Source organism: Sinohyriopsis cumingii, chromosome 2 (genome assembly GCF_028554795.1).
Source record: "Sinohyriopsis cumingii isolate HCF-2022 chromosome 2, ASM2855479v2, whole genome shotgun sequence".
Taxonomy (NCBI): Eukaryota; Metazoa; Mollusca; class Bivalvia; order Unionida; family Unionidae; genus Sinohyriopsis; species Sinohyriopsis cumingii.
This window is the reverse complement of record NC_142962.1, coordinates 123,061,949-123,200,616: the sequence shown is the minus strand read 5'-3', so window position 1 is coordinate 123,200,616 and position 138,668 is coordinate 123,061,949. Positions and strand designations below refer to the sequence as shown.

Below are 138,668 nucleotides of genomic sequence, written 5' to 3'. Positions count from 1 at the left end.
TTGCCATTAGAAGATAAAACGGTAGTATCCATGAAATGGATGATACCCAATGTTGACTTATTCGACCATATTTTAAACCTTTTAACATTTTTCAAAAAACGTAAGCAGTTATATTGAAACGAAGAATGTTCTGTATATTCGAATTATCCTTGTGAAGCTGACGCTAAATTGTACTTAACATATTAAAATTACTCGCAACAGAATAGAGTTCAATAATATATTAACCATAATAATACCGTTACGACTCTATTGTCTGAAACTAATTAACAGAAATAAGCAAAATCAACACGTTTTGCAAATTTCAACAAACAATGTACTTCGCTAGATTTGAATACCATATCCTGAATGTTGTGTCAGAAGTCCTATAATTTAGAATGTTCGAATACATTCTAGCAGCTATGAATGTGCTGATGTACCAATATTCATGAATGTGCTAATAGAATTGAATATACTTATGCACCAATAGTCTTGATGTATCACATTTATATAATTCTTACTATATTTGAGTGAATTCACAATAATACCAAAGTAATGTTTTATTCTAGAAGTCCATGAGCACTTAGCAATTCCAAAGAATAATTTAAATAAATAATTTCTCTCAAATCATATTCTAAAGGCTGATATGAAACAGAGATTAACAAATATTTACCTAACTTATTTATATACAGGCTCTCACGTACGCTGGGAAGCAGTAGATTCTTCAAAAAACTCATTGAAAATTGAACTATCTCTTAAGTAAGGTTAGACCTTAAACATAAATATGAATAAACATCTTGTTTACTGCTTAGAATCATCACAAAGCGTAGGTAGACGTTACATGACAATAATCAGATAGGCCAAAATGTTACTCTCACTCACGGGCAAAGGTCAAACACGCACTATCAAGTAAGTTCACATAACAATAAAAAAATTTAATATCATAATTATTCATAATCAGCACTATTACCCATTTTAAGATATCGAGGAATTTATCTCCGTTTGTAATTATATCTGTATAACATTATCGACAAAAGAATGCGCGATTTGTATGTGATTTAGATTTTTACGTAGCTTTAACAGTTTTTCAGTCATATCGCTCCGATATCTGCAGTGTAACAGGTATAGTGTTGTCTAGCACTGGGCCATCATGCCGCTGACATGTAGCATGATGTCCCACCTAGTCACATTATCCTGACACCAGGGCAGACCAGTACTAGCATTAACCTACTAATGCTGAGAGCCAAGCGTGGCAGATGTTAGTACCTATTTTGTAAGTCTTTGGCATGCCTCTGTCGGTGATCGAACCCACGACTTCCGGCATCCGAGGCGGACGCTCTAACCACACAAAAGAGTTCAAGATTTCCTCCGAAATTTGTACACGTCCAAAAAGAAATACTATGCTTCCTATATGGATACGTCGTAACTAAAGCTAACGAATGTAAACAGGTACTGTAGCATGATTCTCACAAAAGGGGGTAATAGGGGATCGTTGCATACACTTTTGGTCGATACATAATATTCCAAACGTTTCAGTTTTTCATATATTTACTCAGATTAATTGAACGTACTTACGTACAGTCGACAGTAGATGTCTTTCGCCCTCTAAAAGATTATATCTAGCAAATATTTATATGAAAAGAGTGCATGTACCGTGACTGTTATTGAAGAGTATAATAAATGCTGGAAACCGTTTCTCCTTCCTCGCAGGTTTCAGCTGCCACCACCTTGGAGAGACCATGCGGTCGCTGTTGGCGTTGATGCAATCCCAGGTTAAATATTTCACCAGTTATGAAAGAAAGATATCTCCTCGACCATTTGCGGTACTGTACTTGAGCAATGTGATATCCATGTTTAAGGAAATATGTCAAACATGTACAAAACTGTCTGAAAAACATAGAAACAATAAACAAATATAATCTTACTTGTCAGTTATTGATCGGGTTACCTCGTTTAAGTAGCTCGGTTTTGTCTGGATAGGTTCTCGTATTGACAAAATAGGGCCAAGTGTCACATGTTTAGACACCATCAAATTATTACATTCTTCTCCCTTTCCCTACACTAAATGCAATCATATAGTTTGTAATTTGAAAGTTAGATTTGTTAATATGCTCGTAATGACGATATATAGATCCTAGGAGACATGTGTTATTATAAGCGTTGACGAAAGAAATGCATTACACGTCATTTTATCCCAGAACACCTGTTTTGAAAATTCATGGTGATTAAAGCCTAGCGTTATAAGAAAAACCGTACTGACAGATGAAAGTGGTGAGAATGGGGTTGTGCATATTTTATATGTGTCCATTTATACAGGCAACCGATTCAGTTCCTATGAACAGTACTATTGTTTGCGCCAATTACTATACTTTCATGGCAAGATCGAAAAAAGAACTCTAAATCATCTGTAATATCGATCCAAGAAGAAACGTTGAAAGCGACGAAAATTAACTGGTGAGCACCAGAAGCATTGGCTCCGACTGAAATCTTCCGAACATGTGAAGGGTATATTTCAATATGTTCTTATTTTTGCGCATACAAGATCTGTGCTAATCAATGTTAGCAAAATCGCAGATATCATAAAATCGAATGAATAACCACAGAGCCACTAAACCAACTCGAAATTTGCCAACCACTACTACTCAGCTTGGCACTCAGTTGACTCCGTCGTGATGCTACCGATTCTTTGTTTGATTCTGGTGCGAACGGGTTGCCAGATGAGGTATGAGAGTTCGGTAAACTAAGGACAATCCGAACATCAGGTTTTTAACGTTTTGCAGTTTAATTTAGGTGGTACTCTTGTTGTGTTGCGTTGAACGCCATTTTTCAGCGCATGGCGGCCAGTCTAACTGGTAGAGGAAGAACCCTAATAACAACAGAAAGAACCACCGACCCACATGAAGCTACTGGCATGATTTCTCACTCGACCCCACACGGACATAGGTGAGATGGCAATGATTTATAAAAGCGAGCTCTTTAGACCACTCGTCCTTCCGGAGCTCTATGTAGTGGGATGAAGAAGAACCATATATAAGAGAATTACATTAGTCAAATCTAAAAGTAAAAGTGAACACACAAAAGTTTCAGTGGCATCAAAAGAAAGAACTTTTTCAAACTGTGCATCCTTGCTAGTTTTCGTGAAGCAATGAAAGAAACCTGTCAGTAATGGCATTTTGGTTTCGTATTGTTGGAGTTGAAGATAGTTATTGTTTGATGTAATGCGTAGGAATGAACATGTTTTAGTGAGGTGATCAGAATGTCTTCAGATATATCGTCTTTCATATGCAGCTTGTCACTTGTCATCTTCGGCTTCACACAATGTCATTAGCGTTTGATTGGTGAAAAAGCGGATGACAGTTTATGACAACCGGAAGGGACTTGAGGGGTTCGAAACAGTGCGATTTATTTTCTAATTTCTTGGGTCAATCGTTCATTTTTTTCTCAACTTAGGTTGAAATATTGCAGTTTCGACAAATGATGGGAATGTCCCCATATGAGAGAGGTTTTAATAACATTAGTTAATGAAGGCGATATAAAATATAATCCATTAAGTAACAGTGATGTAGGAAACTTGTCAATTTCACGAGACTTTGGGACACTCTTAATCGCGATTGTTGGTAAGAAATCTGTAGAAATAGGCTCAAACGTTGTCACAATTGTATGGTGAGGATAATTGAACAGAAATTGTGCTGCCTAGTAGATCTCTAAAGGTTTGGACTTTATCACGAAAATAGTTTGATAACTGGTTTGATTGGTTACTTTGATAGCTCATTTGATTGATTGACTGAGCTGACAAAAGTCAGCAACAAAGTAGATTATATAACTCTTGCCCAAGGATATTAAAATCCAATTAAATCTACATATTCAATATTTAAAAGAATTAAATAGCGCTTTTCAAAATCTAAAGGCGCGTACGTTTTTGATATAAAAGATATTTTAAAAATAATAATTCCGGACGTTTCATTTTGTTCTCCTGTTTTTGTTGGGGCTTTTTAAAAATCTTAAATTGACATATTTCTCAATCCATTTCTCAATTTTTATGCCAATACTTTCTTCTGCATATTATTTATTTATTTATTTATTTATTTATTTTCGGATGAGTGGTTTCAGGCATAGGAGGGGACGAGTAGACTAATGCTCTCGCCTTTAGAGATCACTGTCATCTCGCCTCTCCTTGTCGGCTCAAGTTTCGGCATGGCTAACGTAGACATTGTGAGGAAAAGTACCATAAGCTTCCCGCGGGTCGCTGATTTGTTCCCAAGGTTTCCTCAGGGTTTTACCTCCACCAGATATAATTCCCAACATTTCTAAAGTATCATATGCTGAAATACGGGTTAAACTCACGAAACCATACAAATCTTTCCAGCTTTTCATGACAAGCATTGTCCACTACACGAGTAAGCAACCATGTTTTGCATTGATCTTCCAAAGGCATCCACGGCTGAATGTACAAAGGATTTTTGTCAGGTCGATAAATGTCTTGTACAGTTATAGTTCTATTTCAGACATTCCAGCTGTAGTTGTCGAGCTGCAAACGCCACGTTGTTTGGTCCCTGGTCTTTTTCTGAAGCCACACTCTCTGGCAGGCGCCCTTTATCGATGTGATTCACAAAACGATACAGCAGAATTCTGGCAAGTATTTTGCCGGCTACTGTCAGCAAGGGGATGCTTCAATAGTTGTCAAAGAATTATGCTACCTTTCCGCTTGTACAATTGGACTATGGATGCATAGCTCACTGGAGTATATTTCTCTTATTCTGCATTGTGTGGACGAGTTCGGTACGTTCTTGTGCCATGTGGGAGCCTCCGGCCTTGTAAATGTCTGCTGGTACATCATCTGATCCAGGTACTCTGCAATTTGACAGCATGTCAATTGCTTTCCCAGTTTCAATCAGCATCGGAAGACTATGAAGCGTTATGTTGATTTCCGCTTAATGCAGTTGATCCATTGCCTCCTAGCTGATAGATGAATGTTGGTGGAAGACGACGTTGAAAGGTTTTGCATAACTTTGATAAATTTTACTTTTTTAGTGAGCAGCGTGGCGTTGTCAGTACCTATTATTTGAGATGTTCCTGATATCTGTGGCCCGCAATTTGTATTTAAAGCATTATATAAGTTCTTCATGTCATTACGATCTGTGCAGGACCAAATCTCGTCTTTCTTTTCATCAGCAATGAGTCTTGCAATCCTATGCATTTGTACAAGACAGCCTCTTCTTAACCTTCTTCCATGCCTTCTTTAGCCAATTTTTTTACTCATGAGACTCTGTATCAGATCGTCGTTTTCACCAAACCAATCTTGACTTTTACATGTGGACGGACCGCATGTTTTGGATGTTGTTGAGCACACATAAGAATGCCCAGTTGTCCTCGAAATTATATGGGTTTATTTCGATTGTAACCAGTTGGCTGCAAGGTTCATTCGCAACTGCATGTTTCACATTCTCATGTTTTAGTTTGGAAATATAAATCCCCTTGGCCACTTTTTGCCTTATGGTTTACGGCAAGGGTGATTCCAGTTATTGAGCTTGGAGATCATGAGCCTGTGGTATCACCAGGATTCTGCACTTATCATGGCCTTTAACAATGGGACACTCCGCCTGTCTCTTTTCTTGACAATGACGTAGTCAATAAGATACCAGTGCCTTCAACGTGTTGCAGTGAATAGGCGGTCGTGTTCAGCGCATTTCCTTAGTCATTCTTGGTAATGACACATGGCACATGACACAATCTGTGACAATTCTAACATTGGAATTACCAAGAATGTTGAACGTTTCCGCCTTTGGTACTTCTGCAATAAGATATTCCATTTGTTCATAACATTTGTCATTGATCTCAACTGGGTTAGTCATGGTGAGTGTATAGGCGCTGCTCTCTATATGCCCTCTTCCTGACAGTGAGAGTCTCATTTGCATTATTCTGTCACTCGCATCCTCTGGGAGATCATTGAGTGTGCTAACTAGCTGTAATTTGATTTCAAATACAACACCAATTCACGTCCTTCTTCTTTACTTCAGCCATTCCACAGGTACTGTCACTGGTGTGCGTAAGTTCCAGGCACCGTAGGTCATCTTATCAGATTGTACACTGATAAAGTGGGATACCCTTCATCCGTGATATCATGACCAGAATTAAGGTTAAACAGGCAATGTTTATGGCACCTTTCATAATCCCTTCTAGATGCTATGGAGGTGAGCAGCGTGATCCTAGCAATGGCTGCTCGGTCACCCAAGTGCTGGCGACTTACCTGAAGGAAACAGGTGTAGCCTTCCACTTTGTGGCAACTACATATCTTAGAAATGTTACCAGTCCTCCGACACTAAAAGATTATAATACCCCCGATGAAGATGTAAGTTATTAGCATTTAACATTGTGTTTCTTTGTTTTATTTGTTTATTGGGGTATTTTTTGGCCACATATCTAGACTTGAGGCGATAAAATCCCATTCAATGTTTTTTGTTAGCGTGAGCACTGATTTTGAGTGAGCACCTATACACAACTATTTATTTCATTTTTGTTCTTTTAGCATGAACTCTTCCCTTCATGAATCAATGCAATCAATGCGCTTTATTACTTCTTTTAGCTTTGCGCGTGAATTCTTTTTTCACTTATCAATAAAACCCGATTGATTTGTACTTCTTTAATCATCATTAAATTCATACTTAACCTTAAGAAAACAGACATAAAACTAAGCTGTCCGTGATCGATAAGTATGGTCTGCACGTTTCATATGTTACCCACAAATAAATCGAATCCTTCTTAAAGAGCTATTTATGTCAAACAAAAATACTGAATTTTAATTTTGATTTAAATGCATTACTTTAAGCTATTATATTTGTTAATTTCAGCTAAAATCTTGTTGTTTTATTCAATTTAAATTTTACTTTTGAAAAACAAATTGTGAAACAAGTCAGTGGAAATGAAATGACAATATTCATAATGATCTTCTGGTATCATTTATTCCTGATTATTATATTTTGCTTTTATGTACATAAGCTATTAAAGTGTGGTTGAATTGCTGGATATACATAAATTTGCATTAAATAGGAAACAACTTTAGGAATAAACTAGTTTTCGAGGTAATGAATCAGTATGAAAGCAAATTTTCAAACCACGGTTAGAGTTGAATTTGAATATACGTACATGTATATATACAGACTATCTTTGTTATTAGGGGTATAAAGCCAGTATGATGGAGTATGATACACACATAAACACATAATATAGAACGTGTTACATATTCAAAAGATAAAACAATCGAAACAAAATGAATTTTATATTGCCTTAGAAAGTTCTGTAGAAAATTATTTAAAAATAACATTGGAACATCGTCAGAGTTCCAAGCGATACTCTGTGTAATATAAGTAACTTCAATATTCCAAGCGTTAATCGATTAAATATAAGCAGCCTCTGAGTTCCAAGTGATTATCGGTATAATATAAGCATCTTCAGAGTTCCAAGTGATAATCGGAATAATATAAGCATCTTCAGAGTTCCAAGTGATAATCGGTATAATATAAGCATCTTCAGGATTCCAAGTGATAATCGGAATAATATAAGCATCCCTAAAAGTTCCAAGTGATAATCGGTATAATATAAGCATCTTCAGAATTCCAAGTGATAATCGGTACAATATAAGCATCTTCAGGGTTCCAAATGATAATCGGTATAATATAAGCATCTTCAGAGTTCCAAGTGATAATCGGTACAATATAAGCATCTTCAGAGTTCCAAGTGATAATCGGTACAATATAAGCATCTTCAGGGTTCAAAGTGATAATCGGTTTAATATAAGCATCTTCAGAGTTCTAAGTGATAATCGGTATAATATAAGCGTCTTTGGTTTTCCAAGTGATAATCGGTATAATATAAGCATCTTCAGAGTTCCAAACGATGCTCTGTGTAATCGATCTTGAAACTGTTTAAAATAATGTTATTTAAGTAGTGTATATTTTGCATAGAACGTATGGCAATTGGGTACATCGGAATGTCGGATATAAACAATCATGGAAATTGGTATATTGGCTCTGATACAGGTGAATCAGAGATGCAATTTAATGATATTGATTCTTTCCTCAATCTGTACAGTCATACACCTAACTATACATAAGGTACATACATGCAAGTAGAGTGACACTTTTTGCAAAGGAAATGGACGTAAGCAAGGTAAGAATAAAATAGAGAAAGACAAAGACATATCAATTTTTTGTCTATCTGAGTTCTTCGGGAAATGTTTATTTTCAGCTAACAAAGACTCAGTGATTACTCTCAAGGTACCAATACACTCACTATCAAGCGGATTGTTAGTACTAATTACTTCCCTTTTTTATATATATTTTGATTGACCTGGATTCCGCTTTCCATCGAGCGTTGTGGATGTCCAACATATTTTGTGAGTTGAACAATATCTCGCATATTTTTGTCTTCTTCTGCAAAGTCATAGGGTCAGATTTAATTAATATTCGAAGGAATTTTCCTAATGTAATGTCCAATCAGGCAATCTGCTTAACAACATATTGGCTTCTATTGAAATAACAATATAATTTATATTATATCCCTAGTTCAAAAACACAAATCCACTTGTTCACCAGTCTTTGTTGCAATATTTCTTAATGATTTTGTTTACACCAACGTGTTTCTTGTAATCGATTTCCCATGCAACCGTGGAATGTCTCTGGTAAATAGGTACAAACCGTGCTTGAATTTGTACCCCAAAAATTGAGAATATTCACATAAAACTGTACAGAAATGTTTCCCAGTACATTTTCTACCAAATATAGCTCTCCTCGCATAACCATGCGTCCCTGCGCAACCAAACAATTCGTATCACTTTTTCAACCTTTGAGACATAAAAAGGTCAGTTGTGCTTTATCTTTGTAGGACTGTTTCCTTTCACAAGTAATCTAAAGTTCAATTTGTTTTCTTTCCTGGGAAACATTTGTCTCGAAATGAAAACCTTTAGAAAATATTGTATAGGTGACTCCTTAAATACTACCATGCCAAATTAAACACAGTTTTGAAGGACTGTTTTGTATGACATGTTCTATCAAACAATTTAATTTGTTCTACCCCAATTAATAGGCAATAGCAGCAAATTACAAGGCATATTTTCTTGGCACTTATTTGTATAGCTCAATGCAGATTGTAAAAACATATTAGTATTGTTTCAGATGGCATATCCTTTATCGTATGTTACGTGTTTATGCTCAAATAAACAGTAACACAAGAAACAGTGAAAACAACAAGCTTTGAAAAAAATAATCTATTTTCCTGGGAAAATTCTGTGAAAATGAAAAACTATTGAAGTTTATCACGAACTATCTTTCTACTTGCAACTATCAAATCATCTAGTCTCCACACTTGCAGAAAATCGTTCATAGAAGTTTCTGAAATTATCTTACGCATTATTTCGCAATGAATTTAATGAATGAATTTTATTCGGTTGCAATCTGATTAATTTTATTAACTCTCTTAAGTCTGGATCAAGCGTTTTATGATCATCAGTTATTTTTTCATAATAATCTACAAAATTCCTCAGCCATTCATGTGGAGACAATTCAGCAAAAGGCGGTGGTTGACCATGATCGCCACACATTATTACAGCAGTATTATTCAATAACAGCAAATCAAGAAACATGTTTAGCGTTTCTAGCGACACTGTACATATTTGATCCCCAACAATAATCCTTGGAATGCATTTCAGTCCAATCTTTCAGGGGTTCATAACTCTCCATAACAAAATCAGACTGGGGTTTATTAGACCGAACAAATACATGACCGTGACCTTGACCTCTTAGAAATAAGAGCATTTGGAATAGGTCTGTCTTGAGTCTGATGCCTATATTTTAATTTGTAACAATCAGAAAGAACGTATCCTTTTTCTTGCAATAGGTACACGTAAGAAAAGACAAGGATCATTAATCAAGCTTCTATGAAGTTTGAATTTTAGAAGGGCTTGTATTAGGCTGAAATACTTTTCTGCCAAAAGACTGATGAGTAGTAATCTCATTTACAAAAACTTTTTTTTATGAGTTAACGAATACTCATCAGCAGCACTAGCAGCATTTTCCAAGGTTTCAATCGGATGCTCGTCAAGATAAGAATTTCAATATGAGTTTGTGCAGCTTCTTTTCTATGGTTTCTGATTTTTTTGCCGATAAGTTTCAGGGACTAACTCATAACCCCTTAAGATGCATTCTTTAACCGTATCATAGTCACCACTTTGTTGAACAGAAAGTGAACAGTGAATAGCACTAGCTTTGCCAGTGAGTACACATTGTAACAACTAAGTCCAATGCTCCCTTGGCCATTTAAAATTTTTAGCAACTTTTTCAAAGAAAGGAAACTATTTGTCTACTTCTTTTTCTCTGAAAGGGGGCACTAATCTAATTTTCCTTGCGAGATCAAAACTTAAATTTGGATTTGAAGTATCAATGTGCTTTTCACTTACCAGTTCCATTTCTTTCTATCTAAATTGATATTCCCTCTCTTCCTTCTCTCTTTGCATTTTCATCTCTCTCTCTCCCTTTCTCTCTTTCTTCCTTTTGCATTTGTTCTTTTCGTAAATGCATTTGTCTTTCTTTCTCTCTTTCTACCTTATCTAGCTGCATTTGCATCTGTTTTTCTTTCTCTTTCCTGTCTCTCTCCCTCGCCTATTTCTCAAATTGCAACTTTCTTTGTTCTTTTTTGTAACAAAATTTGTTCTTTTTCTTTCTCCAATTGCAATTGCATTTGTTTTTCTTCTTTATCTTTCTGAATTTACAGCTTCCTCAACTCCAATTCCATCTTTTATTTTAATTATAATTCCTTTACTTTTATGTAAGAGTTTGATACAAACGTACTGATCGAAGCCAAAGCAGCTTTATCTAAATCATTCTTTTCTACCAAATATTGAACCAAAATATTTCTTATTTCCTGTTTCGTTAAGGAAGCCTTTACTTCAGAAAGATTGTATTTTCTGGCAAGTTGAATCAAATCATCTATTTTTTTAAAAGATCTAACTGTTTCTGGGTAAGATTTAAAAGAAAGAATTCTCCTTTTGATGATATTTTAGAAAACGATTGCAGATTGCACTAAAATACAATGTTTGAAATCCTAATAACAAAATGTTCTAATGATATCAAGTTCAAGTCCCGACGAACAATCCAAGATTGAAGACGATGACGTATGCTGAAACATGTAGTGTTGAAGTCTACATTTCCTTTTATAAACAGTAATGATCACTCCGATTTTATAAATTTGAATACATTTTTATAAAAACTGTCCTCGTTCAACAATTTCACATGAGCACACGTATTTTCCAGGAAAAAGAATTAATCCTTTTCGAATCCAAGTAATTTGAAATAACTCCAATCCAATTAATTTGAAATAACTCCAAACAGCACAACATAAAACTTATAGTGAAAGAAACAGCTCAGCTTCTACTGAGTATAACTCTCCAAAACAAAGGTTTTTTCATCTTCTAAAACGCAAAAAGGTGGTCAGGTGATCGTGTTCCAGAACCACGTAGAAATTAGGTAGTTGTTAAAGATCACTTACACCCAGTATGGCCCTGACAAAAACCAATCATTTTACTCTTATAAATAAAAATTAAGATTTTTGTTTACATCTTAAATAAGTAGTCCCATCATGACCTCGACAACAGCCTATCATCTTAAAATGCAAATAGTACGTATTTACGTGGCTGCTACTAATTTTGAATCAAAGTCAGGATCTAGATCAACAAATGGTTGTTTACAAAACGAACAGTCAAGGTCAAACTATTTTCTGAAAAAAAGTATCATCTCTAATGAATAAATTTAAATTACAATATCATTTAATAACAAAAATTAAAAAAATTAAAAGCTGACAAACAATTAAATTTATATATATATATATATATATATATATATATATATATATATATATATATATATATATATATATATAGATATATATATATATATATATATATATATATATATATATATATATATATATATATATATATATATATATATATATATATATATATATATATATATATATTAAATTAGATCTAATTATATCAAATATGCATAACACTATGAACATTTATTATTTTGTTGACCACCTCAGCTACTGGTTGTCCATAAAGACACATTTTAAGCTGTTTAATAATGCTTTTCCAAATCGAGACAAGTAACTCCTGCACCAAAATAAAAGCTTTATTTGCTTAAGAATAAAATAAGTATTCATCTTATCAATTTTGTGTTGATGCTTTTATAAAGACTTTGTCAGTGTTAAGAAGTATACATCTATTTTAAGAAAATAATACCATCTATTATATACCTATCGTTTTTTTAAATACTCAGAATTATATCGTTATTTGCTAGAAAAAGAACAACGTCACTGACGTTTCTTGATACCGTACCTTCAAACGAGGCTACAATTAATTTTTCTGGTTATATATGAACAAGCGTCAACAAGTCTTCCGTAACCTCAACTGACATGAAAAAGTAAACTAATAATATATATGCATCACCAATTTCCAAAATTTTGTCCAATCCTACTGTAGATAACCGTCAAGGCTCTATTTGGAGCCTCTCCTTATTTTCCGCCAGAAACAGTTTAACCGCTAATAGCATGTCATCAAATAGAAACTTTCGCAGTCATTCAGCTGTGGGATCGTCTCTGATGCCAAATGTGACTAACAGTTATCGTAGTGAAAATGAGTACTATTTCACGCTTTTGGTTCATAAAACTGCGACATTCATACGCATATCAGCTGACCAATATGGAATTCGGTTGCTAAGATAAGATGAAGTTCGTATTAATGAAATGTAACACAATCACTTTTGTTTTACGGTTACGTATCTTGATTTTATTAACTTAACTAAAATTCATTGATAAAAAAATAGCATCATCGAAGTAATTTGATATAGATTGCATGATCACGTTTTGTTGTCAGCCTGGGAAAATCCGGATCAAAACTCGAGCATATTGCCGTATACGATTGAATATTTTACAATACTTTTAGTAAATGAAGATTTACAACATAATTAATGAAGCAAAATGTCACAGTTGATATTTGACAAATACAAATCCACAATTTCGCAATCTTATTGTTGAAATTAAAGTATTTCCATCCAGTGCCACCGAAGGTACTTTCTTCTACATTGTGTCTTAGATAGACCCAGACATTTCTGATATAACCAAGCTGGTCTACTCTATGACGACCACAGACAGCTATTTCTTGTTTGACAATGAAACCCGTAACATTTTATTTTGATAAAAATTCTTCTTCTTCTTCTTCTTCTTTTTCTTCTTCTTCTCCTTCTTCTTCTTCTTCTTCTTCTTCTTCTTCTTCTTCTTCTTATTATTATTATTATTATTATTAAATTGATTTCATACATGTATACTGTACAATGCATTCATAATATTCCTTCATTTCACAACATAAAATGTATTGAAGTTAAATGCATGAGCTAATAGATTATGGGGACTCCTTTAATAAGACAGTAAGAGCGAAAATCACTGTACGTGTTTTTATTCATTCCCAATAATTGAGGAAAGGGTATGAGTGTTTGTCAAATCAGTGGGTATTTTACCCTCAAGCAATCTTCGACAGCGACAAAAAAGATCGTAAAACATGCATTACACTCTGCACAAGTTGAAAGCGACACCGGTGTTTTCGGTAAGTCTAGTAAATGTTTTTCTTGGCACAAAGTGAAGTGAGTCATACACCTAGGATATTTCCTTTAGATCACCAGGACTTCAACCAAATGATGAACGACAATATTGGTGAAAAGTACTAATCATCGCGAGTTCTTGTATTTCTTAATGGTTAACGTAATAACTTCAGGAAGATTTTCTTGGAGACAAAATGTCATCATAGATTAACGGAGTACGAACGCCCAACACACACAAACACACACACGCACACACACGTGGACAGACGCCGCTGTTGATATTGATTACTCCCTTTAGCTTTCTTATGCTGATTTTACTATTAGGTCTCGTGCCGCGTCTGCAATGTTGATGGTGTGCATACGATCCTAATAAGATATTCTTTTTTATATTAATTTCTAGTATAACGTTAAAAGGATATTCAGTGTTATCAAAGGTACGGGCAATAACAAAATTGACCTTTAATTATTGAAATAATATGAATTAATTATACGGTTTACTTAAACGTATCAAAAGAAAGCATTACTACTCACATACGGGTCTAGTGTACATCAGTTCAAAACATGCGATGGTTTATATATAGTAATATATCGATTTATTTCGATAGACACTACCTGTTTATTAATGGTTCATGCAGATGCACATTGCATACAATCGGCTGACAAGAAGTAATAACAAATTTCATGTCTAGGCCAACCCGATACAGCTTCCGTGGTATGTCTTTGATATTGTATGTGTGTGTGTGTGTGTGTGTGTGTGTGTGTGTGTGTGTGTGTGTGTGTGTGTGTGATTTTAATTTTTAACGTAGCTTTAACACTATTTCAGCCATATCGCTACGATGTCTGCAATGTGACAATTTATAGTGATGCCTAGCACTTGGGCATCATGCCGCAGATATGTAGCATGATGTCCCACCCAGTCACATTATCCTGACACCAGGCCGACCAGTCCTAACACTAACCTCTTAATGCTGAGCGCCAGGCGAGGCAGCTGTTAGTACCATTTTTGCAAGTCTTTGGTATGACTCGGCCGGGGATTGAGCCCACTACCTCCCGTATCCGAGGCGGACGTTCTAGCCACCAAGCCACCGGAGCGGTTTTGATATTGTACTTTGTGTGTGTGCGTGTGTGATTTGGGTTTTTAACATAGCTTTAACAAATTTTCAGTCATATCGCTACGATGTCTGATGTGTGGCAGTTTATAGTGATGTCTAGCACTGGGGCATCATGCCGCAGATATGTAGCATAACGTCCCATCCAGTCACAGTATCCTGACACTAACCTCTTAATGCTGAACGCCAAGCGAGGCAGCTCTTTTTATCATTTTAGAGGTCTTTGGTATGATTCGGCCGGGGTTGGAACCCACGACCACCCGCATCCGAGGCTGACGCTCTAACCACTTGGCCACCTTAGCGGTGTACTTTGCTCTAAGTCCCTAAGTGGCAATAGTTTTTGCATGTGCTGGTTTGCCAATCCAGACACAAACAAAATTCAATCTCTAATTTGGAAGATGTAATCTGCGAGCTGATTTACTGTTTAACTGACATGTGTTTTTACATTATTTTTTTAAACATTTAAACTTTTCACTCATTGTGAGACACAGAACCGAAAGAAATACTTATACTTTTTAATCATGAAACGAGACAGCATTATTTATAATTTAAGGATTGAATTATCTATTTAAATTAATTGCAAGGTTTTACACGACTGTACTCACTAAATGTAAATGCATACACGGTCTGAGGAACAGGCATAGCAATAATAATAATACTAATAACTATCATTATTATTATTATTATTATTATTATTATTATAATCTGAATAACTTTCTCAAGCTGATGACAGTTAAAAATTATTAAAAAGATGACATCTAAGGCAGACGAACTGCTACGTCACAAGAGACAAAATAAACTGTGACAAAAGTTGGAATAATGATTAGGAATGCTATAAGACGTGAATAGCATACTAGACTTTCGGTAAATGAAAAACAGGAAAAGTATGATGGAGATATAAAATATAAATATTACCATCGAATTAAAACAAGTGAAGCCACTAATTTGTATACACAATCATTCGAGGCAAGAGACAGCCAGGAGTAGTGGTAGCCAACAGACTCAGGGCGAGATGGTCATTGGTCAGTTGCAGTCACATTATGGACCCGTGAGAACAGCATTCAATCTCTTTAGATCCGTCAAATAGACTGCAAATATGTCACTGGTTACGACAATGCACTGGCTTCACAGAGAGAAATTCACTCATAGTTACGGAGACTGAGGTTCTTTTCGGCCTTAAGAGCCAAGAACGGGATGGAGAAGGCTTCATCCTTTATCAACCATATCGTCAATAGGGTTTGTCTATATTCAACGTTAGAAATACGACGGTAGTATTGCCTCCACGATGCACAGCAACCAAGTCACAAACCGAATCTTAACGCCATCCATCATTATCATCTGGATCATATAAACCAACGTCAAGCACATTCTTACATCATTCGGAAACTAATAATCACTGAGGAATGTTGTAGGGGAAAAGAAATACAATATAACAGGGTAGCTCTGAGAACAAACAAATACCAGAAATGGATACTTAATATCCTCTATAAAAAGGGTCAGACTAGACAATGATAAGGAAGGTCAGCCAAGATAATGAATGTTGCCAAGACAGATTATGCAGAAATTCTACACAAACAGTATAATCTAGAATCTGTGCCTTTACCTTTTTAACCAATCTTTGACTGAAAGAACTCATTTGAATGTTCCAAAAATTAGAGTATATATTTTTTTATATTATAAATTTGTATTAAGTATATTTATTTATTAATTTATAATACAGTGTAATGTACTTTCGTGCATGCTTTCCAGAGAAAGTTAACGTTTCCTGTGATCGGCATATGGAAGTGGGCTATTGATGTTTTATGTTTACCGTCAAGGACATCTGTAAATACAGTCACTCGCCAGCTTTGTGTTTTCATTCACAATGACGTAAGTTTACATGTATGTACATTTAATATACATGAACTGACGGAGAATCTCCATGTATAACACAAAGTAGTCTTCATATTCTGGTTACACCCAACCAATAAGCATGATAAATTGTGTTCAAGACACCTCACTGGACATCTTATTCTGACTCAAGTAGACCGGAAGACATTTGAAGACATCGTTCTCACGAACTTTGCCAAGGTAACTTTTAGAGCACATATATACAAATGAATTTTATAATAAATGCTTGTTATAAACTGAATTTGAGGTGAATAACGTTAAAACTGTACACCATTGTATTTATTTAAAATAACATATGTACAGTAATCTGCAAAAGGGTCTCTTCACCGAGCCAATCCAACACTCGCGTGAATTCTGATAGAAGTCTCTTGTTTTATTTTTATTCCAAGGACTTCTAGATAACAACTGTTGTCAACTGGAAGTTCTAATAACTCGCCTAGACTATAAATAATTGTCTTTTAATCAATCAATGAACACAAAATATCCCAACTTCGTAATTGCATTTATTCTCGTTGTTAGAACTTCGTAACTTGCGCCATTACTTCTTGCCATAAAAATAAACGTCATAGGTCAAACACCAAATAAAGGGTAACTATTTTCATGCTCTATCCCTGGGTCAACCGAACCACGATTTTGACCCGCTTTCCAAATGCGACTTGACACTACACTTACCATGATAGAAACAATAAAAGGAGTCTCCGTATAATGGAAGAAGCCCTTCTCGAGTATTCCATTAAACAAAATATCAGTCCCTATCACAAATAGTCTCATGGAGAGACACAAACAATCAACACAATTAGGGTTTAATATGAACTAGTTGATTCCATGCCCACTTACCTGGCTTGATTTGAACTGAACTAGGAAACTAAACCATGCCATCATGAAACCCCATCAACACTGCATTCGGTGACTTTTGCCTCTCGAAACTGACTAATTAAGTAGTCTGAAAAATATTTTCCCAACAACGACTCCCAATAAATAAACAACGAGTCTCTAAAATCTAATAAATCTATAAATTGGAAAGGTAAATACAAATTGCACATACCCAAGATTTATTACAGTATGTAAAGATCCGCCATTGTATTTTCAGCAACTGCTCTTTTATAAGGCGTAAGACTAATCATGTACAATTTTATATCCAAACTGTTGGGAATACGAAAGAAGAATAAGCAGAAAGTAGAAAAAAATTTCACTACGTATTTTTAATATACCACACCAAATTTTCCTTAAAATAAACAAACGCTTTTGAGATATTTTTCAAAACAAACTTGTACCTCGCTAATATAAAATGTAAGTATATTCAAGCATTATACCAAGACTTGACATTATATCCCCTATTCGTTAATATTAAACACCCAAGGTCGTGCAGTATTCCATCCGGAAAACTCGTTCATATTTCCCCATACAAATGCAGTAACCTATAATTACTATTTAATGAGTCGGTTTATTACCTAGCCACCAGCATCAGTCTGGTAATCCAAATCCAACTTTAATCGACGACCGGAACCAGAGAACTATCACCCTGAAGATATACAACGCTATATGTGTTAATTGGTTGAAACCATAAGGTTGATAACCTAGACGAATGCGATTGATGTCATCCCGTTTTGTTTTAGCATCTTAGAATAGTCATGTATATTACGTCTTTGTAAAGGATAGCTTAAAAGTTTTACTGCGCCGATGATAAACAACATGATCGAGTTCAACGACGTATCAGTAGCGGAGAAAAACGTTTGCATAGAAACTTGCCATGAAACGATAATAATCTAGCATGTACCCGGCATTTAACCGGCAAGCTTTAATTAGGAAACGTCTCAGCAAAAGAAAATTATCTTCTGAACGCTACAAAGTAATTTTCTACACATTTTCAAAACGGTATATGTTATTTGTTTGCTTTCTTAAATGACAGACACAAATTAATGAAAGATGGCTTCTCTGTCCATTCAGCTCGGTTTTGCTTTGATATTCTGTTTCATTTTTTGTAATGATATTCAATGTTGTGAAATATCTACTAGGACTGTGATTATTTTGAAAAAGGAAAAACTAATTTATTTCTGATTTTCATTCATGTTACTGATAGAAAATTATGTCCGTCGGTATTTATGTCGGTATTTATGTGCTTCTTATGAGTAGCTCTCTTACTAAGAATGTGACATTTAAATAGCACAACTGAAAACAGCTGGCAGTTCAAAACTACTAGCTTCTCTCTCGATGTCAGCGAGCTGAATGGGTTTGACCGTGTCTTAATAGCATTTAGAGCATGCGAAAATTACTTACTAGGTAGATTGGTAAAGAAGGGTGTTTTTTGGCTTCAAGCTTCACTGGACGTACAATACTTGTGGAATTTTGACCATTCGTGCATATCATGTAAATACTGTACTGGTCACGTGTAGTCATTTTGAAGTTTAGATTGTTGGTTTTATAACCCGAAACAATATAAATATTGTATTACTTACACACTGTAACTTGAACTCATCACACATACCGCTCTGTGGATAAATTATCACATTTGTGTAACAATTAAAATGCGAAAAATGAATATACTGCATTGTTTTAATTTAACAGCAGGGTTCCATTTATATTAATTTCATTGATTTTAGCAATACAAGAGTTATCTTGCAACGCCCAATAAATACACTTGCCAGGAATACTCTTCAAACGTTTAACTAATATTCCTGGTTCACTGAAAGCATTCATAACAACGAAAAATTCTCAGATTTTGTCCTATATATTGGTCTTATTGGGTGGCTTGTTGTCTATTCACATGATGCGTCAACTGCTCGGGTGGCCTAGTGGTTAAAGCGTTATACCAAAGACTAATAGAAACTGTAAATTATCTATCCGTCTTAAACATGGTTGTTGTTGTACACATGTCTTGTATTCTAGAAAATTCAGAAAGAAGCTCAATCACGGTCACCAGATTATGATATTCTGTAACTTCTTTTAAAATAGAGAAAGAATCCATAGAACTATCCAAATGTTCCTCACCTGAGCTTTTCGTTTTGTCTGCTGAAATTAGCCGACTTTGTTTAACTCCATGTTTTCCATTTGAATTGTGTTACTGAACTTGACCTTGAGATTCGAGGTGAAAAAGGTTATAGTATGTGCCTTGGTCTTTCTAAGGCTGTGTCGCACGACTGACCTGTAGGCTATAACTAAATATATGCACGACACAAGTTATGTTTGCAAGAGATGTATCTTATTAAAATTCTAATTTGTTGAAGCCAGGCCACATTCAGCATATCCATTTAGTGATGGATTGAGACAAAATCAAATATACGATAAATTACTACAAACATTAAAGAATTGCTATTATTAATCGTTCCTCTTTCAGGCATTACATATCACTATAGATAGAAACATATTTCATGTTTTCATACACTATTTCAGTTTTATTTATGCCTTCTACTTTATTAATGTATAAGAGACAGAATATATTTTAGGTGAAAATGGAGTAAGGTACAGAGTAATAGGTTGTACATGGATTAGGGTTAGGGTACTATACTTCGACTTTAAATTCTGATCTGAGCAACTCATTGGTAAGGGAGAATTCCGATTTTACTATTTTTCTCCCTATGTTTGCTGCAAATGATATTTTAAACGTTATATATTTTCTTGTTTTAAATAGTAAAACATATTTACGAGGTTTACTTATTAAATATAAACTTTAACCACAATGAGAACACTGATAAATATTTCTCGGGTTCTGATGTAAAATGAAATGTGGAATACCTCTTTCTTTCGTCTCTTGACTACTGTCTGTCAGTGTTCAAAGTGCAAACGGGCAAGTGTCCCCGATTACGATCATGGCATGAACAGTATAGATGTGTTCATAGTGCAAACGGGCAAGTGTCCCCAATTATTACCACGACTTGAATATTATTTCAGCTGTGTTCATAGTGCAAACGGACAAGTGTCCCCGATTATTACCACGACTTGAATATTATTTCAGCTGTGTTCATAGTGCAAACGGGCAAGTGTCCCCGATTATTACCATGACTTGAACATTATTTCAGCTGTGTTCATAGTGCAAACTGAAAAGTGTCCCCGATTACAATCATGACATGAACATTATTTCATATTTATAGGTCACTTCATTTCTATGGGAAAATATGAACGAGTTTTTTTGGATGGAATATTGCACAACCTTGGGAGTGCAATATATCCATCCGACAAAACGAGTTCATATTTTCCCATACAAATGAAGTAACCTTTTTATTATTTGCTCATTTTATTATTCTACCTAAGGCTAAATTATATAAACAAAATACACTATAAGAAACAACGTAAATGAATGTATTATAAACTAAATACACAAGCGCATATTCATCATTGCACAACAACAACATTATTACTGCGCACATAACTCGCCCAGATAAATTTGAACTTAGTCGCGCACTCGACATAATTTTCGAAAGAAAATGGCGTGTCTAGTTAAAATTAAAATTTGGAGCCATATTGTGAATGAATGTGCATTGCAACAACTTTTCTATTTGATCTGGAATGAATAGGTTTAACTGTTCTATGACGTGTGTACCAACCAAATGTCCATTTATCATTTACAACTGAAAGTATTTAATTCAAATGTATAAACAAATCTACACACTATAGTTTCGGAGAGTGGTTGTTTAGTTTTCTTTGTAATGGTATGAGCATGAGCACGTGGTGAATACGAGCACCTCTAACTGATAACTGATAGCACCATTTTAAATCCTCGAATCCGTTTGAGAAACGACCCCCAAATAGTTTCGGTCCTCCAGAACACTATTGGTGGTGTACAATGAAATATCCATTGCCTGTGTCCATTATACATAGATAAATTATCATAACAGGAGTCTAATATGTAAATGACGCATGGTCTCGTGGAAAAACAAAACGAAAAATTACTAAATGGTAAAAACAAAACACCGTTTCGATTTGATAAACATTTGCAGATGATATTTACCAAGAAAAATGAACTAAAATAAAATCAGTTTTAATTATGACCCGGCTGATATTTTCCCCTTCGCTATGCCGGAGGGATAGGGAAACTTAATCTGTGTGAAAGAAATTTGTTTAAGAATCAAAGTTTGTCGAGTCATTCATAGAAATCTTACTCCCAGAATGTTACATTTCCTTAGATGCCCTATTATATACACCTTGAAGATTTTTTTTCTATTGTTCCCTACGTGCATTTTTGTTTAAAATTAAGGTAACTCTCCATTGCCTCGCGAACAGAGTTAAAATGAGTGATCCTGGTGCTAGATACATATAGATAACAATACGGGAAGTGATGTTCACATGCTGTCATTGTCATGTCGTTTGTTTCACGTTGTCAATGCATATACTGTGGTCCGAAATGACGTGTTGTGCAATGTTTTCGCCTCACAAAATTGTGCAGGCACTTCTCCATGTAAGAATCTTCTCACACGTGTGAATATTATAGGGAATCGAACCTATGGCGAATAGGCTTACACGTCGTCCCTGAAATAAATCGTATTCCCCAGGTGAAAACAATCACGCGCATCATATGTAATATTATTCATATGACACCATCGTTACACATATAATAATGGTTAAATGGTAGGGGGGGCTTCTATTTTTTTTTTCTTTCTTCTATATGTATTTGCTAATGGAGAAATCAAAAATGTTTCCTTAATTTTTGTTCTGTTTCTTTCTTCAGGCGGACGAATTCAATTAACAACGAACTACGTTACCACACCGCTGGACAATTGGATGTTGTATGCAACAGTGACAGATGGTTTTAACACTTTTACAAGTACAATGTCGAACACAATCGCTGGTAAGTCGTAGAGAAAGAATAATTATTCTATCGAATGCTGTAGATCAATGGCTGCTTCTTGGTTTGTCATCGGACGTCTAACCAAATATATAACAGCAAGTCATTTTCCAAGTAGTTTTACCATTATTTTAATTTCCGTTATTATCATGGTCTCTCATTTTATGAATTTTCCTGTCTACAAATTTTCCAGTATTCGAGAATACGCCGCCGGGTTCTTCAGTTTTCCACGTCGAGTAAATAGATTTCAAAGGGATGACGCCAGCTTGATGTCATCTGGTACAGGGAACCGTTATTTCAGCACTTTCCTATCGAGGCCAGCACTTTCAGTTCTGTTTGTAATTCTCTAAAATGAATCCTACATACCTTGATTTCTTTCATTGGAATCCGGAATGAATGTGTAGATAGATGAGAATCAATTATTAGGTCGCCATGCGAGTGTGTCTGCTCTGCGCGATTTCATATACCAACGACTGAATAGCATCATATTCTGATGAAGTGTGCAAATTCATGATTGACTATGTGATGGTATGTGCAGGCACTGCGATGGGTACCGTTTACCCGCCGACCTGGGTTTGAATCTCCAGATACACACATGCACAGAGAGAGAGAGAGAGAGATTTTGATTGTCTGATTTTCCAGCAGTGAAAATAACTAGGGTATTTCGCAGGTCATGTTCCAAATTTTGGGCAACAATATGCACTTTCATGTTTATTTGACTATACATAGATATGGTCCTGATTTCAGAGATCATTAGAAACAAGGCAGAGTCTAGTTGATAGTAAACAAAGAGTGATTGCTGTTTGTTTGAAACTACTGATATTAAGTCAAGTTGTAACAAATTCTAGTGTATCAGTTAAAATTGCCTGCCGTTAATAGGAGATTTATTTGTACGAATCAGTCTTTCTGATAAAGTCAAATCATATCAATGTAGACTGATACGTGTTTTTGTTAAATTTGCAGACACAATATTTCACAGATTGAACACGGTTTTTGTCAAGCCCACGGCGAATTTGTCCTCCAAACGTTCATGAGGAAAATATTATGTACAAACCAAACCAAAATTTCTGAAATGGCTTTAATCTCTTCTGGCTATCTCGATAAAAAGAAATTTGTATTAATGAAAAGTTTGAAATTAATCATCAACTTGTTTATGTAAGAATAACGATCATACATATTCTAAGAAGTTCAAATCTTGGCCGAAACACCACAATACCTCCTCGAAGACGAGTCTTAAGAACCTCAGTCTTTGCCTATTTTAGGGCTCAAGCACTTTCGTCATGAACCTTGTTTGGACAAAGCAGTCATTACTGTATCTCTATATTATTAAATCCCATCGTTTATTTCATTTGTTCTTCATTTTCATATTGATTTATGGTCAGAATCGTACTAGCGGGAGGAGGGCGCGCTGTGCACTAGCGTAAAAGGACTTAGGGCGCCAAAACCCCTTTGGGCTTTCATCGTCGCTCTGGGCGCCATTTACTCATAGTACGCTATTGTTCATGTTTGTTGTCTTGTTTATACGGGTGGTTTAGTTAGCAAAACTAACGACTTGATAAGGTATTCATAATGAATGTCAGTGCTTCTCATTCAAAACTTACAACTTTCATCAAGTTAGACGTACCAGTTTTGGGTGTAAATGAGAAATTGTCCTTCTCGTAGAGTTTATACAGAATTATGGCAAATGAAAGCATCTTGAGTTTCTGATACATGTAAAAATAAAATATCGTCTCAGAAAGAGAAGCAAAAGGTTATGGAGAGTTTTTGTAAAACTATAGGCGAAATGAAATTTGGTGGTATGATGAACTAATAGTCTGCAATTCCCTCCAAAGAAGACACCAAAAGCATATGGTGTTAATAGGATATGATAAATAATAATGAATAGTAACAAAGTCTTGCTATTATCACTTGCAAGAGGAAGAATGGCATATTTGTATAAAGTCAATTCGCATTATTTTCTTTCTTTTCGAAGAATGCACATACGTTTGTAAGTGATTTAATTTGTGCCAGGTTAACAGTACAATTAAAATTTAAAACACACATTCAACGTTTCATTTTTACTGTAGTTTGTCCAAAAATCAATAAAACATAATGATTGGAACGAAAATTGATTTTTGTTACAAATGGATCGTCTTGTGGTCTTCTCATTTGCATCTACGCTGTTATGTATCAGACGTCTACGATAGCACAAGTTTCCGTCAGACTGGTTGAACAAGATTTGCCATCAATTTGGATGCAAGGCATCTGCTTCCACAAGGGAACACACTACGGGATTCAATTATGTATTATTTATTCTGTCTTGAATCGTTACAGAGCAACAGTACCAGCATTCACTTTCGTCTGTTTTCGAAACGAGCTGAAATGGAATTAACTGCATTGGCAAAACGCCTTAGATCGCATGAAAAACACCTGTACCGTTATCGCTCATTTAAGCCAAATTATAAAGCAGCCAGCATGTTCCCATGGCACAATCGTTTAAGAGCAACGGGAATTACACATGCTCACACACCCTTTATCTATTTTAATATTGTAAGTATGACTTGTTATGACACATAATGTCGCTTAAGAACTAAGCTTTCTTTGACAAACGCTGTACTCAACAAATGCATCAAATTAGTTTGGAAAACAAGCTATTGTTAATCATGACTTACATGGGATAATATATATATATATATATATATATATATATATATATATATATATATATATATATATATATATATATATATATATATAATCTCAGCGATATGGCTACAAACATTGTTACAACTACGTTCAAAATCCAACACACACACACACACAATCACTCCTAAGTTGTAGTTAATGGTACAGCCTCTAACTGATGACAATAAACCTCTTTAATTCAGTTTGGTCGGATTAAAGTCAATTAATAACTGTCGTGAGTAATCAGACAGTTTCTTCGTCTGTATTCATCACACACTTTCTTTATTGTGATTAGATGAATATGCAAGTCAGCTATCGTCAGCCAAAGAAACCCATTACTGCTAAGAGGTCATCGCCCGTGTCCTTAAGGTTCACAACAAAATGATAACCATGACTGAGCAGTGTGACTCACACTAAGCGAATGTGCGACGATTGCATTCAATTTAATTAAAAGAAGAAATAAAACATTGGCACATGGTTAGATAAGTAAATATTTAACTAGTTAATAAAGACGGATTATATTTCTCAAGACTTCATGTATCCGGTTTGTATGCCATATCAGTAGTATAGGGGGATACTATACGGACAATGGGAAAATGCATTACAAAAACCCCTGGGTCACTATACGGACAAGCTTTATACGGACAATGGAAATCTCAGTCAAAAACACATTGGAACTATATACGGACAAAAGGTTGGGGTTATATACAGACAATCGGAATGGAACAGGTAAGGTGAGTCAAAGTACTGAAGATGAGTAACAATGTAGCAAGGGGCTGACACCAATCGGGACCAAAGAGCGGGAGAAAAACGTAGAACGTTTTGGCGGGACATAGACATATATAACACATACAATATACATCATGCAAACACAAATAAATATACAACCGACTTAAAAAAATTTAGGCCCGAAAGTAAATCTTTTCAAGGCATATGAGTGGCCCGGAAAATAGCCTTTGGGTTCTTTTTCTTCTATTTTCTCCAGCTCTTCCACAATATCATTACTTTCTCAATAATTCGTCTTCTTCTTCTTTTCCTTCTCTGGAATCCAATCAGGATGCCCCATCAATCTAAATAATTACTGTTTCATTCAGTTCTCATTCACTCTTTCAAACTCCTCGTTTTTCTTTCTGTTTTCTTTGTCCTTTCTGTCTTCAGCCCAGCTGTCTTTTATCGTGTTCACCTCTTCTTCCATCACTTTTCTCATTATGTGTTCTCTTTTCGTTAGTTGGTCCAGACCCCACTTCACAAATGACCATTCTGTCCAATGCGAAGTGTCTTATAGAAAGTATTTGACTTTGATAACACCATGAAGTGGCTCCTTCAAAGTTCCCCTCTTACATATGGAAGTTGAATGAAACATCTAAGCTTTTCTACTTCCTTCTCTATCATACCTTGTACCAGATCCCTGGCTACTTTCAGGCTAGTCACAAAGTCTAGGCTACCTGGATACTTCCATTCCTTCTCAAGCCTTTCCATCACGTAGGCTGTGTCCCTCATCCAGTACCAGCGGTCATTCAATTTGATGAATAAATCTATTGTGATGTTCGTTTATCCAATGTTGAGTGGCGCGAACGAGGAACGCTTTGACTTTATATTTGTCAAGTACGGACGTGAAGGAAAACATCCCTTACACTCACTTTACATATTATATAAGTAGTGAATGGGGTCACATTAGCGACAATGGGAATTAGCATTAAAAACCACCCTGGGTCACTTTGGCGACAATGGAAATTTAACATTAACCACCCTGGGTCACTTTGGTGACAATGGAAATTTAACATGGGCAAAAAACCCTGGGTCACTCTGGCGACAAGGGAATTTAACATTGGAGAAAGGAAATATCCATGCTAGGGACATTCTAGGGACAAAGGCATTCGAACAATGGAAATTTAACATGGGAGATATTGCTGGGTCACTCTAGGGACAAGGGGAATTGAACATGGGGAATAGAGTTTGGGTCTGTCTAGGGACAAGGGGAATTGAACATGGGAATAGAGTTTGGGCTTGTCTAGGGACAAGGGGAATTAAACATGGGAATAGAGTTTGGGCTTGTCTAGGGACAAGGGGAATTGAACATGGGAATAGAGTTTGGGTTTGTCTAGGGACAAGGGGAATTGAACATGTTAGAAAAAAAAACTACTTTAGGGACAAGGGGAATTGAACATGGGATTTTTTTTTTTAATTTTTTTTTTAAAAAAAGGGTAGGCAATGGAAAGTCAGTCTCTTTTCGAGAAATGTGGGTGGCCCTGAAAAGGGCCTTTGGGTTTCTTCTTCTTCTAACTCCTTAACTTCTTTATCCATCCTCTTATTTTTTCCATCATTCCTTTCTTCTTCTTCTTTTCTGTTTCTGGTATCCAGTCCGGGTGACCCATGGCTCGCAACTTCTGTTGGATTTTTATCCAGTTAGCGTTCAGTTTCTCTAGTTCTTCCTTTTTCTTTCTATTTTCTTCTTCTTTTCTATCTTTTGCCCACCTGTCCTTTATTTTCTCCACTTCTTCATCTATCACCTTTCTCATCTTTTCTTCCCCTTTTTTCAATCTTTCAACACTCCTTTTGACAAAGGGCCACTCTGACCTTTTTTCTATCTCTTCCAAAAACCTTCTTACTTCTTCTACCTTTTCCAGGGCCTCTTTTAATGTTCCCACTCTGACATAAGGGTGATTTATTAGCCCTCTCAGTCTCTTCACTTCTTCTTCAATTAATCCTTCTATCATCTCCCTGGCTAATTGTAGTTCGTTCACATAGTGCACACTGGTTCTTAACCTCCAATCTCTTTCAATCCTTTCAACTCCATATTCACCATCCACCATCCAAAAATAAACATGCCTTAAATCATTGAACAGTTGGGACACTTCCATCTTCTTTTTTATTCTTTGTAGAATGGTTTGAACATCAAACCTTGTGGGTTCTTATACGAAAAGCGCGGACGTGATGGAAAACATCCCCCTACTTTCTCATTTCATATAATATACTATCCACATACGCTAAGAAACAATAAACAAATCCATAATCTACTATCGACACAATCGTACGTGAGCGGTTACAAAACCCAAACTATACTTTCCACATACACTAAGAAACAATCAACAAACCCATAATCTACTACTCACACAAACTTACGTGAGCGCTTACAAACACAAACACACAAACACAAACACAAACACATACACTCACACTATGAAAAAAGAGTCAGTGTTTATATTCACACTACTCTACCTACACACATTTGCAAATCGATTGTTATTTCTTTTCTAGAGTATTGGGTAGCCCTGAAAAGGGCTGTTGGTTTTTAACTCCAGATGCACCTATCTAATGCTGGCACCTTCCCAGCCTGGCGCCACACACACATCTTCTTCCCCAGTCTCTTTTCACTCTTTTTTTGGGGGGAGAGCAGAGTCGGGATATGTGGCTTCAGAATCCCAATTTTCTGTCTCTGGGATTCTGAAATTTCTTCTCTCCTTTTCCTCCTCTTCTTTTTTTCTTCTTTCCTCCTCCTCTCTCATCCTTCCCTCTTCGACAATGGCCTCCGCGGCCAGTTCATTCAACAGGCGCCTGGCATATTCCAGGTGCATCTGGAGTTCTAGCAGTTTCACAATTCTGGTATTCAATCTCTTCATCAATCAACAAGGGTAGCTAGACTGCCCAGCGAGTTTCAATTTATACTGAAAGCGCGGACGTGAAGGAAAACATCCCCAAAACATAAAATTGATCTTACCTAGATCATGACCAAAACAACGCGCGGACCTAAAAGAAACACTCACTCACTTTTTTTATACTACCCATTACTATTCTAAAAAAATTTCATTAATCACTTCAATATACTATCCGCATACGCAAAGCAATCCAATCAAACCCCCAAATCTACTGTCCCCACACCTCAGATAGCCAAAAACATGATCTTAATCTACTATCCACACCAACGTACGTGAGCACTTACAAACACACAATCCTATACACAAACACATACCCTCTCACTATAAAAAAGTCAGTGTTTATATTCACACTACTCTACCTACACACATTGGCAAATCGATTGTTATTTCTTTTCTAGAGTATTGGGGTAGCCCTGAAAAAGCCTTTTTTTTTTTTTTTTTTTTTTGTTTTGTTTTTTTTTTTTTTTTTTTTGCTATGGCAATCTTTTAGTTTCTAAGAATGCGACGTCCTCTGAGGATAGACTTTCTGACGATAGGTCTGCTTCTTCGGAAAGTGAAGAAGAACTCTTTGGTGTCGATACGACAATCGACAAACCCTCTGTCAGGTTCAGGTTGCTGCTGCTGCTGTTGTTGTTGCTGTTGCTGTGTCTCTGAAGTCTGTACTTCTCTGTCCATTCTTCTTTCTCCCTGTTCACCTCTTCTCTGAAGAGCTCTTCTATCAGGTCTTCAGTGACTTTTAACATTCTCACATTCTCAATCTCTTCTGGCTTCGGTATCAGACTGTGTCTGACCCTATGCAAATTCACGTAGGCTTCGTTTAGCTTAGCTAGTTTGGAGCACATCTTCGTAGGAGGATAAGTCGACAATGGATGGTTAGACTGGAAACTGCCCCGGTTCTTAAAGTCAAAGCGCGGACGTGAAGGGAAACATCCCCCTACGGTTTTCGAGCCGCAACGTTCAATGAGTGTCATGAGAGGGATAGAGAGAAGTCAAAGAGCATGAATCAACATTCTTATAGCCAAACAAAAGATAAAGGCATTTTTTTCAAAACACAACATTTTTTATTCAAAATCACTTAACACTAACCAACAACTCTAACATTTTTAACAATAATCCAACCATATAACATCAAACATTTTTTCAAATCACAAACATTTTTTTCAATTCACACTCTACTTTAAACAGGGCTGACAACGTTGTGAATGAAATTGTGATTTCCACTGTTGGAAGTCATTAGGCCATTGATGGACACTACGTTTCCTAGCTTGAGACAAAAGATAAGCATAATGGTCACAAAACCATCGATCTACTTTCACATCGTTTCTTGAAGAAGAACGAGGATCAAAATGAGTCACTAAATGTTCTAAGGAATAGCCCAGGCTGCGATGATGCAGAAAATACACACAGTACTGTCCACACACCAAGGAATCTGTGCCTTGTAATTTCACATTATTGAATCGGGTGGTCTGAGCATTTCTTCTCATAAAGTCAATGATATCGTCTTCCAAAGGGGGCAATCCGTACGAATCAAAATATTCCACACATCCTTCTTGAGGAAAGTAGACGGCTACCCAGTGGGTTCCTGGGAGATGACTGTCGTCCGTGTTGATGACATAAGCTAGATGGTCTTGAGGTTTGCGATGAGGGAGTTCATCTTTAGCACAGACGACAGGATTCCAAGAAGCCGTATACGAACTGTGGTTCAAAAGGTAATAAAGTTCCCAGGTATCCATGTTTTTTTGTTTTTTTCTTCTTCACAGGTAATGATAAGTCATCAATTCGATCCTGACTTTTTGCTTGAAAATGTCTGACGAATAACCGTTTCTTCCTTTCGTCTCCCCACTCTGATTTAGACAGCTTGGATACGATGAATCTCTTGAGTGGTTAATGGTGGACAAGAATGTTCACGCAAGTCTTTTTACCACTGATGCAACACGACTTCGTCCGAGATGAGACTCCAAGCTTCGTCCAGATACTCGTCCAATTTTTCTTCTTGACTCAGCATCAGGCATTTATCGTGTTGAATTTGACTGGGATGGTCGTTTTGACATCCATAGCAATCTTTCTTGATCAATTCTGTCATTTTTTCGACCAAGCGTTTGGCAAAACAGGAGACTAAATGGGCTTCTTGTTCTGACCATCTTGATTTCATCATGATCACTTCTTCTTCTTCCACAGTCTCCTCACATTTCATGTCTAAAGTTTCTCCACTAGGTAAAGAGGGATAACAGTCTTCCATGATTTCTAATAATCTAGAATGACTTCTCTCAAACTGTTGATTTCTATGGTATTATCGAATTCGGCATACAGGATGACGTTCACCGTGTTATTTACGGGTAAAGGTTCTCTAAACTGAAGTTCCACACGAATTTGGCCGGATTTTATAGGGTGGAAATGTCCCTCGTCGCTGCCTTGGTCTGGAGTGAAATCAAAAACCCACAAAGCATAGCCTCCTGCATAATCCTCGTACGTAATACCGTGACTGGTGTTGGTTCCTACCTGTCCGGTGACTTCGTACAGGGAAAAGTACGATCTCAAGTAATTCATTTTATTGGGAGAAAAGTCAGGTTCGAAAGGTCGGGTACACAACGTCTTGCCATCGCGACTGACTTCGATTTTGGACACATTGTAATGATGAAAGTTGAAAGGGTTTTCGTTGTAGGCTCCGTTGAAGGCTGAATTCTTGACGATACCAAGGATCAAACGTTTGGGTAACTGTCCTTGGAACAGATGATCTTCGATCATGGATTGCTGTTCAGCAGGAATGGTGAACGTTTTCACTTCCACGCGTCGTATGGGATATTTGGCGGTCGTTCTGCTCAGCGTCTGACTAATGTCGTTTCCCACTTTGGGCAACACTTCCACGCGTCGTACGTAGAGTTTGACGTCCTCGATTTTCCCTTTAGGATTGCCAGTCTTAGTAGCATCAGCATCAGCCAACAAATGGAAAGCGGTACTGCTACGATTCAGTCTCAAGCGGACATTTACCCCGTTCAGCAAATATTTCTCTTGCAACCACATGTCCAAATGCAAACGATCCATCAGCTCTAAACTCTTTCCACCTATGATTTTCTTTTGTCCTTCCTCAAAGCCGTCATTGCTTCCATCTATTTTGTCGAACTTGTCCGCTTCGTCAGGTTCCCATAGCACACGGGCATTGAGATGAGTATTCTTGGCATCTATTCCGTACGTCAAGAGATTTTCCAGGTAGGCACGGTAAGGGTAAGTATCCATGCTGCTACTGACCAGCTTGTTATTCAAGTACAAGTCCACTGAGCTGAACAAGGAATGCATGAAATTGTTGACGGGAGCTATATCCTCAGTGTCTGCTACTTCACTATTATCCTTATCTAGAACTTTGACTTTCAAGTACAAGTAACGATATTCAGATCGATGTAATCTTCGGGCTGTCCTTTGATTTCAAACTCGATGGGAGCGGACTCTGTCAGTGAGGAGACGGGATGAAATTTCACCCATTGGGATTCTTGCATGGTCATCATGGTGGGGGGCATGGCAAACAGATCCAGTTCCGACTTGGAACAGGCGCAAGACTCTCGGTACATCATTTTTTTTGTTGCTGTTTCTCAATAATCGAAAACGTCTAAGTCTCGAACGGTTCTTCTTTTCTTGGCCTTTCTAGCTTTAGTCGTGCGAAGTCTGGTGAAAGGGTGTTTTCTTCGTCGTCTCTTTCTGCCTTGTCCTTGCTGAATGCCTGACTCGGTAGCGTGCAGGGCATTTATAGGTGTGTCTCGTCGGCCCAAAAGGTCTTTACCCATTTGCAGCAAGACATTTTTGCCTGCCCTCATGAAGGCTTCTTTAGGGTTTTGTTTGTCGATGATGACATTTTGGAGAAATTCTTTGCCTTGCGTCAGTGCCGCATCTTTCAAGGCGTGCAATCCGCGTGTCACCATCGGTTTCAACACCGGGGCCATTGAACGAAAGGCCGATTTTAACATATCTCCTAAACCGTGTCCTCGCTGTCGTGCAACCCCTCGGTACACTGGATACATGACTTACGAGTCGTGAGAGAACCGTTTTCGAAAATGGAGTTTCACCGTGACTTTTCCTTTGGTGAATGGAATATTTTGTCCCAGATCTCCTTTTATAGCAATGTTGACCGTGTCCAAATACGACTTGCTGACAGGCAAATAATGAGGATGTACAAATTCGCGGTGGACGTGGTAAGTGTTTCCACCTTCCTCGTCAGCGACCGTGGCAGAATCAACTTTGAAAGGAATGACACACAGTAACGGTACGGAGGTGTGTCCCACCACGTTGTACTCCACCACATCGGAGAGCACAAACATCAAATTCAGTCCTTGGTTCAGTTCTACCGGGGCACGAAATAACTTGCTAAAAGACTCGTTGTCGTAAACGATTGGTAATTCGTTTTTCTTGATCATGGCCATTCTCATTTCCATGTCTCCTCCCAACATGTCAAACAATTCAGGACAAAATAAGAAAGATATGATTTTACCCCCCTCAGGAAATTTCATCAGGAAGCGAAGAGCTGTTTTGTGGTATTCCAGGGTGACACTTTTTCTGACACTCTCCAAAGCTTTCAGAAATACGACATTAAACCTGGAGGCTATGGTGCTGACCAAATGTTGACCACTAAAATAGTAGCCTGCGGAAATGAACAAGTGATAGGTGGTCGTTTTGGATTTTGTGTGCTACGGGTTTTCTTGTCATATTTGACATGGGTATCCACGTACTGTTGTATTTGCTCGTCATGAACTTCCACATCAAAAAAATTTTGATTGGGAAGGACATTGTGGACTTGGGTCGGGTGAATGATTTCCACTAAAGCCACTTCCCAATGGGCTTCGTGATCTAAGGGGATGGCCTGAGGTAATTTGGCCGTGTAACAGCACAACGTGTTGTGAGGAAACACCTCCATGGAACTGTCACTGGGTAAGGTTAAGTAAAATTGGTTTTGGTGACTCATAATTCCAGAGTTCTGTGGCTGTCCGAGGAGTTACTGGACGTCAGAGGCGTGTCTCCGCCCAAAATGGGGTTGTTGTTGTGGTTGGAGTGGTGACTGGCACTGGCACTGGACACAAGGTTTCCGTGGTTCGCGTTCGAGGAGAATTTCAGGGAGGGATTGGGAAGCAGGTAACCGATGCAACTGCTCAATAAAATGGTCCACAATTGTTTGTCTCCTTGTTGCAAGCTCAAATTGGCAATGGCTACAACAATGACACAATACACCACGAAGATTTGGCAGAAAAAGACGATTTGCGTTTTAGGCACACGTTCTCCACACCACACCCACAAAGGTTGTTTTTGTAAATCTTGCACAGAAGAACTAGGTGAAGGAGTGGTCGACGTAGCTGCGTCTGTGTGAAAGGGCATGATGATCACTTCTTTTTATAGTCGATGACTTGCGAAGCGTCGATCCAAGAATCAAAACTGGGTGGATATCCTTTCCAACGTACTTTGACTTCTTTGACACGTTGTTTGCCCACTTTACGGGTTCTACGTTCAAGAATGCTTTCGATGTCGTACACGTCGTCTTCTTTTTTGGTGACACGTTGTAACTCGGGCAAATAAAACGTTCCTTTGAGCACTTCTCCGTTCATGTCTTCCAATTTATAGACGGCAGGATGACGGCCATGCACTCGTCCAGTGACACGAAACAATTCGGTCGTCCAGTTAGGTAAGTAACCTTTGTCGAAAGTGCGTTTGGTTTTGCCAATGCGCACCCAATCTCCTACGGTCAACTCTCCACTTTTCTTGGGGACAGCTCTCGTCGGGGACGTACCAAACAGGCGCTCAAACACCATCACTTCGTTGTCGGGAGTCACTTCTTGCGGGGCACGTCCAATGCTTCGATGGTAAGATTGGTTGTACGCTTGCACCAGGTGCGGTAAGATGTCGATGTACTTCAGAGTGTGGTGATACGTAAAATATTTCCACATGCGTTCTTTCAAAGTGCGTTGAAAACGTTCCACGATGCTGGCTTTGGTTTCGGGATTCTCGGTGGTAAAAAAAATGAATGTCAACTTATCTTTAATTCTTTTTGGAAAGCTTGGTTCAGAAATTCGGTACCTTTGTCCGTTTGCCATCAAAGAGGGTGACGACCGCTTTGTTTCAACACCCGTTGCAAGGCTCGCACTAACTCCCTGCTCGATTTGGAAGTCAAGGGCACGACCCAGGCAAATTTGGAAAAGACGTCCATGACACAAAACAAATATTTGTAGCCACGATTGTAGCTGGCCAAATGAGAGACATCGGCTAAATCGGCTTGCCTTTGATAATCGATGCCTTCCACTCGGGTGCGACTTCTGGCAAACTTGCGTCGAATGGGTTTGTGTAAAGTGTAGGTAGCTTGTTCTTGTAACCATCGTTGCACTTGAGGTAAACGGAGACTTTTCAGTCGAGTTTTGGTAGCACGATACAATTTTTGAACTCCTACGTAACCTCCAGGATGGGAGGGATCGTAGTAAATGCTGGCTAAGACATTTTCCATTTTTTTGTGGTTGTGTGTTAATAAGACACCCACTCTTGCAGGATGCTACTCTTTTTCTCTTGGGGTATTTTCTTGGATTGTAATGCTTTGCGTGTGCGACCGGCAATAGGTGTCGAGGAGGAGGATGTGTGAACAGGGGATATCGGTTCTTGTTTCACTTCTGTCTTCACTTCTGTCTTCACTTTCTTTTTCTCTTGTGATGAAGAAGGGGTGGCCATCATCTTTTAATCCATCCAATTCTGGAGGTAGGTGGTGTTGTTAACTTGCGTACTTTTTCTGGTGGAGTTTGAAATCCTTCTTCTTCTTCTTCTTCTTCTTCTTCTTCTTCTCCTTTTTCTGTCTTGGTCACTGGTAGTAGTGGTACTGGTACTGGTGATGGTGCTGGACTTTTCATCAAGGTCTTAAAATCTTTCAGAGTGGGTAGAGCTGTTTCGTCTAAAGCTTTCTGGTGAAAGAGTTGCAGTCGTTGCAAGAGTTGACCGTACTTTTGCGATTTTTCTGTTTCGGAAAAATCTTGGCGATCCATCAAGGACTGCAATTCGTGTTGTAACTGGGACATCTCGCTCAAATGGGGATTGGAAGGTAAACGCGGGGTGCGTTGTTCTTGCCAACGATGGTATTCCATCCATCGTTTGTAAGGCACTAAAGCTAGTTTTCGTCCTTCCATGGGGTTGTCAGGGGTCGATTCTGAGATCTTGGGACTTCCGAGGGCCTTTTTATCTTGCTCCCACTAGTCCTCCCAACATGGTTCCCAAGACTCCTTTCAGTAAGTGACCTAACAAGAGAGGTTAAATACCTCCACGTTGGACTAACATCTTCTTCTTTTGACTAATGGGAATTTTCTTTTGAACCATTTGGCGAAGAACGTGACGATGTTTGCCTAAGCATTGTTTCTGGTGTTTGGACAAAGGGATCGTGCCTTTCAAGACGTTCAAACAGCATTCGCACACGGTATCGATGACCTCTTTGGAGGCTGATTGAATGGGTTTGTTTCGTAGAGGTGGAGAAGCTTTGGACAGGACAGATAACATGTCCCAATGTTTGACTAAACGAGGAGGCAGTCCTTTCCTTTTCTTTCCTTGGGGTTGTTTAGAAGAGGGATGTTTCCTGGAGGGTGACATCTTCAGGAGCACCAAAACACTGATACCCTACTTGGTCACCCACCTTTATTTATACTGGAACGCGTCGCCACTGATTGTCTTTGCGTCGTATCAACTTCAGGACAGGCATGACACGTCGTGTCTGGGTACGTAACGGACTAAATCGAGCCAGTTCTTCCTTGGACAAATCCAGTAAACTTTGTAACATGCCAGATCTCTCTTGGACTTTGATTTTGGGAGAAGGTACTTTGTGAGCAGCGGCCACTGCCGCTAAATTGGACGGACCTGCCACTGGGAAAGTTCTTCGGGTCATCAACGGAGATGTTCTTGGTGTGATCAACGTCTCCAAGTACTCTTCAGTTCTTGGTGTCATCAACGGAGAAGTGGATGAACGTGAGGCTGCCGGAGACGCAGTCACATCCGTGGCAGGTCGTGGTTTGCGAGTGTAAAGTTGCGTCCTGGCCGAAGTGCCTCTCTTGCGACTCGTTTTCTTCTGTGGGCTTTTCTTTTTCTGGGGACTTTTTCTCTGTTTGTTTTTCTGGGGGCTTCTTTTCTTTTTCCGTGGTGGTGTCTGGTAAGAGGAGGGTCCCGCCACTGGAGAAGTTCTCCTTGGGGACCTGGTCTTTTTCTTCTTCTTGGAGCTTCGTTTGACTTTTTTCTTGGGGAGAAGTTTGGGGGCATTAGGATCCCATCTTAAGAGAGAGCGAATGATGACCCCTCCTAGAGTACCGCTCCCTCCATGTTTCAAAATGATTTGTTTTTTGGTTTGAGTGTCGATGCGGGCATCGGCCAGTTGGGTCAAAGCAACTTTGTTTCGATCGAAAAAGCGTTTGGTTTGATGAGGAATCTGAATGATCCCTTGGAGTAATTGACGTGCCGTCACCGTGAACCATCGTAAGACTTCTTTGAGACTAGCTTCTAAGACACGAGCTCGTATTTGTGGATTTTTTTCTCGACTGATGCCATACAAGGCACGAATCAATTTGACGGGAAGATGCGACTGAAGGGACGTCATGTTCAAAATGTGTGTGAGACAGACGAAAAGGGTCTGAGGTTTTTATAGATTTTTTTGTCGAGTGAAATTAAGTCGAGGACGGAGACGTGTACAGGACAGGCCCTCCGTCTTGGCACCAGTGGTGAAACAAGTGGGTACGAAATCGCAAATCATCGGGGGTCGTAGGTTTCAAATCGACGAGTAAATAGGCGTGTGGAGTTTGAGTGGCATCGTCGTACGCCTGAGTCAACCAAGGCGTTCCTAACTGTTTGGCTAAGACTTGCACTTGCGATTTATCTCGAGGGCTTTTAAACAAGACCACGTAATGCGCATTGAGACTGATGGTGCGATAGGCTTTACTTTGTTGAAACAAATTTTGGGTGATGTAAACGACACTGGCATTACGGTGATGCCCTTTGCGCGTGAACCACAGTTTAATTTCTTCTTCGACTTCTCCTAACATGTCGTCAAACAATGACCAAATGGGTTTGACGGGAGTCAGAGACGATGCCGTCGTCTTCTTTAGGAATGCCTTCCACAAACACGATGGAATCGCCTTGACTTTCTCGCAAGAGGCTGTACGCCGATTGCCACTCTTTGTAACACCACACGATCCGCTGAGGTGGCCGATCGATCAAATGATGTTTATGTTCGATCAAACGTTTGACGAATTCGGTTTTGCCTGAACCGCTAGGTCCAGCAATGAGCATGTTAAAGGGATGGCGAAGATACAAAGCCTCCCAACTGGCACGATCTAAGTGTTCGTCGATGACTTTGACAGTGGAGGAAGAGGGAGCAGAGACAGCAGAGGTAGCCATAGTGTGAGGAATGTCACTTGTGACACAAAAAACAAACAAGACGAGAGTTTATATACTTTTATTCAGAACACGTTTATTGAATGTTTTAAACATGAATACGAAAGACAAAAATACATAAAAGCCAAAGGCTTAAGTACAACGATAAAAGGCACATGATAACCATTAATGTGGAATAAAAACAAGTGTCTGTACAACATGTTTTGGGTAAAGTTCTGACCAGTTCTATAGGGGGTAAGGTCACACAAGTGTCCTCCCGAAAGGGTCTTTCAGGCCTGTCCACGACAGTCCTGTCCTGGGTGACGGGTTCTTCTGGTACTGTCACTAACACAGGTTGAAAAAGTCGCAAGGCTTACAATCGCATTCCACTTCAGAAGCCCCACACTTGAATTGTGCTTGTCTAAACTTGTTTTGTGTTTCTCTGAAAGTATTCATCTTGTTCGCTTGGTAGTCACAATGAACTATCGATCTTGCCTAGGGTTCCTTTTTATATACAGACCAATACCGACGTGTCCATACGGTAAGGTGAAATGATTGGAAAGTCGCACTCGCTTCTGGTACACGATTTGATAAACTTTTTCCAAGGGTCGACTGACGATGTGGTGAGTGGGTAAACGTACAATCTTGTTCGGTTGATAGGTGGTCACTTTAAAGTGTTCATCCTCTCCCGATTGCAAGGCTTCTTTCAATACCCCACAGTTGACCACACGACTGGTACGATAATTCAGAGTCAATCCTTTCACTTTGCACGTCGTGTGCACTTCTCTTTGTTTGTCCCGGTATTCGTAGCCGTAATTTTTGGGACCGCCACTGACGAAACTTAGAATCTTCTCGTCGGGATGTTCGTCTGTCCAGGCTCCTAAACGGTCTCCTTCGATGTCAGGGTGCTGTTGACTCGGGTGATGGATGTAAATGCAACTGTCCGCGTCAAAGTACAGGACACGTTCCCCTAACAGTTCTAAAGCTTCGTACAATTTTAAGCGAGCATGAGCTGTCACGTTAGCCGCAATGATGACATTTCCAAAAGGGTCGTCTTGTACAAAGTCCAGATCTTCTTCGTAATTTACCAAGATCAAATCCTCGCGAACGACGTCCACGTGTTTCATGTATTTGGTTTTCTCGTGAATCATCTGGAAGTAGCGGGAAGGTTCTGTCAAATATTCCGTCTTGGGTAAACACGGACGTTGTGCCATTTTACCCCACAAGCAATTTAACATCACTTTGTCAAACGATCGATTGCCTTCGTTTTTCTCGATGTGGTCTAAAGAGATGCCTTCTTGTTCATAGTATTTCTCTTTGAATTTTATTTGGTCTTCGGGAGTGTGACACCAGGAAGGATAGCCGCTGGCTTCTTGCTTCAGTTTCAAAAAGGCATCCACGTAGCCGGCGAAAATGCCTTTCTGACTGGGGTCACCCTTGTGATATTGTTGTGTCTTGGGAAAGTGACAAATTTCGTACACTTCTAACAGTTGGTATCCCATGTCCAGAGCTTTGAACAATTCTACGCTGACCCAGGTTCCCGTCAAGGCACGTTCTTCCTGGCTGTGCTGACAAGGTTGGTCTTGGTTGCACGTTTCGGCACAAGTACGGAATAAAGGAAACATCAGTTTGCCTTGGCAATGGTGAGGTAAGACGGGATGGTATAGGTTCGTGGGAGGCAAAACTTTACACTTGATCAAGCCTTCGTATTGACGAATGTTTTTCAGGTCGATGTGTTCCGTCAGCAATTGTGGGTGCCCTGCAGGAAGGTGACAATATTTGCACAGGTAAGGATACAGCGAACACACGTCCAAGTATTTGATTTCTTCTCCTTTCTCTTCGTCGGCTTGGTACAGCAAACAGATGGCATTGGTCCTTCCTCCGTACAAACTATCCCTCGGGTTCAGGGGGTCCATCAGCTTGTAACTTTCCACGACACGTTTAAACTCGGGATCGGTTTTCATACGGTGATCGTACTCGTGTTCCCACATTTCCACCACTTGGTATCCTTCCTGTTCCAACTTTAGGCGTCGCTGACAAGTGTCCTGGTACAAGTCTTCCATGGTTCGTTGTAAAAACTGATTTTTAGTGCCACGGTCAGGATAACACACGGGACATCCGTGAAATAAGCAACCGTTTAACTCGTACACGATCTTGGGGTTTTCTAAGTCCCAACCATCGACCGAATACGTTCCGATGGTCTTTTCACCCCCTCCGTTGCGGGCATGCTGAATCCACTTGTCTTCCTTGTCGCACAAGTAATGTAACCAACGTAGGGCTTTGACCGAGTATTGACGTGTGACAAAGTTGGTCGTTTGAGGACTGATGACAGCTACGGTGTTTTCAGGCATGAATCGTTGTCGATACACTAAGGAACACGCTTTGGCAATGGTGCAAGCTTCTTTCAAAGGATCGACCCCTCCGTGTTCCATGAACAGTTCTCGAAATGTTCCACAGCAACGTCGTAAAATGTCCACCTCAGAACGACAATACTTTAACATTTCTTCCTGAAAGTCGAAAGGGTCGGAGGCGTGAGCCTGGTACCAAGCGTAGAAAGCTTCTCGTTGTTCGGTACGCATGTTGTCAGGGTCGTAATAGTGAGCCTCAGGTAAATGGGGTAGAACGGCGTGTTGATTGTCTTCCGTATTGAAAACGTGTGGAAAGCACCCTTTAGCCATTTCTGTCATTCCAAACGTTTTAGGCATTCGACTCAAAGGCATGGCCAAGTAACTCATCGAATCTTTAAACTGCACTTGTCCCACTTGCATGAAAATGATTTTGGTTTCGTTCAAAGTGACTTTAGGACGTTCGGTGCCTTGTTCCGCATAGTATCTCAAAAGAAACTGTCCATCGTATCCGGAGAAATTGTGAGCCATCACTGTGGTATGACGATGACAATCTCCGTAACGTTCGATGTCCTCTTGGCTCCATGTCTTGTCGATGGGGTCTAAGACCCATTGGGCAAAATCGGCTAACGTGTTCGGTCCTCGAAAGATTTTTTCACGCCCTCCGGGAATCTTACTGCAGTGAGGGCAATGACTGAAGATAGGTTCCTGAATGCACTTCTCGCACGCTCGATGAGCCACGCAGAAATTAGGAATGTGAATGCCGGTCTCTTGCATGCATTCGAAATCGAAAAAGATGAAATTGCCTTTCTTCTTGTGACCGTCCTCTTTCTCTGGTGGGGATTGGTATTTTTGCACGTAGCATTCGTGTTCCAAGTCCACGATGTGGTGACAAATGTGACATTTTTTTTTCCTGAACATACGTGTGTCTTGGTACTGTTGGTACGTAGGCCTTGTCCACACGTAGGGCACAATCTCAGCAGTTGACAAGCACATTTCTGCTGTGAACCTTGCGTCTTCAGATGTTGTTGGTAACAGGCAGGGCTGACAAACGTGCGCAGACAAGCAGGACAATGTACTCTTTCTTGTCCTTCGCTCAGACAGGGTGGAGAGGCCAAACATCCTGAGCATTTCCATCCGCAATGTTTGTGTTGTTCTCGATTTGTATGGCCATGGTCACATTTCTCACAATAATAAACATATCCCAGGAATCCGGTGATACTGGTAATGGTATCGAAATGGTCATCGTGATAATAGACATGAATGTATTTTCCGTCCTTAAAGTCTTTCCCTTGAAACAACAGAGGTCCGCGCATTTCTTGAGGGTGCACTTTCAAGGTGTAGAATGGAGCTAGGACATCTTGCAATTTTTGCATCTCAGGAATGCCACAGAGTGTGTCTTTGGACAATCCGGCTTGTTGTAACAGGAGTTCTGCTTTGTTTCGATGTTTGGCTCGTTCGGATTGTTGAATAGTTTTCCAGGCTCTTTTCCATTCTGTCGTGTCCTTCTTGTTGGCATAGGTTCGTCCCACCACGATGGCTCGGGCAAAACACATCTGGTCTTGAGGGTTGTTAATTTGGACGAGACTCTTTTTGGTGCTGCGAAGGTCGTTCACCAATAAGACCTTTTTACCATCGGTGATGTCAAACTGGTCATTAGATTGTTGTACGTGTTGAATCTTGTCCATGACTTTGGAAGGGGTTAGTTCTGCCGGTCTGCTAAACTCGATCCAAACAGGGGATTTCAAGCTGTCGTGATCTATGGATAGTGTCAAGCGATCGTCTTCTTTGGGTTGACATTGTCGCTTGAGTGCGGTGAGCAAAGAATCCCACATCTCGGTGTTAAACCCTTCTGCTTTCTCTAACGGTACGTCAGCCTTGAAATCTTTAAACTTCTCTGTGTAGGTGTAAGCCGTGGTTCTAAATTTTCTAGAGGAGCGCTTTTCGGTCTCTCGAATGGAATAGTACTTTTCAGGGTTGACTAAGGGTTAAGAACTTTGTTTAGAGGGTTCAGATTCTGGTTCACTGATGTCCTCTTCAAAATCACTGGCATGAATATGTGCCAAGACTTCAGCTCTGGTACGAGGCGATAGATCACGTTTCTGCCTCGTACTTTCTTCTTCTTTCTTCTCGAATGAATAGGATCGTTTCATCTTGAGTGCAAAACGTCAAATGACTCAAGTTTAAACACCATAGACTAATTTATAGTCATGGCAAACCAGCGTATATAAAAGGGTGTGTGTGTCTTGTCCTTTCACTATTCATTTCACTCTCAAACCGAGCACAACGATGGAAGAGACTAGCCAAATCGAACGTTTCATCAGAGCTTTGCGAGGGGTCATTAGAAAATTCTCTTCAGACCAGCCGACGGACTACTCTCCTTCCTTTCGAGATAAAAGTCAAAATACTTGCTATATCTGTCAAAAGAAAGGGCATTGGTCTTCAGAGTGTCCAGACCGTCAAAAAAGTAAAAAAGGGGCTAGAAAAGACAAAAGTCAAGATAGCTGTTATTATTGTCAAGAAAAAGGACATTGGTCTCCAGATTGCCCAAAAAAGAAACAAGAGGAGTCAGAAGAAAAGAGGGATTCTTCAGAAGAAGAAAGAGATTCTTCTCAGGAAGAAAGCAGCCAGGTGAAGAAAAAGAAACAGGAGAAGAAAAGAAGAAGGGAAGAAAGTGAGGAGGAAGAGGAGGAAAAGACTGTGACGGTGAAGAAATTGAAAAAAAAAAGAGAGAGTAAAAAAAAGAAACAGAAGAAGTGAATGTAATTTATAAAGTGTTCTGTTGTGAATTGTGAATTGGATTGTAACTATGGAGAAAAGAATACATTAATTATATAAGGCAAGTGTCTTTGAGTTTTGATTTTAAATAAGAAGCTACACTCACGCACTCATACACAGACACGTACTATAAGGGTAAAATGGGTTTTTTTGTTGATTTTTGAGTTATTGGCAAATTGAAAGGCTATCTCTTTTCGAGAGAAGTGGGTGGCCCTGATAAGGGCCTGTTTTTGGTGTAGGGGTGAGTTTAAGCAATCAACTTTAACTGCCTTAAGCCTTTGCCACGGCCAAGGCCTACTTCTGATGATGATGATTGGGTTGAAATCACTAAGGGTGGTACGGTAGGCTTAGTCACAGGGTTGGCGTGTTTAGCTCGGGAAGGTCGTATTCTCTTCGGTCGTGATAAAGAAGTCTGATACATTTGTTTCAGACTTCTTAACTCCGCTAAAATGTCCAACAGTACCGTGGTCGTTTGATTTTCACCCTCTTGTTTCTTTCCTGCTACATCTTCTTGTTGTTGTTTTTTTCTTACCTCTTCTTGTTGCTGTTGATGTTGCTGTAGGAGAAAAGCTTGTTCCGCTTCCTTTTGTCGTTGCATAAATTTCTCCAATTCTTCTTTCTGTCTCTGTCTAAAATTCTCCACTTGCGGTAATGAAGAATGAGACGAAGGTTCCGGAACAAATTCTTGCGAGGTAAGAAAATCCACAAAATCCCAATTTACCTCTTCTGAAAGTAAGTCCGGGTTCCCTTGGGTGGTCTCCACTGGTGGTGCACCCCAGTGAATCGTTTTCTGAGTTTCCGTCATGTTGAATCACTGTCGCATAGATTGACTGCACACAGGCGCTAGCGAATCTATATAGACCACGTGACGTCACAGACTGCTCTCTTCGGATTGGATGCGGGCTGACTGAATTTTGTCACGCGTGTTTGGATTGGTCAATGAACTCAATCCGTTTCAATCCTGCCTCTCCCTATAAATAAGCGCAGTTCAGCGCAATCACACACCTGTTCTCGGAGTCTCAAGATGTGGACCGACGTTCAATCTTCCACCCTTGTGTCAACAATGATGTTCAGGACGGACATACCCATGTATGTCCGGTCCAAGTGGACTGTTGTCGATAGGACAGATACTAGTCTATGGATGAGAAGAGTTTACATAGAAAGACAAGGATGCTTCAAGAGGGTACTTGTGTATGGACCTGCAGTTAGAAGGAGTTAAAGAAGAAGAAGATGTGACAGATGACGTCTATGTTAATATTAACATAAAACCAAAGGCCCTTTTCAGGGCCACCCACATTTCTCGAAAAGAGACTGACTTTCCATTGCCTACCCTTTTTAAAAAAAAAAAAAAAATTTAAAAATCCCATGTTCAATTCCCCTTGTCCCTAAAGTAGTTTTTTTTCTTACATGTTCAATTCCCCTTGTCCCTAGACAAACCCAAACTCTATTCCTATGTTCAATTCCCCTTATCCCTAGACAAGCCCAAACTCTATTCCCACGTTCAATTCCCCTTGTCCCTAGACAGACCCAAACTCTATTCCCCATGTTCAATTCCCCTTGTCCCTAGAGTGACCCAGCAATATCTCCCATGATAAATTTCCATTGTTCGAATGCCTTTGTCCCTAGAATGTCCCTAGCATGGATATTTCCTTTCTCCAATGTTAAATTCCCTTGTCGCCAGAGTGACCCAGGGTTTTTTGCCCATGTTAAATTTCCATTGTCGCCAAAGTGACCCAGGGTGGTTAATGTTAAATTTCCATTGTCGCTAAAGTGACCCAGGGTGGTTTTAATTGCTAATTCCCATTGTCGCTAATGTGACCCCATTCACTACTTATATACTATCCACACGCGAGAAGGAGAAAAAACAAACACAAAGTATACTACCAAGCACCCCAATATATACTATCCAAACAGGGGAACGAGAAAGAATTAGACTATCCACACACGGGAAGGAGAAAAATAAACCCTTACTATACTATCCACAAACCACAAATATACTATCAACACAAAGGTGAGGAGCATAAACAAACCAAAATATACTATCCACACAATGTGTCGAAGTCATCAGTCTTGTTCATGGTTAGTCTATTGGAACCATTTTTTATAGTGTCATGTCAGTACGGTAAAGTGAAGAGATTGGGAAGTCGCACTTGCTGCTGGTACTCGATTTGATACACATTTTCCAAAGGCCGACAGACAATTTCGTGTGTGGGTAAACGTAAAATCTTATGCGGTTCGTAGGTGGTCACTCTCAAATTTCCATCCTCTCCAGTCCTCAAAGCTTTATCCAATACCCCACAGTTCACCACTCGACTGGTGCGCTAATTGAGAGTCAGTCCTTTCACATTACACTCGGTTTGAACTTCACCTGGTTTGCCCGGTATTCGTAGCCGTAATTGTTTGGACCGCCACTAGCAAAAGTTAGAATCTTGTCGTGGGAGTGTTCGTCTGTCCATGTTCCTAAACGGTCTGCTTCGATGTCAGGGTGATGTTGACCCGGGCGATCGATGTAGATGCAACTGTCCGTGTCAAACTCGATTCCATGCGTTAATTTCATAGTTAGAACAAAATATTAACTAGTCCTAATTTATGCATGTTTAGGTCTTTTAGGTCTATCCGACTTTCTCCCAGGACATCTATCGAGATTTAATCTTTCAACTAGTTGACAATTATCAAAACCGTTTGGTCAGTTGGTGGTAGAAACAAATAGCATCCTTTTAGTCCTTTCTTTTTTCATCGTCATTTTCGGCGTACAATCTTTTATCGACAATAATTCCTTGACAATATCGCATGAACATTGCTTCCTAATCTTTTATTTGCAAGTATAAAACCTTTTCTACGATGAAGAAAGAAATATGGTTTGTTATAATCTGACTCTGTTGACAGGACTTGTCGTTGTTTCTATAACCGCGTTCATTTGGTGGATATGTATATATATATATATATATATATATATATATATATATATATATATATATATATATATATATATATATATATATATATATATATATATATATATATATATATATTAATTATTGATCATCGAAGTTCAACCCTTTGAATAACTGGTAAGCATGTTTGCACAACAAAACAAAATGTCTGCTTCACGAACTTCAGCTCTTCAAACTATAAGTATCATTGTTTATATAAAGTAGACAGTATTTCCCCATGTAACTTTGTTTTAGCACCAACGGCAAAATACGTGGCCGTTATTGTTATGATTAACATAGGCTTGTCTTATTTGCCTTAAGTTATAATGAGTTTGCCCTTTCTGCAACATGCCAGAATAATCACAAATAAAAACTTTAACACTAGATACGAGCAAACGAAGCTGTATTAATTTTGATGGCGCAGTAGCTATGTTTCTCCAAACTCCAACGAACTAGTGAGTAATTTGATAAATAAATCATTGTTAGCTATTAGTCAATAAGATCAAGTACAAAAATAGTACATAATCACGTGACCGTAATGCGCATATTAATTCTCCTATAAACCACAGAGACATGTCGGAAGCTTGATTGTTGCAAGGATATCAGGAATGACAGCATGAGTGTAGTTCTCCCAGAAAAAGTCATGAAGTTCAGTGGAGACCAACATGAAGGCCACCACAGCCTTGGCATAAAGTGTCCCTTTTCAGAACACCTGCAAATGATATGTAAACTTGTTTATCTTAACTAAGATCCACCTAACATCATAAGTTCGCACATGCGATGTATTTTAAAAGAAATGGCTACTTTTCATATTTGAGGTAATAAACTGTATCACTTCCTCTTTTGATATCACGTTCGTACGAAACTTACCTATTATTTAGCAAAACATCATTTTAAAGGTCAAATAATTTTAAGTTGTATCCTTCTGTTTAACTACAATAGTGATCAGCCGTTGATCGAAATGAATCATAAATCAAAGATGCATCTTGCATTACTTTCAATCCCCACAACATATGCCCAGGTTGTCGTCCTGTTGAGAATCAGTTGTTTGGTCGAAGGATCCAGTATGACTGAAAACTATGAATATTCCGTTGAAGAAACGTTAAAGAAATGTGCTTGCTTGTATTTAATAACAACAAAAGTTGGTTAATGATATTTTTTATGTCACAGTGTTTATGTAGGGAAAATGTTACAGTTCTCAGAATAGCAAAACAAAAGAAAATGTTTTAGCAGTGAGTTAAGATCATTGATCATGTAATCTAAACAGTTCCGCTATTATTATTATTGTTCCACAGATTAAATTTTAGAAGTCTTAGTAATGAAATGTTCTAATGAAATTTGAGTTCGAGTCCCGACGAAAAATCCTAAATGGAAGTTGATGACCTATAATGTAGTCAGTATTGTACTGTTGTGTCTATAATTCTTTGTTGATTCACAAACAATAATATTCCGGTGTTTAAATTTCCAGATAAAATTAAAAGAAATGTCTTTGTCCAAGAAGTCTTTAGATCTTTTAGAATCCAAATAATTTGAATGAAAATTAAAAAATAACTCCAAACTGGTCACAACAAAACGAACACCTTGACAACTAGTGCTTTTAAGCCCAAACAGAGAAATATCTCGCTCAACATCACTAATAAATCTAACTACTGCGCAATTTCGGAAAACAGGAATTGAGAAATAGGGCTGTTTACAATCTAAAAGTACGTATTCCCAGTATGACCTTGATTAAAATTAATCATTTTACTCGAGGATAAAATAAAAATAGAAAGTTGTTTACTTGTCCCAGTGATTTCTGAATCAAGGTAAGAAATATAAACACTGTTTCTATTATTATGTACTGATGAAAAGGTTCAGGTCAAACTGAATTTTCTGGAAAATATCAAATTCCTAGTAAATAAAATTACATTACATTGACATGTAATGAAATTAAAACTAGAAAAGGGTCACTGGACTCGTTTCAATTTAAATATATTGAACTCGTCAAATAATTTCAAATGTTGTACGCCAAAGTGCATAAAAGATTCATGAAATGAGCACACGCGTGAGATCTTCCTTATGTCAAATTAAGGCTTAGTGAATGTATAAGACACGCACCTGTGTTTCCACATATCTCAAGTACTCACTAAAATGAGTAAATTTATAGAACTCGTCTTTAGCTCATTCTGATTCCCATTTTGAACTCAAATTTATGAATCATTTTTAATTTCACTCCGCACTTTACGTCTCTTTAGCCTGACTGTAATCAGTAAATTCGCCCATTTTACTATTCGTCGACTGACACGGATTGGTAACAGAAAAGTTTGATATATTAGATATAGTTCTAATGGCAGTATCTTTAAATGAGTAAGCAATAATGGCGTTCATGATCTGGACTACAGTGGCAAAGCCACCGGGAATTACATGTACATGTATTCGTCCGCATTAGAAACAAGCTGCTGGCCTCTGGAACTTCGTTTTTATTTGAACACTGTAAATTCTATTTGTAATATTCGTATACTCTAATCCATATTACATGCTTATCCTAAATCGCATAGCATAGTAGATTAAATGATTGCCTAATGCTGACGCTTTCAATATTGGTCCTGATTTTGACTTTGGATGCATGATTAAATTTGTCTACTTCCGGAGTTAATTTTTGAGCTTATCCACATTAAATAAACATGCATATTCGCTTAAAGTATAATGGTCAGTTCCAAGGTAAAATTTATAAATTCACTCCAGACTTTACATTCTGATTTTCGATCTAACTTTAAGAACTCTTTGTCTCGTGTGATTGAGGCAGCATTTCAATACTTTTATATGATCAGTAGAGTCAAATTCTTTAGAAAACTATATCAATAAAATGATGTGATGTAATGTGATTTGGATTTTTAACGTAGCTTTAACAATTTTTCAGTCACATCGCTACGATGTCTGCAATGTGGCAGTTTATAGTAATGTCTAGCACTGAGGCATCATGCCGCAGACATGATGTCCCAGCGAGTCACATTATCCTGACATCAGGCCGACCAGTCCTAACACTAACCTCTTGATTCTTAGCGCCATGAGAGGCAGCTGTTAGTACCATTTTTGTAAGTGTTTGGTATGACTCGGCCGGGGATCGAACTCACGACCTCCCGCATATATCATTAAAGAATGAAAACATCATTCCTTTGTACTCATACAACTTGGGGTCTGGCTATCTTTTGTACACACAGGATGTAGGAGATTAAAAGTTATTTCACTAGTCTTAAGACAACGTCTTCAGGACATTTTAAATAAGGATTGGAATCCCGTTATAACTAAATCACATAAATAATGTCACTATAGTAAATTATATATTATTTCTGTTCAATTTTACATAAATAGGGATTTACTGACCCATCTATTAAACGCATTAAACAACCTCCGACCCTCCGCCCATACTTTCGCTATCAAGAAAGAACATCATAGTTGTATCTTTCAAATTAATATCTATGTATATCATGTGATAAAAGTCAGATAGAAGATAAATATCATTCCCTTTCATAATTCCCAATATTATTCTCATTTAAGCCATAACCACACGTGAGGACGTTTTTGCTTTTTAATTTCTTAATGAAGTCCGAGAATCCAGTGTTAATATTCAGTTTTGTACAACATGTCTTTTCAGCATTCCGCATGATCAGCAACTAACGCTTACTGACAGCACGGTCATGTTACATGTAAAAGACGGATTCTGTGTAACATTTGGTCAAAATAGAAATAACCCGGAAGTTTGGTATCTATTGATTATAGTTTGTCAATCCCAGAATTAATACTGTTCATTTTACTCCAAGTATATTACATGTAATCAAATTATCACGAATCTTTCTTTAACACCGAGAAAATGTTTAACACATATTTAATTAAACCTCGAATGAAAAGCAAAGAGAGAGAGATAGAGAGAAAATAAGATAAAGATGTGAACTTTTGAAAAGTAATTTGTCCTTTTTCATAACATATAGAAATGTGAATATTGTTTAATTGACATAGCAATGAGAGGGAAAAAAACAACAACAAATATCAAGGAGAATGCAACGAAACAGTATGTTAACATTATGTTAGTAGATACGAGATTAAATTTAAAGATACGGGGGTACCTCATGTGGCATTTCAAAGAACTACATATATAGTTGATACTGTACATTTTGCAAATATCCCAAGATCGTCCGTTTGCATTTAAATTTGTAATATTTGTGTAATTCTTTATATTTATTGCCATATTTTTTATTAATCTGTTCATAACTATATTGACCGATGGTGAAACATTAGTTGCTTCAATTTCTTACATTTCCACAGAATCGCTGCTTATATGATAACCTTTTTTGTTCTAGTAATAAGTCACTCACGTGCACTTACCAGCGGCAGGTAAATCCCGCTATAGCCTTTACAAGGGTCATGCTTTTAAATGCAGTTATTTGTCAAAGATGCTTTAGAAATGTAAAGTCAGAATAAAAAAAATCTTATATAACGTTTAAATAGAAATCCAAGCTCATAATAAAATGTGCAATACAGAACTTTATTCAATGTTTCAAAATCTCAAATCCTATTTTATTTAACTGTTTAGTAATTCAGTTGCTGAATGACTTGTGTAATGAATCGAAAATCAGTTGTGCTTGACAAGACAGGATTTATACAGGGTATTTTAGATGATGATTTTATATGGGGCCTAATACCGGGCATATACGGTTATATGCACTGTCCATTTGAGAAAAAGTCTCGTAGGTCCCGTATAAAGCCCCTTATAAACCTGTGTCTAGAACGCGCTTTGCTAAAATTTGGTATGAGTAGTTTTCAGTTTGTTGCAATTTGTTGATTAATAATAAAGTGCATGAATAATTTACCATTTGACCAATGGCTTCTATATTTTACTGGCAAGGAGATTAGATCGCTATATGAACATGGGGAATTAAACTCAGTCATCCAAATCGCAAGTATCAAAGTCTGAATATATATGTAGGTTTGAGCATAAAATCGTACCTTATGTCATTATCTATATTCTGAAAACAACCTGATAAAGTGTGAATCAATTAAAAGCCTGATACACTTCATTGCGATACGGCCTTTAAATGTCTATTCAGATTCAAATTCTTCCTTCCACATGAAAAGACAGTACACACTCTTAAGGTGGAAAACTGTAAAGGGTTTCACGAGTATGTGGATATACAAACAGATCATCAAGAGGAAGAAATTAGTAATAGAGTAAAGAAAGGACTGGTATATCCTATGTACGAAATGAAGTTTTATATTTTTGCAGTTTTATTTATGCATGTTGTTAACTATTCTGCAGAAACGCCTCAACCCAAAGGCAAGTATTTGTTTCATTCATTCATACCTTAAGTTACTTGAATGGAGGTGGGGGGCTGTATAAAAAAGTTTTTTTTAATGAAAAGTATTTCAGTGCATCCCCAAGGTACTACCTTTGCGCAATTTTTCAGTCTAATTGTCCATTTATTAAATGCCATTTGTTATATTCATTTTTAAGTATGCTGTTTAAACACTTGAAAATTGCACTTCAACCGCATGACAGTTTTAAAATTGTCTGCCCTTCGGCAAGTTTTCCTTTACGGGAGTTCACCTAAAATCATCTGAAGTAAAATCAGGGCTCTATTGAAAATGTAGTAGTGCTTTTTCAGGAAGTCTGCTACGACGTCGGATTTATACACTAATGCTTTTGTAAAGAGTTGGATACCTCAGATAAGGTTGCTGGGAAGTGACATAATGGTCTTCTGCAACTTCTGGCAACATTTTGGGCGAAATAAAAATATCCAGTGACACTAAGAGAGTCATGTATAGGCAATTGGACGACCGTGTCGCTTACATGGAAGCAAATGCGTATAAAATTTTCTTGAATAGAAGTTAAATTCCAGAATATAATTAAAGAATTACTATGCTCAACAATGACTTTGGTATAAAATACGACCTGAAACGCGTAATAAAAACATTTATTATATACATACCTTGCAACTTCATATACGTAGGATGATGCAGTAAAATTGTCCACCTACTGGACGTTGTCAAGCACTTACTGAATAGAGTGGGATGCTCCAATAAAGTCTCCGCATAGTGGACGTCATCAAGTCTTTAACTGGTTAGCATAGCATGATCCTCAAATTTTTCACTTATTGGACATCCACAAGCACTGAACTGGGTAGCGTGGAATGATTCAGAAAATTTTCCACTTATTGGACATCGCCAAATATTCACTCGGTACTGTTAAGCACACGTGGGACATATTTTCGTGCGATGTATTTTTTATTGCTTCGTAACATTGTATCATTGCCCGTCTATCATGCCGCTACAGTACGTAAAATTCAAATCAAGTCCGAGTGTGAATTTAGCGCTTTTTAATAATACAAATAATGAGAACAAGAGTTCTCTTGAAACATATTTTTGCTATGAAAAGCAATTTACATACAAGGTATTATTTAATTACAGGTGTTAGGTCTATGTAATCAATAAATAAATCAATTATAGTTTTATATTGTTGGATATTAGGGTCCGGCCCTAAGTATACGGGGCTGGCTAGCTCTTCCCGTTGTACTTCGGTATCGCCTACAATGTCCCACAATACAAAAGTATGGTCCATAAATAATGATTGTATCATACAGCGAAAAAATCAATGTACCTTCATTTGTGACAATCCTTCCTACATATTTTAGTAAAATAGTTCATGCTTCACACACACACACACACACACACACACACACACACACACACACACACACACATATATATATATATATATATATATATATATATATATATATATATATATATATATATATATATATATATATATATATATATATATATATATCTTGCGCTTTAAGTAGTCATGAAAGAATTGCCATGGATTTAATTCTACTGTTCCTTTGCCTATCCCCATCCCCATCCCCCACACCAGTCTGTAATTTTCTTTCTTAGTACTAAATTTATTTGCACCCGTCCGTCTCTTTGTCCGTTGATTTACTTGTCTGTCAAATAGTCTCATCCGTACCAAATCACACTTCTCACGTGCTAGTGTATTTATCATTATACACCTTCTATGTTCCAAATAAAAATCCATCTGCACAACTCTTACATTCTAATTATGTATTGAAACACATAATAAAATATTCGAAAAAATGTAGTAACTGCTGAAACCAGTAGTATGTAAAGTTAGTCATTGTTACTCTCAGTATTCCTTCCATAATCTAGTTTATTCTCGATACAGTAATAATACTGCCCCCATCCCCTCTATCCAGAGCTCGTGAACTGTGATCAGTCGTGTTTGTGGTTGTTTTTAATGTCCTTAAATGGCTTTAGTTTGTTGGAGAAAGACTTACAAACGACATTCTTTCCTCTTCCCCACTTCACGCACACACACGCAAAAACAGACACTTAATAAATCGTAATATTGTGGAGATAAATATGTTTATACGAGGTGTCGTCTTCTTCTATGGAGATATTTTCGTGATTTGAATAATACATACCAACCTGTCTTCGTTATCTAATCCTTCATGTAGACATACCTCGATTCAATACCTATACAGGAACATCTAAACAGAACAGGTTTTACTTTCTAAACGATGTCATATCATACTTAAGAGTGTATACACGTTCAGTAATGATGTACAATATGTATCGTCTTCACGCCTACTAGATCCATTAGGTTTCAACAGTCAGGTATTCTGCTAACGAAATTACGTAACAAAAATTTTGAGATCATATTTCATGAAATGCCCAAACATAACCTTAGTCCTATTGAAACGGTAGTTTTCTAACTTGTTCTGAATCCACCTTCGAAAAGTGCTTTAAGCATCGAATATCATTTTTCAGAGAACGATTATTCAGCTTTTGGAACAATAATTAAGACAAGGTTACAGTCTGCTAACGAGGCTCCATCATGACCAATCTATTAGCACTCAGGAAATATTTTGAAAATCCTGCATTCAGTGAATTAATAGAATCATAATACATGCAACCCTACTTTTCAGACCAATATTAAGTTATGGAGCTTAAGATATGTAATAAATAATTCGCAAGCTTCTGTTGTTAAGAAAATTCCAAATTGATTTTGTTAGTTTTCCGTCGTAATTAAAGATCTTTTGGCAGGTGACAAGTTTTAATTTAGCTCCGGTCGATGAAACTTCTTGAGTGAATAAAGGACTCCTATTTACGTCTTTTTAATGGTCTCACCATCGTAAGTAATTATCAGCTTTATCATACAGAACCACCATTTACAAACAATGCTTTATGTTTTGTATTTCAAAATCAAGCAAAAGTCCGTCATGATATTTAGTTGAAAATGTTTTTTTTTTTTATTCCAATCTCAATTCAGTTTGCAAAATCTTCAGTAAATGTTCAACATAATAGGTTAGGTCAGGTAGGGAGAACCATCTCATGCTGCGTGTTTCCCTTGTCTCGTTTAGCTACCACAAAAAGGAAATCCTTCAGGCCCTTCGCTCTTTTTACGCGTAATATGACTTAAGGAGGGGGCATCCGGCGGCAAGATATCTGATAGTTATCATCGTATCAGCTCATACGTCCCTATTAAGGTGGTCAGTTCGTTGACCAATTTATTTGCCAAAATCGTTCTTACCTCCTCTTAGAGAAATCTGGCAAATTCAGCACAGCAATTGATCATTATTACGAGCAAGTTCGAGCAAGAGCTCCAGCGAAGTCAAAAGCAAGCTCATACTTGACCAAGGAAGTTAGCACTAGATATAGGTAGTTTAATTTTTCTCCAGCTCGAAGTAAATGGTTTATTTCGACAGATACATGTTAAGGTTCACAGCTATTTCTTGGCTGCATGAAGCAAACTGAGCTCTCTAGAATGGTCAATAATTCGAACAAATCGAGAGGGGGTAGCATTTCGCTGCTAGTTTAGGATTGGGTGCCCTCCAAGTCTTGCCAAACTTTAAAGTCCAGTCTACTCCAGTCGAATTTGAAACTTAAAGGCTTCCTTTGAATATTGCTTCGCGCCTCGCAACCAATATGAATGTTACTACAGTTTCAAAACCGTTTCATAAGAGGTGGAGGAACGCTTCTCGAATTAGTGTAAGCCATACAAAGACCTGACACCTCCTGCTTTAGCACCTGATATTCGCAATCGACTTTCAAAAGACCATTTATAAAGAGCCGTTCAGGATGAAGCCATGAGACTTGAAATCTGGTGCTTTAGCCCTTGCAACTTGAAGCAATCAGAATCGGGGTCAAATGTGTGGCTTTCTTGCAATGATGGATGGCTAATATTGTATGCGGGTGTCTCTCTGTAGAGTTCTTACTAGAGTCTCTATCGCTGTTTCGTCATGAAGCTAAAATTCTCTTCGCGCAAGCATCTGTTAAAAGGACAGACGGAATGGTGACGATAGAGTATTAAGTCCGATTAAATATGTAGCCAGGCTTGTGTTTGGTGGGCTAAAGCCAGAGCATTACTATCGACGCAAAATGTCGAGTGTTCCATCAATTATTCGAACATCACAGTTTTTCCATAGATGATGGCAACTTGGATAGAACAAATTTGATAATACATTCTGTCCAGTCAGGGAATGCCGCACCGATCCGAGTCCAGCCTAGATGTTTACCATTTTATCTCCTGCAATTGGTGTTCTATTTCAGACATTCTCAAACGAAGACGTCTTCATGGCTTCAGTATATTTTGTTTCAAAAGACAAGCATTCGCATTTACTTTCAATGAGTAATTATGACTGGAACTGCCAGATTAAATTAAATTAAATATTTAACAATGTCATATTATAAGGAGGCATATAAATTGATTAATGTGTTAGTTCATATAAGCTGTTTACTAGTGCCAAATCAATTATGAAATATTACATTAGATCATAACTTTCACAACTTTTATGAAACCGCTAGGACAACAAAATTATTAGATCCCAAGAAATAAATTGTAATTGGACAAAGGCAGGTTGCACAAATACTTCATTTCTGAGCTGCCTGAACAGGTCGTTGGTTGGAATAATATGTTCTGGCCATTTCTGTTTTATGATCATTAAATCATTATACTTCCTAAAAAATGATGCCGATATATCTCCAAACTCCTTTTTTAAGGTTTTGTATATTTATAGGTATATAATTTATTCCAGGCTCATTTTATACATATCACACACACACACACACACACACACACACACACACACACACACACACACGCATGCGCGGAACCACAACAGACTCCAGATATTTAAACATTTTACAGGGTATGTTTTATAATTGTGACATATGTTTAAAAATATATCAAATGGTATCATGTAACACTGTAGAAAAATCCAATACAAATGAACAAACGTGATTTTCACTTGAAGCTAACTGGTAGGAGAAAAACAGATAAATTTTCCCAAATACATGATCTTCTAATCTGCTTTGTTATTTTTGACAGTTTGCCTTGGAGTGTATACTATTGGAGAAGTCAAGGGAACAACGCATGAATCGCGGGTATCTGCAACTGACACAGGTTCAACACCTTGATATTTCTTTTCTAATGACTTTGCGTCATATTTTAATACCATATTCTAACGATATGCTAATTGTAAACGTCACTCGGTTCTATTTTTACTCATAATCATTCCTTATTACTTTTTTCTACCAAATATTGCTAATTTGAGTCTGTATTTTAAATCACACTTACCAGCTTACAGTGTGCAAATATAACGAATATCAATGCATATATCTTGCTCTCTGTATTTATGGTACATGTCTTGTTGTGGGCAACACCATGAGCCTATTTGGCGACAATTTGAAAGTGTTTAAAAATTGTCCTTAGGTTTAAGGTGGGGATGGTATCATCGGGACAAAAGTGTTTATGAGGGCAGACCTTTATAGGCAAAATTGTCGAAAATGTATAGGGAAAAAGGATCGAAAGTTTAGGGGGACAAGAGAAATTATAATGTTCAAATTTCTGTACATAATCCAATACAAACCTCTCCAGTCAAACAATTGCACTTTTAGTGTTATCATCACACCACAAATATTATACACCATGGACTTTTCGGTTACAATCCGAACAGATGATGCATTGTCCAGCACCAGCTTTATCATAATTTCACACACACAAACACACCAATTATCAAATATACATACAAACATTTTATCGCATACAAGGGCACTAAATGTATATATATATATATATATATATATATATATATATATAGAGAGAGAGAGAGAGAGAGAGAGAGAGAGAGAGAGAGAGAGATAAACACCCTCACACATATTGTCGCACATAGTAGAGAAGGGGTAAGAGATTTTAAGCTTTAGTTTATTTTATGATGAAAGATAAAGACTAACACATACATACATGTGCATACACAAAACATAAAACAAATTTCTGGAAACTGATTAATATCTGTTTTATCTATAGTTCTGCGTGATCATGAAAAGGGCCGATGGGGTTTGTTAACCAAAGGCGGCTAACACAAGTAGCGTCACTTCACTACTCTTCTTCTTAAACATCGTCTCACGGCAGGTACGTAGACTAATATCGCTTCAGACACCTTGCCTGTCCACATACTCTCTACTCTTCCATATCGTTGTGCCTGAGATGCGTGTGATCACCAACGATGCCTTTACCTACGCCAGATAGTCCGGGTAAAACAGAATATCAGAAACGATGGTTGAGGACTACATTTGACCGCATCTTGTCCTGACAACAGGTGAAGAAATGGAATTATGTGTTTGTGTATATATAAATATACTCTAAGACTATATTGAAACTGAATTAAATGTTAAACGAATCTAAACGTGTGCTAGAAAAGTAAGTCAGAGCGTATCTCTCCCATTCAGATGAGAGCGGACGCATGACGTCACGTTCTATATAGCGGTGCACCGGCCCGCCTATGTTCTACCATTGATTATCATATATATGGATGACAAAACGAAGATAATGTATTAAAGTGCGCCTGCTGTGGAAACATCTTATACTAGTACATTGGCCACAACTACTACTGATGTAGCCAGCATTCAGCTTCCTGAAGAGGAGTTCAATTTAGCATCGGTTGATTTACTTTCATTTCCGCATTCATGTCTGCCTGAAACAAAATAACTGTCTTCACCTAATGCTCCATCTCTACCACTGGTGGATGCTTTCAGGAAGAAACCAAAGGAGGAACCTGATATTTTTTGCAATGACAAACGACGAAGACATATTTTTGTTAGCAAGACGTAAGATGATAGATGAAAAGAGAAAGCGAGAAGAGGTAGAACAAGAAGAAGACGGATTAAAATAAGAAAATGATGATTGAAAAAGGAAGAATAGATGAAAACTTTGAGTTGTGAATGGCAGAAGGAATGAGTGAAAATGAAACGGAAGTTTGATACAATGCATTTGGCGGAGTTAAACTAGCTGCAATAAATGTATTAGACTTATTCTGCTCAACCTAAGAGAAGGTGACATTCACATTCCAAGATTCTAAACTTAAATCACTGACTCTGCTCACATTGCCCATGAGATTTCAGCAGCAGCAGTTACTATAGCCACCACTACCAAAGCATCAGCAGCAGAAGGGGGAGGAGTGGCTCATGGAAAGTGAAACCTACATATCTAAAACAGAGATACTACTATATGATTACAAAATGAGGTAAAGCTTAGTTATATCTCCATGTGATCAATTATATGAGTGTGTTTAAGTATATTGTATATACAAAAGATCTTTTTAGTACGACGAATGAAAACAAAGAGACACTTACGCTTTCTCGTCTTTGAAATATTCTCTTCAAGATTTGAATCACAATGGAAAGAAATAACATCACACGGGTTCATTTTTGTGTTTCTTTCTTTCTTTCGCTGTCAATCATTTGTTTGAATTTCTTCACTGATATGGTGTCTCCATCGTCAGTATTTTACGTCTTGCCTTCTTCATTTTCTGGATGAGTGTGGGTTCTTTAGTTTCTGTTTTCTGTAGAACGCGCCTCCTCCTCATGTTTCTCCTTCTGCTTGTTCTCTTTATACTTGGGAAACTCTGAGGATCAATGTCCTTTATAATTGACAATGATATCAGGTAGCTTTTCCTTTTTTCGTATCGTCTCCTGTGTTTCTTTTCTGTGATGTTGTGGACATTCTGGAGCCCAATGTTCTTTCTCTTGATGGATAAAGCAAGTATCCTAACTTGTATCTAGATTGGAGTAGACAGCTTTACCTAACTGTGGGAAACAACTTCAGTCATACTTTGAGCAGAGCAACAACCAAGTATCATATAAGACAGGTGGAAGTGAAACCTTTCACCATTGCCTCGGACTTCCGATCCAAGATCAAATATTACGTTTTCCAAGGACAGCCACGCAAAAGTTTGCTTATTGGCATCGTCAAAAGTGCAGCCCTAAACAGGAGCCATCGATGAAAAGTCCAACGTTTCAACTTTTTCAAGATAGAAGTCACGCGAAACGATCAGACGTTGTTTACCAATCCATTTGAACCTAACGTTGCCTAGAACAATCACAGAGTAGTTAGGTACCAACAGCATCCACGATTTTTATGCTGGAGGGTACGCTTTCTATGGATTTTTTAATACCTGAACAAGGCAACAACGAAGGACATCTTAACTATATTCAATCCGGATTACTTCTGGTTGAATTTCAGTTTGCAATTGCTCTTGTAAACTGTGAACATCATCTTGTTTGCAGATAAATGGAAGAAGAAAACAGGTTGAGAATAGTGATCCTAAACTATTAGAAAATAATGGAATACGCAAAACCTATGGTGATGCGCAATTGGATGTTTTGCTGGAGGAAATCATGAGGATAAGGGCAGTGAGGTCAGATGAGAGGATGGAAATGAGAAGACCTAAGAAAGCTGAGAGAAGGAAATGAGAAGAGAGAGTGAATTTAACAAACTGAATAAGAAATGGATGAAAATCCAAGAGAAATTCAGAAGATCGGGTCATCCAGATTAGATGCTGAAGTACAAGGAGGAGAATAAAAATATCTCGGGGTAAACGCGACCAAGGATGTATTGCATGCTGATCTAGACCGTTGATGGTCAGTGGCCCCTATTTGTAGTGGTAACAGAAGCAAACAGCCTTTTCAAGACCACCAGAAGAAGAGATACTGATCAGTTGTCAAACATTTGTATTACGTGTTGAGTATGTTTTGTGTATGTTTGTGCATATCTTTGTCGTTCTCCAAGAAAAACATTAAACTTAAAACTCCTTACCCAGTCTCTTATATGTGTGATAGTATGTCTGAAAATGTCTAATAGTTTGTCTATAACACGTATGATTCATATATGTGATAGTTTGTATGTATATTAGTATGAATGATGTGTTTCTGTATGAATACTCGTACACTTTTCGTTGGATAGTGAATCTGTTGTTACGATCCTAGTCGTAAAGTAAGCAACAGAAAGATGCAAATCAAATAAGTTTTGTAAAAGTTAACAAATAATTTAATTCTCTAAATTATAAAGTGAAACTTTTAGAGGAACATAAGTATTATGAATTGAATCCAAAATAACCCTTAAAATTCCAAATGAATCGAGTGATCTAAATGAAGTTAGGTCATCGAATGTGCTGATGTGCCAACAGTCTCTATGTATCATAATGGCATTGTCGAGAACTCCTTTGAATCATTTAACAATATTGCCAGAATAATATGAGCATTTTGCGTTTGCTGTGAATAATCCAAGCAAATGTTTCCTTTCAAATAACATCATCTAAACACTACCTTCAACATATCTGTAGACTGATGTCAATTTAAGAAGATAGGAAAGTTCAATTAAACAATTTTCCACCAATACATCCTTATATACATCCATATGGCACTAAATTTCAATTATATTCTTACACGATAAGTGTCGTAAAATAATCACCTGGCCGAACCAATCAATGAGAATTGTCCCTGAACCCATAAACAGATTTATTATAAATAATAATATCAATGATCATAAACAATTTTTTATAGTTACGAAAGGTTTTAGGCACAATATAAGTATACATAATGGTGGATATGTATAACGTAGCAAGTGCTAAATAGTGGGGAGTTTGGTGTGGGGTTGTTTGGAATGTAACTGAAAACAGGCTGCTGTATAATAAATATGATGGGCTAGATTGAATTATTAAAAATGGGTTCTGGATAGTGAGGTGTGCACTGGGTAGTAATCAAAAAGAATTTGCTCCATTATGGAGGGTTGTGTTGGATTGTAAAAGTGTGTATTCGATTGTGTATACAACTTTTATTATTCATTTTCCATCTTTTCTATAAACTTGCGACTCTTTTTACCTAGGTATTTACGACTGTTATTTACCTTCGTCACCATAAATACTTTTGTTCCCATAATACCATCCCTATGTTATTCCTATGACCAAATTTAACGCTGGGTTTCCTCTTACCCCCGGAAAGAATCATAATGTAAACCTACAGGATAATGTCAATTCCCGTATGTCCACCAATTGGCTCATATTATTAACTCTGAACGTTCCACACGCCTTGAGGATGCGTTATAAATAATTAATAACTGATCAAAAGGTTATCAACGTATCCGTTTTTAAGGCCTGCAATTCATGACACATATTTTTTCTTGTAAATCAGTCAACACGCTTTCAGTAAATTGTGTAAAATGGATCATTCTATATTTTTATAATTTCGAAATATAAAGAAATGAACTCTGCTATTTCGGTTTTAACTGGTTCCGGTTCAATGAGAAAATTGGAAGAAAGATGTTTTAAAGTAATACCCTACAAAACAAATGTTCGGGATGAAGAACACAGGCTGTCGAAAAAGGAAGATTTTTGCTTTCGCTTAAAATTTCCCAGTATTCTATTGCAGAGTTGTATTCTCGACTAATTTTAGACACGGCTTATTTGATGGTACAACCGGTATTTAGTTGCTGTGGAGTGATAAAGCTGTGGAAGGTCCATATTAAACACAATGGCACAATCAAATTTGATATCTGGAGGCCGTTGTCTGACGGCATAAACTTCAAGTTGGTCGGCTCCCATGAGTTCAGAATCGGTGAGTATTATAAGGAAATATAATCTAATACTATATATGTATACCAAACCCATCCGTTTATATCATCCACCCCCCAACCCATGGAGCAATCAATAACTTTCACGGCAATCTTAACCTGGAAGACCAAATTATAATGATCTACTCAAAAACATTTTTTTATAATGCTCAGGTTTTGTCTAGTGTTTAACGTCATGATCAAAAGCAATTAACTATTTGTGTCCTCTTATTTGCTATACAGATAATGTAGTAAACATTATCTGCATAGCAAAAAAGTGGACACAGTTAATTGCTTTTGATCGTGACGTTAAAAACTAAACAAGAACTTGGTAGGAGAGAAACGAATTAATTATAAAGTACGAGTGCGTCTGTTTCATTTCATGTGTTATACCGTGTCAAAAATTATAAATTGAGAACGAAACAAATATAGGTGGCGTCTAGTTTGCTATCAATCTAGAGAAAGGTGTTATTAAACAGTTACGATGATACTGTTAGCATAATAATAATAATAATAATAATAATAATGATAATAATAATAATAATAATAATAATAATAATAATAATGATAATAATAATAATAATAATGAGGACTTTGTATAGCGCCTAATCTTTAGAAGCTCTAAGCGCTTTACAACAATAGACAACACCTATAAAATAAGAAACATAATAATATAATTACAAAAACAAACAACATGAAATTAGAAAAAAACATTAAAAAATAAAAAACAGTATGTGGATGTTAGTATGTGGATCACGTCTAGTCTCTTTAATTTCAAGGACGTTAAGTGTTTATAAGACGGACAGGAAAGTATGAGAGACAACGAAAGCCACGAATAAGAAGGGAAATTTCGCTATAAAGATTAGTTGTTATGTATCCGAAAAGGCCGTACGTGATGCATTTTTTTTACAGTTAATTCAAACTATTACAAATGTCACGGAGTTGTAAAAGATCTTCTGGGGATTTTACCAAAAGAGTAAATTTCTAAACTTTCTACACCTAGTTAATGAAATTTTTTGAAAAAAAACTACATCACTTATGAAAGAAAGCCAACAGGTAAAATATTTAGGCTTATTACCCTTGTTCAAGCATATCGTAATATGAATGACAGGTTAACAGTTTAAACAAAACTAAAGCACGGGTTCACATTTTTTACAGTGGTTTCATCGGACGATCTCATGACTTTGAGCATTCCAAATGGAGCTCAATATACAGTTTATCCGGGGGACAATATCGGTTGGTAAGTATGGACCGACTACTATTCTTGAATATGATCTCTCTACCTCCCTCTTTCTTTCTTTCCATTACTCCTAAATTACAAATATTCAATCATCTCTATTAAAGTATAATCATATTGATCAACCTACAATGTCCGTGTATGTGTCTATAGAAACCTCCATAATTGACAATATAACTGTATGCGTCTATAGAAACCTTTATAACCTACAATGTACCTGTATGTATATTTTCGATAGAGACATCGGTGTAAGTCTTTATATATATATATATATATATATATATATATATATATATATATATATATATATATATATATATATATATATATGTTCATCTACAGACATACAAAATTTACAAACATACATTAAACGTTGTCAAAATAATGCTGGCCTTTGTCCACTCGAATACACTTCTACACAAATACACCAATTACTGATTAATGAAGTATCACTTAAAATATTTCAATTTATTTTCTCTTCTCCAAGGTATACTCCAGTAAAGGAAATGATAGCGTACACTGTTAACGGCAGCAGTCAAGTAATGTCGTTCAATTCACGACAAAGTTCGCACCCTCTGGGATCAGTGCTAAATTGGTCCACGGCTTCCCAAACGATCAACACATATGCCATCGAAGCCCAATATGACGTCAGTGAGTACCTTGCTGAATGATTGATACAAGTCGAGAAATATGTGTATCTTCAGAAGTAATGTTATGGTTTCACTGATCACACAAAACACGTCGGAGAAAGGTGAACAATAATAGACTCTATCATAATGGCATTCTTGTAGGATTTGTCTATCCTACTTTAATATGTATCATCGACTATTTTTCTCAATGTTAGGACAAACAAAAGGTAGGTTACTAAAACAGTTGTTGACAAGTTAGTATAGTTATAGCTTTAAAAGTAAAACAAATTGAAATCATTTGGATATTTAAAAGGACAAAGTACATATATTAATCGTTTGGATTTTTATTATGTGTGTATACAAGTTTATTTATACTAAAAACTATTTTAACTAAATTGGTGTAAACTCAAAATTGACTTAAAACCCACATGTGCAAGCTCTCAAGTTAAACTGACAGAAAAATAGTTCACAAAATGACGCAACGTATTTGGCACTGTTTTAAAAGAAATCGTTATTCAAGATTTCTGGATTCCAAAGATTGGCTACACCAGATTCACTACAGTTCGATTGCATTCCATCGTTTAAATCCTCACTGTGCTGAACAGGTACAACTAAATTGAATGAATGATTACCAGGACTATCTTTAACAATATACTCCTTTGATATATTTATATGGCAAAAGTTATTTTCGCCTCCCATTAGTTTTAATGACAAAATCTAAGTCACTTTCTTTGCTACTGCATAAGGACCCAACTATTTAGGATAAAGAGGTTTTCGAGGTATTGGCAAGAGAACCAGGATGAAACCTCCTTTCCTTTGTATTTTGGTCATACCTTAATTTCATTTTTAATGAAGATTAGTTTTTGCTACTTCACAAGCCTTTGACAACTTATATTTGAAATCAGAAACATAGTCGAGACGATTGATTTCTGAATCTTCAGCCAAAAAGAAGTTTTTCTTTTAATAACATCAATGCCCAACCGACAATATGTCCAAAATTGTTTTCAAAAAGACTAAATCCTAATAATTCTTGAACTGATTTTCTAACAGCAAACAACAGAAAATGAACAACATCGTCACGGTCTTTTCTGGCATTAAAGCAATATGACCGAATTATATTATTTAAAGTTTCATGAAATCTTTCTAAAGCCATTTGACTTTCAGGATGATAGGCAGACTATTTCAATTGTGTGATGCCTAATTAATGCATAACTCACTGGAAAATGCCAAACATAAAATTTGACCCCTGGACACATTTGGGAAGGCCAACTTGTGCAAAAACAACTGTATCAAAACTTGTCTATGTAGATTTACTACTTTTATTCCATTTTTAAAATTCCTCGAAGCAAAAGACTCTGGAATTTTTGTAGACGCACACATTTAGGTCAACAATTATTAATTGCCTGACTTGGTCTTAAGTAAGGGACTGAAACAGTCTACAATTATTTAGTTCAATGGTTAGTCAAAGGCACGAATAAGTTGCAGATGAGCCTTGTGTGTCTTCTGACTGGGTTTTCCTGTCATTTGACAAGTATGACAAAATCTAAAACACTTTAAAAAATCACTTTTCGGTCAATAAAACGACAAATATATTGTGATTAATCCTTTTTAACTCTATATAACCAGCCTAAGACTAAGAATTCCCCATCTATACGACTTAGGAGCAACAGTTGGATAGCTCACTGACCACTCATCACCCGCGGCTACCTCGGGTGGTCTCCAGTTCCTCATAGGTACCCCATTTGTAACAAATTACCTTACATGTACTTTACTGGCCTTAGTTTCGCTAATATCTATCTGAAACAAAACGGAAATCTCGGGATCTTGTTCCTGTTCAACAATGAGTGATTATCGTGTGTTACCCTGATTAGAACAGAGAGAATAAGTAGTTCAAAAAGATCACTGTGCTCAATACATTTTGATTGATCCATACTAGGAACGAATGTTAACTCATCAAAGGCCAGACAAATATATGAATCAGCTATAAAAAAAAAAATCCTGATCATCTTCATTCTCAAGAACTTTCTTTGCCATAGCTCTCGTAACTGTGCAAGCTGGTTATCAATAAAATATTTCTTTAACAATAGGATCGATTTTCTAATCCAAACAAGTATTTGCAGTTTCAAGTAGATTAACCGTAACCTTATCTCCAGTTAGGTCACTGCCTAGTAAAAAATGAATACCTTCGATGGGTAACGACGTTATTAGTTCCGTCAGTCACGGGTCCTGAGACTACTTCTGATGACAAATTTACACAATCGAGAGGAACATAAAAATGCCGCACTCTACTTCCTGATTTAAAACACTTTCTTTAGACGAAGTCTTCTCATAAATAGACAGAGTACCTGATAATACAACACTCTGAGAAGGTCCGGTGTCCCATGAAATTTTAATAAGAATAGAATTGCCAAAATCAACAATAAGTAATATATTACCTCTCTACATGAATACTTGTAAATTCTCCATAATACATTCAGACTTGGATTTGTTTGATACAACAAATGTATTGCTTTCAAAACGTGACCATGACCTTGACCTCTTCGAAATAGGCATGTAGGTCTTTGGAATAGGTCTGCATTTATTTTTGGCTTATTTTTCAATTTGTAGTAATCATGAATAATTTACCCTTTCTTCTTGTAATATGCGCACATATAAAGAGAGGAAGAGGTAAGGATTTCTTATCCGAAACCTGATTTCTAAAAGTTGTGCCAAATGGAAATTTAGATGTGCTTATATGAGACTGAGCTCATTTTTACCAAATATCTGCTTAGTGGAATAATTACTGACAAAAGATACATTGTAAGTAAAGGAATAATGGTCAGCTGTATAAGCAGCGTTTTCAAATTTTTCGGCCTTTTCTTCATCAATTTAGGTCTTACGTCAGCGTGGACGCAAATCGTGAACTCTTCAACTAATTTGATTTGTCTGATGTTGTCGTAGTCTTGACCAACCGTCTTGGCTGAACACCACCCATCAAGTAAATGTTCTTTATCTTTTGAAAATTTGACAGTGGTTTATCAGTTTATTTTTTACAGTTTCTAGACCGTTGTCGATAAGCCTCAGGTACCAACTCATAACACTTCAAGGTACATTATTTAACCACATTAAAACCAACACTTTGTAGTACCGACAGTGAAGTGTCGAGTTCACGAGCTTATTCAGTAAGTACACTTAGTAATAATAACGTCAAACCCCCTCTTAGCCATTTGAACCTTTCAACAATTTATTAAAAATGAGGAAATTATTTATCTGCTTCCTTTTCTTTAAAAGGAGATATCAACCTAATATTTACAGTAACATCATAACCGAATTTGTGCGTAAACTTGAGTAGTGGTTTCCACTTGCCAGTTCTAATTATTTGAGTCTAAATTGCATTTATGTTTCTTCTTTTCTTCTTTCTCTCTACATTTGTATCTCTAAAATTTCTTTTTTCATTTGTATTTGCATATGTCTTTCATTCCTATTTCTGCACTTGCTTTTCTCTTTCTTCTTTCTCCAGCTGAATCTTTCTTAACTCAGAGTTGTATAGAGACTTACTAATCGCACCCAATGCACTTTTATTCAAAAATATTTTCCCACCAAATATTGGACCAGAATATTTAGTTATTTCTTGCTTCGTTAAAGAATCGTTTGCTTCAGAATGATTTTATTGTCTGACAAGCTGGAGCAATTGGTCCTTATTTCAAGGACTCTAACCCTTCATATGTAGGATTGAAAATAAAATTCACCGCTTTAGCTGATATGTGAAAGCTTCCTGATTTCACACTACATTTCGCACAATTGTGAAATAATAATATTACCTGGCACTTTGAAAATTCTGAAACAAAGTGAATTTGAATTTTATAACAAAGTTTATGGAATACTTTAGAGAAATTCATATCCTGTGACGAGACCCAATGTTATGTTCCATGGTCTTAAGAAAGGACGAAAACCAAACAATTTTGTCACATTCAGCAAATATTTTATTTCCTAGAATATAATGTAAAGTTTTAAAAAGAACTTACATCAAATCCCAAATAGTCCTAAAGGTTCTACCAGAAGTCCAAATGCATGATGTTCAAATTGAATTCTAGTTGTGGTGCAAATAACTTCCAATATTGAATGTGTTGATGTGACAGATATTTCGAATGTACTAATGTACAAACAGTCTGGATTGTGGTTATGTGTTAGCAATCTTTTAATGTATCACAATCATATAAACAAAAAAGACCTGGACTAAATTCACTATATTCCAAATTCATACTTTAGTCCAAGAGGATTATCGCGCACTTTGTAATTCCGGTTAATAAAAAATTGAATAAATAAATCCAACTAAATTAAACACTGAATACAATAATAAGACTGGTTCTTCTTCGGATGTTAGCATGAATAAGTCATTTTTCAAGTAAACAGCATTATATCAAAAGCTTAGACACAATGGATGTAGAATCGGTATCCGCTCTAAAACATTATAAGTTCTCAACAAGTTTAGAATTTCCAAGCCAAAAACAATATTTTCGACTCAGAGTGAGGAAAAAAAAACATCTTTACCTCCAATAATAATGGTCTGCATATTTAACATATACTCATAGAAAAAATATATATGTTTTATGTTGTTTACAAAATAGGTGTCGCTGATCAGGTACAAAATTAACTTGATTTTGGTGAAAGGTCAGGAACAGGGATCTACATAACATAAAAACAATTAAACAACCAATAAATTATGAATATTAAATATACTTATCGGTGGGTTTAGATGTGCATGTTTATTTTTATGTACCTTGGTTCTAGGGATGTGAAAATTGCAATAAATTCTTTTTTCCCCAAAGATTAGCGCATCTCTTCTTGAATTTGCCGATATATTGAATTTACTGGACTCAACTTTTTTGAGCTCATCAATCCAATGGATCCAACCCCCATACGTATCATGAAACAATTCGTCAATATACATTTCGTATTTTCCACCATATTTTTTCCTTTCTTTGCTTGTTGTTGTTGTTATCGATCAGTTCGTTTCTCGTCCCATTCTTCCAGGTACACACTTGTACAATTCAATTCCTTGGTTTGCAAGAACTAGTTCTGGCAAGGGTAAAGCTATTTCTGTCCGAAGTCCTCACTAGCATCTATGCGACTGAATCCATACTGACCATTTTACAACTGTTTTCAAATATAATGCTTTTCACATCAGAACATAACAATGTTGTATCTTCAGGTAGTGACTGTTCGGTAGTTGTGCCTTAGCTATATGATCTTAAATTCCGCACGCGGTCTTCTAGGTGATTTTCAGCGAAAACTTTGCACATCCCAGTAGAATGTTTATTTTCCTGTAGACAGTCGTTCTTATAATTCTCTTCTTTTATGAATCTTAGGGTTGGCTCAGACTTTGCCTGGTCTGGTATCCTTTCTGCGTTTAGCTATACTTCCTTCTTTGTCCAACCTTCTACAAAACACTTGATCTCGTATCGGTTCTTGTTGGTCAAATCCTCCTTAAAATCTTTGCATGTGGCGTCATATTTCAGGCCATTTTCAATTTCTGTCATGTAGTGGCTCCTATTGATGATCGCTTCTTCTAATACTTTATATGTAGTTACTTTAACTGCAGTGCGCATGTAGATATCAGTTTCGTTGAACAATTTATGCTTATTCATCTCATTTTTGTATTACTTATGGCGAAGAAAACACATTCAGTTCATAAATTATACACTCTCTCTAATTTTCTGTAAATGTAGATCAATTCGATTTGAATCTCATTAAGCATACAGTGTCCAGTCACTGTAATTTCTCAATTTGTCAACGTGCCCTATGTGTACGCATTTTCATCTTAAATATGTCTCGTAAGCTCATCCGCCTTTACAGTTACTAAAAACATGAAAATAACTTTCCCATCTTAATGTTTTTCTCGTTGGTACAAATACTAAACCTTTTTGGTTTTCTCCAATATTTTCCGATTATTTAATTTATGTGGCAGCGAAGTCAGAAAGAGTCAAATGTCATCTGAAATTTGACCAGTTCCACGCTTCACATGATCAGAATGACATAAAACGTCCTCCTTAGGCCAGTTGATAATGTATAATAGTTATTGTCAAAAGGAATGACGACATAATTAATACTACAATTGCAATCAGGATCTATTCTGTGTTTCATCCACATCTGCTTTTCTTCATATGTTTTAAAGTAAATGCATATAACCTAAAGCAATTACTCGTGGCTATTGACTTCCGGTCTCAGAAGCAATGCAACACTGTGACTATTAAATTTCGAAAGTTTTGGTTATGTGTGTGTTGACCTCTTTGTTAATTTATTTGGAATAGAAATCTGTCATTTTATATACTCTCTACTGTTATAGGTATCACTTTCTCAAGATGTACCTGTGTAACTGTGTACTTTATGCAAACATCTAAAGAAACGATATCAATATTCTTTTTAAAATCCAATACCGACAGACAGTCAACACGTGGTTTCCATGTCGATGACTGTCGCTTGTGTTCATGATAATGGCACGAACACGTTTAGAGATTCGATGAGGAAATTCGTTTTCGGCACAGACCACCGGATTCAAGGTTTCAGGGGGAGGGTCGTATACAAACTATACTTCAAGAGGTAATGAGGTTCCCAGGCTGCTTATCTGGTCCACAGACATCACGTGTAATGACAATACATGATTTCAAACTTGCGATTTTTCATTTCAATAACTCATATATGTGGTAGTGTGGGGTATATGGGTACTCTTCTGCAAGAGATCATTAAGCATTTAGTCTCGATCAGAGTCCATTGTGTTAAGGATTGTTTTAGAAAGTCTTTTTATCACCCGTTAAAGATATTATTTACTTGAATGAGAGTTCAAGTTTCATCCAAATAATACTTCATCATTTATACGTATCATCAAACATTGGCTATCCATGGTTTCACGCTCCATGAAATAGCTTTTTTACTCAGAAGCACGAGCATTATCAATAACAGAATAAAGAAAAGGATATTGCAGATGTCGCGTTTACTACAGTTCGAGGTTTCTGTGAGTATGTGAGAATTCTAACTGCAGTGCCTGTCTGTCTTTGGGGTAGTGGTCGTTGTCTTCGTCGTCCTCGCCTTCCAATTTGTTTTCTCAACAGAGGGTTTGATACTTTGGAGCTGTACTCTCTTATTGGTCTTTCTCTACGTTTCTGTTTATGTTTGTGTTTATGGCCTCGGCTATTGTTTCGAAATCCAATTGCAGAAGAAAGTAAATAATCACGCTTCGTAAAAATCCACTTACATGGGTTTCCATAAAATATATATCTTGGTTTCAATATAGATTCATAAATCAGCGAGTTATCTGAAGGTTATTTTATCTTATAAAGAAAAGTTGTATTAGATAAGGAATAAGAATGCCTCCTCGCAGCATTTGCACGGAAATATGTGCAGCACAGGAGTCATTACCTCGAAATCGTGATACCCACATCGAATTTTGTTTTCGATAGTGTTGTTTTGAAATCGCAATAGTTTACAAATCTAGAATACAGTATTTGTATGCATTTTACAACAGTATCCATGAAAGGAGCTCAAGAGTCTTTTGATAGAATGAAGATACTAATCCATACTACGTTACTGATATCAAAAATAAGATTCCTTAGCGTATTGTCTTGACCGAACAGGTTTCCAAGTGCATGGTCAGATGTATCATTTGCGTCTGTATTTTAATGTATACGAATCCTGCTCTAGCTGAAACCCTGGAAGTGTGTCCTTTTGAGTATTTACACCGTTTCCATCTGAATGTCATTAATCGCTTAACAACATTACAAAAGCCAGTCAAAGTCATGGAAACTTGGATTCTGCTCTCGTCCGTGATTTTCTAAGTAGGCGGGGCGATTTTGAAACTATTGATTTCACTTGAACTAATGGTTTAATCGTATTTCTGTGTAAAGGTACATTTTTAGATTGGACGTACAAACGGCGCTCCCATTTTACATGAGAGGAATAGTACCCGTTCGTTACAGTGTTACGATCTGGACGTCGCACTGGTTTCCAGCAGATAATCAAATGTATTTTCTGCAGTGGTTGACTCACCACGTGGTGATAAAACTAAAGTGTTTCGAATGATAAGAAAGTTCGAAATTTCGTATACTTTAATAATTTCTAGCCACAACTGAGAATGGGAAACGATTTCCACACTCAGTACCATTATGTTCATAGCTTGCTTTTCATTGTCGTGACGACACTGTAAGCGTCAATTACATGCTTCAGCATATGTACGACATAATAGACAAAATCCGTTGCCCGTTGCAGTGATGAGGCAGTCCGGATAGTAAAAGTTCGTGGATGGAAGAACTTTGAAATTTGATCAAACCTTCGCCTTATCCAATTTGTTCGGCTTTGATGTATTTTTTCAAACTTTCAGGGTGACCCGTGGGACATGGAGCTCATTTACAGATCCAAGAGTATAAGGAACACATATTTATATATCAGATTTGTTCTCTTTTGGATGGGACAGCTTTGTACAACAAGCGTATGGCGCTGATCAGACCTCCAAAGTAACTGAGGCGAGTTCGGCGATACGTCGTAATTCTGGTGTCATGTTCCCTCAATGCCACCACTTCCTATCACTCAGCTTCAAAATCCTGACTTTGTTGTACGATCGTCCCTACAAATCTTCCAAGGTGGACCCTATATAGTATACACAATTATTTTAGATTTCGTTTCTGATAACTGGCGTGACTTAGTCTCAAAGACATGCATGATAATCGTACATGATCGTACATGATCAGTGGGTCCGTTAAAATCCATCCGTCGACTGAGTAAGGACCGAATTTTTTTATATACCGTTTCTGTCATGTTGCATGCATTGTTATTGAGTTTCGCAAAACTAATATAACCAACGCAAAGCCTTGGCTGAAAAGATATTGACAGCGAGTTTGTATTGGACATGAAATTCTTTCGGTATGACAATCCGCGAATTTTGACAATGGTAGAGACTCTCCTACCCCCATGGATTAATATCCCCGTGCTCGAAGAATATCTCTAGAAATATAATAAAGCAAAGTTGTAGGATATCCACATATGACTGGTAAATTTGAGCACTTCTTGAAAATCGAAAGGATTGAAGAGTTGCTTAGTACAATGCGCAGTAAGCGTCCTATCGCATACTGTCGATGATGTAGTATCGTGCCTCAGACTAATGAGAGACGACGAGGTGGGTTTTTTGTTTTGCAAAATGAGGAAAATATCCTTTAAATATTTAAATCATTCAGTGCGTTTCAGGGATGCAATCAACAGCATCAAAATGATCCGCACACAGCCTATTTCGAACTTCCAGTTTGTTTTAAGAGGGTATCTGCTTGTGTCCGTTGTTTGATTCTGCGAAGTTCTCTATTACAACTTCATGCTCTATTGCTACTCCATACTGGGTTATATTCTCCTGTTACTGTATGACTTTTCTCGGCACTTAAAACCACAATGGCATCAGACACATATGATCTTGGTCGTTGTCAATCTTGATGATACTTTCTTTAAATGGAAATCTGGAATTCGACCACGGGTAAAATCTTGCAAATTCGTGTCGTAATTTGACCGAAAGAGGTGAAACGTGAGTCATATGAACAGTCGCTTTTCCATCGATAATGTAAAGTTGTTCTTCAGTTTTAGCAGGTGTATTATTTTGCCGATGAGCTCGAACGCCATTCATTTAGTAGATGTGTTCAATTCAATTCGAGGAGGATATTTCAAACTCTGATGAGAGAAGGAAGTCGCAAACGAGCGTTATCTAAGGCCGCATAGTGTTATTTCAGCTCCAACAAGACCGTAATAAACTCAGCCGATTTTTCTGCAGTGACTTGGGATTTCATACTCTTTAAATCTGAACGTGCAAGTGTAATTTGTTGGTCGAATGGTTAAGGAAGTCACCTTGCAAGCCGACTGGCTGTGAAAATAATCATTTGGGATTACAAAAGGATTATCTCGGATGATCCTGACCATATCGACCTTGGGTATGGTGGTAGTTATAATAATAATAATAATAATAATAATAATAACAATAACGAGGACTTTGTATAGCGCATAATCTTTAGAAGCTCTAAGCGCCTTACAACATTGAACAACACCTATATAATGATATGATTACAAAAAGAAACACCATGAAATTAGACAATTGAAAACATACTGAAAACATTTAAGGTAAGGAAACATTATTATGTCTTTAAGTCTGTTCTTGCAATCAAAATAGATTAGGTTTAAGAGCGCTCTTGAATGAGATCACTGTGTATTTTTGTCTAAGTACAGTGGGCAATTTGTTCCACGTTGCTGGGCCCTGGTATGCAAAAGAACGTTGTCCACATGACTTCGATTTCATAGTGGTAATAATGAGTATACGATTGTCAGAAGAGGAGCATAGGTATATTGCTGGTGAGGTTGGATAGGTATGTTAGACTGGAGTCTGTCAGTGACATGTAGCACAGAGAACAAATTTTGTGTCTGATTCTGGATCGAATGGATAGCACGTGTAGGGTACAGAGCAGGTGGAAGTGTGTTCCGATCGTGGTACTCTAAGGATGATTCGGACAGATGTGTTTTGAACGTTATAAAATATCTGGAGTAGATATTGAGACGAACCAGACAGAATTGAGTTACAATAATCCAGTCTTGAACGTACTAAGGAACACACAAGTTATTTAGTGGCATCAGCTGAAAGATAATTGCAAATGGAGCTGATGCGTCTTAGGTCACGGTATGCAGCCTTGCAAATGTTAATGACATGTTGGTGTAATTAGAGAATACTGTCGAGAGTAACACTTAGGTTTCGTACTGACTATGTGAATTTAATGTAGGTGTTTCTGATATTTATTGTTTGAGGTAAAGGATGTGAATGAGAAAGGCTTTGTGTTGTAATCGGAATTGCTTCAGTTTTATCATCATTCATCTGCAGCTTGTTACATGTCATCCATGATTATGACATCGGGAATGCATCTCTCTCTACACCTTCGATGTTAGCATCAACTTCAGAGAGTCTTTGACTATTTAAGTGTGATTTAACCAGGGTTCGTTCTATCTCTCTATCTCTCTCTCTCTCTCTCTCTCTCTCTCTCTATCTATCTATCTATCTATCTATCTATCTCTCTCAAAGTCACACACACACACACTTTAGAACCCGTTCCCTTGAACGGTAATATCGTTCAGTTCCCTTGAGACTATAAGACGGAAGAGCACAAAAGATATAAAATAAAGTCCGATGTGAGATTCACAAAAAGCGATTAGACATTACACGACGTCCAAAAGACATGTTATGAGAATCAACACTACTCCCAAAGACCAAAGCGAAGATACCGGTTACATCTGTCAATAGAAAGGAAACAGAATGTACGCACATTTATAAAGGTACCCCACACTATATAAAAATTAAAAACAAGGTTAGGCGACAAACATATAGAGAAACACAAATGTTTTGAGAGTCATGAGCAAGGTTAATGGTCTTCAGATTGCCAAGAATTTCATATAAAAACAAGAGGTGTGGAGAAATATATTTCAAAGGAAAGGAAGAATCCACTCCCTCCTGGAAATAAAACCCAGACTTTGACAAGATATCGTCAGAGTTATAAGTACAAAGACGTGTGAGACAATTATTAAACTGTATTGTTCTTCTTTTTGCTAGACTATACCCAATGTAGGTAAATAACAAAACTATTGTTGATTTCTTTATCAATTCTTTATCTCGTTTTTTTAATCCTTTATATGTGTGAACTAATTATTATGCACACATACATCAAAAGTAAATACATTTTTATTCTTTATTTTGCAATAGGGAATAAAGATCTCCATTCTGAAAGATACAAGTGGTCATTTACGGCCGTTGGTTTGAAAACATAGATTAAACCCTCCGTATTGTTTTTATTGAACTGTAACTGTCCTCATTTGCATTCTTTCTGGCCAGCATGTCTCCTTTCCTTGGGTTTTATCAAAGATGCTTCATTCATTGCTCTTAAATGTTTCAGTTCATTCAGAAGTTCGTGCAACAGACTCAAGATTTCTGAACAATGCCCTCTTACAGGAGGAGGTTCATTAAACTTACATGGTCATGGTTTTAAATTAACGGTTCCCCGTTTCATTTTTTTGTCGTTGAACAATGGATTTTCTTCATTTTGTTGTCGTGTATATTTCTCTAGACTCTGTTTTGCTTCGTTTAAAATGGTCGTATTCTTCTGGCAACGACTGCGATGCCGAGATGTCGTAAATTCATGCGATGACCAAACAAATCAAATCCAAAATTCAAGGCGGTAATGGTTGTATCGCTCATTGTCCTCTCAGTACAAACGCCCTGATACAATTTTTCTTTGCCTTTAACTCAACATGTATATTATGCTCCACGATAAGCAATTGGACTTGGTTTAATGTATAACTGTTATACACTTAATCAACAGTGCCACAATTCAGCTTACAGTCCGATTGGTGAATAGATAAAAAGCCATGAATTGATTATGTAAGACGTGTTCAGACTGACTGATTTCTCAATCCGTCCATATAAAGACCATTTTTGTTGGTTGTTTAATTCGTTCTGTAGCCAACAGAAAGATTGACTAGTGTAGAAGGTCGGGCATTATCGTCCCGATTATCCGGGGCACTTGAACGCTTGCTGCAAAATTAAAGCTGTCTATAAATCTGCTGCCTGTGTAGTCACATAAGGATACGTCATCATTTAACCATTTTCCTTAAAAATGGACTTTCTCGGAGAATCCATTTGTACTCTCCAGAGCAAATTTTTCAGACACAGACTATGTTTGTAAGGGTAGGGGTTACATGGTTAAACTATGTGTTGATCTGCAAAGATGAGCATTGTCTTGCAAAAAGAGGATTTCATCAATAAGACTATGTACTTGGTTAATACAACTATGTGTAAGTTATCACACCGTTCTTAATATGCAATTTCCATTTATGGCTGTAGTGTCCCTCACTATTGCTTTTTCCTTGCGATCATAGTGTCCCCTCCTACACACTCGCACACACTGTCACAACACATCTAGGGTGTATCGTCCTCAGCAACTACTGTTAAACAACGGAACCAATCTAAGCCATCTGAGCCAAGAATTGAGAGGAATAGACTTTACTTTTTGAATTAGGCGGTACGTGAAACGAAGTGGAATGATTCTTGAACAATGTGAAAAGAGACCAGCACAGTAAACCACTTACTGTTTAACAGTTGATAAGAAGTAATCACAGTCCTGGCGTAAAATAATAACAGCAACAGCAACAACAACAACAGCAATGCTAATAATAATAATAATAATAATAATAATAATAATATCATTATTATTATTATTAGTAGTAGTAGTAGTAGTATGTCAACAACAACAACATTAATTTGAACATTACACTTTTTATATTTTATACCGTTTGTTATAGATTCCGCTCCAACGTTTGTGAACCTGGACATCGGTATTCACGTTGTTCCTCCGATAGCAATAGGCACTGTCATCTATACAATTAGTGCCACCGATCCTGACATATCAGATACATCAATTACACAACTAATCTATAGGAGTACCAATCGAAATGACCTCTTCTTTTTCGATTCAACCACACGTAAGAATATTTCCTTAAGTCCGTCACTGCTTTGTTGGTGTATTAAGTATGTATTTATGTTTGTAGAAATAATTGATGCTATATCTATGTGCATATAGTCTAGTCTGTGATTTATGATTATTTGCCAGTATAAGTAACTATCAACATGCATATATAGGGCCGTCAGTCTGTCCGTCGATTCTTCTCTGCTTCTGTCGATCATTATTTTCATTGTCAGGATACTTATACATATAATTTTTATGTCTAAAGCTGAAAGACCACATTCTCACGTAGGTCAATTATAGCATTACATGTATATAACATTACATGTATATAGCATTACATGTATATAACATTACATGTATATAACATTACATGTATATAACATTACATGTATATAAGAAAAGTGTGTTACAGTGATCATGTAAACATAATGAAGGTGAAATTGTTTGCTATGAAGTTCAAAAGAACTTAACATTTAAAGCAAAGTTAAGGTGGAAATTACTGTGAATCTACTCTCTTCATAATTAGCAAATGTTTCTATATATACACACACACACTTGTGTGTGTGTGTGTGTGTGTGTATGTGATTTTCATAAGCAAGCTTGCACCGCTTTAACTCAAAAATCAGATCATGTTACAAGAGTTCTAAAGTAATTTTATTTTGGCAATGAACGCTAGGAAAATAGGACAGGACCTTTTCACCTCACATCAGTTTGGTACATAAACCATACTCCTTTGTTGTGCTATAGGACATGTGATAGTAACTGCGAACCTGACAGCTGCATCTGGATACCATTGTCTCACATTTGAAGTGGAGGATATCTGCCAAAATAAAGACAACGGATCGCTATGTATTTTCATATATAACGAGGTACTCTCTCTCTCTCTCTCTCTCTCTCTCTCCGATCCAATCCGATCCGATCCGCGATCCGACCCGATCCGATCCGACGTTTTTTTACAGCTTTTGCGAAGATCGAAAGCGAGATGCGATAAACGGATAAACGGTACCTGTCACCTTGCTTTCACTTATTTGCGCCCTAATCCAAACAAGTAAGCGATGGTCCTCGTTCGACCTAAAACCGAAGGTAAAATGATCCGAAGGTACGGAATCTCACTCACTAAGCAAGCGGAATTTTAAACACTTGGTTATATAAACAAACTAACAAAAAAATAACACATAGATACCTAAACAATCTAAGTGAAATTTTAATCGCGTAAGATGAAATGGGTATGTAAAAAAATTATATCTGTCATACAGTCGTTTTGTAAAAAAATAGTTAAATTGCTGAGCTTTATTCATGAATAAGGTGAACACAATTTTAATATCATTTAAGTCGAAAAATGATTCCTCGGGAAATTCTATAATTCCTTATAAACCGAAACGACTGACATATCGGTACAGTGAAAACGTACCCTGATATGTACCACCGGAAAAAAATTACCAGGGTAATACAAATAATATGGCTCACCCCTACTATCCAACTCTCTCTCTCTCTCTCTCTCTCTCTCTCTCTCTCTCTCTCTCTCTCTCTCTGTAAAGTTATATCTGCCTGTTTACCAGAGTTTCACTTTCTTGCTTTAGCCACCAACAGTTACTTGTAACCCTCAAACAGCTACCATCATAGAGACAACACCTGGAAATGTTGCGTTGACTACTGTGATTGTGTCAGATCCTAGTGATGACGTCACATGCATTGCGCCAAACATTGCACCTTTTAGTCTAAAGATGGAAAAGGGTAACCAAATGTTTTATTTATATTTAATTCAGGACGTGAGTTGTGATTTGGGCTGCTCTGGATACAAACGGTGAGTTCTGAGTCTGGTTACAAGGGGAATTCTCTGTGCCATGGTTTTAACGATATGATTTGACTTGGATACAAAAGAAATTATCATTATTAATAACATTTAAAGCTAACGTAACGTTTCCCATTGTACAAAAATATGCGTTTTGATACATCTGTATATGTAATGGTAAAATTAATATGAGATTCTCCCTTGTACCTATTTTTTTAATGAGAGTCTTTGTACAAGGGAAAATGTAATGTTCAAGTTACAATTACTAACCAACGCATTGTTTTGACTGAACAACTCCCATTCATCTACCAACCATCCCACAATCCAGTAATCTAATAACCCACGCTCAAACTCACTAACCATAACGTTCATTGAGTGACCATCACCGAGCCATCTACTAACCAGCACCTACTAACCAACGATAAGGTAAGGAATTTATACACACAATACACATACACGCATATACTATCAAATAAATGACAAGATGTAATGGAACATGGATAAAATCGAAGTGAAACCCCATAAAAACAAACTTAAAATGTCTTGCGCTATTCCTAATCCCCTAAAACTTCCCTGTTATACACATCTAAACAAACTTCGACCACAACCTCTTTTATAATCCCCTGCAGTGCATCGTAAAGAGAGAAAAGGGAGGTAATTTATACATACTACGCACACAGACATATTTGTATAATATTAGACACAAGAGGCACAAGAGACTATCAGTGCCCACACACTATACACGCAAACATCAATAGGGTTTAAACTTTAGTTGCGAATAGACAAAATACTAAAACGTACATAACAGAGTAAATATTTGCGATGACTGCCTAATATCTTTGTTTTTGAGAGATCTGTTTGGAAAGTGACCTTGCGTGATGTCATGGATCTAGAATGTTACAAAATGCAACATCATCTGCACCTAGTGAATTTTTTCCAAGATTTTGGAAGAAGATAATTCCTCGAGTGTACTAAATTCTATCCAAACAGGAGATTTTAAATTATCGTGAGTGATGTTTTGGTTTGGTTAGGTGTTACGGGGTGTAACACCACTATGCAGGACATGATGGGAGAAGAAGAAGATGGTGACGATGATTATGATGAGGAGGAGGAGGAAGAAGAAAAGGATGCCATTCCTGGAAAGAAATTCAAAATGAAAACAAGTTAAAAGTGTGCTTCTTATATGTGTTTTGAATTTTAAGTTCATTCTTATTCACCAGAATAAACCAAAAACATGTGTTGTTTGGGGTTGTTTTTTGGGGGGGGGTATTTCGCTTTGATTTAAACGTTTTAAGTATTGATATATATTCAAGCACGCACAGTGTTTTGATGAGGTGTGTTTTCTTTGATTGGGCAGTCATGTTCGTAGTATCTCTTGTCTTAAAGATCCGTGTTTCCTTGAAAAGGACGGTTAGTCCTTGAAACCTTCATGGTCTTGACAACATCAGCTATAATTACCTTAAACCTTTTCCATATCCAAGTCTTACTGGTACTGTAATGGTAGTAGTGACTGCTGCCACTGCTGGAGTCTCACTGGTCACCGTATATTTAGTTGTGGAATATTTAGAAATATTGAATGGTAACGGTCTCATTCTCTTAGGTTTCACTAAAGATATTTCATACATTCCTCTCAAGCATTTTGACTATCACAAAAATGTCCTTTTTACTCCCTTCCTTGTTGATGCTGTTCAATGTTTTCACCTCCTCTTATTGCATTCACTTCTTTTCAGTTCTTGTTTTTGTTGAAACAGATATCTGTTCTTCTTCTTTAATTTCCCCTAAATCGTCTCTAACTCTTCCTTCCGTTTCTGTTTAAATCATCATATACTGGCAATGAAGGAAAAGAGGATGAAGATGGTACTGACAAATATTCAATCAAAGATTAGAAAGCCAAGAAAGCCAAATCCAAATTCAAGTCATTATCTTCTGGAATAATGCTTGCTAAAGCAGCAGTAGCCGTAACACCACTCAAATTATAAGAAGTATGCATTGCAGGCGCGCCCCGAAAAAAATAAATGCCTTCATTTCAGCCTTGTTATACGGTACTGTATTATTCCAAACTGGTGAATCGTAAAAACGCTCTTGCGTCTATACATATATATGTCGAATATGATGTGTATAGTGCTTGGGTTTTCTAACCATTTTCTTGAAATAGTAAGTGTGAGTGCTGGTCAGTAGATGACAGGGTGTTTGTCAGTGTTGATTAGTAAGTGTAGTTTTAACATTACATGTCGCCTTGTACCTAGACTCAGCTCTTTGCACCCAAAAGATTAAAAATACATTTAAAACATTTAAAATAAACATTTCTAGGTACAGTTAGAGCTGTCACGTTAATTTATAATTGCAATCCTGTGAACTAAAGTTAAATTCCACTTGCACAGGATTCTCTTCTTTTCCACTTGCGACCTCAAATTAAGGTCAAATGTAAATTGCCCGTTGCATTTAGTATACCATTCTTGTCCCAAGGTAACTCCATTACTATGTTATTAATAGCCTTTAGAAGTTTGCATATAATAATGTAAAAACAAAATGTCATGGAACAATATCAACATTTTAATGCAATGTATGTTCTTCAGTAAGGCTCACTTCAATATCACAAAGAACATACTGTCTTACTATTTTGTTTGTAACGGTGTCAGTAGTTGGGTAATGCAGCACTTTTTCACCAACTTTTAAAACAATTACTGGTATTTATGAGTATTTTGTTTATAATTGTAGTGCTATATCACGTAGTCGACTAAAAATATTTAATGTATATCGCTGTACTGTTTTAGAATACAAAATTTACGTGAACGCAAATCCCGGATTCCGGGTGGCCACGCAAAATTTGTACAGTGTAAGTATCACCTGCAACGATACCAAGAATTCAACCACAGCAATTTGTGAAATACAGATAATCCCGAGTGCTCCACCAAGATTTGTCAATTTACCAGGTAATATTCCCACTTGCAAACTATCCCATTAAATAGCAATTGTCTACTTACATAATCATTCCAAAAATAAAAATACATATTTTTTAGATTCGTGTAGAGCACGTGATGGTAAAAGTAATTTTGATCCGTGCTGGGCATGACATTGGAAAGCTGTCGTTCACTTTTCTTTTATTTTTATTTTTGTTTGTTTGTTTCTTTTCTCCCTCCTATTTATAGCAGGCATTTTGACTCTTATTTCTAAAAGAAAGAAAAACGTACGTCATATTTGAATGTTATTGCTCGACGATGAATGTTCTAATTTATTGCTAATAATTTATCCGCAAATAGAGAAAGACGAATGAAAGACAGCAATATAAATAAATAATAATTAAAAATTATCAATTCTTCAGTGATGTTGTTTGATATAACATTGCTTCATCTGCTTGCTTCTCTCTCTCTCTCTCTCTCTCTCTCTCTCTCTCTCTCTCTCTCTCTCTCTCTCTCGTGGCCTAGTGGTTATAGCGTCCGCCTCGGATACCTGGAAGTAGTGGGTTTAAACTCTGGCCGAGTCTAACCAATGACATAAAAATGGTACTAACAACTGCCTCGCTAGTCGCTCAGCAAAGAGGTTAGTGTTAGGACTGGTTGGCCTAATGTCAGGATCATGTGACTGGGTGGGACATCATGCTACATGTCTGTAGCAGGAGGCCTCAATGCTAGACATCACGATAAACTGCCACACTGCAGACATCGTAGCGATATGACTGCAAACTTGTTATAGCTACGTTAAAAGTCCAAAACATACAAACATTTTCTCTCTCATTGCATATATATATATATATATATATATATATATATATATATATATATATATATATATATATATATATATATATATATATATATATATATATATATATATGTGTGTGTGTGTGTGTGTGTGTGTGTGTGTGTGTGTGTGTGTGAGTGTGTGTGTCTGCAATAATGCCTGTCCGTCTAGCTATCTACCTATTTATCTAGTAGCTAATTAGTTATATGTGTATCAGTTTACAAGAAACATTTACGTCGTCTACAGACTGAAATAATGACTGTCTGAATAACTATTAGTAGATATTTATTGATTGATTTATCTACACAGGTCTTATTCTCATCAGCACAGCTAATGTCAAAACAGACACAGTGTATGACGTATCAGTTACCGATCCTGACAGCAAATCATTTAATTTTTCTATTATCTGTAAGCCCATCTGGTGCCCATTTACCATTAACAATAGTAAGTATTTATACATGATATTTGAAAACCTATAAGTGGGTGTAGTTATAAATGTGTTTCAATTTGTATTAATTAGTCGGCTAGCATATACAGACTTCATTTGATTATTATTAATTAATTATTTCCTCGTTTCTCAAAAATTGTTTATTAAACTAGATAATGACACGCCGTGAAAAATATTACATGTGAACTATTATGTTGGACCAGATTTTTTCTGTTGCTAAGCGACTATGCTTTAGATACCTTTCAGTCTTAAGGAATCGATAGTTTAGTTTGGTCGTTTCGAAAACGGAAACCGAAAATTGTTACAATCAATCCTTATCTTGGAATTAATTAGAATTTGTATTAGTGTATGTTTTGATGCAAAACAACAAAACATGCTACCAGTAAAATAATGTATGTACGAGTTCTTGACATGTCATTCAAATTTGTATTCACGGTACTATACAAAATTACGTAAGTATCTATATGATTTGATTAGATTTTGTAATAGGGATCAGATATTTACGTACAAACATTTATAATCTCTCTCTCTCTCTCTCTCTCTCTCTCTCTCTCTCCGTATCATGTCATTAGCATAGTAATGTCTAGCGAGAATTTTAAATTTCGATTAGAGTACACACAGACCTCAATCTATAATATTTCCCACCAGACACAGCATGCTACACTGTTACATTTCTAGCTGGAACATAATCTGAATGTGTAACCCAAACACCAGTTTGTAAACTATACAGCCTTCATTTTAACATAGCATTTCGGTTAAATTCACCTTGTCCTGATAATATTTTACCCTTTCTAACATGGGATACCCTCTTTACGCTCAAATTTACCTCGATACATCGTGTGTCTGTCTGTCTACCTCTGTGTGTGTCTTTGTCTGTGTGTGTGTGATATAATTAAATAGTGACAAGCACATTCTGGATCATTGATAATGTTTCTCGATGTCACTTGATCATGCTCGCATCGTGAATGTTAAACAGCGATTTTCAGATCAACATTTTTCAAATGAATTTTATTTCGATTATATACTCATCGTTTCGTTTTTGAAGCTGGTTCCATACAACTCGAGCAGGAACTGGTGGATCCCACGATTGGTGGTTATGACCTGTACATCACTGTAACTGATGGATACAACAGTGCGACTGACACTCTTACTGTCATCATATCTGGTAAGCAAACGACTGCATTGAAATCTTTCAATATGCAGAGAGGTAGTAACACGAATATGTTGAAGTGTAAGGTACACAATTAATACATGATTGGGAAGTGGTAACTTGATTGGGAAATGCTATGTTCATGATAAAGCACTCTTTGAATCCAATGCAAAATAATATTTAAGTATTATATGGGAAATGCCTACAACATTTGTTGTCCAACTGCAACGCTCTTTTTTTAAATTTAGTTCACTGACGCAGCGAAGGTCACAATTCACATGGGCTAATTAAAGGACATCTCTTACATTGAAAAAGCGCAATATATTTAGCGTATGTGGTTGACAAAGAACCTTCAGCCGACCTATTATATTATGAAGATCGATTTCGTGTAAACATGGTGAAATTTGGAGTCTTTTCCATGTAAGTGGCCATTAAAAACAAGCAAATAGGACGTGACGAGATGATCTTATGGTGTGACAATATGGCCTTATGATGTACAATGTGTACGTTTTAACAACATTCTCTAAATTCTCTTCTTTTCATCAGACAAGAGGATAGAGAGGGAGGAATGCTTGGTATCAGTTCTAATTTCATAATGTCCTTCCATAGTTCTTCAAGTCTCGGAATAGTCAGTACCATATACGACTAGAAATGACACAAAAGAAATGTAATGCACTTATATTTACCTTGTTCCTGTTATTAAATTCAAACGTACGTGAAAACTAAAAATTTTAACATATTCAAGACACAAAAATTAGGAAAAGAGAGCACAGATGTAAAGTATATTTTGTTATTGTCACTGTTGGATCAATGTAACTTAACACACAATGTACAGTCACATAGTGGTGATAGAATAAGGAAGTTTATATTCAAATAATTCTAAATGCATAAATGTTCCACAATTTTTGATGCTCAAAACTGAACAAGGTAAGACAGTTGCTATTTTTTTTAAAATTAACTTGTAATATATTATTGCAGCTATAGCGCTGCAGGAAACGAATCATCTTGAACACAATATAAAAATAATCGGATGGAAAATTGAATAATCTACAAATCTGGGAAGTCGCAGGTCCGCTTTGGTTGACTTATTATACCAAAGTTTTGAGCTGGAACGTTGCCAATAAATTCATACAAAGTCTTGCATTTACCGCGAGAAGATGATACGTCAGCTTACTATTTAGTACACGTTTGATCGGTAAGCTGAGTGGCTGACAACAGTTGGCCACTGGGTCAGTATATTAGAATGCCTAATTGTTCCATTAGTTTAAAACATTTTAATGATAAAGTTTCTTAATATTAAAGAAATGTATGAGTCGTTTGGAGGTCGATGAATGTAAGCTGGAACAGGTTGAAAACCCTTCTAGATAACAGAGCTAAAAATCTTGAGAGTAACAACATTAAGTAGAACAGATGGGGAGGTAAGCGCTGGGCTTAATAGCATAACATTCCGCATACAATACATTTTGTAAACAGTACCCTCAATTCAAAGTATGATGATTTTAAAGCAAATATTGAAACTTTCGAGAAAATTTAATATAAATGTAGCATCAATATACTTTAAAGGTATACTTGTAACGTAGTGAAAAACGCTTAGTTGTCGGATCACAGACCCGAAAGTTCCAATAAGTTATCACTGTACATGTGATTATCCTGATTTTTCACATCAGTGCTTTGATGGTAACGATGAACATTCCTATGCATTCTTCAAATCTGCATGAGATTCAGATTTTATTGAACATTTCAAAATATCGGACATTCGCACATTTGTTGTGATCTAAGTTGCATTATTATTTTTTTTAAAAAAAAAACAAAAAAAACAAAACAATAGTTTTCACACAATAACAACTTCTGTTTTCTGAAACCTTTCAGATATAAATGTCCCGCCTAAATTTATCAACTTGCCATTGACAACGGCATTGTGCGTACCGGAAAACACAGCGCTCGGTTCTTCAGTTTACAAGGTCAGCGCCACCGATAATGATGGAGATGCACTCACGTACAGCATGACATCATTTCCAGGCACTGGAATGAACTATTTTAGTATCGATCGTTCCAGTAAGTTGTGAGAGCTCAATATGTATACGAGTTTTATATCATTATCCTTATTTACTGATTAACATATAGTACATATTTCAGATATTTCAGTCTAACTAGCCAGCTACTCTTGCGTATGAATAATTATGTTCTTTGTAATTCATTTATGATCTTCTTTATGTTTTGTGCCAATGTGAATGTATACCTTTCTTTTCCAGGTGGCATAATAAGTACATCTTCTATAAGAGCAATTAACTACGAGGAAATTATAAACACGACTTGGACATTTACCGTGTCGGTCGACGATGGTAAACTCACAGTGAAAAAAGATCTATTAATCCGGGTATCCAATGTGAATGAAGGGCCGTCTTTCTTTCAAACCACATATAGAATAGTCGCAAATGAAAGCTTGGTATGTTAAATCAATTGTGTTTTTCCTGACTGCTGTCTCTTCGCTTTTCCCAAAATAAAAATGTACAAAGCAACTGAATCTCGACCGTCCGTATCAGTCTAAGCTGATAGGTGTAAATTTCAACAACTACCCTTACATCGAACTTAAAACACTGGAATATTATCAAAGCGCGCTTTGTTGATGTACACATAGTCCTTAGAATTGTTTCACCCCCTCCATGGCAAACCATCCTCCTGAAACTATGTTTGGAAGGTAATATTCAACAAGAGGAATAACTGAGAAAAAAATAATTGCTTATCTTTTTTTGCATTTTAATAGTATTGTACTACATGAACAGGTCCAAGTTCAGCCATACCGACCAAGTCTGTTTGTATTGGTCCAAGGTGTAAACAAGAAGGCCTGAGCGACGAAAACCAAGACCAGCTAGAAACTGTACGCCTAGTATAATAAACTGAATACATGAAAAACAGGATGGTTTAGCAATCTAGGCTAAGCACGTGGCTTTTTACTGGGTTTTGTAAAGGATTTATATAACTCTGAACTTGTTTAAGTTAGAGCCGTATAGATTTTGTATAATCCCTTTTATCGAGTCACGAATAAAGCCTATTTTGCATTGGCATAAAAAATGCTGTGGATGTATCACACTAAGATGATTGATATTATATTATATTATATTATATTATATTATATTATATTACAGGCAGGTACTCAACTTCCTGATCCAGGTTTTCTTGTAAACGACACTGATAATGATGATTCACACACATTCACACATGACTGCTCTACAAATACCGGATATTTTACAATGAATCCCCTCAACGGTATACTGACGTTTGCAGTCGACTATGATCTTGACGTTCCCGGAAAAACGAAGACGATCACATGTATCATAACAGCTACTGATAGAGCTGGTTTGACTGCCACGGCAACGCTATTAATCGTAATCAGTAAGAATTTTTTTTCTTTATTCCTATCTATCTTAGTCTACACACATAAGCATACACATATGCCTCAAGACCACAAAAATACCCCCACCCGTATATATATATTTATATACGTTTGAACTTGATTACCTCAGTATAAAGTACACCTGTATATAAAAGTAAGCCATAGGCGCCTGTGGGAATTTTTCTGAGGATGGGGGTGGAGCCATAATCGGAAGGAGGGTTAACCCACCTCCACACCCGGAAAAATTGTCCTCCATGACCCCGCGACCACTGACGCTCATAGGGCCAACTAAGCTTTTATAGTTGTATAATTTCAACCTGTAAAAAGCAAAAAGCCAGTTCGACATGAACATTTTTCTGTACGCCGCATGCATGACCTCATTAATAATAATAATACCAATAACAGTATTGTTGTTGTTGTTGTTATTGTTGTTGTTGAAATTATTGGCTTGTCACTCTGTACCGGTGCAAGAAAAGCACTTGATCCCTTGTAATAATATGGGGAAAATTATACTATTGATTCAGTACACTGCACAATGTATGGTATGTTTAAGTGAAGGTTGCAGCTCAAGAAAGTCCACTCGTATTGACGAAGATAATGCTCTGGTGAGTGATGTAGCTGTACCATTCAGTCAAAAACAGAGATGGAATTTCAGTCTGGTGAGTGATGTACCTGTACCATTCAGTCTAAAAATGGATTGAATTTCAGTCTGGTGAGTCATGTGCCTGTACCATTCAGTCAAAAACAGAGATGGAATTTCAGTCTGGTGAGTGATGTAGCTGTACCATTCAGTCAAAAAAAGAGATGGAATTTCAGTCTGGTGAGTTATGTACCTGTACCATTCATTCAAAAAATGGATTGAATTTCAGTCTGGTGAGTCATGTGCCTGTACCATTCAGTCAAAAACAGAGATGGAATTTCAGTCTGGTGAGTTATGTACCTGTACCATTCAGTCAAAAAAAGAGATGGAATTTCAGTCTGGTGAGTTATGTACCTGTACCATTCATTCAAAAAAAAGAGATGGAATTTCAGTCTGCCGCTACGAAAATAAAGCGCATAGTTAATGTCATTAGTGGGGCGCAGGTGAGATCAAGTTTAATGCCACAAACACCAGACACACCAAATGGTTTTGAACATGAAATTTCCTCTCCTGCTAAGAAAGAAATAACTTACCATTACAGTAATTTTCTATTGCTCTATATAACCCAGTCATTGATAGTTGACAGATGAATTTTGCATTGAGTTTATCCCTAAGGCAGATTTAAATGTAACCCTTATAATTTAAGTACACTTTATAAACCTAAAATTTAATATTGTAAAATCATGACAATCTATTTAGGACTGAAAGATAGTTGATTCTAGTGTGACTAGCGATCAAGTAAACTTCGTTCAAATAGGAACGCAGTAATAGAGAAGATTTCTTTCGTTTATTCGTGGACGGACGGAATTGCAGCATCCATTATTATGATGCGTGCAATGCAATGCTTGAGAGGCTATCACTTATGTTTGCTTAACAGGATTTGCGCACCCAAGAACCAGATATACTGCATGTGCTACACACTGAGGCATTAAGAAAGAAACAAACACAAGCGAAAACTGGTGTCAATATAAAAAGGTCATGCAAGATAGATGTGCACTAAGTTATCGTTAATGCTGCACGCCGAAAATCGGATGCTTTGAAATAGCATAGCTGGGTTAACGTTTTGATAATAATGTGGCTTGGGTAGTCAAGATATAGTGCACCGTGATATTAATGGATAGAGGCAACATTGGGGTTAACTTTGTGATTCAGGATGAGAATGATGAATGGAAATCAGGTCAAGTACTCCTATTTTCAAAAGCAGCTATTCCTAAGTGAACGCTCATTTTGTAATTTTGTCCTGTAGTCAACAAAATGTTGCATGTTGAAAGATATGTATTATGAAACAAACCCAATGGTTACAGATAATTCATGCCAGATTTGGACTTCCTGAGTTGTAAATGATGTATTTCATCAGGAAGGCAAGGCTATTAGAAAATGCATTATTTTCTGTGAACATCAAGACATATACTATAATGGATGCGGATGTAGACCATTATAACAGCAATAAAGTGTGTACAAAGGTCCTCGTAATAGAAGAGAGGTGATCTTGTGTGAGAATTAAATATTTAACGTTTAATGGTAGCATTTTATGAATAAACATAATTCGCGAACCACAACCATGCCGTAAGAACAGTAAGACAAAAGGAAAGACGAAGTAGATTAATCAAGTTGACAATCTTGCTGCATTAATCGTTATTCATTTCTATAGGATAATATATATGAAAAAGATACACACAAAAATAATGGCCGCATTCCACAGACGCCATACTTCCTTGATAATTTGTAAAGTTTATCCAACTGATTATAAATATCTTTCTAATATAGCACCAATAATGACATTTATTTCCGCGACTAAATTGCTACTAGAGACCTCCTCGCATTCAGGATGATGAAAAATGTTAAGAGGCACAATTTGATCATCACATAACATGGAATCAAAGTAGCGGACTGCGGTCGCAAGACATTCGGAATCATACTCCCGGTTAGCAAAAAAAAACAACATAAATTGAAATTCCTCGTCTATGAAAATGAAAAGCATTTTTTCATCTCTGGATTAATTTTACACCAAAAGGGAATATAAAAACTAATTATTGTCACGTGCAAACAATTAACTGTTCATTCGTCTTTAGTGTAGTTCATTACTCAGTGCTAGTTCATGTGCAGATAATGTGAAAAAATAAAGGTTCATATGACAATCATCCTACTTTCCCGGATGCTATATGTTTAAATATAACCTAGAACCAGCTAATCAATTAGCTAATCGACCAGCCCGGTCGCAGAACACTTCTCCTCCCCATGCCACACTTTCAGTGATATAACACTTATTGCAATTGCTCACAACCACAACTGGAGTCCCCAAACCATGATAGAAAAGGAATCTTACTGGATACGCCGCATTAGAACATTGAATCCAAGCGATTTACACCAAGAAGACTAGAAAAAGACAACCATGCACAAATAAAATTATCTTTTGCAGCCGACACATTTTCTTTTAAATAATTCTCTAAATTTGCTTAATAGCCTATGACTACCATAACAATGAAATATCCGGGATATAATCTGCACTTACATAAATTTACAGAAAATAACAGATGTCGTTATGGATCATCAATTTCTAGTTCAATAAAATATTTTCCAGTATCAGCAACAAGCTGAAATAAACTAGTTGACACATAATAGAGTTAAAAGGTTGAATTCCTGTAGAAAAAGCCATGTAAAGTTTCAAAAACATAACCGTTTTTCTGTTTTATTTGTTTGTCTTGTCTATGTTTTGTATTTGCTTTTGAAAAAGACTCACTAAAGAGTCGAAAGCGCTCAGGCTAGCTATATACTAGTTTCGCACTGTTCGTTGTCAGTTCATTGCATTTATCTAAATCACACGTGTTCGCTTGCTGGATCCAGTGCACTTGAATGGATTGTTATTCGCCATATGATTTGTATTCTTTATCCGAGAACCTCCGACTGTTAATCGTCTGTGTTTGCGTGCAAAGAATTATGATTTCTAATTATGGATCTAAGATTCGAGTCTGAAAAGTTGATGATATTGCTGCAAAACATTTACACTTTGCATAAAATGTAGATGTACGTAATGAAACAACACTAACTGTAGCACAACATTATGAAGAAGGCACGGTTGAACGAGAAAACCTTCTTACTGAAAGCTGTTCATATGACAGGTCACATGAGTAATCCTACAGTCTATGCGTTTTTTGGGGGGATTTTATTATTGTTTTTAATATAGCCCCGTCTACACCAGGGAGGGATGAGTTAAGTATAACAAGTATAAAGTTGTACTCATGTCACACGCATTGCATTTGGTCTACACTAGTTAGGAATCGGTTAGTTATGAGGCTGTACAAGTGTGACACGAAATGCATTTTGGTCTACACTAGTTAGGAATGGGTTAATTATAAAGCTTAACATGCGTCTATGCATTGCATTTTGGTCTACACTAGTTAGGAATGGGTTAGTTATGAGGCTGTACACGTGTCACACAAATTGCATTTTGGTCTACGTTAGTTAGGAATGGATTAATTATAAGGCTGTACACGTGTCACACGCACTGCATTTTCCGACAATAAGACAATGTTACCAATGTACTAATCACAACCGTATGTTGTATAGTTTAGTTTATATCACAATAAGTAATGCACACAAGTGACCTATTTTTCAAAAAGTGTATAATAATAATAATAATAATAAGAACTCCAAACCTCAGACACATGGGTCATTCAAGCATTCACTAAGCTACTCTGAAGACTTGAAACGCTTTGAAAAACTATCATGTAAAAAATACATGTCTCCAGTCGCATTTTTCTTCTGTTTTAAAAGTAATTTCATCTTTGAAATAGACGTGCTTTATTATAAGATTATTCGGCACTCTTGCGCTTAAGCACCTTGTGATATATGGTAAATATCGTTTTAAATCGTAAAAACGCTCCTATAAAATCGAATTTGAACACATTGACTTAGTTACTGCCATTTTTTAAAGTAAAATTTAAAGCTGCAGTCTCACGTGTTCTGGCTTATTTTGAAAAAGGGCAGCAAGTTTATGCAGAAGACATCAAACTATTTACTGCTCAAAATTATATTATGGCGTTTAAAAACCGGCCTCTTTAAAAGCAAGTGTCCAGTGAGTTCGGCCTGTCCTTTCAACGTCAAAAAAAAAATGCCATCAAAAAAGGTATGTATTTTAGGCATAAAAGCGGGTATAATTTAAATAATCACACATACGGACATGCATGTAATTCATCGAAACAGGGAACAAACACATTCACGAGATTATACGAAAGTTACTACCCGCTCTGCCTGAATAGAATACATTTGGTTCATTGACGTTTGGACGAAACATATTACTCATACAAAATCTCAAATTGTTCAAATGGCTGGTAACGTTTTTCTTCAATCACAATGTCATTCATCAGAAAATTCGTTTAAATATGATGTTAAAAGGCATTATAATCATTCTATTATAAATCGTGTTAGGTTGTTGTTTTTTTTATTTTGATGGTGAATTATATTATTTTATTTTGTATAGTTACTATAAATTTACACTTTTTGTAAATTATGTAGAACATCAACACTAAGAAAATAGAACAAGTATGAAAAATAAAAGATCGATACAGCACTGGTGGACACAGAGATCTGTAACGCACTGTCATAACAAATATGGCTTATCAAGGAAATCCGTTCTCTAAACTCAGATGCCCTGGCCGAGCTAGCGATTCTCGGCACTAAGCCACACAGCTAGGGATCGAAACGTTAAGTTTTGCAGGAGGGGGACTGATATTTGCTTTTCAATTTCGGACCTAAATTGGCTTCAAAATTACTCTGTCTGTGATTTATATGAAACAATATCCTCTTATAGCCATTATAATAGATGCAAAAACACAAATTAAAGTGTTATACAGACAAAAGTGTACTGTTCTTATTCTGATCCAAGCAGGTCGACGAGGAACAAGTAGTTGTAGCTCTTGGAATTAAAATATTCCACAGGCATGGGAAAAATTATATGACTCACGAGTGTGCTCAAACCTACGACCGCCAGATTGCGAAACCTTTTCTCCTACATCACCTAATCAATTCACTCGGTATTCCTACTCACATCTTGAAGGATAAAACTACGCACTGTCCAATACGGCCCTACTTAGAATTGAATGCTAGTATATGATTGTAAAACTCGTTTGGATTTATTGGTATTAAATTTTAAGAGATAAGAGCACAGATAAGTTCAGTTGAAAAATAATCATTGTTGCACGAGTATCATACTGTTTCGCAGCAGCTTTTTTATGTTTTGTAGGATAATATTCAACTATTTTGAAAATAAACGATTTATACAATATTTACTTTTATGATGCTGAGCAAAATAGCTTTACTCTAACCAAAACATAATGTAGGCTCGTATCTTTTATATATGAAGAGAATTTTAAGTTTAATGAAATAGTTGAGTACCAGCTGATACGTTGCCATTACTGGTTCAGATTAGTTAGTATTGTCAGAGCAGTTATAATAGTTTTTGTATTTTTTCCATTCTTCTATGATGAATTATATTCTGATTTTTACAGATGAAATTAATGACCATACTCCGACGTTCCAGTACGCCTCCTATACGTTCTACGCCTATAATGATTCTATCGTAGGTCTAGTCCTTGGTAGTATTTCCGCAACAGACGCAGACATTGGGACAAACGGACAGTTTGTCTACAACGTTAACCGGACTGGATCGTCACATGAATACTTTAATGTGTCTTCAAATGGACAACTAAAACTTCAGAAAAGTTTGAATGGAATTGCAGACAGAACCAAATTAGAATTCACAGTTTATGCAACAGATACTGGCTCTCCAACTCGTACAGGATTCACAACAGTTACAGTAATTGTATTGGAGGGAAGTGCAGCAACGGTTAGCACAACTACCATTGTCTTCAGGATATTTATTCAGGATGAACGAAACATTGTCTGTATTACCTTTATATCATTACTTGCTCTTACAACCATTCTACTCACCGTATGGATCTGCTGGAGAACAAACTCAACGTGGCCAACTGGATTTGATCCTTTTGAGGAATGGTACGTATAGAATTTACCCACATAAACAGTGTGACCTGTCTTTCTTCATTTTCCTGAGACAATATCACCAAACTATTGCTAGCATGGACACACTCAGACTAGGTTATTAATTTTATTTTGGTGTTAGTGTTGTTAGTAGCAGTAGTGTCAGAAACATACAAAACATACAAAAGGACGCCGGAAATACCTTTATATAACTTCATGATTCTATATCTAATGTTAAATATAGAAAATGATGTTTACTGCTGCGTTCATACGATCTGCCTCTGCTTTTATACACTAAGACATTGGTCAATCTAACAACTAATGTGTACCGCATATCCAATCATCTATCAATCGATCTATTTATCTATCTGTCTATCTGTCTCTCTCTCTCTCTCTCTCTCTCTCTCTCTCTCTATATATATATATATATATATATATATATATATATATATATATATATATATATATATATATATATATATATATATATATATATATATAACTACATGCATACATACATACATACCGATACCAGCACGTGTGCTTGGATACGTCGGTGATTTCGTATATCTCAGGATATCCCATACGTAGTGGACTACTATATTTCTGCATGCCTAACAACAAATTAATCGTATTAATAAATTCTCTATAGCATCAGAAATTGCACAAGGCCAACAAGGGGTAGAGACTATCGTAACGGCAAAAGTACAGGATCCAATAGAACTCGTCCAGTATTTACAAGATCACATCAGCCGGACCCCGACAAGCCAAAAACTCAACCGTCTACGCATCAGCCGCAGTCTGAGAAACCAAAGAATCAACCCTCTATGACGCTACAGATGTCTGCCGATATTACTCAGTCTAAGAGACCATCACGAGGTAAAACTTTTTCCTCATGACTTTTGTCATTTTATTAATTTACTCCTTGCTTTGTATCACCATGCACTTTTAGAACATAATTCGAATTTGGGCGAAATGGAAAGGATTCTTAAGTTCTGTGTTTGTTTCTCTTTCCGAGATGAAGCCAAGAACAAATGAAGTCTAAACTAGCTTAAAATATTACCGTATTATTTAATTTACTTTTTTGTGTTGTGTCCTATTGCATGTGCACGTCTTTTGCGTAAATAGAAAGACTTGTTATGCTCGCAATATGACAGAATAAATAGTACTGATCATATAGTTGTTGTAAAATGTTCATTTTTGTCGCCATGAAATTGACATTATTTACCATTGCTCAAGATACTGAAAGTACGTCATGGCAATTTAGCATTGTTAAACATAGTAAAGATTAATTCATCTTGCAAATTTCAGCCACTTATTCACAAATAAAATATAAAATTAGTGTCGTTTTGATAATGACATTGCCTTTACAATGACTTTCTTTTTAAAATATCTTAAATACAATAAAATACGTGCAGGAACAACTCGGTTTACGTTAGACACATATACACATTGTCGAAAGCTTATTTTCAGTGTTCTAAAAGTCTGATGTACATTTTCGTTTTCGTATACTGTAGTTCTAAATGTTGACAGGCACACTTGATATATCGCTCCTCTCAAGTTATAGCACATAGATATGAACTAACAGCTGAGACATACGGGTTATAAATCGGTCCTACCTTTCTTCCCAGAGGGTCTGGTTATAAAGTTGATACTTTGTTGTTATTGTCGTTTTTTGAGCGTCACTTGTTTTAAAGACACTTATATCAAAGCAAATGAACCATGTTCGATACGTTATCTTTCAAAGTAAGTCATGGCAATTTTTTTTTAAAAATAATCTAATAACAGCCTATTAATTTTGTGTATTATATTTATTCATTCTCCGAAAACATCTAATGGTTTATAAATATATTTCTTTTTCAATAATACCATAACCTTTAAACAAACTTGTATTCGTAAATTTTCATCACTAAAAGAAAACTACTTTCGAGGACAACTCATATTAGTTTACTGGTGATAAAATCAATATTAAAAGAAACAGTTGAAAGCTTTAAAACAATATTTTCAGCCAAGCTTCATTTTTATTTTCGTTTTATTTCATTGTGTTAGGTTCGTGAAGACAACATGTCACTTACACTACAATTTGTAATGCAGACATGTGCATTCAATGTATATTTGTGTTATAATATATAGTCTAGAAGTCATGCTACATAGGGATTGTGATGGGACCCATTTTTCGTGCTCAGTAGGTCGTAATAAAAAAATGCATCAGGCTTACATGATTTTGCAAATAATTGTTTAGGTTTATCTCTTTTCATGTATGAGTATTTTGATAGAAACTGGGACCTTTTTAGGACATTTGCTTGCCCTTTCGTTCTTAGCAAGTCATAACAGTTTTGTAATGTTGGTACGTCTTAGCAGCATATTCATTTTATAAATATAGCTTCTTGTTCCAAGTGATACAGGTTAAATACATGACATTATCTTTTCAATAATATCATTGCCGATAAATTGAACTGTATTTATAACTGAATTTTCTTGCATACAACAAACAACTTTTTGGGTCAGCTGGAGAAAGATAACTAGTGCCAAGATCTGGAAATTGCAGAAAGATGCTTCCAGAATATTAGTTAATCCGGTTTGAATTTCCTTAGGGGGAGCAAACCGTTACTTTAAACGACAATTTAAATGCTTGCAGGTACATTTGTTATATAATTTATAATATATAGTTATGAATTTATATTCCTCTTGTACAAGCGATGGGCTAGAGTCTTATTGTGCTTCTCCGTTTGTCATATTACAGGACTGCATCTATTTTTGTAATATCATGGAAATCTTTTGCCTTCCTTACCTTTACGGAGAAGAGCACTTTGAAAGAAAATTGTTTGTTTTAGGGAAAAGCAGAGTATTGTTTTTACTCATCAGTAATGGAGTAGATCACGCCAGTTTGTTAATTTGCTTATCGTAATATCAGAATATGCAGCTATTCATTCGCCTAAAAGACCCGAGAGTACATTGAATGTTATCAAACTATTTTATGTTGTATGTGAGTAGTGAAAGGGGTCACCCTACGGACAATGGGAATTAGCATTACAGGGACCCCTGGGTCACTCTACGGACAATGGAAATTTAACATGGCGAAAAATCGTGGGTCACTCTACGGACAAGGGGAATTAACATGGAGAAAATCGTGGGTCACTCTACGGACAAGGGGAATTTAACATGGCAATAAATCGTGGGTCACTCTACGGACAAGGGGAATTTAACATGGGATTTTTTTTTAAAAAATTTTTTTAAAAAAGGGGTAGGCAATTCAAAGACTATCTCTTTTCGAGAAATATGGCTGGCCCTGAAAAGGGCCTTTGGGTTTTATGTTAATGTATTCATTAACATAAATGGCACCGCATTGGTCTTCTTCTTGTCCTTAGGCTGCGTCTTACTGTTGGTCCGTACATCAGCACTCTTTTCAGGCATCCTTGTCTTTCGACGTAGATCCTACGTATCCACAGGCTGGTGTTGGTCCTGTGGACAACGGTCCACTTCGATCGGACATACATGAGCAAGTCTGTCCGAAACATCATGGAAGACACAAGGGTGGATGACTCAACTGTAGTCCACATCTTGAAGCGACGAGAACAGGTGAATCAATGCAGTCAACGGCGCTTATTTATAGGCGGAGGAAGGATTGAAACGGATTGAGTTCATTTACCAATCCGAACACGCGTTACAGAATTCAGTCAGCTCGCATCCAATCCGAAGAGACCAGTCTGTGACGTCACGTAGTCTATTTAGATTCGCTAGCGCTTGTGTGCAGTCAATCTATGCGACAGTGATTCAACATGACGGAAACTCTGAAAACGATCCATTGGGGTGCACCAGCAGGGGAGACTGCCCAAGGGAACTCGGACTTACTTTCAGAAGAGGTGAATTGGGATTTTGTGGATTTTCTCTCCTCGCAAGAATTTGTTCCGGAACCTTCGTTACCTTCTTCATTACCGCAAGTGGAGAATTTTAGACAGAGACAGAAAGAAGAATTGGAGAAATTTATACAACGACAAAAGGAAGCGGAACAGGCTTTTCTCCTACAGCAACAGCAACAAGAAGAAGAGGTAAGAAAAAAACAACAGCAAGAAGAAGTAGCAGCAAAGAAACAAGAGGGTGAAAATCAAACGGTCACGGTACTGTTGGACATTTTAGCGGAGTTAAGAAGTCTGAAACAAATGTATCAGACTTCTTTATCACGACCGAAGAGAATACGACCTTCCCGAGCTAAACACGTCAACCCTGTGACTAAGCCTACCGTACCACCCTTAGTGATTTCAACCCAATCATTATCATCATCATCAACATTACGCAGTCCAGAAGTAGGCCTTGGCCGTGGCAAAGGCATAAGGCAGTTAAAGTTGATTGCTTAAACTCACCCTTTCACCATGAAGAAAAAGGCCCTTTTCAGGGCCACCCACATTTCTCGAAAAGAAATACAATTTCAATTTGCCAATAACTCAAAAAACTCACCCATGTTACCGTTTTAGTACGTGTCTGTGTATGAGTGCGTGAGTGTAGCTTCTTATTTTAAAATCACAACTCAAAGACACTTACCTTATATCATTCATTTATTCTTTTCTCCATTTTTTACAATCCAATTCACAATTTATAACACAACACTTTAATAAAAAGTTCATTAATTTCTTTTTCTCTCCTTGGTTAGTCTCTCTGTTTTTTGAATTTCTTCACCGTCACACTCTTTTCCTCTTCTTCCTCCTCGCTTTCTTCCCTTCTTCTTTTTTTCTCCTGTTTCTTTTTCTTCACCTGTCTTCTTTCTTCGTCAGAAGAATCCCTCTCTTCCTCTGAACAATCCCTCTCTTCTTCTGAAGAATTCCTCTTTTCTTCTGACTCCTCTTGTTTCTTTTTTGGGCAATCTGGAGACCAATGTCCTTTTTCTTTACAATAATAACAGGTATCTTGACTTTTGTCTTTTTTATCCCCTGTTTTTTTTCTTTTTTGACGGTCTGGACACTCTGAAGACCAATGCCCTTTGTTCTGACAGATATAGCAAGTATCTTGACTTTTATCTCTAAAGGAAGGAGAGTAGTCCGTAGGCTGGTCTGAAGAGAATTTTCTAATGACCCCTCGCAAAGCTCTGACGAAACGTTCCATCTGGTCAGTCTCTTCCATCGTTGTGCTCGGCTTGAGAGTGAAATGAATAGTGAAAGGACAAGACACACACCCTTTTATATACGCTGGTCTGCTATGACTATAAAGTAGTTTATGGTGTTTGAACTTGAGTCATTTGACTTTTTGCTTTCAAGATGAAACGATCCCATTCATTCGAGAAGAAAGAAGAAGAAAGTAAGAGGCAGAAACGTGATCTATCGCCTCGTACCAGGGCTGAAATCTTGGCACAAATTCATGCCAGTGATTTTGAAGAGGACATGAGTGAACCAGAATTTGAAACCTCTGAACCAAGTTCACCACCCTTTGTCAACCCTGAAAAGTACTATTCCATTCGAGAGACGGAAAAGCGCTCCTCTAGAAAATTTAGAACCACGGCTTACAAATACACGGTGAAGTTTAAAGATTTCAAGGCTGAAGTGCCGTTAGAGAAAGCAGAAGTGTTCATCACCGAGGTGTGGGATTCTTTGCTCACTTCACTCAAGCAGCAATGTCAACCCAAAGAAGACGATCGCTTGAGACTTTCCATACAACACGACGGTTTGAAATCCCCTGTTTGGATCGAGTTTAGCACCCCTGCAGAATTGACTGCTTCCAAAGTCATGGACAAGATTCAACACGTACAACAATCCAATGATCAGTTTGACATCACCGATGGTAAAGCCACACTGGACATGACCCACGTCTCTCCTCCTCAAGGGACAGGACGCAAAAAGATGTTATTGGTGGACGACCTTCGCAACACCAAAACGAGTCTCGTCCGAATTAACAACCCTCATGACCAGATGTGTTTAGCCCGTGCCATCGTGGTGGGACGAACCTATGCCAAGAAGAACGACACGGTAGAATGGAAAAGAACCTGGGACACTATTCAACGTTCCGACCGAGCCAAACAACGAAATGAAGCAGAACTCCTGTTGCAACAAGCCGGATTGCCCAAAGACACACCCTGTGGCATTCCAGAGATGCAAAAATTGCAAGATGCCCTAGCTCCACGATACACCTTGAAAGTGCACCCTCAAGAAGTGCGCGGACCTCTGTTGTTTCGAGGCCAAGACTTTAAGGACGGAAAATACATTCACCTTTATCATCACGATGACCATTTCGATACCATTACCAGTATCACTGGATTCCTGAGATATGTTTATTATTGTGAGAAATGTGACTATGGTTATAATAATCGAGAGCAACACAAACATTGTGGATGGAAATGCTCAGGATGTTTGGCCTCTCCACCCTGTCTGAGCGAAGAACCAGTGCCTTGTTCCACTTGTCTGCGCACGTTTGTCAGCCCTAAATGTTACCAACAACATTTGAAGACGCAAGGTTCACAGAAGAAATGTGCTTGTCAACTGCTGAGATTGTGCTCTACGTGTGAACAAGTCATACGTACCAATAATACCAAGGCACACGTATGTTCAGGAAAGAAAAAATGTCACATTTGTCACCACATCGTGGACTTGGAACACCAATGTTACGTGCAAAAATACCAACCCCCACCAGAGAAAGAGGACGGTCACAAGAAGAAAGGCAATTTCATCTTTTTCGATTTCGAATGCATGCAAGAGACTGGCATTCACATCCCTAATTTCTGCGTGGCTCATCGAGCGTGCGAGAAGTGCATTCAAGAACCTATCTTCAGTCATTGCCCTCACTGCAGCAAGATTCCTGGAGGGCGTGAAAAAATCTTTCGGGGACCAAATACGTTAGCCGATTTTGCCCAATGGGTCTTAGACCCCGTCGACAAGACGTGGAGCCAAGAGGACATCGAACGTTACGGAGATTGTCATCGTCATGCCACGGTGATGGCTCACAATTTTTCCGGATACGATGGACAGTTTCTTTTGAGGTACTATACGGAACAAGGCACCGAACGTCCTAAAGTGACTTTGAACGGGGCCAAAATCATTTTCATGCAAGTGGGACAAGTACAGTTTAAAGATTCGATGAGCTATTTGGCCATGCCTTTGAGTCGAATGCCTAAAACGTTTGGAATGACAGAAATGGCTAAAGGGTACTTTCCACACTTTTTCAATACGGAAGCCAATCAACACGCCGTTCTACCCCATTTACCTGAGGCTCACTATTACGACCCCGACAACATGCGTACCGAACAACGAGAAGCTTTCTACGCTTGGTACCAGGCTCACGCCTCGGACCCTTTCGACTTTCAGGAAGAAATGCTAAAGTATTGTCGTTCCGACGTGGACATTTTACGGCGTTGCTGTGGAAAATTTCGAGAACTGTTCATGGAACACGGAGGGGTCGATCCTTTGAAAGAAGCTTGCACCATTGCCAAAGCGTGTTCCTTAGTGTATCGACAACGATTCATGCCTGAAAACACCGTGGCTGTCATCAGTCCTCAAACGACCCACTTTGTCAAACGTCAATACTCGGTCAAAGCCCTACGTTGGTTACATTACTTGTGCGACAAGGAAGACAAGTGGATTCAGCATGCCCGCAACGGAGGGGGCGAAAAGACCATCGGAACGTATTCGGTCGATGGCTGGGACTTAGAAAACCCCAAGATCGTGTACGAGTTTAACGGTTGCTTATTTCACGGATGTCCCGTCTGTTACCCTGACCGTGGTACTAAAAATCAGTTTTTGCAACGAACCATGGAAGACTTGTACCAGGACACTTGTCAGCGACGCCTAAAGTTAGAACAGGAAGGATACCAAGTGGTGGAAATGTGGGAACACGAGTACGATCACCGTATGAAAACCGATCCCGAGTTTAAACGTCTCGTGGAAAGTTACAAGCTGATGGACCCGCTGAACCCGAGGGATAGTTTGTACGGAGGAAGGACCAATGCCACCTGTTTGCTGTACCAAGCCGACGAAGAGAAAGGAGAAGAAATCAAATACTTGGACGTGTGTTCGCTGTATCCCTACGTGTGCAAATATTGTCGCTTTCCTGTAGGGCACCCGCGATTGTTGACGGAACACATCGACCTGGTCAACATTCGACAATACGAAGGCTTGATCAAGTGCAAAGTTTTGCCTCCCACGAACCTATACCATCCCGTCTTACCTCACCATTGTCAAGGCAAACTGATGTTTCCCTTGTGCCGTACTTGTGCCGAAACGTGCAACCAAGACCAGCCTTGTCAGCACAGCCAGGAAGAACGGGCCTTGACGGGAACCTGGGTCAGCGTGGAATTGTTCAAAGCTCTGGACATGGGATACCAACTGTTAGAAGTGTACGAAATTTGCCACTTTCCCAAGACACAACAGTATCGCAAGGGTGACCCCACGCAGAAAGGCATTTTCGCAGACTACGTGGATGCCTTTTTGAAACTGAAGCAAGAAGCTAGCGGCTATCCTTCCTGGTGTCACACTCCCGAAGACCAAATACAATTCAAAGAGAAATATTACGAACAAGAAGGCATCACTTTAGACCACATCGAGAAAAACGAAGGCAGGCGATCGTTTGCCAAAGTGATGTTAAATTGCTTGTGGGGTAAAATGGCACAACGACCGTGTTTACCCAAGACGGAATATTTGACAGAACCTTCCCGCTACTTCCAGATGATTCACGACAAAACCAAATACATGAAACACGTGGACGTCGTTCGAGAGAATTTGATCTTGGTCAATTACGAAGAAGATCTGGACTTTGTACAAGACGACCCTTTTGGAAATGTCATCATTGCGGCTTACGTGACAGCCCATGCTCGCTTAAAATTGTACGAAGCTTTAGAACTGTTAGAAGAACGCGTCCTGTACTTTGACACGGACAGTTGCATCTACATCCATCACCCGATTCAACATCACCCTAGCATCGAAGGAGACCGTTTAGGAGCCTGGACAGACGAGCATCCCGACGACAAGATTCTAAGTTTTGTCAGTGGCGGTCCCAAAAATTACGGCTACCAATACCGGGACAAACAAGGAGAAGTGCACACGACGTGCAAAGTGAAAGGACTGACTCTGAATTATCGTACCAGTCGAGTGGTCAACTTTGGGGTAATGAAAGAAGCCTTGCAATCGGGAGAGGATGGAAACTTTAAAGTGACCACTCACCAACCGAACAAGATTGTACGTTTACCCACTCATCACATCGTCAGTCGGCCCTTGGAAAAAGTCTATCAAATCGTGTACCAGAAGCGAGTTCGACTTCCCAATCATTTCACCTTACCGTACGGTCACGTCGGTATTGGTCTGTATATAAAAAAGGAACCCTAGGCAAGATCGATAGTTCATTGTGACTACCAAGACCGAGCGAACAAGATGAATACTTTGAAAAAGACATCGTTCCAGTTTGGGGATTGTAAAAAAGTTGTATCTTCCTCTAGTGTGACTAATACTGGATGGATAAGACCCATGCATTGCGACGGAAAATGTCCGGAAGGAAACTGCGATTGTCCATGTGGTTACCATTGTAATTGCGTAACGGAGTTTGCAGACGAGTGCGATTGTGAGCCTTGCGATGGGACCGATGCTGTACGTTGTGACCTGAGCGATGCCGTAAAGCATCATGGGAACTTTGTTCTCACTGCCCCTGTCATGGAAAGTGATGCTGTGCGTGTCAAACCTGAGGGATGCGAAAGCGATGCCGCTCGTCCTCTTAGACATTTTACCGGGTTTAAAGGGGAATGTTCACCTTCACGTCTACCCCCCTACGGATGTCATCCAGCCCTGAGCAAACTCCTGTTCCTGTCACCCAACCCTCATCGAAACGAACCTGTGAAAAACGAATATTCGTTCCCTGTGCGTTTGTCGGAATACTGCGACTTTGAAAATCGTCTTCAATCGTTCAAAGGAAAATGGCCAAAGTATCTGGGAGGACCGACCCCCGAAGAATTAGCCAGAGCCGGATTTTTCTACTTGGGCGAAGGAGATAAAGTCAAGTGCTTCAGTTGCGGTGTGTCACTTCACCACTGGGAACCGCAAGATTCGGCCTACGTAGAACATGCTCGATGGTCACCGAATTGTCATTACTTACCCTTAGTGGGACCGAGACATTGAAGTAACTTTTTACCATAATCATCTGTTCATGGATACTTTACAAGAGAACATTCGTGCTTTGCCTGTGGAGTTGAGAGAACGCATTTATCGAGAACTGGTCAAAATACAAGTGAAACGTAAAGAACAATTGCATCCGATACGTCACCGGTGTTTGAACCACTGGTACCTTCAGGCTATACAAGGACTGATTCAATTGAAAGTGTTCCATTGGACAGACATTGATCAACGACCTCCTGGTTATAAAAAGGAATGGTTTGGTATTGACGATTCTATCTACTACATTGTAAACGTACTGCATCGAATTCCAGAGGAAGAGTTAACGAATTACCAACATCTTTCACACAATGTCAACTTGGTGAAAGAGGAAACTTCTGAACGAATTGTAATGTGTAGATTAGTGACTCAACGATTTAAATTCGACACTGAAGTGAAACCATGTTTGTGCAAAGAGTACATTTCTTGTGTCAGACCAAAGAGGATTTAGTATGACCTATTCATGGATACTTTACAAGAGAACATTCGTGCTTTGCCTGTGGAGTTGAGAGAACGCATTTACCGAGAGCTGGTCAAAATACAAGTGAAACGTAAAGAACAATTGCATCCGATACGTCACCAGATCTTTAACCACTGGTACCTGAATGGTATAAGAGAACTGATTCGTCAGAAATTCTTTCAATGGTCAGACATTGTTCAAAACTTTGAGGTCGCTAATGATCGACATGTTCATGATTATGGTTACTTCGAGATTCACCTAGTGCAACGCATTGAGGAAGACAAGTTAAAGGATTACCAACATATTTTACGTGGAATCTACTTAGAGGAAGAGGAAACACCGAAACGAACTCTGACGTTTCGGTTACAGTATGCAAGATTTAGATTCCCTACTGGAGAACGAAGATCTCTGGCTAGAAAGTACGTGTATTGCATCCGAAAAAAAGAGAATATAAAAAGAGGCTGTCATGCCACGGTTTATGTCACATGTCATCCAACAGATTCCGTGGAAGGAACTCAATGACCATATTCAAACCGTGGATCATTACCATCAATTATTACAAGAACTGTATCCATTCAATTTTGGACGACAAGTGGTGTGTGTCTTAGTGACTTGTTTTCTGGGATTTCGTTTACCAGCCGATTCTTTGTGGACTCTTTACGATCAGTACTTACCACCTCCATGGCCTTAAATGGTCACGAAAAACTCCTTTTGTTCAAAGCCTTGCGTTTTCATCTGGATACTTCTCGACCTCAACAGGAAAAAAAGATTCGTCAACTTTTAGCGACCCAAGACGTGTATGACGATGTGTGTGTAGCTTGTGACTTACACCCTCATTGGACAGATGTTCGTGATTGGAAAAAGGGGGGTTTTGAGGCTTGGACCCAAGAAGTGGCCCAGTATGCACAAGAGTTGTTCAAGGAAAAAAGTTACTTTTCAACCTGTGTTAGTGACGGTGCCAGAAGAACCCGTCACCGAGAACAACCACTCGCTTCAGGACAGGACTGTCATGGACATGCCTGAAAGGTCATTCCGGGAGGACACTTGTGTGACAATACCTCATGTAGAGACTGTAAGAACATTACACACTGTCCCTAGGACATCTTGGTTACCGAAAACATGTTGTACAGACACTTGTTTATATTTCACTTTGATCGCTTTGCTGTGTTTTATATTCCTGTACATCACTATTTGGGTTGTATGTATTTTTGTCTTTCGTGTTCATATTTGAAACATTCAATAAACGTGTTCTGAAAAAGTATATAAACTCTTGTCTTGTTTGTTTTTCGTGTCACAAGTGACATTTCTCACACCATGGCTACCTCTGCTGTCTCTGCTCCCTCTTCCTCTACTGTCAAAGTCATCGACGAACACTTAGATCGTGCCAGTTGGGAGGCTTTGTATCTTCGCCATCCCTTTAACATGCTCATTGCTGGACCTAGCGGTTCTGGCAAAACCGAATTCGTCAAACGTTTGATCGAACATAAACATCATTTGATCGATCGGCCCCCTCAACGGATCGTGTGGTGTTACAAAGAGTGGCAATCGGCGTACAACCTCTTGCGAGAAAGTCAAGGCGATTCCATCGTGTTTGTGGAAGGCATTCCTAAAGAAGACGATGGCATCGTCTCTGACTCCCGTCTAACCCATTTGGTCATTTTCGACGACATGTTAGGAGAAGACGAAGAAGAAATTAAATTGTGGTTCACGCGCAAAGGGCATCACCGTAATGCCAGTGTCATTTACATCACCCAAAATTTGTTTCAACAAAGTAAAGCCCATCGCACCATCAGTCTCAATGCGCATTACGTGGTCTTGTTTAAAAGCCCTCGAGATAAATCGCAAGTGCAAGTCTTAGCCAAACAGTTAGGAACGCCTTGGCTGACTCAGGCGTACGACGATGCCACTCAAACGCCACACGCCTATTTACTCGTCGATTTGAAACCTACGACCCCCGAGGATTTGCGATTTCGTACCCACTTGTTTCACCACTGGTGCCAAGACGGAGGGCCTGTCCTGTACACGTCTCCGTCCTCGACTTCATTTCACTCCTCCCATGAAAAAAATCTATAAAAACCTCAGACCCTTTTTCGTCTGTCTCACACAGTGTGAACATGACGTCCCTTCAGTCGCATCTTCCCGTCAAATTGATTCGTGCCTTGTATGGCATCAGCCGAGAAAAAGATCCACAAACACGAGCTCGTGTCTTAGAAGCTAGTCTCAAAGAAGTCTTACGATGGTTCACGGTGACGGCACGTCAATTACTCCAAGGAATCATTCAGATTCCTCATCAAACCCAACGCTTTTTCGATAGAAACAAAGTCGCTTTGGTCCAACTGGCCGATCCCCGCATCGACACTCAAACCAAAAAACAAATCATTTTGAAACCTGGAGGGAGCGGTACTCTAGGAGGGGTCATCATTCGCTCACTCTTAAGATGGGATCCTAATGCCCCCAAAGTTATCCCTAAGACAAAAGTTCAACGAAGCCCCAAGAAGAAAAAGAAAAAGACCAAGTCCCCAAGAAGAACTTCTCCAGTGGCAGGACCCTCCTCTTACCAGACACCACCACCATCACCCCGGAAAAAGAAAAGAAGCCCCCAGAAAAAGAAACAGAGAAAAAGTCCCCAGAAAAAGAAAAGTCCACAGAAGAAGAAGAAAACTAGTCGCAAGAGAGGCACTTCGGCCAGAACGCAACCTTACACTCGCAAGCCACGACCTGCCACAGCGTCTCCGGCAGCCTCACGTTTGTCCACTTCTCCGTTGATGTCACCAGGAACTGAAGAGTACTTGGAGACGTTGATTACACCAAGAACTTCTCCGTTGATGACCCCCAAAAGAACTTCCCCAGTGGCAGGACCTTCCAATTTAGCGGCAGTGGCTGCTGCTCACAAAGTACCTTCTCCCAAAATCAAAGTCCAAGAAAGATCGGGCATGTTACAAAGTTTACTGGATTTGTCCAAACAAGAACTGGCTCGATTTAGTCCGTTACGTACCCCTGCACGACGTGTCATGCCTGTCCTCAAACTGATAAAACGTAAAGACAATCAGTGGCGACGCGTTCCAGTATAAAAAGACCTGTAACCAAGTCGTGGTATCAGTGAACTTGTAAAAGATGTCACCTCCAAAAAGCCACAAAAGAAAGAGACAAAGGCAGACGCGTCATCCGACAAAGCGCTTAGCCAAGCATCGACGTTACCCTAAAAAAAGACACAGTCGTTCCAAGAAAAAGAGGCGCCAACAAAGGGGAGGATTCCTTGGCGATTTTCGGAAAAACATTGTTACCTTTATGACAAAGCGATAGTCCCAAAAAAAAGATAAAAGGGTGTGCGTTAAGTCATCGACGTTAGTGTCTGTTCGGTGAATGTCCCGGAACCCACAAGCAAAAAAATGTCACCCTCCAGAAAACCCCAAGGAAAAAAAAGGAAAGGACTGCCACCACGTTTAGCCAAACATGGGGACATGTTATCTGTCCTGTCCAAAGCTTCTCCACCCCTACGAAAAAAACTCATTCAAACAGCCTCCAAAGAGGTCATCGATACCGTGTGCGAATGTTGTTTGAACGTTTTGAAAGGCACGATCCCTTTGTCCAAACACCAGAAACAATGCTTAGGCAAACATCGTCACGTTCTTCGGAAAATGGTTCAAAAGAAAATTCCCATTCGTCAAAAAAAGAAGATGTTGGTCCAACGTGGAGGCATTTTACCTCTCTTGTTAGGCCCCATACTAAAAGGAGTCTTGGGAACCATGTTGGGAGGACTGATGGGAGCAAGATAAAAAGGCCTTCGGAAGTCCCAAGATCTCAGAATTCACCCCTGACAACCCCATGGAAGGACGAAAACTAGCTTTAGTGCCTTACAAACGATGGATGGAATACCATCGGTGGCAAGAACAACGCACCCCGCATTTACCTCCCAATCCCAATTTGAGCGAAATGTCCCAGTTACAACACGAATTGCAGTCCTTGATGGATCGTCAAGATTTGTCCGAAACAGAAAAATCGCAAAAGTATGGTCAACTCTTGCAAAGACTGCAACTCTTTCACCAGAAAGCTTTAGACGAAACAGCTCTACCCACTCTAAAAGATTTTAAGACCTTGATGAAAAGTCCAGCACCATCATTACCACCACCACCACCACCACTACTGTCATCCCCAACCGTCACCAGAGATGCTACCCCACAAAGACCTGAGGAAGAAGAGACGCGCGAAGTGTTTCAAACACCGTCAGCAGCTCCCATTTCGAGTAAGATTGCAGGATCCTTATTGACCCCGTCCCCCACACCCCAACGAGAAGAAATGAAAGCTTGGGTTAAAAAGATGATGTCCACGCCTCCTTCGACAGAAGTGAAAAAGAAAGAAGGGAAACCAGAAGCGAAAAAAGAAAAGAAGACCAAAGCCATTCCATTGCCACCACCACCACCACCACTACCTTCTACTTCTACTCCCGTAGCCCATCGGACACGTAAATCCGTTTCCAAACCACCCTTTCGACCCACCCAAAGTAGCATCACCGAAGAGTGGGTGACTTATTAACACAAAAATGGAAAAAGTCTTAGCCAGCATTTACTACGATCCCTCGCATCCTGCAGGTTACGCAGGAGTTCAAAAATTGTATCGTGCTGCCAAAACGCGACTGAAAAGTCTCCGTTTACCTCAAGTACAACGATGGTTACAAGAACAAGCTACCTACACTTTACACAAACCCATTCGACGCAAGTTTGCCAGAAGTCGCACCCGAGTAGAAGGCATCGATCATCAATGGCAAGCCGATTTAGCCGATGTCTCTCATTTGGCCAGCTACAATCGCGGCTACAAATATTTGTTTTGTGTCATCGACGTCTTTTCCAAATTTGCCTGGGTCGTGCCCTTGACTTCCAAATCCAGCAGCGAGTTAGTGCGAGCCCTGCAACGAGTGTTGAAACAAAGCGGTCGTCACCCTCTTCGATGGCAAACGGACAAAGGCACCGAATTTCTGAACCAAGCTTTCCAAAAAGAATTAAAGAAACGTGACATTCATTTTTTTACCACCGAGAATCCCGAAACCAAAGCCAGCATCGTGGAACGTTTTCAACGCACTTTGAAAGAACGCATGTGGAAATATTTTACGCATCACCACACTCTGAAGTACATCGACATCTTACCGCACCTGGTGCAAGCGTACAACCAATCTTACCATCGAAGCATCGGACGTGCCCCGCAAGACGTGACTCCCGACAACGAAGTGCTGGTGTTTGAACGCCTGTTCGGTACGTCCCCGACGAGGGCTGTCCCCAAGAAAAGTGGAGAGTTGACCGTAGGAGATTGGGTGCGCATTGGCAAAACCAAACGCACTTTCGACAAAGGTTACTTACCTAACTGGACGACCGAATTGTTTCGCGTCACTGGACGAGTACATGGCCGTCATCCTGCCGTCTATAAATTGGAAGACATGAACGGAGAAGTACTCAAAGGAACGTTTTATTTGCCCGAGTTACAACGTGTCACCAAAAAAGAAGACGACGTGTACGACATCGAAAGCATTCTCGAACGCAGAACCCGTAAAGTGGGCAAACGACGTGTCAAAGAAGTCAAAGTACGTTGGAAAGGATATCCACCCAGTTTCGATTCTTGGATCGACGCTTCGCAAGTCATCGACTATAAAAAGAAGAAGTGACCATCATGCCCTTTCACACAGCAGCAGACGCAGCTACGTCGACCACTCCTTCTTCCCCTAGTTCTTCTGTGCAAGATTTACAAAAACAACCCTTGTGGGTGTGGTGTGGAGAACGTGTGCCTAAAACGCAAATCGTCTTTTTCTGTCAAATCTTCGTGGTGTATTGTGTCATCGGGGCAGCCATCGCCAATTTGAGTTTGCAACAAGGAGACAAACAATTGTGGACCATTTTATTGAGCAGTTGCATCGGTTACCTGCTTCCCAATCCCTCCCTGAAATTCTCCTCGAACGGGAACGTTGTGTCCAGTGCCAGTGCCAGTCACCACTCCAACAACCACAACCAGAACCCCATTTTGGGCGGAGACACGCCTCTGACATCCACTAACCCCTCGGACAGCCACAGAACTCTGGAATTATGAGTCACGAAAACCAATTTTACTTAACCTTACCCAGTGACAGTTCCATGGAGGTGTTTCCCAACAACACGTTGTGCTGTTACACGGCCAAATTACCTCAAGCCATCCCCTTAGATCACGAAGCCCATTGGGAAGTGGCTTTAGTAGAAATGATTCACCCTACACAAATCCAAAACATCACCGAAAAGCAAAACTATTTTGAGGTGGAAATCCTGAACGAACAATTACAAAACTACATGAATGACATCGGGTTTTCAGGGGACACAAAACCAGCCAGCAAACCACCCTTCATTATCTACACCGTGAAAATTCCGGCAGAGTTTTATTTTAGTGGCCAACATTTGGTGGACACTATTGCGGACAGGTTCGAGTTCGCCTTTGGCAAAGCCCTGAACAGAGTCAAAAAAAGTGTCACCATGGAGTACCATAAAGTGGCTCGTCGCTTACTGATGAAATTTCAGGATACTCAACTGTTGTCCTTCAGGTTCAATGGTAGTTTGTTTGAAATTTTAGGTGGACATCCAACAATGGTCGCAAACAATTGGAGCCCCAAGATCAACAATAATATGGATTTTTACAGAGCTTTTGGAAAACCGGTAGAACTGAACCAAGGACTGAATTTGATGTTTGTGTACTCCGATGTGGTGGAATACAACGTAGTGGGACACACCTCTGTGCCATTACTGCGTGTCATTCCTTTCAAAGTGGATAGTACCACGACCAGTGACCAGGAAGGTGGAAACACTTACCACGTCCACCGCGAATTTGTCCATCCTCATTATTTACCCGTCAGCAAGTCGTATTTGGACACGGTCAACATTGCTATAAAAGGAGATTTGGGACAAAATATTCCATTCACCAAAGGAAAAGTCACGGTGAAACTCCATTTTCGAAAACGGTTTTCTCACGATTCGTAAGTAAGTCATGTATCCAGTGTACCAAGGGGTGGCTCGACAGCGAGGACACGGTTTAGGAGACATGTTAAAATCGGCCTTTCGTTCGGTGGCCCCGGTGTTGAAACCGATGGTGACACGCGGATTGCACGCCTTGAAAGATGCGGCACTGACGCAAGGCAAAGAATTTCTCCAAAATGTCATCATCGACAAACAAAACCCTAAAGAAGCCTTCATGAGGGCAGGCAAAAATGTCTTGCTGCAAACAGGCAAAGACATTTTAGGCCGACGAGACACACCTATAAATGCCCTGCACGCTACCGAGTCAAGCATTCAGCAAGGACAAGGCAGAAAGAGACGACGCAGAAAACACCCTTTCACCAGACTTCAAGCTAGAAAGGCCAAGAAAAGAAGAACCGTTCGAGACTTAGACGTTTTCGATTATTGAAACACAGCAACAAAAAATGATGCACCGAGAGTCTTGCGCTTGTTCCAAGACGGAACTGGATCTGTTTGCCATGCCCCCTACCATGATGACGATGCAAGAATCCCAGTGGGTGGAATTTCATCCCGTCTCCTCATTGACCGATTCCGCTCCCATCGAGTTTGAAATCAAAGGACAGCCCGAAGATTACATCGATCTGAATAGCAGTTATTTGTACTTGAAAGTCAAAGTAACCGAAGTGGACGGTGACCCTCTCATTGATACGTCCAGAGTAGCTCCCGTCAACAATTTCATGCATTCCTTGTTCAGTGGAGTGGACTTGTACTTGAACAACAAACTTGTCAGCAGCAGCATGGATACTTACCCTTACCGAGCGTACCTGGAAAATCTCTTGACGTACGGAAAAGAAGCCAAAAACACTCATCTGGATGCTTGCGTGGTATGGAAGCCTGACGCATTAGGTGCAAAGTTCGACAGCACTACAATTGATGGGGATGCTCAAAATTTATCGGGATTTATAGAACGAAGAAAGAAAATTGCACTAAGTCGTAGTTTAGAACTGATGGATCGTTTACATTTGGACATGTGGTTGCAAGAGAAATATTTGCTGAACGGAGTGGATGTCCGCTTGAGACTGAATCGCAGCAGTGCCGCTTTCCATCTGTTGTCTAATACTAACGATTACAAAACTGTCATCCAAGAAGCCAGACTCTACGTGCGACGTGTGGAAGTGTTACCTAAAGTAGGTAACGACATCAGTCAGACGTTGAGCAGAACGACCGCCAAGTATCCGATCCGACGAGTGGAAGTGAAAACCTTCACCATTCCTAGGGGACAGCGATCCATGATTGAAGATCATCTGTTCCAAGGACAGCTACCCAAACGTTTGATCCTTGGTATCGTCGAGAATACAGCCTTCAACGGAACTGTCGATAAAAATCCTTTCAACTTTCGACACTTTGGCGTGTCCAAGATCGAAGTCAGTCGCGATGGCAAGACCTTGTGTACCCGACCTTTCGAGCCTAAATTTGAGCCCGAGAAGAATTACTTGAGATCGTACTTGTCCCTGTACGAAGCCACCGGACAGTTAGGAACCAACACCAGTCACGGCATTACGTACGAGGATTATGCAGGAGGCTATGCTTTGTGGGCTTTCGATTTCACTCCAGACCAAGGCAGCGACGAGGGACATTTCCACCCTATAAAATCAGGCCAGATTCGTGTGGAAATTCAGTTTGCAAACCCACCCCCTGATGTAACGGTGAACGTCATCCTGTATGCAGAATTTGACAATACCATAGAAATCAACAGTTTGAGAGAAGTCATTCTAGATTACTAGAAGTCATGGAAGACTGTTATCCCTCTTTACCTAGTGGAGAAACTTTGGACATGAAATGTGAGGAGACTGTGGAAGAAGAAGTAATCATAATGAAGTCGAGATGGCCAGAACAAGAAGCCCATTTAGTCTCCTGTTTTGCCAAACACTTGGTCGATAAAATGACGGAATTGATCAAGAAAAATTGCTATGGATGTCAAAACGATCATCCCAGTCAAATTCAACACGATAAATGCCTAATGTTAAGTCAAGAAGAAAAATTGGACGAGTATCTGGACGAAGCTTGGAGTCTCATCTCGAACAAAGACGTGTTGCACCAGTGGTATAAAGACTTGCGTGAACATTCTTGTCCACCATTAACCACTCAAGAGATCCATCGTATCGAAGCTCTCCTGAATCAGAGTGAGGAAACAGAACGAATAACCGTTTATTCGTCAGACATTTTCAAGCAAAAAGTCAGGATCGAATTGACGACTTATTATTACCTGTGAAGAAGAAAACACAAAACAATGGATACCTGGGAACTTTATTACCTTTTGAACCACAGTTCGTATACGGCTTCTTGGAATCCCGTCGTCTGTGCTAAAGATGAACTCCCTCATCGCAAACCTAAAGACCATCAAGCTTACGTGATCAACACGGACGACAGTCATCTCCCAGGAACCCACTGGGTAGTCGTCTACTTTCCTCAAGAAGGATGTGTGGAATATTTCGATTCGTACGGATTGCCCCCTTTGGAAGACGATATCATCGACTTTATGAGAAGAAATGCTCAAACCACCCGATTCAATAATGTGAAATTACAAGGCACAGATTCCTTGGTGTGTGGACAATACTGTGTGTATTTTCTGCATCATCGCAGCCTGGGCTATTCCTTAGAACATTTAGTGACTCATTTCGATCCTCGTTCTTCTGCTAGAAACGATGTGAAAGTAGATCGATGGTTTTGTGACCATTATGCTTATCTTTTGTCTCAAGCTAGGAAACGTAGTGTCCATCAATGGCCTAATGATTTCCAACAGTGGAAATCACAATTTCATTCACAACGTTGTCAGCCCTGTTCAAAGTAGATTGAGAATTGAGAAAAAAATGTTTGTGATTTGAAAAAAATTGTTTGATGTTATAGTGTTATATTATTGTTAAAAATGTTGTTGTTTAGTGTTAAGTGATTTTTGAATAAAAAATGTTGTGTTTAGAAAAAAATGCCTTTGTCTTTTGTTTAGCTAGAAGAATGTTGGATTGATGCTCTTTCATTTCTTACTATCCCTCTCATGAACGTTGTGGCTCGAAAACCGTGTGGGGATGTTTTCCTTCACGTCCGCGCTTTCACTTTAAGAACCGGGTTGTTCCCAGTCTAGCCATCCATTGTCGACTCATCCTCCTAAGAAGATGTGCTCCAAACTAGCTAAGCTCAACGAAGCCTACGTGAATTTGCATAGGGTCAGACACAGTCTGATACCGAAGCCAGAAGAAATAGAGAATGTGAGAATGTTAAAAATCACTGAAGACCTGATAGAAGAGCTCTTCAGAGAAGAAATGAACAAGGAGAAAGAAGAATGGACAGAGAAGTACAGACTTCAGAGACAGCAGCAACAGCAGCAACAGCAGCAGCAACAACAGCAACAGCAGCAGCAGCAACCTGAAGCTGACAGAGGCTTTGTCGATTGTCGTATCGACACCAAAGAATTCTTCTTCTCTTTCCGAAGAAGCAGACCTATCGCCAGAAAGTCTATCCTCAGAGGACATCGCATTCTTAGAAACTAAAAAGAATGCCATAGCAAAAAAAACAGCCCTTTTCAGGGCTACCCAATACTCTAGAAAAGAAATAACTATTAATTTGCCAATGTGAGTAGGTAGAGTAGTGTGAAAATAAACACTAACTCTTTTATAAAAAATGTGAGGGTATGTGTTGGTGTGTTTGTGTTTGTAAGTGATAAAGTAGGTTGGTGTGGATAGTAGATTAAAATGATGTTAGTTTTTTGGGCTGTTTGAGGTGTATATTTGGGGTTAGATTGGATTGCTTTGCGTATGTGGATAGTCTATTGAAGTGATGGGTAGCATAAAAAAGTGAGCGAGTGTTTCTTTTAGGTCGGCGCGTTGTTGTTGTTTTTTGGTCATGATCTAGGTAAGATCAATTTTATGTTATTAGGGGATGTTTTCCTTCACGTCCGCGCTTTCAGTATAAATTGAAAGTCGTTAGGCAGTCCAGCTACCCTTGTTGATTGATCAACACCAAAAAAATGAACACGAGACTTGAGAAACTGTTGGAGCTTCATGTGCATCTGGAATATGCCAGGCGCATATTAAATGAACTGGCCGCGGAAGCCATTGTCGAGGAGGGAAGGATAAGAGAGGAGGAAAGAAGAAACAAAGAAGAAGAAGAAAGAAGATATAAAGAGGAAAGAAGAAACAAAGAAGAGGAGGAGGAAAAGGAGAGAAGAAATTTCAAAATCCCGGAGAGCGAAAATTGGGATTCTGAAGCAACATATCCTGCCTCTGCTCTCTCCCCCCAAAAGGTAAAAAGTAACTGGGGGATAAGATGCGTATGTGGCGCCAGGCCTGGAAGGTGCCACCATTAACCAGGTGCCCATGAAGTTCCAAACAAAACAGCCCTTTTAAGGGCTACCCAATACTCTAGAAAAGAAATAACGATCAATTTGCCAATGTGTGTAGGTAGAGTAGTGTGTATATAAACACTAACTCTTTTTTAAGATAGTGCGAGGGTATGCGTTTGTGTGTTTGTGTTTGTAAGAGCTCAGGTATGTTTGTGTGAATAGTAGATTATGGGTTTCTTAGCGTATGTGAAGAGTAAAGTTAGGGTTTCATTATATGAAATGAGAAAGTAGGGGGGATGTTTTCCTTCACGTACGCGCGTTGTTGGGTCATGATCTAGGTAAGATCCATTTTATGTTTTTAGGGGATGTTTTCCTTCACGTTCGCGCTTTTGGTATAAGAACCCACAGTGTTCGTCGTTCAAACCATTCTGCAAAGAATAAAAAGAAGATGGCATCAAACCACCTTAACAAAATGGAAAAATTGCAAAACGTGATGGACAATTTAGGAATGTTTGAGCAAATGTTGGTTAACCTAAACGAGGATCACTACTCATATAGTCCCCATAGAGTGAAGATGGAGATAAACAATTTACGAAAAATGAAGGTAATCATTAGTGATCTGTTGAAAGAAATAAAGGAGGAAAAGGAGGATGAAGAGGAAAGGATAAGGATGAGAGAATGGAATGAAAAAATTGAAAAAGAAGAGGAAAATGAGAAGAGGAAGAAAGAAGAGGAGGAAGAGAAGAAAGAAGAGAAGGAGAAAAAAAAGAAGAGAAAGAGTGTTGGAGATAAAATAAGAAGTTGGTGGAGGAAAAGGAGAAATTAGAAGAAGAAGAAGAAGAAAACCCAAAGGCCCTTTTCAGGGCCAGCCATATTTCTCGAAAAGAGATAGTCTTTGAATTGCCTACCCCTTTTTTAAAAAAATTTTTAAAAAAAAATCCCATGTTAAATTCCCCTTGTCCGTAGAGTGACCCACGATTTATTGCCATGTTAAATTCCCCTTGTCCGTAGAGTGACCCACGATTTTCTCCATGTTAATTCCCCTTGTCCGTAGAGTGACCCACGATTTTTCTCCATGTTAAATTTCCCTTGTCCGTAGAGTGACCCAGGGGTCCCTGTAATGCTAATTCCCATTGTCCGTAGGGTGACCCCTTTCACTACTTATGTGAGTTGTAATTTTGCTCGTAAGTACTAAAGATTGTCTCGACAGTTTAATAAAGTTTGAAAATACTAACATCATAGTCATCTTATGGATTTCAGTTTCTCGTTCACCAATAAGACCTGAAGGTATGTATGTACATGTCATTCGTTTTATATTGGCATGAACTAAAAAGTTTTTTTTTTTCTAAATAAAATTTCCTACGTTAATAAAAGAAATCTCCCCAGGACATCTCAGAACAGTTTACTAGTAACATAAATATACGATTGTTTAATTATCTTTCGGAATATTCAGGTTTAAGTTTGATATACTTCTGAAATAGTTTTATTTCTCTAACACTAGTGCAGTGCAAGGATATTAAATGTTGTCTCCATGGGTCTGAGAACAAAGCTGCAACTATTTAAAATCTTTAGGTTTAGTCACTTTTCTTGAGAATAGAACATTGATAACAAATATCCGGGAACGATTAACTTTTATTATTTTTTTTCAAAAGTCGTGATGATTTAGTAATAACTGTATCTTCATTGTATGATTCTCCATTTCATTCACAGATAGGACCTAAGGTACGAATACATCATGTCTCCAGTAATACCACTACCGTTGAGCTGCATTTTCTCTCCAACATTTTTTTATTTTATTTTTTTAAATCCTTTCCACGGCAATTCATAACAGTTTACGTTGTTGTTGAAAACCTCTTTTGGGAAAATCTGGTGGCGGTTTAAGTGTCTTTAAGAGGATGTAATTTCACGTAACATTGTAATTTGAAATCGTGGTGAGATATTTAATGATATGCTCTAGCTATATAGCTATGACTTCATAGTCTAGATGCACAATAGTTGTAGTCAGGGTGTTAGTTTCATTTTTGGCTTCAACATAAACATCCATCTGTTTTGTATTAGTGTCAATATGGTACTCGCTGATCACCGTACTTGTGGAGTGTAATTGGATAGTCGGTGAATCCTATTTGGGACAACATAATATTTAATTTACTGTTATAAAAACTAAAGAACGTAATGACAATGTAGCAATGTTTAAAGATAAAACCATCCAAAATTCAACAACCGAATCACATGTAGGACCAAAGGTATTATGTTATATTGTTTCCTATGACAACCATGTAAAAACAAACTGAATTTTTTAAGTTCGTAAGTCTGACATTTATTCTTTTTGAAAAAATCACATTAAGTTAGAAACGGATCGCATTTATTTTTGTTGGCGAAAATGCGGAACTGTTAAAGTTGTCGTTGGAAAAATTTGGACAGTTTTACTTTTATTTGTAATGTCTGTACGCTCGAGGGGACAAAGGTAAACTTAAAACAATAATGTTAAATGATGGTATAACAATAATGTAGATACACGTATTTTAGGGGTTTTGCAACACTTTACGGGACGAGAACATAATCGACTTCACGTTTGATTGATCAATATTCATTTTCATCCTCTCACTTTAACTTCTTTCATTCCAGTTTCAAGCATATGGCACAAACCCAAAGAATCTAAATATCTAATTTTGAATCCTTGTTTCTCTTACAGATGATCCCAATTTTAGAGTTAATGATTTTTTGACATAAAATATGGTAGGTATATATCTATTGCGATACGATAGCAATATAGAATTAAATGTGCGATGATAGATTTTTCCATCGGGAAAAATCACGAAGGGAGCTAAAAATAAAAAATAAAATACTAAGCCTGTGAGATACCAAATTTTTCCAATATGTATCCTGGCTTTTCTATTTGACTTACTTGTGGTCATTAATCTATAGGAGAACAAGTGATGGAAATCAAAGAATTTCTGCTGGTTAGTATGAGACCCACGAATGCGGCTTTGTTGCTGAACTGTCTGAAAGAATTATATAATCCATTAGGCCCTCCACAGATACCAGTATGCAATTATGCAATCCAGTAGACCCTCCAAGGATACCAGTACGCAATTATGTAATCCATTAGGCCCTCCACATATACCAGCCTGTGGACCCTATTAAGAGGGCTAGATGGAGTTACTGTCTGTAATAGTTGCAAAGAGTGTATGTTACACTAGCTTTGTACCGTAGGTGATAGACCTGCCTTGTAGAATCGCTCCACTAGCATATTCCAGTTATCTCGCAGATTGGTACAAATGTTTTTTATTTTTCTTCAAACGTACCCACTTACATATGGAGATGATTTCTCATTAGACAGCAAATTAACATGAAACTTTTGTGGTGCAGAACATACTATATTTCAGTACAGGTTTTATATTTATATTTTCGATCGTACAACCTCTTTTGACGTTTATCTTACATACTTTACATGGCAGGGTGGAGTAGTATTTAAGATATCGCATCACTGAGGAAACCTGACACTCATGAATATAAAACCACGATGCCTTTCACGGGACGTTAACATGAATACAAATTTAGACCTACGACATGCAAAAGAAACGTGGTTCAATGACGGTGCAGTCCAAACCGTTAGAATAATTGATGTGGTTCGAAAAATAAAGTGGTTCCAACATGTTCTGACCACTATGAAACATGTCCTTATATTTAATATATCATTAGATTGATCTATTCTTTAACAATGGTGAACACACTTTCAGTAGCTTTTTCATCCCTGACGTTATTTTATTTATCTGTTTATTTATTTTTGTTATTTCTATATTTATTTATGGATTTATTTCCAGGCATTGAGAAGACATCGTGAATATTTACGACCTATCGTGAAAGCCACTTGAAGACTTTATTAGAGTTATACAAAACTTCGTAGAACACGTTATAGAGATTTTTGGTTATCTTTCAATTGCTATGTTTTTGTTTCCTTTTTCTTTACAAATTGTATCGCATTAAATGTATTTGAGACAGCAGAGGATACAGACGCGCAAGATCGAAAGTTGACCAGGTTAGCATGTTACCTAGTTCAGGTCAAGATCGAATGTTGGCCATGTTAACCATGTTACCTGGTTCAAGTCAAGATCGAAAGTTGGGCATGTTAACCATGTTACCTGGTTCAAGTCAGGATCGAAAGTTGGTCGTGATAACCATGTTACCTAGTTCAGGTCAAGATCGAATGTTGGCCATGTTAACCATGTTACCTGGTTCAAGTCAGGATCGAAAGTTGGTCATGATAACCATGTTACCTAGTTCAGGTCAAGATCGAATGTTGGCCATGTTAACCATGTTACTTGATTAAAGTCAAGATCGAAAGTTGGCCATGTTAATCATGTTACCTGGTTCAAGTCAGGATCGAAAGTTGGCCATGTTAACCATGTTACCTGGTTAAAGTCAGGATCGAAAGTTGGTCATGATAACCATGTTACCTAGTTCAAGTCAAGATCGAAAGTTGGGCATGTTAACCATGTTACCTGTTCAAGTCAAGATCGAATGTTGGCCATGTTAACCATGTTACCTGGTTCAAGTCAGGATCGAAAGTTGGTCATGATAACCATGTTACCTGGTACAAGTCAAGATCGAAAGTTGGGCATGCTAACCATGTTACCTAGTTTAAGTCAAGATCGAAAGTTGGGCATGTTAACCATGTTACCTGTTCAAGTCAAGATCGAAAGTTGGGCATGTTAACCATGTTATCTGGTTCAAGTCAAGATCGAAAGTTGGGCATGTTGACCATGTTACCTGGTTCAAGTCAAGATCGAAAGTTGGGCATGCTAACCATGTTACCTAGTTTAAGTCAAGATCGAAAGTTGGGCATGTTAACCATGTTACCTGTTCAAGTCAAGATCGAAAGTTGGGCATGTTAACCATGTTATCTGGTTCAAGTCAAGATCGAAAGTTGGGCATGTTGACCATGTTACCTGGTTCAAGTCAAGATCGAAAGTTGGGTATGTTAACCACGTTACCTGGTTCAAGCAGATGATCTTTAACATATCTCTGTGTTAGTTCCTATTTGTCTTTGTTTTTAATTATGACTATGTGTTCGTATTACAGTGTTTATATTCCTGTTGTTATGACGACCCATCTGTATACGTATATACATGTGTTTATTTCTTTTGTTCTTTGTACTCCTTTGGATATTTTACGACTTCTTTTTCTTATGAAATTGGCATCTAATTTTTCGTATTATATATGTAGACATATCCTACTTTCTTTACCAAAACTAATTTAAAATACCGAAGTTTTTCACCTTATAGAATTCTAACGGATATTATACATGTTTCCACTAGTTCTGTAAACTTTGCAAACGTCTTGTTACATGTTCGCTTTGACCCTTTGAAGCATGAAGTTAGAGAATTCTACAACGCAGCATGTCTAAAGAAAGTATTTGGAGTATATTTAAATAGCATTGTTTCAATGGACTAATCCAAACTTTTTTACTAAAAAATATCTTATTTTGTACTTTGGATTATATTGGTTCCCTACATCATGAAGTTGACTCATTAGTAAAGGTTAATATAATTGTTGTATAACTTCATAGTACACTATACATCTAGCAAAGCTTGAGACAATTGTATAAATTCCATAGTACACTACTCATCTAGCAAAGCTTGAGATATTTGTTGTATAAATTCCATAGTACACTACACATCTAGCAAAGCTTGAGATAATTATTGTATAAATTCAATAGTAAACCACACATCTTGAAAAAGCTTGAGACAATTGTTGCATATATTAAATAGTACACTACAGATATATCAAAAGATAAAGTCATGGATTTCGTGAGGTTCTTTCCGTTGTTTGCATAGCTTTCAAATTAAGAATAAAGTACTTTCTTGCACGTTTTCTCCATCTTGATCAAAATTATATAAAACTCCTCAGTTTTGTGTTTTATAAATAAACTGCTGTTGTGACAAATATCAAACAAAAAACGGCCATGTATTATATTTGAGCACGAAAACTAAGCTATAGATGGTAGTCTACAGAAACGTTTCATATTATTAGTGTAATCGAATTTGAGACATTACGGAAAATATATCATTCTAACTTATGGAATGTTTGAAATAGTCATGCTTTAATTTTTAATTTTCAGTTATGTGCTCAAGATGTTTTAAAACAAATTGCTGCCTCGATCTTTTTCTAAAAAACAATCTTGAAATATTTAATTAGAAGCATAGAGACGAGAAAGAAACGAAATGAGATAGTATGGTATCTTGAAGACAATTAAGAACGAGGATAACTAGTTTGTACAGTAGACATTAATTTAAGCAAATTTCATTTTAAAAGTTATTTTTGGCGTACGTCCACCCTGTATTCATATATGAAGCTCTATTATACATATCTCAATTAAAAATGAACTGAAATTTATGAGAACTCAAAGTTAATATTTAAAAAAATTCTAAGACAGCAACAAAAAAAAGATGTTCAAGCTATGGTTAAACGTGTCTCCTTTTATACTAATATAGTTTATACTGTAGACATTAATTTAAGAAAATTACATTGTAAAAGTTATTTTTGGCGTATGTCCCCCTGTATTAATATATGAAGCTATGTTATACATATCTCAATTATAAATGCACTGAAATGTGTGAGAATTCAAAGTTAATATAATGAAATTCTAAGACAGAAGAAAAAGATTTTCAAGCTATGGTTACACGTGTCTCCTTTTATTCTAAGGTATCTCTTTGTTTCATTTTAATGTAACGTATCGCTTTGTCTCATTTTTAATGTAACGTATATATGTCTCATTTTAGAGTAATGTATCTCTTCGTCTCATTTTAATGCAGCATATCTCTTTCTCATTTTAATGTAACATATATCTTTGTCTCATTTTAATGTATATCTATAATAGTAAACGTTTTTAGTTGTCTAATGTATCTGTATATATATATATATATATATATATATATATATATATATATATATATATATTGTGTGTGCGTGTGCGCATATGTATATACGTTGTCACCTTTTTGTATTGATCTATATGTGTATGCTTCTTGTAGCTGTCTTATTTATGTATGTATTTATACTAGAATATTGTATATAACTTTGTGTCAAAACTTTCATACATGTGTTTGGTTCATCCACTCATCTGCAGGCCATATTTATAAAATGTCAAGAAACATATACGTAATAAATCCAAGCAAGGGTCTAAACTTTAGCTTTGTTGTGACCTTTTCCTCCCATTTGATGTGAAAACAACAGAGTTAACGCCTATCTATCAAACTATATTTCTATTTTATGTATCTGGCTATACGTCAGCCTATCTGTTTGCCCTTCTATATGTCTATGAATGTCAGATATCATGGGCTATTTCACGGAATGCTCGCAGCTGTTGAAATGTTACGATTGATACTTGTGAGTGTTGAGTGTCAATGAAATTAAAATATGAACTTACTCGTTTGTGGGCCTCTTCTTTACTTACAGTGGCTGTCCGCATTGAATGTATACTGCATAGCTGGTAGGGAATGCATTTATTTGCCTCTTTGGAAGGAACAAACACAGGACACACACCACTTATCTTTAAATATCTGTCTGATATGAAAACTTCCCACTTTGTCAAAATCTATGGAATTTAGATACTCTTCATACATACATACATACATACATACATACATACATACATACATACATACATACATGCATACATACATACTGTACTAAATATTGAGTATGCACATTTGATTATAGCGCCCCGTTTTAAGGAATTCTTAGATTTGTGTGATTATTTGTGTAATTTTTGGAATTCGGAGCAATGGAAATATTCCTAGCCCAAAATAATTAGCCAATTACTAGGAGCAAACGTCACGGAGTGAAGTGTTAGTGAGTTTCCATGATGACATGGATCACTAGTAGTGAATTCAGGCCAAAACTGAATGAATGCCCCTGGAGTAAGATAGTCCATATTAAAATCTAGTGGTGCATACATACATACATACATACATACATACATACATGCATGCATACATACGCACGCACGCACGCACACACACACACACACACACATACATACATACATACATACATACATACACTTTGGACAATTGGTCACTTCAAAATTTGTCTTTTTTATTTTACTAATATTTTGAAGTATGTATTATATTAGGATATCAGAGGTCAAATATAAAACTATTTCATTGATATTAATGTTTGGAATAGCCACAGAAATGCTACGCTATATGGTATATGTGAAAGTTTATGCTTGTGAAATTGAATAAGTCCGTTCCTGATATCCTAATAGTTATTCAGAATGCTACGTTGATTTGTGCTCCCTTGTTAGTATTAAATCTGAAGGATGGACACTGGTCACAATTTTTACTTCCGGTTCAGTACCCACAAATGTAGTCCGGGACTACGTTAAGAATATATTTTCCTCTCTAAATTCCGCTGTGATACAAGAGTTAGATTTATTCTTTATTGGTATTTATTTAAAGGTAATTCTTTATTCTTTAGAACTCGAGCATTATGGTTCGGTTATCTTTTTATATTTTTGCGTCATTGAACAGTGAATAATGAGGCATTGATGCAGATCCAAAAGTGAAACCTGTGACATCTTGCTCAGTGCTTCGTCTACAGTCCAGTCACTCAAAAACATGCCGGATAACGTATGAGAAGAACTTCACCGTGAGTTCAACTTTGTTTGTATTTTAGATTAACATATGATTTATTAGGATTTTGACACAATGGAACGTTCAGTACTAAGAAACAAATGGCAAGAACATATAGGAAAAACACGTGTGATCTGAGTCGGGATGGCAGTGCACTGACATACAAATGAATACAGGTATTAATGCCGTTCTTCCGACTGTCTGTCTCTCAGCAAGCAAAGTTCATTCTGCTTGAAAATTAATGCCATAATTTGATGCACTGAAAGCAAGATTATATCCTGTAAACTATATTACGTTGAGTCCCATTCTGTCAATGAAAGATCGTGTTGTTATAGGTCATGTGCATGTCACACGCAAATACTGCATATAATTCCGTTTATTCAGTGATTGGACGCTGCACTGAATAGTGCAAAACGTTTGCAACATTTTGTATTGACCACATAATTCTTGCATTCGTTCGGCAATAATATCAACTAAGATTGATGTGAAAAGGACATATCACGTGAGGGCATACGTTAAAGGATGTATGAGAGTGAATACATTTATACATCCACTACACAACAGTCTTTCAGACCATCTGGAAGGTAACATTTTCAAACTACTGCTTGGTTCATTCTATTCAATAGCAGATAGATCTCGATGTTGGCAAGCTCTACCATCTCACGAAGATGATTGAAAAATGACTTCATATGACTATCTTGAGCCCAATTGGAATCTATTAATAAATATGATTACAGTAGGGTGCAACATTTGAGAAATCTAAGAAAGAAATATAGGCTGATTTCAAAAATTAATTGTTTAAAGTTCAAGAAGGAACTGCTTGTGTAAGACATGTTGCTCTGGAAAGTCTGATTGAATGTAAACCTTCAATTAGCGAACAGTCCGTTGGAAAAGAGAATGATTGATTGAGCAACATTGCAGGAAAGAATCTAAACAAAATCTTCGGTGTTAACCGCAGCAATAAGATGCAAACGGTCCAAAAAAATGGTTAGGTTTCTTTACAAAGGAAAGTGGATGGGTGAGTCAGCAAAAGTGCTATACCTTCTACTGCCTGTGTAAATTTGACAAAGGCTCAAAACGACCGGTCATTCACCAGTTCAGTTCCAAGTTTAGTTCAAAGATTTTTTTTTAAAAAATATATTTACGAACAAAAATCGGGAAAATGTCCTGAAACAATCAGACAAGAAAATTTGACCAACCTATTTTGATCAAATTTGTCTAAACAATTTTAAACAAGATAATGGATTTGGATTCTCTAGGTAATTTTTTTTCACTGCAATTACCTTGTAAAGTTCAACTATAAAAGAAAGCGAAGAGTCACAGAAACGTGCTATCTACAGAAAATAATGGGAAGTAGCTTGTATTTGTTGGTTTGACATCTATAGACAGTAAAACTCTGTCCTGATTGATTTGTTTATAGCCTGACAGACATATCTTTTGCAATATTTTGATTATAATGTTTCATAGAATGCAGTGTAATAATATCGAGGATATTGGTATATAGTTCGTTTACACGAGAAGGCGCGGTGTCTCAATGGTTAGCGTGTCAGGTCATTCTCGGTCGGCAAACGTGGTGTGTCCTTGGGCAAGGCACTTTACTCCAACTGGCACGGTACTAAATAACCATCTTGTTGTGCCGTACAACGCCATTGAATCAACAACAACAAATCGTATACCAAATATAAGGAAAGGGATGTAACTCCGTGATACTTATTCAGGTAGGAACTTCATGAACTATTATGTTTTCTTAACAAGGATCATATTGATGCACCAATCAATACAAAGGCAAGTACTATCTAGGGCACCAATGGATTCGTTTTTTATTTTATTTTGGGAAAAGGTATAATGAGGAGAAAAATGTATCTTAAATAAAGTTAGACAGTAGTATTAATAAAGTTATTGGATATAGAAACAAAGTTTTAATAAGTAGGTAATAATATATACAAATGCAAAACAAATATATGTCACTTTAGTCTTAAAACTAATGCCTGGACACGACTGGATTTCTGTCCGTAACATATATGGTAAACCTATCGTCCATATCAAGGATATAACTGTTTAAAATTACAGATTCACACTCAAGTACATACGGATCAAATAGAGACCGTCGTATGTTATTCGGTGAAACCAAAATATATTTTACCTTCAAAAACTGCATTGTAATTGGAGGAGACTTTGATTTAGCAGTGAGCCCAGACTGTGTCACCTTGAATGATAACACTGTTGTCACATGCCTCGTACGGTATTATTTCTAATACCGGAGAAGGCAGGAAATAAAAGTTTTAATCGCTCTGAGCCCCCAGTCTGCAATGCCGACGCCTAGGTGTATAAATAACTCAAGGTGAAAATATAACAATTTAATGAAATATATCAAATGTATTCAATAATTTCATCGAAACATTTCTCAATTGCAATTTCTTTCGAACAAATGCAATGAAGGACCTATTCACAGTTGCCAGTTACTATTTCATCATATGAAATTAAAGGTCTTGAGTGAGAGTGTTTCCTTTCAGTGTTGTCTCTGTTACTCTTCTGTCAATCACTGCTCGCCTCATGTTCCTCTTTGATACTTCAGGTACCCTTGACTACGTGCTCTCCTGGCACTTCCGAATCCATTCTTCCAACACTTCCGAAACTCTCTATCACGTGCTCCTTCCGGTACTGCGCCTCCACACAAACTGCTGACGTCGCAATAAACGTCCACCACCTGCTCTCCACGTGTCTTCCCTCGTCTCCGATCCTTGGATGTGGACTCTAACACCCACCCGGAAAGCTTTCGCAAGAAGCTTTTGTTCCCAAATCCAAACCTAGAACTTCACTAGAATTCCTTCCCGCCGTTTAAAGAGACAGTCGAATGCCTTTCAACTTCTCTACCATCCACGTCTGGCGAGGTTCACACATGTACTGACTGAAAAATGGATTTGGCCTAAACATAAGCCGTTGCTCCACCCTAGATTTTAATCTTTCAATTTTTATTGGAGACTGTCTGATCTCTTTGAAAACTGGGGTAATTTAAAACTTACTTGTGAATTTCGGGTTTTGTTGCCCCAAAGCCCAAGATTGCTTCCAAGCCGGTCGGGACGTCACTGACTAGTTGCAAAAGAAAACATAGGCGTCTCTACCTGGTCGGCCTGTTGGTACAATTCCCTTTGAAACAGACAGTTTATTTGTGTCCAGAATCAGGTCTATAGTCGTAATCTTACATAATACGTATTTACATTATCCCAGGTGCTCTTAAATATAACATGATATGTGCATAAACGAAGCATGAAGCATCAGCAAATCTTATCCACAAAGTTACAGCTGTAAATAATCAAAAGTAAAGGGAACTTCTTGTAGATACTTGTATGGAATATGTCATTTATGAATGCATGTATATGTATGTATGTATGTATGTATGTATGTATGTATGTATGTATGTATGTATGTATAGATAAATACATGGAGAAATTTTGTTACGTATATTCAGTTTGTACTGTTTGTTTGTCAGTATTTTATTTAGTTCATTATATGCTGTGGGTAATGAAAAATTGTATCTAGTTGATGACCTTGTCCAAAGTTAGTAACGGTTTTGGTAAACATCTTTATTATTTTTTTCTCTCAGAGAGGATCATTATCTTACACTGAGTCAAGGACATCTTTCTTTTTATAGCTGGTCTTCGTAATCATTGTCATATGTAATATTGTCATTTTGGTATGAGACTTTATAACTATAACTAAGAAAATTCTATAATAACGTATCTTTGGCCCTTATCCGGGGTCTCTTTTGCGTCTTTGGTTAAAATGTGAATTTTGCTTATTTGAAGCTTAGTCATTCGTGCTTTAAGATTTAGCAGAAGCAATTTGTATTATTGTTTTATCCAAAAAGTCATTTGGGCTGTAATTTATTTTTTCAAATTCTTAAATTCCATTGATTTTTCTATTGAAATGCAGACTGCTCATAATAAAATAATATTCTTGGACAGAGACATTCACTAGGATGAATTAAACATGGAATTATATTACTTCGTTTCAACAAAAGACTGTTGATACATCACTACGATACAGGCCATCACATAACGGAACAACACTTTCAGCGTTGGATTTGATTTGGATTTCAAATGAAATTTCTTCAGAACTTTTATTTTTAGGATTTGTGTCTGTAACTTTATGATTATTTGGGATTTAATTAAAAATACAGTACGTTCTTTATTGTACAATACCACTTTGTATTCTAGCGGAATAAATTATTTATTTATATTCATCACCGATAGCTGGAATTGAAAATAATCTTTCAGAAAGAAACTAAAATAAAAACGTTTTGAAAAATTAATAAACCGAAGATGAAAGACAGAATGCGTGATGAAACTTTTTTTTTATTAATGATCACCTTATCTTTGAGATAACATCGCGATAAATGCTAGGGGCTACTAGATCGTTTTCTTCTTTCAACAATTTCCTCCATGGACAAAACATTTCTCAAGATCGACCGAAAACATATCAAAATCGACAGAAAGCATTTCGAAATCCACAGAAAACATCTCGAAATCAACAGAAAAATCAGCTGCTTAAAGAGTTACCTTTTTGAGAAGAAAGAAATGATGCAAAAGAATTATAAAAAGTAGACGGTAAAAAGAAAAAATCTGAAGAATTAGAAAAATTACGCTAAAACAAGAGATATTATGAAGATATTACAAACAAAATAAAATGGAAGATAAAGAGAGAGATGGCGCTAAGATGATTAAAGTGGGGTAGAAAATAAACAAATGCTTCTGTTATCTAGAAAACAGTAACTGCATTTGTAAAATGATGCTTGTTTTTGTCAAAAAGATATGTTGGTACCAGTCACTCAAGAGGACATTTGTGAAAAAGTTAAAATTTATTATACTATTTTACACAATAAAACGTCATGTTGAACCTTTTGATCTTTGGAATTTTAGTAATTGTTGGGTTTTTTCATAAATTATTCTGGTATTCCGAAATTAAATAATGCTCAGGAAAACTTAATAAATATTACTGTGCCCTCTCTAATAGCCACTTATATTCGCTAAAACATGCAAAATGAAAACAAAGCCCCTGTATCACAATAGAATGTTATGAATTGTTTGTGAAAGATATTGGTTACCTTCTAGTGAGAGCAAATTATGGCTATGAACATGTGGAATGATCTCCCCAACAGAAAGAGAATGTCATAATATGTCTACTTAAAGGTGACAGGCCTAAACCGTATATACAACCCGAGTCCAATTTCACCTCTAAACTTGTCATGTAAGATTGCTTATGTCTGTATAACATACAAACGCGCGCACACACACACCTCTTTCCTTATGTCTTTATTTGTGTGTGGAGACATTTGATTATGCGATAAGAAAAAAGACCAGTACAGGAAGGAATAAATGTTGATTGTACGTACACAAAGATGCATGCCTGTTTTATTCTGTGTCAGCGAAAAGAACGAGTTTAATATGGCGTAGGGATACGTGCAAGCAGTCTCGCCGCGGCATATTCATTAGCCATATCAAAAGAGTTCTTTCCAAGACTCAGAACAAAGTGTGATATCCATTTCGTATTTATTAATACCCCTTTTTACGTATTCTAAGTATTTTTATGAATGAAATTAAAGATGAATTGGACTTTAAAGAAGTTCGATAAAGGACACACCATACTAATTATACGGAAGAACTGTGAACAGTCTAGAAATGGGTGAAGAAATAATAGAGCATTTACGGGTTTGGTGGTCCATAATTGGTTAATAATGAAAATTAAAATTTTAGGAAAAACATCTTTTGAGAGCTTATCCTATATGTAATTTTAAAAAAATATCGACAAATTTCTACTGATGCAATTTTAGCATTCTTACAGGCTTGACTCAGGAGTACTCAATAATGAAAGTAGCACCTGATTCATTTGGTGCAGAATCAATAACATGTGTTTCATGCACATGTATGTAAACAAAATGCCGCGGATCATATGGTGTTCTCCACACATAAGCTTGCACCAAGGTTAGATGTGCATGGAGAATTATAGGTCTCATGATCAGCACCCAGAAATTTTAAGTTATTGAATTTTGAATATGATGGTGTTTCCATATGTTTACTATTGGAGTTGAATTAGTACCGTGTGTCCTTAACTGTGTCTAAAAATGTCTACGCGCGGACGTGAAAAAATAAACCACGTAGTTTGATCCTGTGTGTGCAAAATACTGGAATACAGAATGAGCAGGTGTATCGAAAGCCAAATCAAGCATGTAAGATTTAATGGGTATGTAATTAAACTTGTGTTAATTCGAACTTTTCAGTTCTTAATTGAAATTCTGTCTTGCCTATAAACTTAATTGGGACGACAATGAATCTGATGAATTAAAAGGTGCCGGGTCTGAACCAGAATATCCAAAGTTATTTCTTCTTCTTTGTCTCTCAAGCTATTTCCATATTTAAAACTATTTTTTAAAAATAAGATATAAAGAAAACCTCAAAAATAGGCGAGGATTTAATAATAAATTTATGAAACTTGTTGAATAATTTCCAGCTGACAGAACGAAATTATTCCGGCTGGAAATTATTCAACTCGTTTAATAAATTTATATTAAGTCTTTGCCCGTTTTAGATCCTCTTTTTATGAAACACTAATGCCCCATATCAGTAGCTAAAAAACTGACCTAAGCGTGAAACGTAACCAGACGTACGTACATATGTAAGGAAAATGATAAGACTGTTCCCAACCACATTGATGTTGGGGGCATTAAAGAATGATCTTTAATGCTCGCAGGAAGACGTAGGTGGAACTACTTTTATGTACAAATAAAATATTTTAATTAAATTTACCCGCATTACTGTTCTACAGTTTAATGACTGATGATATTTATTAAAGCAGATACCGCAGGAGGAAATACGTCTTTTATTGTAGAATATTAAGCGTCCATGTCAGACGCATCCTTTACTGAATGCGAAATTAATATTGAAATAACCACAAATGATATTGCGACATTTTCATGTGCGGAGGAACTAATATTGAGAAAATGCTTTAGAATATCCTATGTACAAACCGTGAAATGTTTTGTGGTATAAATACACCATCATAAAGTACATTTGTGTGTCCTGCGTACACAACATGACGGATTTGTGGTTTGAATAGTAATTGGCATACAGTCTGTACTTCATATATGGATACAATCATACATCTGAATTTAGCAGTTACGACGATTATTGAATTTGATGGAAACTAAATCTTTGCAAGATCAGATCACTGTCATATTTTTAGAGCGGTTGATGAGAAGCATAATTCAGCAACTATATAAAACAAAGTGTGATTTGCTTTGTCTATAGTATTTCAGATGAACCAAACCAACCGTACACACACACACGCACACGCTTAACTTAGAGTTATCTGTCCATTGCAAAGAAAAATGAGTTATGTTTACTGTCCTTGACATTCGTAGTTCCATGACATTGAAGCGTGTCTTCTTGCAACGTTTTGATGACACTGAGAAAGCAAAAGTGCCGACATTATGATTGGGTCTGTATGCGTTTTACTTATATATGTTGGTAAGATTTGATATTGTTGTTGTTCTTGTTCTTGTCATTTCATTTTTTTAAAAATATCTTTTAAATTATGATGTGCTTTTCAATATGCAGGCAGAATACTGGGTGGTTCTTATCAGGAATGGATTTTCATCTAATTTATACATTTTCAAAAGTAAATGCTTTGTCTGAAACATATTTTAATATTTCAATAAATTACAAGTTAATACATCGCGTTAGAAATTAATTTGTTATACATCAAAGTGATATGTAGTATAATTATCGTTGTCTTTCTTTTCAATGTATCACCTGAATGACAAATTGCACCTGAATATATATTATGTGCATAATTTGGTACAAGTTAAACAATAAATGTCCGTCATGTGCACCGTCTGCTGTGTTTGTGCATTCATTGTGACGTCAAAAAGACAGTAAAGATGATTGATAGACTTCAAGGAAAGCTCAATCTTCAATCTTTCGATCATTCTTGATTTGCAATTTGGGTGAAATTAAACAAGTGGCGAAATCTGCAGGGTCTTTTTTTTTTGTTCTTGTAAGTATCAAAGTGTTGCCATTCAATATTTAACACGCTCTCTCGATCGACTGATCGATTATTCGATAAAATCAAACTAATCATTATATATCAGCGCTAAATTTATTTAATTCCTTCCCTCAAAGAAAAAGCTGTCAATAATTATCCAATTGTATAATAATGAAAAGATGACAGTCCAGTGAAATGTGAAATCTCTGTCGCCATTTTTCTCCTTACTACAGTCTAACTGACAGGATTCTTCCTGTGTTTAAAATGTTTTGTTTTTAGTGGGGGGGGGGGTGTTGTTCCTTTTACACTGGAAAATTACATTTTTTTTGTTCACATAAAACTACTGAGTAAAATCGCTTTTTTCCTGAAATTCGTTAATATAATTTGTTATGCAGAATTTGCATCAAAAATTAATAATAATTACACAAAATCTGAAAATGTTTGAGAATTCTGAAATTAGGTAGAATATATAATGGTTAAATACAGTATATGTTTTATCCACTGATACTATATTTCAAAAAAATAAGATGCTATATCCACAGTTTGGAAATAATACTTCTGCTATATCCATAATTATGAAACGCCATGACAACTCAATCTTCCATTTGTGATCATTGTGTGACTATTTTGTGATTGCCGTTGATACAGACTTATTGAGAGTCAAAAGCACCTAGACTAGTAACAAACTAGCCTTTCTCTGTCATTTGTCATTTTTACAATTATCTTAAAGAATCCCTGACATGTGATCCCGTGATAGATCCAGTGCACTTGAAAGGACGGTTATTCGCCATATGATTTGCAGTCTTTATATATAATTTTTATCATTTTCGTCTCTTAATAAATGATGGCATTGTCGATATTGATTTAAAGGTATTTCTGTATTCTTTAGAATAGGTGCATTATGATGTAGCTGTCTGTATCTATTTGGCAACACTGCACAGTGAGGAATGGGGCATTTATTCTGACCTGGAAATTAAACATATGACACATAGCACGTTGCTTTATTTACAGTTACAGTCAAGCCTCTCGATAAAACCTATGAGGAGAACTTCACCCGGTTTATCTTTGAAGGTACTGGTACCTACTAATTGTTGAACATTGCCCTAAACTTTATTATAGCCAGTGTTCCTTATACGTTATTTAGCCTTTAAATGTCTGAACATAATCTATTAGACATACGTTTAGAAACCTCACACATTTTTTTATTATGTTCCAATTGCTTCACAGTACCTGGCCAAAAATGTGGAACGAAGTACTAGTCATTGTTTCTTTGTAACTACACCTTTATGACGCTAAACTGGCCTTATCAATGTACAAATCCAGATTCACATTAATGATTATGGCTTCTACATTTATTACCTGCCTTGTATGAAGTTGTTTTCTTAAACACTGTAGATGATCAGGACGTTCGCGTGCGTCTTTGACGAACAGCGTTGATGGGCCAGAAGCCTTTGCATAATCATTGCTGCAACCAGTGAGTACCAGAATTGTGTTAGTAACGGCAACGTTGTCAATAATTGCTCCGATTGCCTTTTATCGATGGGAACAGGTGCACTGTTGGACAACGCCAGTATGCCATGATTAACACATCCGACTTCATCATCAGCACCTGTTGCAACAGTATTGTTTTCTACAAGCTTTCTCTGGACTTCCAAGAATACTTCACACGAACAAAAATAGAGATGTGTCATGAATCTGCATTTATTCTGGCCCTTCTTTGTTTAAATCCATAGTCTCATATGAGAAATATCAATAATTTTGCTTTCATCGATCTTGCAATACATGTGCATTCATGACATACTGGGGATCATATACATGTTTGGCTTAAGCCATTATTCATATATTATAGTTTTGGCTAATAAATTTTGCGAGACAATCATAATCCACTTCCCATTGACAGATTTGCAATCAGTGAATCTGACACTCATTGTTGAGCCGCACAGGAAACTATATAAGATCAAAATTAAATTCACCTAGGTGCTGCTAGTATTTTCGAGGCTGGACTTCATTGTCACTAGCTGATTATAACGTCGGCATACTTTTCTCATTTAAAATATCATCAAGGCTTTTTACGTTTATCTTTTACCGTGGCAGAACATATCCTGTGCTTCGAATATAATTCGAACACACGACACGATCGTTATGGGGAAATATCTACCTCGACTTGCATACAGCCGGATCCTACATTGGTGTATGTTTTAAACATCTCGAGAATCGTTTTCATTCATGTGTCTATTTCATCATTGATAGCCTTGGTGCCATTAAGGTTTAGGATTGTAAGAAAAGTGCTGTCAATCCACTGTGTTGCAATTTTGAAACCCATCCTTGCCACAACTTAAAGCATATTTAATGCGCATTAAGAGCAATGTCCGCCTTGACTCCAGAGGGACCAGAGGGTTATAACATATATAATATCCAGGAACCATGTTTTTATAACAGTTGTCGAACGTCTTTGCCTCGTTTGCATGTGAGTAAGATACTAGCCACTAATAATGCAAGTATGTCAGCTTTTCTTGCACCTCTTGTTATTGCTATGTTATACTCAAGTACAGATTGTTTCAGTTGTTCTACCGTTGCTGTTGCACTAGCATCCAGTGGTGGATTATCTGGGATAACAAGTTGATCCTGTGCAACCGTAGGTCCCAAATAGTAAAGTATTTGTTCCACGCTGATGTATGATTTGGTTTAGCCAATGTGCAGTATTTTTATAAGGGGAAAGAATCATCTAATAGTAATGTCAGTCAGTAACTTGTTTTAATTTTTGTACTCCGCCTGGATCAGAAACTGCAATCGCTTAAAACCTTGCTATTATGTCATTCATGGCTGTGTCTGTTTCGGATGTTTATGAACAGGTCACGGGCGCCTGTGTTTGTACAATAACAGGTTAAGCGAATATTCATCAACAGATCCACATGACAGGCAAAGCACCATCACGAGAGAAGAGCAAATGTGATTTACATTATTCCTAATTGCATGTCCTGCCACATAGTTAATATTTGCTCATGTATACATCTTGCTTCCCAATGTTATTGAACTTTATATCATAAGTTTATCCCATTAGGCCTAAAACAGTAGATGCTTCCAATTGCTGCCGTTTCATCTCGTGCTAAGCCTCCAGTGTATTTTATACAAAATCCGATGGAGTCTGCCTGTAAGTAGTGAATGGGGTCACCCTAGCGACAATGGGAATTAGCATTAAAAACACCCTTGGGTCACTCTGGCGACAATGGAAATTTAACATTAACCACCCTGGGTCACTCTAGCGACAAGGGAAATTTAACATGGGCAAAAAACCCTGGGTCACTCTGGCGACAACGGAATTTAACATTGGAGAAAGGAAATATCCATGCTAGGGACATTCTAGGGACAAAGGCATTCGAACAATAGAAATTTAACATGGGAGATATTGCTGGGTCACTCTAGGACAATGGGAATTTAACATGAGGAATAGAGTTTGGGCTTGTCTAGGGACAAGGGGAATTGAACATGGGGAATAGAGTTTGGGCCTGTATAGGGACAAGAGGAATTGAACATGGGATTTTTCTTTTTTTTAAAAAAAATTTTTTAAAAGGGGTAGGCAATGGAAAGTCAATCTCTTTTCGAGAAATGTGGGTGGCCCTGAAAAGGGCCTTTGGTTTTATGTTAATATTAACATAGACGGCATCTGTCACATCTTCTTCTTCTTAAACTCCTTCTAACTGCAGGTCCATACGCAAGTACCCTCTTGAGGCATCCTTTTCTTTCTATGTAAACTCTTCTCATCCACAGACTAGTATCTGTCCTATCGACAACAGTCCACTTGGACCGGACATACATGGGTATGTCCGTCCTGAACGTCATCGTTGACACAAGGGTGGAAGATTGTACGTCGGTCCACATCTTGAGGCTCCGAGAACAGGTGAGTGATTGTGCTGAACTGCGCTTATTTGTAGGGAGAGGAAGGATTGAAACGGATTGAGTTCATTGACCAATCCAAACACGCGTGACAAAATTCAGTCAGCCTGCATCCAATCCGAAGAGAGCAGTCTGTGACGTCACGTGGTCTATATAGATTCGCTAGCGCCTGTGTGCAGTCAATCTATGTGACAGTGATTCAACATGACGGAAACTCAGAAAACGATTCACTGGGGTGCACCAACAGTGGAGACCGCCCAAGGGAACCCGGACTTACTTTCAGAAGAGGTACATTGGGATTTTGTGGATTTTCTTACCTCGCAAGAATTTGTTCCGGAACCTTCGTCTCATTCTTCATTACCGCAAGTGGAGAATTTTAGACAGAGACAGAAAGAAGAATTGGAGAAATTTATACAACGACAAAAGGAAGCGGAACAAGCTTTTCTCCTACAGCAACAGCAACAGCAACAAGAAGAGGTAAGAAAAAAACAACAAGAAGAAGAAGTAGCAGCAAAGAAACAAGAGGGTGAAAATCAAACGGCCACGGTACTGTTGGACATTTTAGCGGAGTTAAGAAGTCTGAAACAAATATATCAGACTTCTTTATCACGACCGAAGAGAATACGACCTTCCCGAGCTAAACACGCCAACCCTGTGACTAAGCCTACCGTACCACCCTTAGTGATTTCAACCCAGTCATCATCATCAGAAGTAGGCCTCGGCCGTGGCAAAGGCTTAAGGCAGTTAAAGTTGATTGCTTAAACTCACCCCTACACCAAAAAAGAGGCCCTTTTCAGGGCCACCCACTTCTCTCGAAAAGAGATAGCCTTTCAATTTGCCAATAACTCAAAAATCAACAAAAAGAACCATTTTACCCTTATAATACGTGTCTGTGTATGAGTGCGTGAGTGTAGCTTCTTATTTAAAATCAAAACTCAAAGACACTTACCTTATATAATTAACGTATTCTTTTCTCCATAGTTACAATCCAATTCACAATTCACAACAGAACACTTTCAAAAGTTCATACACTTCTTCTGTTTCTTTTTTTTACTCTCTCTCTCTTTTCAATTTCTTCGCCGTCACAGTCTTTTCCTCCTCTTCCTCCTCACTTTCTTCCCTTCTTCTTTTCTTCTCCTGTTTCTTTTTCTTCACCTGTCTGCTTTCTTCCTCTGAAGAATCTCTTTCTTCTTTTGAAGAATCCCTCTTTTCTTCTGACTCCTCCTGTTTCTTTTTTGGGCAATCTGGAGACCAATGTCCTTTTTCTTGACAATAATAACAGGTATCTTGAATTTTGTCTTTTCTAGCCCCTGTTTGTTTTTTTCTTTTTTGACGGTCTGGACACTCTGAAGACCAATGCCCTTTCTTCTGACAGATATAACAAGTATCTTGACTTTTATCTCGAAAGGAAGGAGAGTAGTCCGTCGGCTGGTCTGAAGAGAATTTTCTAATGACCCCTCGCAAAGCTCTGATGAAACGTTCGATTTGGCTAGTCTCTTCCATCATTGTGCTCGGTTTGAGAGTGAAATGAATAGTGAAAGGACAAGACACACACCCTTTTATATACGCTGGTTTGCCATGACTATAAATTAGTCTATGGTGTTTAAACT

General features: G+C 37.6%; 2 protein-coding genes across 2 annotated transcripts; both read left to right on the top strand.

The window, feature by feature from the left end:
- Positions 1–56,527: 56,527 nt before the first annotated feature.
- LOC149805737 (uncharacterized) lies at positions 56,528–82,546 on the top strand. Its single transcript, XM_089936800.1, has 8 exons — positions 56,528–56,598; positions 61,923–62,084; positions 63,238–63,319; positions 63,804–63,967; positions 77,287–77,466; positions 78,198–78,319; positions 79,031–79,184; positions 82,017–82,546. Exons 2-8 carry the CDS (start codon positions 61,937–61,939, stop codon positions 82,205–82,207), a joined length of 1,041 nt encoding a protein of 346 aa, XP_089792926.1. The 5' UTR covers positions 56,528–56,598; positions 61,923–61,936; the 3' UTR covers positions 82,208–82,546.
- A 733-nt stretch (positions 82,547–83,279) lies between these two features.
- LOC149805736 (protocadherin-3-like) lies at positions 83,280–123,913 on the top strand (the record flags this gene model as incomplete). The annotated part of the gene is made up of 10 exons (XM_089934710.1): positions 83,280–83,427; positions 84,477–84,596; positions 86,451–86,636; positions 86,834–87,027; positions 87,728–87,974; positions 94,123–94,627; positions 95,265–95,491; positions 117,746–117,772; positions 119,178–119,221; positions 120,310–123,913. Coding segments are annotated over 9 exons (1,692 nt in total), but the record flags the coding sequence as incomplete, so codon positions are not given.
- Positions 123,914–138,668: the final 14,755 nt, after the last annotated feature.

Coding starts and splice junctions, on each gene's coding strand:
- LOC149805737 (XM_089936800.1), top strand. CDS start 61,937: ATGGTACAACCGGTATTTAGTTGCTGTGGAGTGATAAAGCTGTGGAAG. Junction 63,320..63,803: donor CCGGGGGACAATATCGGTTG/GTAAGTATGGAC, acceptor CTCTTCTCCAAG/GTATACTCCAGTAAAGGAAA. Junction 77,467..78,197: donor CTTTTTCGATTCAACCACAC/GTAAGAATATTT, acceptor GTTGTGCTATAG/GACATGTGATAGTAACTGCG.